This window comes from Triturus cristatus, chromosome 3_2, assembly GCF_964204655.1.
Source record: "Triturus cristatus chromosome 3_2, aTriCri1.1, whole genome shotgun sequence".
Lineage (NCBI taxonomy): Eukaryota > Metazoa > Chordata > Amphibia > Caudata > Salamandridae > Triturus > Triturus cristatus.
Window position 1 is genome coordinate 504,225,605 of NC_140584.1, and position 144,179 is coordinate 504,369,783.

The window sequence follows — 144,179 nt, forward strand, 5'->3', positions numbered from 1 at the left end:
CAGACAGAATGACCCATGACTAAGAGTCATTTATTTAAGAGTGACTGAAGATGAATGAAGTCTTTCAGGAGGCTGTGTTAACTCCCCATTACCCACCTCTAACGTGCTACCTCCTTCCTGCCTCCACGCCAACCAAACCCAGCTTCACCACTTACAAACTTCACTAGCCGCCACTGAGCTATGTGTCCCCCACCTTATGCACCCCAACCACTAGTACAAATAATATTGTAACTGCAAGTACTCAGTGGCAACTGCCCCTGTTGAACCAAGTATAACACAGATTCACAGACCATTACATATGTTTCAGAATTCCACACCACCTGTTGTTCAGACACCAACAGTTATTACACTTGGTGCTGCTACTCCAATTATGATTGTTCCGGTACAATTACCACAAATTGCAACTGTACAGGCAGTGCCTAGGGTATTTGCGACTGCCACGATTGTAACTGCCCCACATGGGACAACCCCAATAAACGTTGTCCAGACCCAAAAAGCCTAAGTAGCTGTTGGAGGGTTAGCTTCAACAGGGTTTATCCTGACATCCCAAAATTCATAAATCATTTCCTGGAACCACTGCAATCTAGTCAGTCATTGTGAGATGGGCGGACAATCGTTTACACCACCAGGATTCATTATAACACCAAACCTTCAGGGAGAAACACATTTATTTGAGAATGGGATTTTTCCACTATGGTCTGAAAAAGCAGCAGGATTTAGAAAGACAGACAATGCAGAACGGCAAATTACCCCAGAGCCCTACAAGGAGAGACCACTGGATGTTTCAAAATTAAAGGTTGAACTTGAAGAAATTATATGGGGATGTTTAGATCTTGACTATTTGAACCAGTATCAGGAGAAAGAAGTAATCTACCTGAACAAGGAGATCACCAGACAAGCAGCAATCACACATGATGAATTGAGTGATTTAGCTAAAAAATGTGATGTTGACCTTTCAAAAGTTTTTCCTATGCAAAGTAGTTACAGGGTTCAATTAGAAGATGGAGCAATTGAGACAATACATTCCTTCTGAATATGCTTACACATAAATGAGTTGGTAAAGTGCATCTGTAAGTGGCGTGATTTTGAAAGGTTAGAAATTAAATGGTCTAAGAAGCTTGAAAGAAAAGAAACAATCAGAAGTAGATGCGGAAGATAAAAAGTAATTGACTGATTAATAAGATGTGGATGGAGCTTCAGCTTATCTATTAAGAGAAAAAGTGGGTGAAGTATATGTCCATGTCCCGTGCAGCATAGGTGATATTTCAGCATTTACGAACACATTTCCAAATTTGAGAAACAAAACCTGTGCTGATACACACAAGTTGACAGATTCATCAAAATTTCAAAAGTGTTGTGGTTTGATTTGAATATATTCTTAGGCATTGTAGTGCCTAGCGTTCTGTGGGCTGAATGTAAGGTAATTAGGCAATGGCCTTTAAAAGAGCCATCAAGAGATGCACACACTAATGCACCATCTACTCTAGTTACAGGGTAGTCTGAAGCAGTGCTTACTTTCATGAAAGGCAAGGTGCCTCCTAAAGATCTTGATTAGGTAAAAATTAAAAGAACTTCACAGGAGCCTAAAGAGTCAGTACATAATTATTATGAGCAGTTGCTTCAGGTGTTTCAGCAGCACAGTGGGAAAGAATATCCCTTTGCTACTGATATGTGATTCTTTGTTTCCTTTGAGATCCTGAGGTATGCAAAATATTGTAGTGATGACAAGAAATAAAGCGGAAAAAGCGTAAGGAGAAATTCATGTTGGCCCAGATGACGTTTGCTAAAAGAGTTGTTTAGAACCAGTCTTTTGCAGGAAAGACAAGGTTGTATGCAGGGTGTTGGTGTACAAGCAGGGGTGAAATGTGCTCAAGGAGGATTTTGTTTTTCATAGGGAAGAGGCAGAGGTGTTCCGAATGATACGAATTCTGGTATGGATGTTGCGACTTTAAAGAAGATGACTCATTGTCATTATTGTAACAAGATGGAGCATTGGAAGAGGGAGTGTAGGCTTAATCCTGAAGTGTAAATGGAAATATGCAAATGGAAGGAAGAAATCAAATGCAAAAAGCGACTGTTCAAATGACAGTTCAGAAGCAGGTCCTGATGATGCAAGTCAGACAAGCCCAGATGGTCCCACAAAATATGTGAAACCCCAAATATAATTTGAACCAGTTACCCAAGGTAAACTTAAACCCCTACTAGAACCAAAATCATAACCCATTTCAACAGTTTCCTGTATTTGATAATGGAAGTTTTGGCTCTGATAATTCCCGATGACAATGCCTGAGGGGGGAGGAAGATTGTATGCTTGGCTTAGTCTCAGAGGTAGGTGAATGTTCGCACTGCTAGAACAGTGAAAGTCCCAGACCTACCCCTCTTGAGAAACAAGATCCAAGTTGTAAGATATACTAAACAGATTACAAACCCAGTTTTCAATTTCAGAGAAAGTTTCTGTGAGGTTCATTTGAGGAAAGTCATCAATTTGTTGTTTGCATCACAAGTCCTGTGAATTTGCAAGGAAGGGATTTGTTGTGCAAGTTAAATTGCACAATTTACTGCACACCGTTAGAAGTAAAATTTCAGACCCATGCTGAGATTGTTGAGTTCAATATGGCTCAACAAGATTCAGCTGCAGGATTGTTCCCAGTGAGGATCATTGAAGAATGACCTCTTGATTTCAAAGAAACAGTGAACCCAGAAGTATGAGATTTCACAGGAAAAGATCTCAGACTAATCAAAGGTTTTAGAATCAGGCCAAGGTACCCTAAAGCCAAATGCAGTGTAGTCAAGAATACAACCATACAATTTGACACCAGAGGCCGTTGCAGGAATAGCATCTGTAATTAAAGACATGCTGAATAAAGGGATTTTGAAAGAATTTGTAGGAAGTTCATGCAACTCTCTGATCATGGGTTTGCAGTAGCCCCACAAGAAATACAGAATCATACATGATCGTTGAAAAAGTAACAACATTGTCATTCCATGTTGTCCCATGGTACCAAATCCAGCCACCAAACTTTTCCAGATTCCGTGCTTGGCTGAATGATTTACTGAAATTGATCTTTTGCAGGCCTTTTTTCTCAGTGCCATTACATGAGGATAGTCAGTATCTCTTTTCTTTTGTGTTTCAGCAGAGAGCACGGTGCCGAGTTCCACAAGGATATAGAGAGAGTTCTTCAATCTTTAACTAGATCTAGTAAACACATCTGGAGTCATTGCAGATGCCCTACAAGCCACTAACAGTGCATTATATTGATGACTTGCATCAGAGACACATGAAGCCTGTAAGCGGGATACTATTTCACCCTTAAATCATCTGGGGTCAGAATGGACACATGTTGTGTCCAGGAAAATTGCAGTACTGTAAGAAAAAAGTTCAGTATCTGGGACACAATATTGAAAAGGGAGCAAGAAATGTGTCACCAGTGAGAGTGGAAGCAGTTCTTCAAATTAATCCACCTCAAACACAGAGAGAAGTCAAGATGTTTTTGAGAATGGCTGGGTACTGTAGACAGTGGAGTCCAAACAATTCCCTAGTGACTAAGCCTTTACTGAGGCTGATACACAAAGATGTGCCTGATCCCCTTCCTCGCGACAACAATTGCTTGAAAGCTTTTCCCATTGCTGCTTGACGCTCCTGCGCCATCTGGGTCTAAAAGTGAAGGCGTCCTAAGAATTTCGGTCACCAGGTCATCACTGATGGTAAGGTCTTGGTTTTCCTCCACGGTGCGCAAAGCATGTGGGAGTAAGGTAAGGTAGCAAGGTATACAGAATATTTAAAATGAAGAAAAAGGTGTGGAAAAACACCCTTTTCCTTTGAGGTGTCAGTGACTGCCTCCGTTAACTAGTAGAAAGTTGGAAATTAAGTTTCTACTGCTGACCCACCGTGCTGAAGGTTCTTGAAAACCTCTCGGGGTGTATGAGGGCACTTCCTCCATTTGGAGGTTATTCCACAGACCTGACTACCACTGCTTTTCTTAGGAGCTGCACACCTATACATTTAAACTATATTTACAGATCGTCAGTATGGCATTTGTGTTGTCCATGATTTTGGGCAATTGTTGCCACAATGAAGTTTCATTAACTCATCTGGAACCCTATCAGGAACAGGGAGCATGTAAGAAATCTATAGGAAGCACTCCAATTACCTGCTAAAATTGCTATTGTTAAATGTGCAGCACCTTGGAGTGGCTATGGTTGCATTGCAGTCGGAAACAGATATGCCGAGGAAGTAGAACGGTATTGTGCACCAGTTCCCTGCACATTTAATGGAACTTTTGCATGCAAATTTGAGGATGTCACAGTCTTTTCCATGTTGATGTTAATAACTGACAAACAGGAAAAATTGAAAAGGGTACAAGAAAATGTCCCAGAAGCAGAACAGTCAGGTTGAATCAGAGCAGAATGTGAGAAAAACGTAAATGACATTGGGATGTCAGCTGGTGGTAGACCAGTGTTACTTGATAGTTTGTTGTTTAAATTACACAACATTTCCATGGACACACATATTTAGGGAGGGATGCCATGACCAGACTAATTAGGCAAAACTGGTTCAATCAAAGATTTAGGATATTCGCTGAAGAATTGTGTCATAGTTGTGTGACATGTCAATAAAGGAATGTAGGGAAAAGAACACCTGTTAAAGTCATATACAGAGATCATGTGATCTCTTTAACAGAATGCAGATGGACTTTATTGAGATGCCTGTTTGCAACAGGTTGAGATATGTCAAGTCTTAGTTTGCGTCATCTCAAGATGGGTGGAGCCTACCCAACTAGAAGAGATTATACTGTAGCAAAACTGTTATTAAGAAAATTGATCCCGAGGTACGGTATGCCATTTTCTTTGGAATCAGATCGAGGGACACACTTCAGCAACGAGGCCCTGAGAATGATATGTATAGCACTGCAAACTGTGCTAAAACTACACCGTAGCTATCAACCTGTAGGTTATAGCATTGTTGAGCTGCTAAATGGTACCTTTAAGTCTCGATTGGCCACAGTTTGTGCCTCAATATCACTGAAATGGCCTGATGCTTTGCCTTTAGTGCTGATGAGTATTCAGAGTATCCCTGATATAACAATTGGTTTATCGCCTCATGAGATTCTCATTGGATGTGCTATGAGACTGCCTGATGTGCCTGCAAATGCACCTGTGAGCATCACAGATGATACTGCAAGGGACTGGCTGATGTGGTGCATTCTCTTTCTCACCAGGTTGCAGCTGCTACACAAGATCCACATTGAGAACAATGCTATGACCTTAATCCAGGGGACTGGTTCATGATCAAGAAGCATGTTTGAAAGACTTGCTTGGAGCCGAGATGGAAATGCCCCTCCTAGATTATCTTGGTTAATAACACTGCTGTCATGTGCGCCAGAGATCCAAACTGGAAGGATGAAAAATCCAAATGAAGAAATTGTGTTCTTTGAGTCTGAAAAAGAGCACTGGTGACTGCACCATCACATGCTGAGCCTCAGCAAAAAGCAATGTTACCAAGATCACAACAATAGTAAGAAGAAGAGAGGGGTGAAGAACTACAGACCATTGCACTGAATCAAGTGCCTATCATCTCACAAAGTGGCATTGAAGTCTCTACGGGTGAAGGAATAAGCTCTGAAACAAGAGAGTCACCGGTAAAGTTGAAAGGACACGAAACTGTAATCAAAGGAGACTGAGAACGGTTGTGTCAGTTGATTACATCCCACCAACTATCACTGAGAAGACAGAGTTGAGTGATGGAAGTGACACAGAGGAAGATCAACAAAGACTGAAGAGATCAAAAAGAGCAAGAGTGCCTTGTCGAAGATGACAAAAAGGGAAAATCTGTGTTTACAAAAGAAGAACACACACAAGAACCAGACATGAACATTAATAGCTATGAACATACATTTGAATTAATAGGAGGCAGATGGCAAATTTTACAAGGGGAAGAAAATGCAATTCCAGGAGTTTATTTTATTTGTGGACAAGAGGCTTTCTTTCAGTTACCTACTGATTGGAAGAGTGTTTGCTACGTTGCCTGATTGTTTCCAGAGATATATCAGGTATATATTATAGATGCAATAACAATGACACCTGCCCACAGATACACTTGTAGTGTAGAAAATGAAAACCAGTTAATAGGAGACATTTTTGGAGCAATCTTTCAAGCTGTAGGAGTCATACTCAATGATGAGACAATTCGAAAACTAGTACTTCTGGAGCTTTAATAGTTGTAAACTCTTAGCTTGCAGCAATTAGATCTATCGTTTTGCAAAATCATCTAGCATTAGACATTTTACTCGCAGAGAAAGGCGGAGTCTGCTGAATATTGAAAACTCATCATTGCTGCTCATACATACATACCTGATGAAAGTAAGAAGATTCAAGAATTTGCAAAGAACATTTAAGTCCTGAAACCTGATTTAGAGGAGTTAGAGACACTTAGGGGCTTATTTACAAGCCCCTTTCTGTGCTAGTGTGTCACTTTTATGATGGGAAAAAGTGGTGAACCGGCAGCGCAAGTGGATTGTAAATAAGCCCCCTACTTTCTTAGAAAACTTTGCACAAGGAATACGCACAATTGGAAATTGGTTTACAATTGGAGGAGGAGGAATCCTGTAAGGCAATTTTCAGCGAATACTAATCATATGCCTTTGTTTATGTTTCCTATTTGCATTATTCAAAGGCTGTAGATACTTCATTAATAGAAGGGGAAAGAAATGAGCAAGCAAATGGAAAGAGAAATAGCATTAAACAATCGTCTTAATGATGAGTATAGAGAATCATTGAATTTCAAAAGTTTGAAATGAAAGAGACAAGACCCAACTGATGATCAGAAAGCACTCTGAACAGACATTGCATGTGAAAGGTGATGGTTAAGATAACCACCAGATGAGGGATTTGATAAACAATTTTATTAAAATGTTAATATAGTTAAAGAGACATGTGCATTGACAACGTGCAATTTATTATGAACTAACACAACATTAAAATGTGCATATTGTAGCATCTAACTATTTCTATTAATACTAGGCCTCAAAATGTTAAAGCAAGCTTTGTTTTTTAATCAGCAGAGTTAAATGTACTAAGACTTGCACAAGATTTACTTGATAATATTCAACATACAATAATAATGTATTTGAAATATTTTGCTAGAAACACTTTTTTTATGCCTTTATTGGCATTTATACACGAAACAGCACACATTAGAGAAAATGCAGCAAAAGGTATAATCAAAGAGTGAGTACTCAAACATGGCCTGTCTTGTAAAAAAAGACAGTATCCTGCTAGCAAATCATACAATGAAAACAGAGCAATGTAGCACCTGAAACAGTGAGGATAAGAACCCCGGTTGACATAGTGTATCTCATCTGATAGAGAAGCAGTCATAATTGCCTATTATAAAATAGAACAAACTAACAGCAAACAGAACCTTGTGGCTGATGCTGCTCAGAGGCAGCTAGTTGGGGAGCAACAGGGAGCTGATCAGGAGCATGTGTCAACACATCTTTGCATTGGAGCGGGTGTGGGAGGAGGGAAATAAGGTGTATCCCTATGGGAACTCCTCCAGGGATCTACATGGCCTGCACCGCCACCCAGCACCTGCGCATTTATGGCGAGGGCCGTGGTATCCACATTACTCGAACCATCTCCAAGTGGCAGTACATAGGAGTCTGTTGTTTAGTTGGGGGGCTCATGTAGTTTGTCCAAAAATTTGAGGACATATGTGTCCCAAAGTATGGCAGCACCAACTCCCCTCATTAGCCGATGATCATGTGTCATGGCGTCTGCCTCCACCTAAGCCCACTTGTAAGTCAACTGAAGCCAGCATCTAAACGTAGGAGGCTGCGGGGCCTTCCAGGCTATACCAATTAATTGTTTAAAAAGGACTACCACCAAGTCCACCAGCTTGAGATAGTGCTTGTTGCACTTGGTACATTGCATAATACCCAAAGGACACAGGAGTGGGTCTGGTGGTACCTGTACATCAATAACCATTGACACTTGTTCGATCACCTGGGTCCACACATGGAGCAATGAAGGACGCTCTCACACAATGTGCATAAATATAGCATCTGCATGTCCACAATGCTGACAGGCCAGTGACAGTCCCGGGAACATTCTATGGAAGTGATGCAGTGTAAGGTAGGTCTGATGCAGGTGTTTGAATTGTGTCAGATGGGCATTACAGGAAATGCGTTTTAACCACTCGATGGCCATGTTTTATTGTTTGCCCATCAAGTCTGTCTCTAAGCACTCATCCCACATGGGCTCTCCTTGAGTCCGGATTACTGTGCTACCAGGTGTAGTGCAATTTATAATGCTGATACCGCCCGATGGTGCTGGCCATGCTTCAAGAAGCATTGCAAACCAAAATGTAGTGGGTGCTTGTCGACCATGTATCCCTAATTGCTGCCATAATTGCATTATGTACAAAAAAGGGCCAGGCCCAAGTCCAGAGAGTTTCCTCCTCATACAGGTTTTTCAGTTGAGTAATCCCCGCCTCCCACCAAGAGTGTGGCTCAGGCAAGGCTTTGAGAGCAGGCATGCTCCTGACGGTCAGTTGCAGTGCATAAGGGACCAGTGTGCAGCGAGGGCACATGTAACTAACCCAGACCAGCTTGGCCACATGCAGAAGCCTGCCCAAACCCTGAGCAGGACCTCCTGGAGATAACAGCCAGTCTAGTATATTCACATCCCTTAAGACTGCTCGAATGAGTCTACCCTCCTCAGCCTCATCACCAGCCATCCAGAGCATGGGACATTGCAATTGGGCCACTGCGAAATACAGCTCCAAGTAGGGAACCCCATGCCCTCCCTCGAACATAGGACGCTGAATCATTGGACGCCAGACTTGCTTCCGAGCGGGTCCTTAGACAAGCTCGGATTCCAAACTTCCTAGAGCAGAAAAAAAGGATCTTAGGGGCATCACCAGTAAGTCAGCGAAAAAAGGATTAAACCCTCGGGAGGATATGCATCTTCGCTAGTGACGCCCTACGCATGGGTGAGAGAGGCCGTCTAGTCCAAAAATGTGGAGATTGATGAAGCGAGGTCAAGGTACTGCCATAATTACCATCAATCTAGTCCCTGTCAGTATGATAGATACTCACGCCTAAGTAATGAAAAGTTTCAAAGCTCCAGGAGGGACGCCCCTCTACCTGAGTCATGCGAAGTTTAGGAGCGACCCAGCAGAGTGGGAAAATACAGAATTTGCCCCAATTTACCCTGAGGTCGCTCATATCACCAAAAAGATCAAGCAGGGCATAGAGGGCCAGTAGGGTAAGCGCATTGTCCCTTCAATATATCAAGACATCAGCTGCGTATAAAGACACGTTGTGCCAATCCAATCCACCCTTAATACCCCATGCCAGGCCCCTGGTATGCAACTGAACAGCTAGTGGTTCCATGGCGAGCACAAAGATAACCGAGGGCAGGGAGCACAAGGAAACTGCACTTGGGCAGTGCACCTCAGCGAAAAACAGAAGGTACGCATCGGTTGCAAGAACTAGTTAGGAGGCAGCAAAGAAGAGCAACACTGGAGTTGACCTATGGTAAGCAACAGGAAGGATTAAAGTCCTTTTGCCGAATACAGCGTGCTGCCTAGGCTCAACCTAAAAAAATGAGAGTCAAAACACAGAATATGTTGCTAAATTATGGTGGATTACCGCCTCCCAGACTGATTTCAAGTGTTATGCTGCACAGGAGAAGCCAAACTGATTCCTTTTGACATTTGATTTAGTGTGCTGATTTTCTTGTTAACGTATTTACACTTGCATAGTTCTATCTTTAGGCCACACCAGGACAACATGTGCAGAGACTGTTCGATGCAGTTATGGTGGGTGTATTTTCTGCTCTCATAGATATGTAATGATGGTATTAATAGTCTCTGAAAATGTAAAAGTTTTGGAGTGGTCACTTTACAAGGTTCAGCTTGCTGAGCCCCTGCAGCTCAGATTTCTCTGAGAATCAGAGGTGGTGGTTATGCATGCAGTTCTTGTGGGCTGGAACAGGATTCTTTTTTCTTAGGTTGCTACAGACTGTGGGTTCACCCTCTTATTAGCTTGTCATTTATTTTCTTGACAGGGAGATTTTCACTGTTTTGCAGTTCCTCTGCCCATGTCGTGATGAAGGGCATGAGAGCTACTCATGCCCTCTATAACTCTCTCTTATACCCACAGATTTCCATTGCGCGACACTCAAGGTTGTTGAGGCAGACTCAAAACGTTACGATTCCTGCTGTGAAACTCTCATCTTTCAGCACATAACGCAGGATTGTGTATAAAATTTCCCTTTTTACACCCCAAACCCACCCTAACTTGGATCTTTACACAACTCTTTCTATTGTGACTAAAGTATCCATACTGAAATATAACCTAATTTCCCTGAGTTACATCTCATCACTTAGGTAATATTTGCCTATCAGATGCAATCTGTGATAATGTTAAGATTCAGGTTGATCGCGTGAAATAGGATTTTCCTCTAGAAGTTTTGGTTCATCATACTATGTTTGGAGTGCACCCTCAATCTTTATCCCTCCTGACTACTTTTTTAGGTGTTACTTAGATAGCGAATTCACTGTCTCTCCAAGACATTTTGTTCACTGTTAGTGGGTTTGGAGTCTTCTATTACTTACCATTAGTGGGCTTCAAAGCCAGACTCGCTTGCTTCCTGCTGGTCAGGTCTACAATAGGTACTTCCTTCTTCTTGCATGTGACCCTCTCCTAGATCACAGCCCAAGTACTTGTCTCCTTACACTGCTTGCACTTTTGGGACCTATTTTTTTTTTTTATGTTGAGCCACTCCACAGAGTGAATCTTTCCTAGCTGGCTCTGTTGTTTGCTTGTTGTTTTAGGCTATCCAGCTTGACTTCATCTCTCCTGTGAGTACTAGCTATCTGTAAACAGGCCTTTACATTTTGTTCTTATCTTGTCTCATTTGCTGTGCATTCAAAGACAGAGGTCAAATGTGAGGCTTTGCATTTTGAAGGAACCTGGTGTTTGCTTTTCTTTTGCTGGCTTCAAAGTGAGAGAATTTATGTGACAATCCATCCTGATGAGTACCCATGTGAGAGGACAGGTCGGAGGATGTTATGTTTTCTAGCACACAACAAAAATGAACTCTGTTGAAATTTTTGAATACATCAGAATTTGTGAAAAGTAGAAATTAAGCACTTTTTGAAATAATTCTGAAGTGTGGTGGAAACAAATATTTTAATACGATCAAAACAAATCAGTACATTAGGTGATCACATTTCTACACATTATTGTTTGTGTGCAGGAATACTCTGTCTGTGCAAATGCAATGGCTGTTTTCAATTGGAAATTTGTCTGTAATCATACGATGTATAATCCATACCACCCCACTCCACTTTACACTACTTGTCTCTACAAGAGTCAACACCTTTTCACTCTACAACACTATGCTCCACTCAGTGCTCTTCCAACCTATGCCATGCCACTCCACTCCATACCCCTCCACTCTACACCCCTCCACTTGACACTCCTCCACTCGACACCCCTCTACTCTATGCCCCTCCACCCCACTCCATTCTACCCCATTTCTATCTACCCCAATCTACCCAAATCTACCCAACTCCACTCTGATCAAGCATGGGGTATCAAATTGGATCTGAAAAAGTCTAGGACTCATGAGGGTGTCCTGGGGAGCAATGAAATTAACATGGGACTTCTTTTTACTCATTATGTAGCTTTCAGGCCATTCTCCTTGTATCTGTTCTTCATTGACAATGTGTGTATTTAAGAGTGCTGATCTCCGTGGATGTAACTTGGTTTTGGGCAAATGATTTGGTGACTGTCGGGGGTAGGATGGAATCAGCGTATGCAAGTGTGTTTGGGGACATTGGTGTGGTAGGATTACACTGGGACTAAAAATAGTCCAGTGCACCAAAATAAATGCCCCCATTAGTGAACCAGATAGCTAAGAACATGCCCGCCTTTGCAAATCATACCAGTTTTAAGCTTGTAGAAATGTTTTATGAGCATTTTGCAAGGCATGGGAGACTGTGTGCATTTCTATTTGCTGCAGGCAATGCTTGTGGTAATGCAGGGACTGAACACTAAACACCAGCTCAACAGGCCATACAATAGTCCCACAAACTGCTCCAAAAAATGCCCCACACACTGACCTGTCCGACCTGTCCATCTGGCACTGCCTTATTTTTCTAGAGGCTAGTCAATCCCTGGTAAGAATGTGTTTTCATCTCTGAAGCTGAGTGTTACTGTCTGAAGTTGATATCTTTATAAATAAGTTGTTTTGAACTGGATACAGCCTTGCACACTTTTGATCTTCTTATGCCCAGTGTTGTCAAGAATGATGCCATTTGCGATTTCATTAGTGATATCATCAAGTGATGTAATTGAACATATCATGAGTGATGGAATATGTGAAGATGCCCAATTAATTGTCATCTTTGATGGTAATTGAAATGACATGGAATTTGTAGGAATAGGTTTGACTTTTTGGAAAGATTTCTAAGTAAATCAATGTGTTTGAAACTACTGTGCACCATCACCCCAATTCTCTTTGGTCACAAAGTTAAGAACTGTGTTTGGTTTGTATCTAACACTTGGTGCTGGCCAACCCTGTGTTCAAATACTGCAGTCATTCTCTATGTATATTTCCCAATTGCAAAAATTCTCTGTGTCTCGAGGGTGGATAACTGACCGGGGCTCACCTTCTTGCACTGATCCCTATGTAGGAACCACTAGGGAGGGTCCTGCTACAACTTTACCTCTTCCATTTGAATGTCCACATAATACACCATATAAATACTGAATGTTGATGATACAGGAGTCGATTTTCAGAGGAACAAGTCTTTTTTACCTGCATTACTGAATAGGTGAGGTGAGAGTTTCTGCTCCTCTAGGCATCCCCCATATTAGACTTCTTTTCCCCCAGGGTATCTAGTGTTGTCGGTGCTGCATAATTCCACATTTTCTGAAGGGCAAACTAGAGCAACCCTGAAGCTTTTTACTGACACTGTTTGGTATTGGCCATATGGAATACATATCCTTGATTATCATATGCCTTCCCTGTTCATCATAATCAATCCATCCTCCTCAAATACCCTATCCCTACCACTTTAAGCCCTTCTCATGCATTTTCTATAGCTGAGCTCATTTCTTTATTAATCCGTCTCAAGGTGGGTAAATAGCAATTTCATTTATTGTAATAAAGGTTGATTCTCATGGTTGTGTATACAATAATATACTATGTGAACATACAGAAAATAATATATGCAATAAAACATCTCTTTTAAACTGTTTATCAACAAAATGGCCGTTAAAATAAACAAAATCACATGCATTTGTGTGAAAGTCTGTCTGTGTTTCCTCACTGTTACCTGCAGTGTACCATGCCATTCCCTAACCCTTTTTTCTGTATGTTTGACATTTTAGCAGTGGAGTTGCTGAGTTCAGCTGCAAACAAAGGAACAAAGAAAAATATGTCTTTCCTTACTAGAAAGCCCCAAAATCCAAAACAAAGATCAATATTGGATTTGTTCAACAAAAAAAGGAGTACCAAAGACTCTCCTGCAGATTCTATGGAAGGCAAGAGAACAAAAGAGCTGTCTGATGCTGCTCTGTCTAGCAGTGAAGGCATATGATCACATTCTTATGACATCCCTGAAACATTATCTGCTGCCATTGCAGCTCCTTCTCCCTGTGCTGATGATAATTCTGCCATTGTTGGCATTACTGAAATTTGTTCACATGCTGACAGTGCTGAGTGTTCATTTCACATGGAGGTTGAAGATTTAATTCCTTAAATTGGCCTTTGGCTGGCCCTTCTCACTGTTCATCATACTCTGATGACAGTACAGGCAGTTCTTTTTGAGGAGAGACCTAATAGAAGTACCTCAGATCAAAGAAACTAGTCAGAACCCAACAGCAAAATCACACCCGTAAAGTGAATTCTTTGCAGACGACTTGTCACTGAATCATTATAGCGACCCAGTGCAACTAACACTTCAAAAAATGTCTCTTAAATGCATGCCGCAGGTTTAATGGAGATTACAAAACCCATTGTTGGGTAGAGTATTCAGTCCTTAAAGGTGCTGTTTATTGTTTGCATGTAGGCATTTTAGTACTGTTTCTGTGGAAGGAGGAGGACGTAAACATGGCAATGTAGCATTTATTGATATTGGCTTCAGTATATGGGAAAAGCTTACTTGTTTTTTGTCCAAACAGTCACAGTCAGAGAAGCATAAATCACCAGTTATTGCTTGGACCAACTTCAAAGATTACAGCAGTCGACAAACCGTTAGCAGTTTCTGCCATGATAGTAAGAGGTGCAGAGCAGGATATTGAGGAGAATAAACAACATGTTCAGAAGCTGCTTAAGGTAGTATGTCTCTTGGGTCGTTAAGGGCTTGCACTCCGTGCCCTGGATGACGCTGAGTATTCTCACAATAGGGGAAATTTCATTGAATTGTTAGAAATGATTTCTGATAAAGATGAGAGATTAAAAGAAACAAATGTGCAGGAGGCATGGGCACTATACCTCTCCTGATTACCAAAATGACATGATATCTGTGATGGCAGTGCTTGCCCGTGAGCATATTGTCAAAAAAAGTGACAAATATATGAATAGATTTCTCACATAAAGAGCAGCTGATTTTTAATATCCACTTTGTTGATGGTAATGACAATGTTTATGAGAATGCACTAAAGTGTTACCATATGGAGATGTTAGATGTCTCCCGCCTTGCTGCTGCCATTGTTGAAGCAGTACAGAAAGCTGGACTTTACTGGAAAACATGTGTTGCACAGTGCTATGATGGAGCATCCATTATCAGTGGCTGTTTTAATGGTGTCCAAGCAAATTAGATACACTGCCATGCCCATCGCCTAAACATTGTGTTAGTGCAAATAGTAACTAACATACAAACAGTAGGACATTTCTTTTCACAATTGCAGGCAATTTATGTTTTTCTTTACCAATGTTCACTAAGCCATGAGCTCTTTGTAAAATCTCAGAAAGAGAGTAATCTGTATGTTATGGAGCTAGAATGACTCTCAGGTATGAGGTGGTTTTACTGGTACTCCTGAGTTAGAAAAGTACAGATGCGATTTGAGTTTGAGTTTGAGTTTAAAAATTCTTATATAGCGCTCTTACACCAGCGGTTTCATGGCGCTGTAAACTGGCAGATCTCCTCTAGACAAGGAAGGGAGGTCGGGTAACAGAGGATTAAATGAAGATTTTGCTAAAGAAGTAGGCTTTAAGTTTCTTTCGAAACTGGGAGTATAGGGTTAGGGATCTGAGATCCAGGGGCAATGAGTTCCAAAGGATTGGGGCAAGAGTCGCAAATTTTGAGCCCCCCCACTTTTTCCGGCGAAACCGGGGAACTGTCAGGAGAGATTGGGAAGAAGATCGGAGCTCCCTAGTTGGCAAGTAGGGGATAATCTCCGAGGAAATGAATGCAGGGGCCGTACCCAATCGAGCCTGGTAAGTGATAGATGCAAGCTTGAATTGGATGCGTTCCCGAACTGGAAGCCAATGTAAAAGTTTCAGCAGGGGGGTGACATGTGAGGATTTAGGAAGGTTAAAGACCAGCCGAGCCGCCTGGTTTTGGATCATCTGCAACCGCCTGAGACTATATGCAGGTATACCTGCATAAAGGGCGTTGCCATAATCCAGGCGGGAGATGACCATCGCAAGGACGATCAACTTCAAGGCCTCAAAGGTGAAAAATCGAGAGACCCTGCGGATGGTACGAAGAGACAGAAAAGAGGAAGAAACCACAGAACTAACCTGGGAGTGGAGGGTAAGGTGAGAGTTGAGTTTAATACCAAGGGTTTTGACCGAAGTAGAGGGGACCGGAGAGGGACCAAGGGAAGGGGGCCAGAAAAGTGAAGACCAGGGACTGGAACAACCACCCGTCAACACCAGCTCGGTCTTATCAGGGTTGAGTTTCAGGTGGTTGAAATCCATCCAGTCCCTGATGAAAATCATAGTAGACTGGAAATTAGAGATAGAATCAGAAGAAGAGGACAGATTGAAGACAAGTTGGAGGTCATCCGCATAGTTATATACGGAGACCTCCATTTGTTGTAAGGAAAGAATGAGGGGAGAAATGTAAAGATTAAACAGAAGAGGTGAAAGGGAGGAGCCTTGGGGGACCCCGCACAGAACTTTCCGAAAGTCCGCAGTAAAGTCACCCAGGCGAACTGCCTGGGTGCGGTCCCTCAGGAAGGAGGACAACCAAATCAGGGCCGTACCCCTGATCCCCGCCGCCGCGATACGGGAGAGTAAGATGGTATGGTCCACCGTGTCGAAGGCGGCAGAGAGATCGAGGAGGACCAATGCCTGGAATTGATTGGTGTCCCTCCCCTCCCTGAGGTTGTCAAGGACCGAAAGAACTACGGACTCCGTAGAGTGTGCGGGGCGAAAACCAGCCTGGCGGGCAGCCAATACCCCATTTTCTTCCACAAAGGTGCTCAGAGACCTGGTGACATGGCGCTCGAGCACCTTAGCCAAAAATGGTAGGAGAGAAATGGGGCGAAAGTTGGCTGGGATCGAGGGGTCTGCGCCAGGTTTTTTTAGGATGGGTAAGATGATAGCCGATTTCAAGGGGTTGGGAACAACCCCCTGGGAAAGTGAACTGTTCAGTAAGTGAAGGGGAGGATCGGGGCAAGAGATGTAAATGTGACGTAGTATATGAGCGGGACAGGTGTCGAGGGGAGAGCCAGATTTTACAAGGGGAATTAAGGATGTGAAGGATTCCTTAGTCAGAAGAGGGAGAGAGTTTAGTTGTCCTTGGGAAGGAGGACACTGGGGATCAACAAAAGACGGGGAAGGTGCAGGGATATTAGCTTTAATGGCAGCAATTTTGTCAATGAAAAAGCTATTCAGAGAGTGACAGAGGGCAAGGGAAGGAGAGGGCTTAAGCGTGGTACGATCTGAAAAGGCTAGGTTCTGAACAATCGAGAAAATTTCCCTAGATTGGTTCTCGGCTGTGAGGATCTTGGAGGAGAAATAGGCCGTTTTAGCAGCCAAGATGGCATTCTTATATTGAGCTAAAAGGGTGGTAAAATCGGCTCTTAAGATGGGACAATAGTTTCTCCTCCAAGCCCTCTCAGCACGGCGTACCGATAACTTGATAGTTTTCAAGTCTTCGGTAAACCATAGGTTGGCGTCTTTCTCTCGCTTGGACGTCAGACGTTTCAAGGGGGCAATGGACTCGCTGGCTGAGGAGAGCCATTGTTCAATGCTATTAACCTGAGCCGACGTGGAAAGCCCGTGTAAGACGGGATAAGACGCACTTAAAAGAGCTGATAAGTTAGCCGGGTCAACTCTACTCCACGAGCGGACCCAGACATTATTAGGAAGGGGGGCCCTGACTGGAGAACTGATAGGAAGAACAAAAGAAATCAGGTGATGATCAGACCAAGTGCAAGGAGAAATAAGAAGGGAGTCGACAGGGCAGTTCAAGGACCAAATCTGGTCCAAGATATGCCCCTTGACGTGAGTTGGGGAAGATACGTGAGAAACAAAATTAAGGGATGACAGTGTGTCTGAGAACTCTCTAGAAGAAGAACACTCTGCTGGGTCGGATGGCCAAAAATTAAAATCACCCAGTAATAACACTGAAGAGTTATTAACAGAGAGGGTGGCTAACACCTCCTGGAAATCCGAGAGAAATCGTAGGGGCGACTGGGGAGGACGATAAATGAGAATACAGGTGAGGGGGGGGATGTAGACGTGGTTCGAATAGCAAGATACTCTGTGGTGGCAATATCGGGGAGAGAAAGTAGTTGAAATGGAAGATCGGAGCGGGCGATGACCGCAACGCCACCCCCCGTTCTGCCGGAAGAACGATCGGCACGAAGTGCATAGTAGGGGGCGGGCAATGTAGCTAGCAAGGTGGGTAGGGAGTCATCACAGAACCATGTCTCGGTTAAAAGGAGAAGATCTGGTGCATGGTGATCTAGCAACACTGAAAGTTCGTGTGAATGAGCCACCGCCGATCTGGTATTCAAATAATACGCCGTAAGGGTCTTAACTGGGGCAGTATTGACGGCTTCTGTGGAAAGGGGGACCGGGATAGGAGAAGTGAATGAACAGGAACAGTGAGAAGGAGGGGATAAATCTAGCTGGGATATCCGTGAGTGTGTGGAGGCAGATAGAACCCACGGACCCTGTAGCCTGTGAAGCTGGAAAGGAGTGTAAGAAATGATTTGGGCAGGGTATTGTGGAGGAGCCAGAGTAGTGCACGCCCAGCCCAGACCCGCCCAAGGTGTACTGGCCGGCCATCCCACTCCCCACGCGAGGCAAGGAGGGGGCGATCAGCGGAGGCGGTCTGACTGTCGTGGAAGCAGGCGAAGGGGCAGACAGGAAGTTGCTGGCGCTGTTTCCTGAGCGCTGGGCGCACAGGTCAGTTAAAAAAATAAAAGAAACACCGTTGCTCCCGGCGAAGCCTCGGGAGATCTGCAATCACTGCAGGTAGTCCACTGTCCGCCTTTTATGCCGATAGCCATGGGGGGAGGAGCCAGAGTAGTGCACGCCCAGCCCAGACCCGCCCAAGGTGTACTGGCCGGCCGTCCCACTCCCCACGCGAGGCAAGGAGGGGGCGATCAGCGGAGGCGGTCTAGATTTGAGTCTATTAACATTGTTCTCCATGAAATAGAATCACAGTGTGACAAGGAGGCTAGTTCAGCAGCCAAAGAATTTCTTAAGAACATTGAAAACGAGGGGGGCGTGGCCAGGCGCAGATGAAGATGGCCGCCTAGGAACCGAGTTCCGCCGGGACCGCTGTTGTCCCCACGAAATCCGGCATCAAATCCTGGTTGGAGCGCACCCTTATCGCAGCGCCAACTCCCTTATGTGAAGCGCTACTGATCCGCGCTTTGAGCGAAGTCCGAGCACCCAGCGGGGACGTATCGCCGCGATCGACTGTGCTGCGGCTGGCCCGGGATTGCGGCTTGGAGCCTGAGGACCGGAAGGGACACAAATAGGGGCCCCGGCTTGCGGCCTATACCCTGCACTGGGCCGGAGCCGGGACCGCTCTCCGGCGGCTGGGCCCGCATAGGCGCCGAGCCGCGTTGCTGCCTGTGACCTTGCAAGATCCGACTGACATACTGGAGGAGGGGCACAAGAGCCTGTGGGGGTGCCGCGTGGGCCTCGGCTGACACCGCTGCCGGCCCGTGGGTGAGGCCGGCCTGCAGACAGACAGGCTCTACCGGCGACGCCTTGCCACGCGGACACCCCAGACACGGGGAGGGGTCCCGGGGACCAGTGTGTGGCGGCGCGTATGAGGTTGGTGGCGTGGCGGCCTGAGCGGCGGCCCATGGCGCCATAGACTGGCTGAGCAGAGAACCCGAGCAGTGGGCCTGACGGCTGAGCCTCAGGCCTGGTGGTGGTGCCGCAAAAGAGACAGGAAGACCTACACTCAGGGCAAGTGCGCGGATACGCTTGAAGCCTTCCGCCCGCGACGAGAGAAGCCCTGGTCCTGTGGCCATAAATGGCGGGCTGAACTGATCTTTGCAAAAAGGGGGCGCCCTTGGCTGCTGCCTGGGGCCTAGTGTAGTGCACCGCGAAATCCCGCGCGGTGACAGAGCCGGCCTACTGCGCAGAATTACCACACTGCCCAAGTGAAGGAGTGGAAACAGGGCACGAATAGCGATTGTCGTCACCCGGCCTGGTGGCATAGACCCTGGTGGTGAAGGAGCCGATATCCAACATGTGGCCCAAGGTGGGAACAACAACACAAACTAACAAACTAGATAAATATGCGGTGCCAACTGGTCCGACGCAGTCTGGAGCGACGGTGGGAAACACCGCAGACCGAACGGAGCCCTCCTTGACTTCCATAATGGCCGCGATACAGACGCTAGGCACTAATTTCGGGACAAAAATGGACAAGATCTCCATTGAGGTTAACCTGCTACGCACGGACCTTGGCAAGACCACGGAGAGAGCGAGAACTAACGAGACGGACATCAAGGCACTACAGGCCTCGGAAAAACGGCTCGAGGGGCGAGTAAATGAGCTCGTCCTCCAGCACCGCCAAATGGCGCTTAGGCTCGAGGACCAGGAAGGGAGAGCCCGACGGAGTAATATCCGCGTAGTTGGTGTGCTGGAAGGAATGGAGGGGCAAAGTGTGGAGCTATTTCTGGAAGACTTAATTCTCCGCCACTTAAAGCCGAAGAGACTCTCCAAGATCTTTACCATCGAGCGTGCCCACCGAGCCCTGCTCCCTAAACCCAGGCCGGGGGCTCCGCCAAGAACAATAATTGCCAAAATATTGAACTATCGGGATCGGGACACCATCCTCCAGGTGGCCAGACAACAGGGAGACCTGCAATACGAAGGGGCCACTATCTGATTCTTTCCTGATTTCACGCTGCGAGTCCAGCAAGAACGACGCTCTTTCATGGGAGTAAAGGCGGCTCTCCGAGAACGGGGCATCAAATATATGGTGTTCTTCCCCGCGAAACTGAAGATCGTTGCGGGGGGCAAGTCCCACTTCTTCACCTCGCCGGCAGCGGTCCAGGAGTGGCTCGACGCGGCGGCACCGGAAGAACAAGTGGGGCACGACCGCGACAACTGGAGAGAGACCAGGGCCGCCTCCCCCGGATCTGCGGTGGGGAGACCAGCGGTAGATGAGCAGAGCCAAAGGTCATGGCGTTCCAGGTCGAACAGTCCCCGCTGGGACCCGCTCCAAGACACAGCAGCACGATGAGGATTCAGACTGTGAAACCACGCCTCGTCGAACAGTAATGTATAATGCTTGCACGGGGTTATGTGTGGTGTCACTGGTGTGGGGAAGCGGACCCATCCGCCCATTACTTCCGTGACTTTGTGACTGATCCTCGAGTGCACCATAGACTTAAGGGACTTATAGTCTGGGGTAACACAGGTATGTGGCTGGAGTTGGGGCCGTCCCACGTTCTCCCTAACAGAGTTTCCTCGGGGGGCGGTTCACTCTCTACGGGGTGGGGTCGGGCGACAGGCGCTCTGCTAATTGGGGTAGTGGGTAGTTTGAAATGTACAGAGCAGGGAGCAGGGTGGGGGGTTCTGTTCGAAGGGGCGGAAGAGCACTTTCGAAAGGGATTGAACGACGTAAGGGTACGGGTCCACTGCATGGGGTCCCAAACATTTTATGTATTGTTTTGAAATGTTGGGAGGGAAGGTGGGAGGGGGGGGAGTTGGAAGGTTTTTATGGTCACACATTGCTAAAATGAACAGAGTTAAAGAATACACCGGTGCGCAGGGACAGGCCAGCTCATACAGTAACGGATATGGCTAGTAGATGGGAGAGGAGTCTTGGGGTCCTTAGCTGGAATGTGAACGGGCTGGGTGATGGGCTCAAACGTACCATTGTCTTGCAATTTGTTAAACAACACCTCCCTGATGTAGTATTCTTGCAGGAAACACACCTGATGGGTAATACATGCCAGGCCCTCAACAGATGGGGATATACTTTGGCGGTTCACTCCGGCTTCACCTCTGGCTCCAGAGGAGTGGGGATCTTGCTGCGCCGCTCCCTGCCCCTCCACATTGACCACTCGGAAACAGACCCACTGGACCGCTTTGCAGCACTGTCGGGGAGGTGGGAGGGTTGCAGGTTAAATCTCCTTTCCGCTTATATCCCCCCTGGCCTTCGAACCCAATCCTATACAGACCTGGGCAAACTCCTACTCTCCCTCCCTGATGGTCAGCTGATCATCGGGGGAGACTTAAACGCAGTGGTCTCAGGAACCCAGGACAGACATCCTTCCAGAGACACACCTCAAGGGCAGAAATGGCTGGCTGACTTCCTAGATGCCTTCGGGCTCACAGACGTGTGGTGACTGATGCACCCCATGGATAGGCACCTCACCTTCTACTCCAGCCCACATCATTCATTCTCCCGCCTAGATTATATATTGACTCCATTACAGCAGGACATGATCATACGGGAGGCCTCCCACCTAGCACGTGGTATCTCCGACCATTCACCAGTCTGGACACGCATCACGATGGGGAATAGCCGGGAGGGCTGTGTCCTGGTATCTAAAAAATGAGGATCTTAGGAAAAAGCTGTCCCGCTCCATAATTCAATATTTCAAACAAAATGTCGGATCGGTGAGCTCCTCTGTAACTCTGTGGGAAGCTTTTAAAACAGTGCTCAGGGGAGAGGCCCTGTCGGCCATTTCAGGCCGCCGTAAGGATAGGGAGGCACAGATTAACTCCGTTGAATCGGACCTAAGGGCGCTGGAGGAGGCTGCATGCGCTGATCGGGAGCCAGAGGTGCAACATCGGCTGCGACTAAAAACTGCGGAGTATAGGGAGCTGGTTACGCAGACTGCCCAAACTGTGGCTCGACACAAGGCGGGCAGGATCTACGATCAAGGCGACAAAGCAGGCAAACTTATAGCGTGGCTTGATAAAAAACAGCGGACCAATAAAGTGGTACCAGAAATAAAAACAGCTTCAGGGGCCGTGGTTACGGAGCCCCGGGAGATCACCGCGGAATTTGCTAGGCACTTCCGGCAGGTATATAGTAGGGGGTCGGACCGTCCGGAGGAGGACTCTGTTGCCCTGCTGACAGATATTCGTATGCCATGCCTGTCGGATGTGGACAGGGATGCCCTGGAGGCTCCACTTGCCACAGCCGACCTGGAGCGTGCGATAATAGACCTTCGCCCGGGCAAAGCTCTTGGATCGAACGGTCTCCCAATTGAGGTTTACAAGCTAAAACCGGACGCCCTTAGTTGACACCTTACACAAATGTTTGAAGAGAGAATGGAGATAAAGTAACTCCATGAGCTGGCGTCCGGACAGGGCAGGCTACAAGCGCCGACACCCGAGTAAACCCCCAAGACGGTGCGGGCATCCCACGCCTTAAAGCTCATGGAGTTACTTTATCTCCATTTTTAGGTCAGAATCTAAGGGGGACAAAGACTTTCTTTCTAGGTACAGCTGCCACTGACTAGTAGTTTGTAGGCAGCGTCCCTCCCTCTCCCCCTATAGGTGTGATAGGGCCAATGTTACCCCGCTCACACTAACACGCTTGTTTAGTCACCACACTCCACCTTCACTTTTGGTCCTGATGAAACGCCAGGAATCTATTCTACCAAACCAGGCGTGAAACATGTCGACCTCGCATAGTTACCTGGGCTCATTGCGCCCCCTCAGGTAACTCTATTCTGCCAAGGGTACCTTTCTATTAAAACTTCCCTCTGGTAACCCTTAGGCATTTTTAATATGCACTGCACGCATGCATCACTCCCAACAGAGGACCCCTACCCACACACCCACATGCACCGATCGGCAGTTCTCTTAAAAGATCTCCGTCAAAGAGACCCTTCGGGGGACCCGTAGGGCATTGCACCGCCGGCCCGACGAGGAGCAACTGCCCGATGATGAAGCATGACATCTTTCGGGGTGTGTGAGGGCAACAAGAGACAATATATGTCTCTCCTCATCCCCTATATTAGGGCCCTGACCTTCACCTTCCTGCTCCCCCTTCTCTAGTGCGTCGTTGACTCTCTACAACACTTACTCTGGAACAGTGCCCCCCATTTGATTTACCTATCATTCTTGTGGAGCACGGGCACTGGACCATTAACAGGCTCCTGGTCCCCCCTCTCTCTTTATTTGACGCAAGTATCCAGATGCTACAGTAGACCGAAGTCTTCTACAATCTGAACTAAGAACTGCAAAATTGTATCTTCCATACAAGAATGTACCAGTTATTCACTCTGTCAGGCTGTACCTCATGTATCTACCAGGAGCGGTTCCACTGTTATGGATCTTTTACATCTAGTTCTTTTATTACCTAGTGCACTGCTACAAATGAGAGTTTCTTCTCCTATATAAAAAGGTAAAACATTATTTGCGTAATAAATGTGGAGACAAGAGACTCAGTGTATTAATGATAATGGCTTGTGAACCTAGCTGGCTTGTTAAGCAGCTAAATTAAATAAAAAAGGGCTAGACACGACCCAAGAGAGTCACTCTTGGAGACACACATAGAACCCCAAAATAACAGATTAGTGTGCGAGACTACATATGGTACAGAAGCAAACACAGTGAAAAAAATAATACTGAGACACTGAAAGACTCTAAATTCCGCTTCCCTTAGATTGGAAAGACCTATGTTTACTTTTAAAAGAGGCAGGTCACTCAGAGACCTCGTAGTACACACCCGACCCTGACAGATTACCAATGGAGACCGCACATTACAAACCACGTGGAACTTACCTGAGGTGATAGGTCACTACCCTTGTGGAAACTGCAATATTTGTCCCCTGACAAAAGCAAGCAAAGAATGCGAGCTTGGATTACGCACCCCATTGGTACTTAAAAAACATACAAATTGTAACAGTAGCAATTTTGTGTATGTCATCACATGTAAATGCCAATTAAGATACAAGGGCATGACCACATGTGAAATCAAAACACGTATTAATGAACACAGGAGCACATTTAGATATTACTAAACTGATGCGCCGTTTTCAAACAACAGTATATAGAGAAAATTAATTTACATGGATAGTGATTGAGAAATTACAAGCCACTACAAGCTAAAAACAACTACTGAAGCTAGAACAGAGATGGATTTACCGTCTGTCAAGTACCACAAGGGGATTAACTGAGAAAATCCAATGGAAACCTCTGGCATAGACCTCACCTGTTGAGTGCCTAATGCACCTATGTATTTACCTTCCATCTCCGGTAGAAACGCTTTATTTACAAACTTCCAGGATACCAGACTCACTTGATTACAGGGGACATAGTGAACAAGAATCAAACAAAATATGTCCCACCACGGATACACCTAAACTGGCCTGTGTAATACACAGGAATATTGTAGGATTCCTGCAGCTGTGAGTATATCTCTTACAGTCTCAAATGATAAAAAAAGAATATAAATGATGCAATACCGTTACCCACCATATATGCCCCTGAAAACATGACAATATTCTCATAATCAAAAATGGATGTTGTCCGCTGAGATAACATCACCCCAATAAGGGAATGATGCAAGTGGAAAGAAATAAAAAAGAAATGTAAACACAAAAACATACAGTAAAATGTCTTTTTTCTACAAAAAAACTTTTTTGCTCATTATATGTAAAAACAAGGTACTCACCACCTAAAATATTATGGTGATAAGAAAAATAAAAAAATATATATAACAACAGAACCAGAAGAGCTAACTAGCAATATTTAAACAACATTATGCGTCTGTTTTCATCCCACTTCTGATCCCCCGCGAAACAAATGAATGGGTCAGATTCCTCAACTGGAATGGAAATGAAGTCCTGAAGCCGGAACTCCATTTCCCAGCATGCCCTCTGTATCACATGGATGCAGCTCTATGACGTAACAGTCACTAGTGAGATAGCACATTTTTAAACGGACCCCCGATGCAAAACCAGTCATTCAGTGGCGGTCGGAGCGGAATGACCGAGGTATACCCGTTGTGCCTGGCTCTTTGATGAAGTAAGTGATTATGTGTTTGCAAAACAAATGGATACGGCGGCTTGTCTCAACATACCGCCGGCCCATGGAGAGATTGTGAAAATTCCACCTGGTGTCGGGCAGAAGGGCTTTAACCTTCTGGAACTCGTGCCAAGAAGTGTTAGTTTAAAAATGGGTCACGAAAGACAAAGGTAGCAGAAGGCTGAGTGCGATACCGCGATGCCGGTATTTGAGGACACAGGACCCGGAGCAATGAGCCTGAGGTTGTGAGTGTACTGTCTAATAAATCTAAAATTGGATGCATCATATGGGTCTGCATGAGGATCCCTCACCAATAGGCACTATGATGTCAGGCAAAGGGTATAAGAGCTTAACAGCTTACTTGTTCTTAAAACACCTCTTTAAAAAAACTATAGAAGTATGGGCATGTAAAAAAGAAAAAAGTAAAAAGAAAGATAGAGAATATCAGAGGAATACTTGTAAAAGTGAGAATCAACATAAGCTTGATATCCAGACCAGAATATGCAAGAGAGTATGACATAGAAGTGATCAGCCGGTCTGAGGTAAAATAGAGGGAGGCTCTCTATGACCTCTTGATTGACTCATGACCACCGGCCATAATGGAGGTGGGCTCTCCATAACGTTTTGAGTAACTATAAGAGTGGAAAAAGACTATCTCCAATAAAACAACAAGGAGGAATAAAATACAAGAATTGAAAAAGTAAAATATCATAAATGTAAACTGGTTCATATACTAAGCATCATAAACTCATATGCTCTTTCTCTCCCTTTAAGTGTGCAACTACAAGACGGCACTATCCACACGAACCGCATGACCATTGAAAAAACACACTAGATGGTAAGCACATTCTGGTTTGTGTATGATTGACACAGTATGCAGGTAATTGAAAAAAGTAAACTCACAACATAGACCATCCACCCCACACACAAGTCACTAAGAATACCTAGAATATATCACGCCAAAGGAAAGTAACCCATAATACAGACAATTATGGATACACAGCCATATTAAAATATACCTCACATTCACAATGGGAGCACCAAATCTTTTGTCTTTTATAAAGAGAAAAGAAGAATGTTGTCAGGTTTGATGATGATGGATTAATGATACCTGTAAATTCAAGAAAATATTTGATGACTAGGGTAAAATTTGTCTCTCTGTTTTTTCTCCTGTCTTACAGAAAATCCTCTGGAGAAAAAACCAAGACAGGTGAGAGCATTAGGCCTCATGAATGTGCATGGTGTGCGTGCACAAGACAAAGCAGGGATACACAAAATACAGCCCTGAAGAAGACCCCAGGCCCGATTGGGCTCCTAGAGAGGGCCGAAACATGTTGGCATGGAAACAAGGGTATAATTGAATAATTGAATTCAATAGAACCCTAAAAACTCATGTTTTTATCTATACTCCAGGTACCCTCCCAATAAAGAAAAAGATTTTGGGTATACCTTGAGGTATTTTTAAAGTATCACTCTTCTGGATCCCTGATTTGCATATGGCTGGGTCCAAACTGGGATGGCATGTTGAGCAAAAGAATGATGAACTAAACCCAGATCTTTGTAACTGGGGGTTAATGTTTGCATAGTTAAGCATGCCTCGATCGTTTGTTACTTTTGTCACCCTAAGTGGGAAGGGTGTGCCCAGACATGGGGCCTCTGCTCACTGTGCCACTGGATTCAACCTGGCCTGGCTGATGAGGGTTGATGCCCCGAACTGGGCCCAAGATTCTTGTTTCCAGTCCAGGGAGGACCTGACTTGGCAGTTCGGGCTAGACTGTCCCCATGAAGAGCAGGGCCAAGACTGATTTGCATATGGCTGGGTCCAAACTGGGGTGATGTGGTGAGCAAAAGAGCAATGGATTAAACCCAGATCTTTGTGACTGGCGGTGAATGTTTGCATTGCCCAGCATTCTGTCCATCCTTTGTTCCAAGACTGTCCCAGAATGAGGGTCAGCAGTGAGACAGAGCACAAACTGTTCTCTCTGATTTTCAACAAGCTGAGCTAAAAAAAGCCTTTGACTCGACATCCGGCCAATAACGGTGTGCTCCCCTATTTTTAGTATAATCAATTGGGCAGGCCATCTTGCTTGCAATACAAAACATTGCATCAACTTGCAAAGTCCAGACCTATCGACTTTGCCAGTGCTTGTTTTGCATAATGGCATAGTGCCTTAACTTTGAACAGCACCTTTCCTGCATACCTGCAACTGAACTGTACTGACACCTAAGATGTGACATAAAAATGTCACATCTTTCCACAACATACCCTTTCTTTTAAAATACTAAGATTGTACTAACGCCAACCTCTATATGAGATAATTTTGAAAAAAGTCAGTTTCTACACACAGATGTTAACATATTGTTTAGTGTGTTCAAAGTAACCCATTGACCAGTTGCTGGATAAATGCTGCTTCGCTCTTATTATTTGACAGCTGGAAAACTGCTCTACCCTATCGGCATCTGCTTTATGGTTCTAACGCTCACTCCTGAGTGTCTATTTTCCAAGGGGTTCTTCCTGCTTGGTAATCGAAAACCTTATAGTAAGAGCTGGGCCGTGCCATTGTTATTCCCATCAGTTACCTGAAATGGTCGAGATAATTAAATGACCTGGCAGATGTACCCCCACGCGGCACTGCAAAGAAAAGCCCCTGTTTGTAGAAACTAAGCAATCAGCAGAGCTTTCATCCATGAATTTGGGCCCCATTATCACTCGAGATGCAACAGCCGACAGGCACCTTTACTCTCGTAATGCAGTTTATCCTTGCAAGGTATTCCAATTACATTACAGTCTGGTTTTACCACATTCAAAGTATTACAATAGAAAAACACATTTTTATAAGAGCCTGAAACAAGATCCTAATCTTTATAAACAATGAAGAACACTGCGACCGAGGCCAGATGAATGTACCTCACAATGTCTGCTAGAAGCCTGTCTCTGTTGAGATAACAGTCAGAGAGACAATCATGGTAGGGCAGATTTTCATTCACAGCCATTTCAAAGGGAGGCAGGAGCCAGTCATTGCTGCCTCTCACTGTATGGGAGTGGGACAGCATTATGGTAATCTGCCACATTTTATCTAATTGCACAGAATGCGAGCTGGTTTCTATGCTTGTTTTCCCTTCCTGCCGAATTAAAAAAGCATAATTTCTTAACTGAGATGACACTCTGGGCTTGATTCCCAAAGTACACTTGGTAGTACGTTGTGTATTTCTACAAAGCATACTACAAAATGTACTACAAAGTGTAAGATTTGTCTTTACTTATATGTGAGGAGATCTCCGCCCTGACTGCAGAGTCTCAGCACATGTTAGTACACATTTTAGTAGTAAATGTGGGAGGGACACAGGTGAGTGAGAGTGAAAAGGGGCAGAATTGCTACTGAAAGAAATGGGAGGAGGGAGGAGTAAGAGGAGTCTGGGGAAGGGTAAGGGAGGGACGTCACCTACCCTACAAGCCAATTGCATTACTCTGGGGGTGGACACATGTAACCTACAATTTTGTAGTAAGTTTACACTTGGAGTTTGTGAATACCAAAAGCAGTAAACTTACGACAAAGTGCAAATTTCCACAAAAGTGTAACATACCTTTATGAATCAGGCCCTGTTTGTACATGTACTGCTTGTGAATGTGATAGTGGAGCCGCCGGTGCATTGTGTTTCTCACCACAGGTTGCAATTGGGAAGAGTTATCTACTGACCTGCATAGTTACACTTCTGTCAAGTTCATGGATATGGCCTAGTAATGCAGTTTAATAGTTATTAATACGCATCCAAAGCTGACTGGCTCTGGGCCCCATAAACAAGCAAGCTCTGTGCCTCCCAACCGAAAACCTGTGTAGCTCCATATATGATACCTCGAACCTCAACTCCATCATTACATCATCAATCTGCACATTAGGTAGGATGAATCTGTATCACTGTATGTGTAGCCATACAGATCATCCACATATTATATTATCAGGAAAAAATCCAAGTATAAACCAATCTCCTTGATATTCAGTCATGGCGTTGTATTATAGCTTTCCATTTGTGATATACAATTATGTCCCTACGGGTACCAAACGTCACTGATGATGCTCTTCCAGCCACATTTGCCCAGCATGACCTTCGGCCTTTCTTCCTCTAATTGCTAATAAGATAAAATTGCATAATGCTGGTAGTAGCACTATGGTCTAATTATCACCTCCTTCCCCGCCACCCTCCACAAGTTCTCATTGACATTTTGCTATACCACACATTGTTCTTCATGCACACAGTTGGCTTCTTACTGCTGGAGTATAGGGTTCCGCTTGTCACTAACTTCACTCAGAACCCCACTTACATTTCAAGTCAATGGATCTTTTTTGTCAGCTAAGACATAAAGGTAAATCTCAACATAAATCATTATAACTTATTATTACTTTAGTTCAGTCCATAAACACAGTTGAGTTAAAGGGTTTTATTGAAATCTTTCTGTTATTCATTCTTTTTATTAAAGTATTATTACATTAGTCAGTTCGGAACCCATGAAGTGTTCTGAAGAGAGATTCGAGCATATGCATAAAGCTTGATCAGAATAAGCTGGAAATTATTCTCAGCTCAAAAAATAGCAGAGCAAGGAATAAACCAAGACTTCTCATAAAGAGATGTCCAGAAAACTTAGTACAAGGTCTCCTCTCAGAGAGTCAGGAAAAGGGAGCAGAATGATATGCTGCTCTTCTCTGTATCGAAGAGGATGAAAGAATCGCCTTAATTGAATCTGGCGAACTAGTCCAGGAACACACACTAATATAAACACACGCTTTCTATGTTGCTAAATTAACGCTCTTTCTTCTTCACGTTGACTAATATTATTTCAGCATGCTCCTGGGAACAGGTCTACTTCCCATCCTCTCACAAGAGTACAATCTTTCAACCATGTGTCCTTGAATGTTGCGTGCACATCCTTTCTTGTTTGTAATATCATCTTCACATGAATCATCCTCCCTGTAGTCTACATGTTCTGTGGTGTGAACCTCACTATCAATCGTCTAATACAACAAATGTCAATTCATTATCTGATAAACAGTAGCTCCTGAAAATGCAACGCCTTTCAGCAAAGAGAAAAACATCATGCCCAATTGTCATTCAAAGTGAAAACAAGTTTTCCAATATTAATGGGCCTTCACGTTAAAACATGGTGTCTTCACATATGCCAATACTAAAATTCATTTCTAGGTTGCAGGCTATAGGTTTTAAGTATGGTTGCCTACTACAATTTTTGCATTAAACATACACATTTGTATTTTAACAAAGAATTTCGTAAATAATTACATTTGTGTTAGCAGTGTCCCCCTCTGATGGTTGAAAGACCATCACATTTTCTTCACATATGAATCATTCAAGTACACTCACACTCTCTGTTGAGCCTTCTTTTTCACTTTTATGTTTTCCAAGTTAACTCAGTTTCTTTTATTTCCTATTCTGTTCAATAAAGCGTTAGCATTTCACCTGGACTCTCTGAGCCAGCGAAGACAGCTGATTGTTGGGAGCATACTAGGGTGATCTCAGGGGCTCATGGGACAGCTACTAGGTATGAATATCTCCTTGCAGTGTTACCCTGGTTGGTGTGGAGGTAAGCTAATGTTAGACATTTGTCCCCAATGTTTCTCAAAACAGGGAGCCTGAACACCTTGATAACATTATTTCTTTTTTTTTACATAAAGGCTGTCAGGACGATGAAACAAGAAACATATTATGACTCTGAGCTGTATCACATTAAGTGCACATGAGATATTAGAGCTAGTGATAAAGTGTAATAACACTGCTTTTATGTCATTATAGAATGAGCCTGTCATTACATTGATATATGGATACCAAATAGTAAGATTGTTCATTTATAGCCACAAAAAAAGGACCTTGACAACTACAAGAATAGTTTTTCAGCGGCCTATAGCATACCAGGGATAGAGGTTACTCAGTATGACTCTCATTGCCAATATTCACTGTCCTGCATGGCCAATTGCTCACTGGCTCTTGATGTCAAGAATATTGCCTAATATTGGACATTGCATCCAATCAGGAAGTGATACAATTCAGCAAAGTTTGCAGAGATGTACATGTCAGAATGTACTGCATCACTATCCATTCTTAAGACACATTTGGAATAATCACATAGGAGCCTATTCACAAACTGCATTTTGTAGTATATTTAGTAGTACCGCAAAAGTATTAGTAAAGTACTACAAAATACTACTCGCAAACCTAAGAGCGTAAATCTCCACCTCCACCTTCCCTATTTTTTCAATGGCAAGCTCATCACACATGTACTTTTACTACTTAGCAGCAAATGTGGGAGGGAAAGGAGTGAGTGGCTGGAAAAAGGGGCATGCTAACTATAAAATGGGAGGGGTTTAGGGAGGGTTATGAAGGGTTTAGGGAGGGACATGCACAGACCCAAAAAAGTGTAAGCTAATTGCTATTCACAAAGTGCACTTCTAAAGTTAATACACGCAAAAAGGGACCCAGGACAATAGGAAATTACTCCAGCTCAGATATGGAGTCAGTACCACATATGGCCAACCACTGGTACTGCAACACCTTCAACATAAAATAATGGATGCTGGGACTTAAAGTAAAATCCAATCAGAAATAATTTAAAAAATCTAAAATAGAAATACAATGCATTTTCTATTTAATTATAAAATAGTGTAACAACTCTTTTTGAGTTTATGAATTAAAGTAACATAAGTAACTTTATTTTTTTATTATATAATTGAAATACTTTTAAATCATTCTGTGCATAATTCTAATACTTAATATTGAATAATAAAAAAATGAGGTCGTTGTTTTGCTTTAGGTAGAAATATATTTTTTATTTAAACTACAGAAAAAATATTTACTTTAATGCATTTAAACCATTTAAATACCTAATTCAAAAGTAAGTTAATATTGTAGTCACATTTTTTGCACTTTTTTTCTACAATCAAAATAAAAAATATATAAAATGTACATTAATATTGAACATAGAAATATGTGTACTAATGTTTTTGAGTTAAATAAACTCTTTTACTTTTCTCTGTGCTTTACCATAGGGAGACTCCACAGCCGTGGTTGAGGTCTGCCTACAGTAAAGCATAAAGAAAATTAAAAAAGATTATTAAACTTTAGGGAGGGCGCTAGAGGGCGCACAGCGAGATGGCTGCATTGTAGCACAGCTCGGCCAGACGGAGCCCATAACTTCTAAAAATCCTGCTGTTCCTGCTCTTTTCATCACACCAAAACCAAGAGGCTAGTCTGGTAACTGCCCCTGGCTGCTGCAGTTCTGCAAATATCATTGTCGGCTGCCCGGAGCATAGAGAAAAACGAAAGTTCACAATGTGGGCCTGTGATCCCAAGATGGTGGTGCAGATCGTCTGTTATGTTGTGCCTGTGACAGTGACCTCTACAGCCGGGGCCTTGCTGGCGAGTAACAACACGGGGACACAGAGCTTACTGGTGTGGTCCACCGCCGCAGTCGTTCTGGCGTACGTGCGTGCGCGACCCATATTTTATTACAGAACATCATGTGACCTGATGCGTACGCCTCAGCGTATCGCGTCAGTGTCACGACATTACAATCGTCTAGGGCTCAGGAATAAGAAGCACGGGCGGCTGCTTTGACCCACATCGGAGCCTGGTGGAGGATCTTCGCCCTAGCACCCACGGCTCGATTTGAACCGGCAGATACTGCGGTGTGTGACCAAGTGCGAACAGCCCCGGTGAGTGGCTCTGCTAATATAACACGCGGTCGTGCCTCCGTGCTGCAAAGCTCTGCACGCGGGAACGGACGGAGTGCGTTGGTATCAGCACGAACTCTGGGGTGCGTGCCGACCGGGTGAGTGTTCCCCTGCAGGTGTCGCAGCTGCTAGTTGGGATGCCGGCTGAGCTCCTGGGCATGGTGCGGATCGGCGGGGAGGCTGCACTGTCACTGACACCCGGGCTGTAGACCAATATCGGCATAACCGCTGGAGAGGCCTTTGCAGGCGGTGTCAGCAAGTCTGGGGCATTGCACGCAGTGAACCCGGTCTTACACACGCTGCCATCATGTTGGTGAAGCGCGAAATGGGCTGGTTGTCTGCTCAACAAGCACAGCAAGAAAAGTGGTGTAAACTTCCTAGCGGATTGATGAAAACTGGGCCTGGTGGTCGCAGTGGGCGGATTATAGCTTGGCCTTGGGGAAAACTCTTTGACAATTCGTGAGTAGAGCGCCTAATTGATTCATGCTGTGACTACAACCCATTAAGTAGACAAGGCAATACTATCATTTACTTTGGTGAGCCACAGTGAGGCTTTTGGACTGTGGGGCTGAGTCAGCTCCGGGTGAGAACACCACAAATACTACTCACCTCCTCCAGCTCCTAGACATTTGGCGGTGTTGCCCAAGGTTGCTCGCAGGCCCTGTGAAAACTATTGATAAACTGGCGCCACGCAGCGTGAAAACGTGATGTCCCACGGAACACTGTACATACTAGATACTGCAGCGGGCCTATTAACTGAGCCCTGACACTGCGGTGCATCTGTGACTGCTTTACAATCAAGTTCTGGTACGGCTTACACTTGCAGTGAGCGGCTGGATTGGTACACGTGGCACAACTTATTCCCGACTTTCAGTGACTTGCCACACACTTCATCGCAACACAAGACCAGGCTTGAAGATGGGAAAAACTGAGCGGAATCAGCCCTGCCTGACATTCGAGCCCCCCAAATCTAGCAAATCAACAAGCTGCCTCTGATTCAGAAATTGATGCTCCCACGGACATCCTGGCTGCAATCGAACAGACACTTCTCTTGTACAGAACAGTCTGCACTCTATTGATGGCCAGATAGACAATCTGAACCTAAGAATGGATCACATGTCCACTAAATTAGACAAACATGCGTTGAGCCTGGGAGAAGCAGAAACTCGTATATATGACGCCAAAATAGGTTTCAACAAACGGCTGCAAAAACCCTCGCCATGGAGAAGGTGCTGCCGTGATACAGGCCAAGAATGAGGATTTGGAGGCTAGATGCAGGCGTAACAACATACGCATAGCTGGTTTGCCAGAATCCACCAATACTGGTCGTCTCGAAACCTACATTGAGACTTTGCTGCAGACGATTTTTGGGGCGGAGAATTTATCACGGATGCTGATAGTGGAACGAGCGCATCGTTTGCTGGCTGCCCGCCCTCCACCGGGCGCTCCTTAGTTCCCCATCATTGCGCAACTGCTGAATTACAGAGACCAGGACACCATCTTACGATTGGCTAGGGAAAAAGCTAACATAATCCACGAAGGAAACACTCTGGCAATTTACCCGGATTTTACAGCGGCAGTGCAGGCAGCAAGGAAGGAATATCAACCGGCCAAAAAACGTCTTATTGTGGAAAAAATACCCAGCGCGACTTTGCATAGACGCGTATGGAAAATCGACGATTTTCACTACCCCAAAATCAGAGCTGGACTACGCAAAGACCCTCAAGCGGGAATACCGTGAGGCCTCTAGTCCATCGAACAACGACAATGACGGGTCCTTGCAACAAGGCCTGGAATGATAACCGGATCAAACTTGTTTGGGAGACAGCATCTAGAACTGACGCTTAATTTTTCCCTACTCATGAACAGAGACCTGTCGATATAGACTTCACTCCAGTTACAGCTGCCTTCTGACCTGATGACCTGAACTCTGGCCATGCAGATAAGATTTTGATATTATTTTTGGGAATGTCCTGACATGCCTGTTGGTTAGCGCTGCTGGTATTTGGGCGGGAACACAGTCCATACTGCTCTCCGTCCATCTCCTATTCAATCTGGGAGGATAACTGTGCCCCGGCGTTCCCCAATGGGTGATCCCCGCAACTGCTTTAAAGATACTGTTTACCTTTGGGTATTGTTTTGCGGGGTTTGGGATGGCTTTAGCAGGTTGGGGTTGCTGAAGTGGGTAGGTGGTGTGGGGTGCAGGGGGGTTCAAAGAGTTGTTATTATATATGCTGTCAGTGCCTTAAGTATGTCATACATGGACAGTGAACAAATTGGGTGCTTGACCTGGAATGTGCGGGGGCTTAACTTGCCCAAAAACATATGTCAAGTGCTGGCATACTTAGATCGTCACGAGATACAAATCGCCTTTATACAAGAAACACACCTTACACGTTCTAATGAGGAGTGCATAGGATTACACTGGGCCAATTATAGACTGGCCTCTTCATATTCATCGTATGCCAGGGGAGTACTCACGCTCGTCAAAAAAACGATCCCTTTCACCATGATCAAGAGCTGCACGGATGATGTGGGTCGATATGCCATCACTCATGGCAAAATGGCAGGAGAACTAGTTACCTTAGTGAATGTTTGTGGCCCCAACATGGAAGATCCTGACTTTTTATGAAGAGATTCTAGCCGTATTGCGCACCTAGCCAGATGCGACGATAATATGGGGCGTGACTTTAACACACACCTAGATCCCAGTAAGGATAAGTCAAGTGAGTCAGGGGGACAATCACCAAAGGTGGCCAAAGTCATTAATGGTGGGATGTCAGAGCTATATCTGTCATATATATGGCGCCTCCACAACTCAGACAAACTAGAAGGCACACACATCTCCACCGTACATGGTAGTTGGTCCCACCTAGACCACTGGTTGACGAGTGATCACGCGACGGCCTGGGTTTCAGAGGTTGCGTGCTTACCCAGAACACTGTCAGACCACAATCCAGTCAAACTTACACTACGAATTGCACAGTCTGTGAGTCGGCAATTCACCTGGAGATTTCTCTCTAAAGCGCTACTACACCCACTCTACATGCACACTATCCGTGATGCCATCATCCAATACTTCGCCCACAACAAAGGTTCGATAGACAGCACAGCAACCCTCTGGGAGGTGTTCAAAGTCACGATTCTGGGCCAATGCATCAGTATGACAGCGGGGATATTGAAAGATACTAGAGGTCAACTAACCAAGGTTGAAAATACCCTGTCCAGACTCGAAAGACAATATGAGATCTCACCATGCACTTCTCTTCCTGGACAAATTAAGGAGTCATTAAAAGAATATATCAAATTGGCAGACAAAGAGATCCGCTATAGATCAAGGCAACATGTCGCACGTGCATACGGGGAGTGGGGACATCCGGGTCACACTTTAGCTATGAAGATAAAGGCAAGAGAAGATAGACACACCACCACAAAAATAACGGATGCTTCAGGTGTAGATCATTACAAAACACAGGATATAGTTACACAATTTAGAACAACTTAGGCGGCCATGTACGTGATGCAAACTGGGGCACCCACAGACGATATGGAAAAGTACCTGTTGGACATCACCCTGGCGTGGTTATCATAGGGACACCGGGATTATTTAAGTCAACCTATATCCGAGGAAGACATTCAACAGGCTATTAAAACTCTTCCAAAAAAAAGCCCCGGGCCCTGATGTCCTTACTGGCGAGTTTTAGAAAGAATATGCGGAAGAATTGTCACCTTACTTACTTGAGGTATATGGCGAGGCTTATGAGGTGGGCACTTTACCACCAACTCTAAGGAAGCCCTGATAATTACATTGCTCAAAAAAGATAAACCGCCCACCCACTACAACTCGTATCACCCGCTTTCGCTAATAAACATTGAGGCAAATATACTGGCAAAAATATTAGCAAATAGACTAAAGCCATTAACACCTAAGTTGGTTTTGCCGTATCAATCTGGATTTATTCCCGAACGATCCACCTTGCATAAGCTACACACCCTTTTCGCCATGTATCACATTCTTGACCCAAAGTTAAAGGCGGCGGCTGTGATGCTTGAAGGGGCCAAAGCCTTCGACTCCATAGAATGGGGCTATCTGTTTTACATACTCAGGTGCATGGGGTTCCTCATAGTTTTTATCACCTCGATATGATTACTGTACACCGACCCCATAGCAAGGATACCCGTGGAGGGCACCACCGCAGACCCTATACAAATCAGCAGGGGGACTAGACAGAGCTGTCCCCTATCACCTCTACTGTTTGTGATCAAACTGGAACCACTTGCCTGTGTTATCAGACAAAGACATGGAGAGTCAGCGCTGCACTTTGCTCACCGTCCGGTGAGCACATCACTTTACGAAGATGACATGCTGCTGTTTATAAGAGAATCGCATGTCTTCATGGACCCAATTCTGAGAGCATTTTTATACGATTTGGGAGGTTTTCTGGTCTTACCATTAACTGGTCCAAATCAGTGGTGGTGACACTCACTAAAGCCACTTCTCCTTATGAACTTGAGTTTCCTCTACTATGGTCGGCGGAGCCAGTTAAATACCTTAGGGTGTGGGTTCATCGCGACCCTGAGATAGTCATTCATGAGAATTACGGAACAGCCTGCACTCACTTGGAACAGCAAGTGGACAAGTGGATACGGTTACTACAGTCCCTGGTGGACCGCATGGCACTCATAAAAATGGTAGTGCTACCCAAGTTCTTTTATTTTTTTTAGCATTATCCCAATACAATTGCCCACCGCTTTTTTCAAAACAGTCCGCTTGTAACGAGTAAGGTTGATCTGGGGAGGCAAACAGGCCCGAGTGAGTTTGACGACTTTCACGTTGGATTATAAAGGCGGGGGTTTCAATGTACCGGACCTATATTTATATTATCTATGCGCTCAAGCTCAATATGCTTACTATTGGTACAATACACATGATTTCCTCCCGCATGTGGCCGATGAGGATGGGGATGCACATCCCATTCCTCTGCACTCCATATTGACTCACACACGCAGAGGTACACCAAGGACAGAAATTAATCCAATAGACTCCACGATCGCGGCTTGGCAGGCACTCGGCCGTAGAGTAACGAAGCTGCCTCTATACTCCCCACATCTACCCCTGTCGCATCACGCAGCTGCCTCACTCACACATGAACTGGGTGCCATGCGATTACTGGCGCTAGTAGGGATTGAAAAAATGCAGGACGTCTTCCCTAACAGAACTTTTTTAACGACAGAAGAACTTGCAAAACCAATCACCACTATTGATTTTCACTCTACATTTCTGTCTGAACCCCCTACATTAAACTCCTTACATGTCTTACTCATTAGCCGCACAAGACACAAAATGATAACTAAGTTGTATAGGGCTGCGAGAGAAGAAACACCGCTTCCACACAATAGGGCCACGGAACAATGGAACGTGAAATTAGAACCACAGCTTACGCAACCAGACTGGGAGTATTGTTGCCAAACAACAAGTGCACTCACACCCAACGGAAATCTACACATCATTCATTTCAAGTACCTACTTCGAATGTACCACACAACTCACAGGTTATTTAAATATGGCTTAAGGGAAAATTGCATTTCAAAGGCTTGTAGGAGAGCCTTAGGGCATGATTACAAGTTTGGTGGTCCTGGAGTGGGTCGCCATACTATTGCCCCACTCCAGGACTGCCAATCTTGACCCCCAGATGCCCACTGATTACGAGTGATCTTGTGGTCTGGCGGGCAGTCCTCTGGCATTCCCACACTGGTGCCTATTAAAAAGGCACTGCAATGGGAATGCTAAAGTCTGTTCCTGCATGGCATGGAAAGGGGGTGACTGCACACAGAGGGGTACAACATGTGCCCCCCTGCAGGCACACCATGGCCCTGAGGCAACGGGGGCCCGCTAGGGCCCTCTTTGTGTCTTCACCGCCATGGTTTTCCTGGTGGCCTCACTACCATGAAAACTGTAGCAGTGAGGAAACTCCTGATATACTCGGCGGTGCTGCAGCAGCAACCTTGATCCCCAGCAGTCGCGGCAGTCCTGTGGTAGTCCCACTGCTATATTCATAATACGGCAAGTGGACCACCAGTCTAGCAGTCCACGGACCACCACTATGGGTTTAGCCATCGGATAGACCTCCAAACTGAAATCAGGTTCTAAGAAAGGCAGCGCCATGGGCCTGCCACAGCGCGTTCCAGCACGGCATGGACTATAAAGTCCATGCCATGCTGGAACTGTGGGGACATGCAGATATGGGGGCACACCATGTGGCGGCCTGCATTCCTCCCTAGGCCCTGAGGGAAAAGGGGTACTATAGGGCCACCTAAGTTTCCTAACCACCAGCATTTTTGTGGTGTGACAAATGCCATGAGACTGCTGGTGATGAGGAAACTCGTAATATGCTTGGAGGTGCTGCAGCTGCTGCACCAAGCATATTGTGGCCTCAGGACGTCCGCGCCTATGACAGGGATCACGGATCCCTGGAGGTTGTGATGGTGCCATGAAGGTCCAACCACCATACTCGTATAATATGGTGGTCCGACCGCTGGTGCGGCGGTCCTCAGCCGCTACTTCACCTTCCCAGTGAGAAACTCATAATGAGGCCCTTAATCTTGTCTTGATTGTCATTCTGAACAAGTATTTGCTTCCTAAATCCAGATTAGGTTGCTAAAAAGTTTGTGTTATTTTTGGGTGTTTCCTTGAATTATTATATTCCTTCCTTAAGGTATCCCGTAATCTAGGATTTCTCAGACATCCAGAGATTGGATGCTGATTTCGGTCACATCAGTTATGGATTCCATGTTCTCAATGAACTGTTTGTTAAGACTTTCTTGCAAATTTTTAATAATGTTCTCCAAACCCCATAATGTGCTTTGACGTCTCCAGTAAATCCTATACTGGAATTTCAAGCAGACTCCTTACACCTCACTGCCTGCTTCGTTTACATTTGGGACTCAAAGAGAAAATGATCATTTGTCCTGATTAGCCATCACCGCGAGGCAGCCGATTTTCCCATGCTCATGGATCTAATTTAGTATTGTCTTGCCTCTGAGATTGGTTCACTGCTGGAATGCTGCTGCTCAGACCACGTTTGGTAACATATGCTGCAGAACGATTTCACTTGTCACATCTAGCAAACTTCCAAAAACCCCTCAGGCAATTACACCACTATTACTTTTGCTTGCAGTGACCACAACGTACCTCATCTTTGAAACTGTGGAGCATATTAACAAGGAACGGGGAAAATTAACGCTAAGGGCGCTTAGCATTAATTTTTTTAACGCCCGCTATTGCTGGAAAATATCGCCTGGTTATCGCATTATTAACAACGCTAACCGCCTCGGCGATAAAAAAGCCAGCGATAGCGGCATTTTGGGAGGTTATCGCTGGTAATGCAGCGATAACGCTACAAGGATAGGGATATCCTTGTTGATAGCCCATGGTGGATTTAGCCATGTAATCCACCTTCCATTGGATTACATGGCTAAGTCTGAAAATTAGCAGACATAAAAAAGCAGCGTTAACCGTGGTTAGCGCTGCTTTTTTGTCTCTAACAGGGTTAGCGTGAAGCTTGATAATAGGAGAAATGTCACTAGCGACATTTCTCCTATTATTTTGCTCTGGAACGCCCACTTTGCATCTCATTAGAGATGCAAAGGGAAGCGTAGTGAAAAAGGGTGCTAACATGCGATTTTGCATGTTAGCACCCTGTTGTTGATAGGGCAATATTTTTATCTCCGCTTCTTTGGCTTTTAAAGCCCAAAAAGCAGAGATAAAGCCCTTGTTAAGATGCCCCTGTGTTCTCATATATCAACGTCTCCCGGCGTGACAAGTGGCAAATCCCTTTTATAAATGTATTTTCTGGGGTTAGCTTTCTAGTTGTTGTCTGTGACTACGTGCTCTCATGAAATAATATTTAAAGGTTACTCTGTCTACAAAGCTTGCTAAACCACAGAAACACTCGTAAACCGATCACAGTGAAAACATAGTAGACAACTGCCCCATTAGACATAGTGAGTGAGATGGCACCAGACAAAATAAAAGACCATCAATTGAACACAATGATTCTGTCTCCATATACAGGTTTATTGTGAAACTGACTGTAACCTGTGTCAACTTTGCAGATAATAATCGTACCGTTTTTGCAAATATACAAATACTTGTGTTTTTTCCTCGACGTGGCTATACAACCATGAACTGTTAGCAATATACATTGCAGATGTGAATTGAACTCCCAGCCTGTGAAAATCTGAGAAATAACAAGTCAATATATCCCCAGGTCTTCAGCAAGCTACAGTAATTCCTTGGCACTGAGAGCGGTGCGGGAAAGCATCCAATAAAGGCATGGCGAAGAAGATGAAAGCAGCCCAGGTCTCAGAACTCATGACAATCACACAATACCCCCAGGAGACCACAGATTATCTGTCAAACGTAAATGAACAGAACAAATATACCAACCAATCTTTCGACTAGTAATATATTTAACACCAGACAAAATAAACTCGAACATGCAAAACTGTAGCCGGTAGCGTGCTTTAGATTTATTCTAAATGGCGTGGTTCTGCTTACACGTTTTCAAAATGTGTGTATGTATGTGTAACATAATGCAATCAGCAGATACAAAGGAAAAATACAATTTGAAAACTATATTTCTCATCATATATTACATGAAATTTAAATATAGAGAACGCTACTTCCCTTATAAATCCTAATAAATGAATATATGGGTGGAGCAGGCTTCTCCAACCAGTCGCTCGGGAGCTACAGGTAGCTCTGAGGATACCTGGGAGTATATCCCCTGTGTACAGTCCAGCCTACTAAATTAGAAGGTTTTTGCTTCAATTAACATATGCATCCCAAAATCAGTCCAGTCTGAGCAACAGTGGGGCAAGTGTTGGACTTCGGAGGGGTTTGATTTACTATTCCCACTCAGGTCAATGCAACAGTAGATAAAGTGTTGGACTTCAAAGGGGTTTGATTTACTATTCCCACTTTAGTCTAAGCAACATTAGGGAAAGTGTTGGACTTCATAGGGCTTGATTTACTATTCCCATTCCAGTCTAAGCAATAGTAGAGAAAGCATTGAACATTAGAGTGGGTGCGGGATTAAATTTACTATTTCCTCTCCAGTGTAAGCAAAAGTAAGGAATGTGTTAAACTATGGAAGAGTAAGATTAACCCCTTCGCTGCCAGGCCTTTTCCCCCTCCTGTGCCACGCCTTTTTTTCGCTATTTGGGGTAGTGCGCGCTGAGGCCCCTGTAACTTTTTGACCACATAAGGTATCCAAGCCAAATTTGCGTCCTTTTCTTCCAACATCATGGAGATTCTGAAGGTACTCAGGATTTGTGGATTCCCCTGGAGGGGTCACAGAAATGAGCCAAAATACAGCAAAATGTAGTTTTTGGGGGGGAAAACGGGCTGCAAATGAAAGCATCTGGGTTTTTCCCTACAAATGTTATCAAAAAAGGGTTTGTGGGGCTGAAATCACCATTTTCCCAGCTTTTAGGGAATACCAGACTTTTGTCAGAAACCCAACATTTTTTACACAGTTTTGGCATTTTTCTGGGACATAGCCTATGTTTGCTATTTTTTGTGCTTTCGACCTCCTTCCAGTTAATGGTAGAAATGGGTACAAAAGCAATAATGGATCCTGGAAAGCTATACATTTTGGAAGTAGACACAATTCTGAATTCAGCAAGGGGTCATTTGTGTAGATCCATCAAGGTTTCTTTATAGAAACTAACAGTTAAATATGGGATAAATTGAAAATTTGTTGAAAAAAAAGCCTTTTGTGTCAACGTTTTCACCTGTAACTTCTTCTAATTATGACAGCTCTTTGAAAGCAATATACCGTTACATCCGCTGGACATTACTTGTTGTGGGGATATATAGGACTTGTAGGTTCACCAAGAACCCGACGAACCCAGAGCCAAAAACTGAGCAGCAACTTGCAATGGTTTTTTATTATGTACCGGGTATATAGTAATTATTCTGTAAAAATGTGTACATGGAAAAATCGGTATGAAAGACACCTATGTATTTCTGAAATGGGAACTAAATATAGAGTTTAGAAACAGTAGATATTTGCACATTTATGAAATTGGGAATACTCATACTACCATGAGAATTATCAGTCATTTTTTAGAATGACTTATTTTTTACACAATGTCTTTCATTTGAAAGCCAGAAATGCATCGAAAGTCAATAGGTAATAACAGTTACTTTACAAACCTGAATTACCCTAAGTCTCTCGATAAAAATGGTACCTCACTTGTATGGGTAGGCATAGTGCCCACGACAGGAAATGGGTCAAAATCCAACGTGAACACACCACATTTTCACAATGCAAAATTACCCTTTTTTAGCAAAGTGCCCAGCTGTAGTTTTTTAACCCTAGCTTTGCCCGCACCTAGGGAAACCAAGCAAACCTATTCATTTTTGAAAACTGGACACCCAGGGGAATGCAGGATGGGGTGACTTGACTGCCTCCCACCAGGTTCTGTTACCCAGAATCCCTTGCAAACCTAAAAAATTGCCAAAAACAACACATATTCCCCACATTTCTCTGGTGGAAAGTTCTGGAATCTGTGTGGATCCACAAATTTCCACCCACCCCGCGTTCCCCAAAGTCTTCCGCGAAAAATGGTACCTCACTTGTGTGGGTCAGCCTAGTGCCCGTGACAGGAAACGGCGCAAAACGTAACGCGGACACACCTCAATTTCGTAGCGAAAAATGACCCTTTTTTGGCAAAGTGCCTAGCTGTAGTTTTTGAACCATAGCTCTGCCGGAACCTAGAGAAACCTAGCAAACCTATACATATTTGAAAACTAGACACCCAGGGGAATCCAGGATGGGGTGACTTGACTGCCTCCCACCAGGTTCTGTTACCCAGAATCCCTTGCAAACCTAAAAAACTTCCCCAAAAAACACATTTTCCCCACATTTCTGTGGTGGAAAGTTCTGGAATCTGCGTGGATCCACAAATTTCCACCCACCTCGTGTTCCCCAAAGTCTTCCAAGAAAAATGGGCCCTCACTTGTGTGGGTAGGCCTAGTGCCCACGACAGGTAACGGCGCAAAACGCCTCATGGACACACCTCAATTTCGCAGTGAAAAATGAACTTTTTTTGGCAAAGTGCCCAGCTGTAGTTTTTGAACCCTAGCGCTGCCGGCACCTAGGGAAACCTACTAAACCCACACATTTCTGAAAACTAGACACCCGGGGGATTCCAGGGAGGTATGGCTTGCGTGGATCCCCCAACGTTTCCTTACCCAGAATGCCCTGCAAACCTCAAATTTAGCTGAAAAAATCACCTTTTTCACACATTTTTGTGTGGGAAAGTTGTGGCATCACCGGGCTGACACAAATTTCCTACCACCCAGCATTCCCCCGGGACTCCCGATAAAAATGGTACCTCACTCGTGTGGGAGGCCCAAGTACCCGCGACAGGCAAGGGCCCACAATGTAGTGAGGCGACATGAAAATTGCCTATCACAAAACGACCTGGTTTTGCAAGGGGGTCACTTGGGTTTTTGGCCCGGTGCTCGGCGGCCACCTAGGGAAACCTACCAAACCCACACATTTATGAAAACTAGACATCCGGGAATTCCAGGGAGGTATGGCTTGCGTGGATCCCCCAACGTTTCCTTACACAGAATGCCCTGCAAACCTCAAATTTAGCTGAAAAAATCACCTTTTCATATATTTTTGTGTGGGAAAGTTGTGGCATCACCGGGCTGACACAAAGTTCCTACCACCCAGCGTTCCTCCGGGTCTCCCGATAAAAACGGTGCCTCATTCGTGTGGGAGGCCCAAGTACCTGTGACAGGCAAGGGCCCACAACGTAGTGAGGCGACATGAAATTGCCTATCTCAAAACGACCTGGTTTTGCAAGGGGGTCACTTGGGTTTTTGGCCCGGTGCTCGGCGGCCACCTAGAGAAACCTACCAAACCCACACATTTCTGAAAACTAGACACCCGGGGGATTCCAGGGAGGTATGGCTTGCATGGATCCCCTAACGTTTCCTTACCCAGAATGCCCTGCAAACCTCAAATTTAGCTGGAAAAATCACCTTTTTCACACATTTTGGTGTGTAAAGTTGTGGCATCACCGGGCTGACACCCAGCGTTCCCCCGGGTCTCCCGATAAAAACGGTGCCTCATTCGTGTGGGAGGCCCAAGTACCCGCGACAGGCAAGGGTCCAAAGTAGTGCGCCTCAACGGGCAAGGGTCCTAAACGTAGTGCGCCTCACTACGTTTTGGACCCTTGCCCGTGGCGGATCCTTAGGCCTCCCACACGAGTGAGGCACCGTTTTTATCGGGAGACCCGGAGAAACGCTGGGTGGTAGGAAATTTGTGTCAGCCCGGTGATGCCACAACTTTCCCACACAAAACTGTGTGAAAAAAAGGTGATTTTTTCAGCTAAATTTGAGGTTTGCAGGGCATTCTGGGTAAGGAAACGTTGGGGGATCCACGCAAGCCATACCTAGCTGAAATCCCCCGGTGTCTAGTTTTCAGAAATGTGTGGGTTTGGTAGGTTTCCCTAGGTGGCCGCCGAAAACCGGGCCAAAAGCCCAAGTGACCCCCTTGAAAAACCAGGTCATTTTGAGATAGGCAATTTTCATGTCGATCACTACGTTGTGGGCCCTTGGCTGTCGGGGGTACTTGGGCCTCCCACACGAGTGAGGCACCGTTTTTATCGGGAGACCCAGGGGAACGCTGAGTGGTAGAAAATTTGTGTCAGCCCAGTGATGCCACAACTTTCCCACACAAAAATGTGTGAAAAAGGTGATTTTTTCAGCTAAATTTGAGGTTTGCAGGGCATTCTGGGTAAGGAAACGTTGGGGGATCCACGCAAGCCATACCTCCCTGAAATCCCCCGGTGTCTAGTTTTCAGAAATGTGTGGGTTTGGTAGGTTTCCCTAGGTGGCCGCCGAGCACCGGGCCAAAAACCCAAGTGACCCCCTTGCAAAACCAGGTCATTTTGAGATAGGCAATTTTCATGTCGCCTCACTACGTTGTGGGCCCTTGCCTGTCGCGGGTACTTGGGCCTCCCACACGAGTGAGGCACCGTTTTTATCGAGAGACCTGGGTGAACGCTGGGTGGTAGGAAATTTGTGTCAGCCCATGTGATGCCACAACTTTCCCACACCAAAATGTGTGAAAAAGGTGATTTTTCCAGCTAACTTTGAGGTTTGCATGGCATTCTGGGTAAGGAAACGTTAGGGGATCCATGCAAGCCATATCAGTGCAATCTCCCACCCTTTAATCTTCTATTGTACCTAAAAGTTTGTAAAACTTAATGCATTGGAGTGGCATGATGGTTTGAGAGGCTCTGACCAATGCAAACATGAAAATTCAGCATTTAGTGATACTTTGGCATTGGTCAAAGATAGCTGTGTTAGGGACCTGAAAATTATTGGCGTCTCATAGGAAACTGTGTGCTAGATGTACAACCATTCTGTTTTGTGGGTCGCAAATTGTGATTTTTTGTGACTCGCAATTTGCGGCTCACAAAACGGAATGGACTAATGTATCTCAGGCACATTTAGCAATTCCCAATGTGGTTGCAAATGACCAATATTTGTGAAGCAGGTTGCAATTTGTGACACATTGGTAATGGGCTACAATCACTGGGATGGTGGGCTGCTCAGGACAGCAGACCATCATGTCTGTGTTTGCTTTTTAAATATAGCAATGTTTTTTTTTTTTCAAATGCAGCCCGTTTTCCTTAAAAGGAAAACGGGATGAGTTTACAAGAAAAAAAAGAAAAGTTTTCTTTTCAGTTTTTTAAGGGTAGGCAGGGGTCGGTGGGCCCATTGCCGGCTCTTAAGAAATATTTTTGTAGCCAAACACAAAGGCTAAGGGGTTCCCTGGGAACCCCTTCGTGTTTGTGACTGGCTTACCACCAGTTTGAAATTGGTGATAACTGTTATTGTTTTGAAACTGTATTTGTGGTCGCAAAACAATCGTACATCCCCCTGCAACTGCCTATTAGGAAGGAACACCCTTGGCATGCTCCTTCCTAATAGCGACTCGCAAACTCAATTTTGCGAGTCAGTCATAGGTTACCGACTCGCAAATACAGTTTGTACATGCTACAACGCTTTTAACATTCGCACACGGACCGATTTTCTGTTTGCGACCACTAAAAACGGTTGTGCATTTGGCCCTAAATGAACTCCCATGTTTCTTTAGTGCTTGGGCTACCACAACATTGCATGGCATTCTGTGGGGCCCGTCATTCTATCATATGGTTGCTGTGGTAACTAAAGCTTCCTTTGTCCTGACTAGGGACACATATTAGAAACTTGGGGAGAGTGTCAGTGTTAGTGTTAGTATGCCATGTATGTGACAGATTTGCACTCTTTTCCTTGCACAATGGAGGATCCATATCATGGTCTTAAGGCAACATGACAGTTTGGCAGGAGCTCAGGTTGCATTTGTAGGTGATGAGACATATTGCCACAAAATGATATGACAAACAAGAGCAGGGTGATAGCCGCACTTCATCAGAATAGAGTGCAAGTAACTCTTCTTGCACAATGCTACACTTGATGCACGTGAACTCCCGATTAGTATCTGCAAGGAACAAATGAGACTCAAGAAATGGCAGATACTGTTGGAAGTACAATAATCCAAAAGACAACCAATTGTAGTTAGTCAAGAAGATATTTAGGGAGCTACTCAAGTGTATAACAGGACTGTTGCAGGGCGATGATAGAATGTTTCAATCTCACTTGAAGGGGAACCAATAACAGGGCATAACCAGGGCAAATAGAGCTACAAGATAATGCATAGGTATTGGTTGTGGGGGCATTGATGGCAAATCCTTGTGAATCAAGAGGGAGACAAAGCCAATATCTAATGGAGAAACAAACAATATACATTTCATAGTATGTCCATTTTTGTTCTGCAGCCACTTAGCAGGGAGTCAGTTTTAGCATATGTGAAAAAACTGTTTTTGACTTCATGATGGCCATGGGTTAAATCAGCTCTGCTCAGCCTGTCTTTGTACTATTTTCATCAAGAATGGAAAATATGTGATGAAGTTGATCTATGATCTGTAACCATCCAGTTTGAAATTAGCCATTTTCTAAAATGTGTGACATATTCATTTTGGTTGATTTTATTATTGCTGTCAATCTTGAAAATATATATTTTTGCAAGGCTGGATGCAGGGTGCTTCCACATGCTGAAGTTTTAATGGTGCAATAGGTCTAGTCATTTAAAGTATCCACTGTAGAGATATTACCAAGGTAGAAACAGGGATAAAAGGGATGAGCGCAAATGCACTTCATTCCTGTTATTACCCATCAAGTCAGTAACCCTACCTGACATGCAACCTATGATTACAAATTAACAGGAGGTACTGTTAGAGATGGAGAGTAACAACAGAAATAAACAACAATGTATTGGTAAATACAGATTTCATACACAAATGATGAAATGCAACAATTATATTTCATCACTTTATACCAGTAAAAATGCAAATGAAATTGCAAACATCTACAGTTATTATATGATATGAAGATTGCTCAGGATAGATTGACTGTGAACACTGACCGCGAAAAGGCTAGCAAGTATATTCATACATCATTATTACTTTCGTTAGTTGAAGGAAAATTCCAGAGTAGAGAAAAAACAGGCAACCCGTGTTTGGTGGATAGGCTGTTGCATTTCTTCAGGGCTGTTCCAACTGATACATTATTTCAGAGACAAAAGTCAAAATCAAAATAAAGGCAAAATAAGAAACAAATATTATACATTCTATAACATTTTCCATTTATTAACTGTACAGTATCAGGAGCCATCACACTAAGTGATAGAATTCTTCTGGCAGACCTATTGTTATTTTTAGCAGTATTAAGTGCTTATATATCATTAAATTGATTTATTTTTAAATGGAAAAACACTATTTTAGGTGTCACTGATATACTATTTTATTGGCATTTTACTTAATGAAAGCTGATATATAGTTAGATCATTGTTGTGCTTTGATTTTTATTTTATCAGCTATACCTGGCTATGAGTTTTAGAAACACAGGCTTAAAAACATTCCAATAACTCCAAAAATGTCATTGTATAAAAGATGATATATAATACCTCAACATTATGATTAAGAGCATACTAGAAGATACAAGTCCCATTCATCTAGTTATTCACCAAACTTAAAATATGGACCTGATTTATATCTTGGCGGACGGGTTACTCCGTCACAGCGGTGGCAAATATACCATCCGCCAAAATATAAATGGCATTATATCCTGTGGGATTTATATTTCGGTGGATGGGATATCGGTCAGCGTTGTGACAGAGTAACCCATCCGCCAAGATATAAATCAGGTCCTCAATCAATCAATCAATCAATCAATCAATCAATCAAGGCATTTGTATAGCGCGCTACTCACCCGGAGGGTCTCAAGGCGCTTGGGGAGGGGGGGGGGGGGGGGGGTCCGCTACTGCTCGAACAGCCAGGTCTTGAGTTGCTTCCTGACGGCGAGGTGGTCTTGCGTCTGTCGGAGGTGGGTCGGGAGGGAGTTTCATGTCTTGGCGGTCAGGTAGGAGAAGGATCTTCCTCCCATGGTGGCTCTTCGGATGCGGGGGACGGCGGCGAGGGCGTGGTTGGTCGAGCGAAGCTGGCGTGTGGGTGTGTAGAAGCTGAGGCGGTTGTTCAGGTATCTCGGGCCTTGGTTGTGTAGGGCTTTGTGTGCGTAGGTGAGGAGTCGGAACGTTATTCTCTTGTTGACTGGGAGCCAGTGCAGGTTTCTCAGGTGTTCGGAGATGTGGCTGTGTCGGGGGATGTCGAGGATGAGTCTTGCTGAGGCGTTCTGGATCCTCTGGAGTCTCTTCTGGAGTTTGGCAGTCGTTCCGGCGTATAGGGCGTTGCCGTAGTCCAGTCGGCTGGTGACGAGGGCCTGTGTAACCGTCTTCCTGGTCTCGGTGGGGATCCACCGGAAGATCTTTCGAAGCATGCGCAGAATGTTAAAGCACGACGAGGAGACGCCGTTGACTTGTCTGATCAATGAGAGGGAGGAGTCCAGGATGAAGCCCAGGTTGCGTGCGTGGTCCGAAGGTTTGGGTGCGCTGCCCAGGGCGGGGGGCCAACAGGAGTCGTCCCAGGCGGAGGGTGATGATCCCAGGATGAGGACTTCCGTCTTATCTGCGTTTAGTTTCAGGCGGCTGTTCTTCATCCATTCGGCTACATCTTTCATCCCTTCGTGTAGGTTGGCTCTGGCTGTGGCGGGGTCGTTGGTGAGGGAGAGGATCAGCTGGGTGTCGTCGGCGTACGAAATGATGTTGAGGTTGTGTTGGCGTGCGATGGCCACGAGGGGGCTCATGTAGACATTGAAGAGGGTGGGGCTGAGCGAGGAGCCTTGGGGGACGCCGCATATGACTTCGGTGGCTTCTGATCTGAACGGGGGGAGGCGGACTCTCTGTGTCCTTCCGGCGAGGAAGGAGATGATCCATTCTAGCGCCTTCTCTTGGATTCCGACGCTGTCGAGGCGCTGCACTAGGGTGCGGTGGCAGACAGTGTCGAATGCCGCGGAGAGGTCCAGGAGGATGAGGGCCGCGGTCTCCCCGTTGTCGAGCAGGGCTCGGATATCATCGGTGGCTGCGATGAGGGCGGTCTCGGTGCTGTGGTTGGCCCGGAAGCCAGACTGCGTGATGTCGAGGGATCCGTTCGTCTCGAGGAAGGTGGCCAGCTGCTTGTTGACGGTCTTCTCGATGACTTTGGCTGGGAACGGGAGGAGCGAGATGGGGCGGTAGTTTTTGAGGTCGGTGGGGTCTGCTGCTGGTTTCTTCAGTAAAGCGCTGAGTTCGGCGTGCTTCCAGCTCTCCGGGAAGGTAGCGGTGTCGAAGGAGGTGTTGATGATGTCTCGTAGGTGGGGTGCAATGATGGTGTCGGCCTTGTTGTAGATGTGGTGGGGGCAGGGGTCGGTTGGGGATCCGGAGTGGATGGAGTTCATTGTGCATTGCGTTTCTTCGGTGTTGATCTGGTTCCAGGCGTGGAGGATGGTGGTGGGGGGTGCCGTTGCAGTCGTGGGGTTCGTCGGCTCTGTGCTGAAGCTGTTGTGTATGTCTGCGATCTTGTTGTGGAAGTAGGCAGCGAGGGAGTTGCAGAGGTCTTGTGATGGGGTGATGTCGTTGTTGCCGGCGTTGGGGTTGGAGAGCTCTCTGACGATGTTGAAGAGTTCCTTGCTGTTGTGTGCGTTTTTGTCCAGTCGTTCCTTGAATGCAGTTTTCTTGGTGGCGTGGATCAGTTGGTGGTGTTTTCGAGTGGCGAGTTTGAGGGTAGTCATGTTGTCTGGTGTTGGGTCTCTGCGCCAGGTTCTCTCGAGGGCTCGGCAGTTCTTCTTGGAGCTCTTGAGTTCGTCGGTGAACCATGGTGCTTTCTTACTGCAGGGTCTACTGGGTGGGGTCCTCAGGGGGGCGAGGTCATCGGCGCATCTGCTGATCCACCTCGTGAGGTTGCTGGCAGCCTGGCTGGGGTTCGCTGAGCATACGGGGGGGTCCTGGCTCAGGGATGCGGCGAGCTGATCGGCAGTGATCTTGTTCCAGCTTCTGCGTGCGGCCTGTTGTTGGTGGTGGTGGGTCGTGTTCCTTCTGAAGCTGAAGTGGATGCAGCTGTGGTCCGTCCAGTGGCGGCCGGTGGCGTGGCTGAAGACGATGTCCTTGCTGGAAGAGAAGACGGGGTCGAGTGTATGTCCGGCGTAGTGGGTGGGGGTGGTCACCAGCTGCTTGAGACCGAGGTTGGCGAGGTTGTCCAGCAGGGTGGTGGTGTTGCGGTCGTTGTTGTTCTCCAGGTGGAAGTTGAGGTCCCCGAGGAGGATGTAGTCGGTGGAGGGGAGGGCGTGCGGGCTGATGAAGTCGGCGAAATCTTCGCTGAATTGTGTGCGTGGGCCCGGGGGTCTGTAGATGAGGGTGCCTCTGAGGGTGGTCTTGGGATCGGTGTGGATCTGGAAGTGCATGTGTTCGGCGGTTTTGAGGGTGTCGTCGGTGGTGGTTGTGATGTGGATGGTGTTCTTGTGGACTATGGCGATGCCTCCTCCAGTCTGGTCGGCGACGCGATCTCTCCGGGTGATCTTGTATCCGTCCGGGATGGCGATGGCGATGTCGGGAGCTGAGGAGACGTTCAGCCAGGTTTCCGTGAGGAAGGCGACGTCTGGAGATGTGGTGTCGAGGAGCTTCTTCCCCCTCCCTCCCGCCCCTTCTCTGTGTTGCTTCTTCCCCCTCCCTCCCGCCCCTTCTCCGTGTTGCTTCTTCCCCCTCCCTCCCGCCCCTTCTCCGTGTTGCTTCTTCCCCCTCCCTCCCGCCCCTTCTCCGTGGGTCCTATGTCTTTTAAATTGCTTGCATTTTAATAGTTATTTCTATTATTACTCATCCGCGTCCAATAAACTTGTCATTGTATTACATTTTGACTAATTGATGATTTTATTTGCAGTACCAGGCATAATATAGGTCATGTGAGACCCATCACCTTCTGATGCTGTAACTGCTTATTGTCAACCACTCATTTTATTGATGTTTTCTGAGACAAAATCCAAATTGTTTGCTTGATTACCCTTTTTTGCTGACTGATGTTGTTGACTTTTAACTCTGGACACTGAAGCACTGCTATCCAGTCCCCAGTATATGTGCTCTGACCCCTAACACATGGTAAAAGTGGCTAATCCCCAACTGAAATTTTAACTTTCAAGTAAAGCCACAGTATATGGTTCAGGGAAATACATTAATGGCATAGAAAGGTAAATATCATATGTGGAGTGTAGCACATACTATGCCATGCACTAGGCTGACAAAGAAAACATGGCTTCAAGCCTACCTGTATATCCTGAAGGAACTCTACTTTTAAATTTAAAATAAGTTACCCATAAATAGGATTTATAGCCCACATGGTAAGATGCCTAATATTTATAAATGGTACATGCAAGAATTTAGTGATGGCATGTACCGACAGTGACTAGCTCCCCAAAGCTATTTTCACAGTAAAGACCTGTAGCGGTTCCTATGAAGAAAACTAAAGTTCAATCTGAAGTACTAATTCTGTTAACTGAGGGTTGGGATAACCTATAGAGATGATTCAACCACAATTTTTAATATTAATTAGCTAACTAATTTACTGATAGAGTCTCATTCCTGATCAAACATTTAGGAACAGAAACTTTTTAAAAGTTAAACTTTGTCTGCCTGCAACCCTAGTTGGCTAATTAGCATTGTCGTGTTTTCACGGCATGACCCATTGTAGTTTTCCCTATGTTAGCCTAACTGTGCACATTGTAGGCCTCATATTTTCTTTGCACACATTACTTGATAAACACACTTGCTTTTGTGCCACATTGTACTTTCACACAGAACCTGCATATGTTTTCTCCTTTTGTTCTTTTCCTGGGATTTAGTCTGAAAACAACAGGCAAGGTCAAACAACAATAGCCCTTGTTATTTTTTCTGGCAAGGCACTAGCACCTAGACATACCACAAGAATACAATGTATCGCCACACATGTCCTATCATATAGATGAGCTCATGAGCCAGAAAGACACACATGGAACGAGAGTAGATAACAAGCTTTTTGTGCAGTAGATCCACATCACGGCCGACCTATAAAGAAGCCCTCTGCACCGCGGTGCTCGCAATCCTTGAAAGAAATTCAGAGCCATTTTAGGTCCTTAGAACGCAGATAGCATTGAATTTATGATGAGACAGAACTAAGTCAATTTAAAGCAGCCCTCAGAAAATATCATGCCCTGATTAAAACCGCAAAAAAAGTTTATTACACTGAGGTAATTAAAACTTCAAACTCTAACCAAAAAGTGATCTTTAAAATAGTTAATACTTTTACGAATCCTAAAATCCTACAACAAGAGATTCCCCACTCCAGCGTCTCTGTAACAATATAGCAGAATTCTTTAAACAGAAAGTCCGAATGTTACAAAAACACTTCCCCTCTCCATTCCTCCCTTTCACTAACAACAAGGCTTCTTTAGGCAATGACAGAGCAATTATGCAAACCTTCAAGCCAATTACTCTGGAAGAATCGTGCCAGGTGATTCAGACTATCAAATCAGGGCACCCTTTTGATCCCTGTCCCCCCATGTTATTACATGTTCTCATTGATATTATCAACCCTATCATGAACAAAATAATAAACTCTTCCCTATAAACCACCAAGATTCCAGCAGACTGGAAACTTGCAGCTGTAATGCCTCTACAAAAGAAACAACTTGCGGTCCCCACGACACTTTCCAATCTGCGTCCTATTTCTCTCTTACCTTGTCTTAGTAAGATTACAGAAAAACCTGTCAATACTCAACTCACAACATTTTTGGAGGAAGCAAACCTGCTTCACCCCAATCAATCTGGTTTCAGAGTGCAACAGTCTACAGAATCTGCCTTATTGTTCACGGCTGAAACCCTAAGAGCAGCTCTCGACCAGGGAAAAAGAGAAGTCTTGGTGCTGTTAGACCTGTCGGATGCTTTCGACACGGTCTAACACGCAATCCTCCTCGACCGTCTCTCATACTTTGGCATTTCTGGTACAGTCCTAGCCTGGATAAAGAACTTTCTGCAGAAACACAGACAAGTGATCACACAAGGCTAATATAGCTCGCAAGAAAAACCACTGCTCTGTGGTGTACCACAGGGTTCGAGTCTTAGCCCCACCCTTTTCAATGCCTATATGGCCCCACTGATTAAGCTGATATTGTCCTTTGATATAGAGACTATCTCATATGCGGACGATACGCAGCTAATTCTGGTTTTGGACAATAACACCACCCAGGTGGAAGAAAGCCTTCGCATATGCCTCACCGCTACTTTTAGCCGTATGAATTCTAACCATCTTAAGTGTTACTCCCAAAAAATAGCATTTTACCTTTAGGCCAAGAGAATTACTTCTCTCCTAAGCCCTGGTGGCCAGCAAATATCACCCCTCCGCCAAACACAGTGCACGTGGCTGGGAACCTGGGAATACAATTTGATGCCACTCTCTCTTTTAAACAGCAATCACTGGCAGCTGCTGGCACCTGTTTTCACATTATAAAAAGTCTAAAGAAATTCTTTGATCTGCTTCCAATCTCAGCCAGACAGACAGTTGATATTGCCTTAATCACATCTAGACTGGACTACTGTAACAGCCTCTATGCTGGTGCCAATAAGTCGGTCCTACATAAGCTTCAAATGGTCCAGCACGCTGCAACACGTCTAGTGCTGAAATGGCCTAGGAGGTCATCTGCATCAGCGGCTTTAGAAACACTCCACTGGCTGCCAATCCATAGATGCGTCATGTTCAAGGTTCTCATTAGTACTTTTAGGGCATTCCACTACCTGGGCCCTCAATATCTTTGAACCAGATTTATGCGCTATACTCCCTCTCGGAGTCTAAAATCATCAAATGCTAATCTGCTGAAAATGGCAGCTTTTAGATTAGCCTCGAAGGGGGGAAAATCACTCACATTGATAGGCTCAAGGCGTGGAACAAACTCCCTATTCAGCTCCGCAAGATCACATCTGCGACCCTTTTTAGGAAAGCCCTAAAAACCTGGATCTTCTCTGCATCGGAAACTCTCTGCAAAACTCTGATATGATGCCTCCTTCTTACCGCCAGCAGTTAAACAGTTTTGCCTCCTTCTCTGGGTTCCGCTCAGCGGCATGATGCTCCTCGGAGTGACAGTCGCGCTTTACAATTAGCATATTACATTACTTCACATTACATTACAAGAGCACTGCGTCTGTTGACATCTGGAGCATCCATCTGTGTATGCTAAGATACCGGGTCTGCCTGTAATCCCAGAGATCTTTCATATATATAGTCATCGAGCTTTAGTAGCAATGGGTGGGGTCACTCTGTCCTATAAAATGACAGGGCATTTCACAGTATATGGATTATTAACAATGCTACCTGTATTTATATTATGCATTTGTTTTCTAATTCTGCAGGTATCCGCATTTCAGAGCATGATAGGTTAAATAAATATTGTACACTTGTCATGGTTATCTTATTGTGGACAAGTACGGGTAAGAGAGTGAAAAGGTATTTCCTGTTACCACAATCCTTGAGAGGGACGAGAGTGTTGTGTTTCAGGTTGCCAATTCACTTGTTTCTCTGGTGAGGTTAGGAGGGTAAGTGAGGCACGATAGCCAATCGGACTCAGACTCATAGATCCTGAGGTGATATGGTGACTCAGTTCCTACATACTGATGTTCTATGGTTCCAAGCATAGGTCAGTTCCAGAGTAGAATCTGTGCAACAGCATTAGCCGACCAGCAGCTGGCGCCTGTCACTGCTTCCCCTATATGTGAAAACTGCTTCCAGAGCAGAAACAAATGCTTCAGCCTTTTGGCAGAAAGAACTTGGTGTGAGGTAGGTGATTCCTCTCATCTGACTAAGGGTAGCTTTAGAGGGTTCTGGAACTTGTTAACTTGAAAGGGACCAGGGTGAGGATGTACAGTCATAGATAAGTATAATTGGAGACCTGGGAAAGAGAGGTCCTTGCTCTCTGAGCCAACTGTAGCTGGATTGGAACCAGGATAGTGTTATATGGTGGGGCTGAGGAGTAGGGGGTGCTCATTTCCCTTAAAGCACCTGTAGCTGGGACACCAGAAATCTCAAAGGGCAGAAGGGTGCTGACATGTTCGATTTTACTCAGAATAGTGTACTGTGACACTGTAATAAGACAACAGGATCAGCTGGAAAACTGGGAAGGATTGACCCTCATTGGTTTAAAACTGTCCAGGGGTCACCCTCACCTACTGGATTGTGAATCCTACTACAGTAGCACCTCACCCACAGCTCTTCGGAACACATCTAGACCTGCAGAAGGAACAGAAGGACTGGGCCTGCGGCCTGTGACCTGTGCAGAGACCTGAAGGGCTGAACCTGCTCTCACTTGTGTCCAAGACTGAGCAGTGGGTTGTAAGGGCCAGTTGGCTTACCTTTTGTGTGGCTACAGCGACTCAATAAGCTGCTGGAGTGACAATCTGGACAATAGCAACTGGATCTAAACTGGACCCTGCTGGTAGCCTCTGCTGGAGTGAGATCCTGCTGTTATGTTCAATCCCAACAGTTGAGTTGGTCCATTCACTTACAGGGTATGGAGCTACAGTGGAGCACAGCCCTGGGAGAGACCATGCCACTGCAAGTGGCCTTTCCAGGTTATTCCACATAGATGATGAGAACTGCCAAAGAAATGGCTGAGTTGCTTCTGACTGTTCATGTGGGGGAGGGCATGTAGGAAAATACTTCTTTTTATATGATCATCCCCATTTCTTTGGCCTACTGCTGCTGGAGTTTTGACTCTGTGCAGTGGAAATCTTCTAACTATATTATAGTGCATCTGCTCTGACGCCTAAACAAGTAGAAATTGGCTATACTCCGAATTGGCATGCTTAATTTGCCTATACGACCCTATTATATAGAGAAAAATTTACAGAGGGCCTGTAAGTTAAAGGTCACTAGTGGACTGCAGCAAATATTGTGCCACAACTAGAGTTACAGTACAACATGTGACTGCAGGCCTACCACCATAGTCTGTTTGTTTGGTTTTAAAACAGCTAATTTGAACTGTCCAAATAAACTCTTTTGATAAGCCTGAACCCTACTTTTAAATAGTAATAAGTCACTCCTACGTAGGCCTTAATTGTTAATAAGGCAGGGTGTATGGTATTTAAAAGTAGGAAATTTAAACGATTAATGTTGATCGTGTTGTTACAGTGACAAGGTCCCAAATGCTATTTTCACTGTTACAGGGTTAGCTGTTCCAAAGGTGAGCATTGACATAAAATATTCGAATTGACTAATGTTATTGCAACTTAATATCCAGCTACAAAGTTAATTTTGGGGATTTTTTAAATATGTATTGCAAGCCCAATTCACTGGTATAGTCAGATTTGTACTAAATATGTTTTTAAGTTACTTTTTACAAAAAATCCCCCGTTTGTCTGCCTAATGCCTCTAAGAGCACATTTGCATGAACTTCTACCAGGTGCAGAATACCCTTTTGATGTAGTATGTTCCTGCACCCCGAGCTGATACAAAGGCTTTTGTTATGGGAAGGTTTTCTGTTCCTCTGACAGGATGACTTATGGGCAGTGCTCTGGAATTAACTTCAAAGAGGTTTCCCTGCCACCGGCAGATGTAGCTAATACCTGGGCCTGCTCCCTCCTTTGTTCCTCTAGTAGGTCAGGCACCAATTCCAGTGGGAGAGGAGATGCCTAAAAAACTACTTTTGAGTGACCACAGAGGAGGAATTGCTTGTTTCCCTGCCCACACCTCTAGGGTGGGCCCATGAGTTCTGCACATGGAAGCAAGGCTCTGCAGTGTTGGATTTAGGTACCGAGGGGCACCCTGAGATTGTTTTCAGTAGGATACACAGGAACTGCTGTACAAGTAGGTAGGGTTACCTCTGGAAACTTTTTCCCTATTTGTTAGACTTGTCAGCCTTAAGGTGGTCTCCCCAAACCTTTTTCCCGCTTGGCTCCTATTTTGCTGGATTTTGCTTCAGTTGGCCTTAGGTCTCGGAGCACTTTACCAATGCTAACCAGTGCTAAAGTGCTCAAGCTCACTCCCCTAAACATAGTTGCATTGGCATTAATTGGCAAATTTCATTTCTCAAAAGTTTCTAGTAGAGTGCAGTGAATGTGCTAAAGCAAGTAAGCTAAAGGCTACTAGTGGGCCTGCAGCACGGATTGTGCCACCCACTCAAGTAACCCTTTAAACATGCCTCAGGCCTGCCATTGTTTAAATGGTCATGTAGACCTGGCCATGTAGACCTGACAAGTTAAACCTCTTGCCAGACTCAACCCTTCCTTTTTAATACATATGTCACCCCAAGGGTAGCCCCTGGACAGCCCAGAGAGCAGGTTGTAATGTATTGCAAAAGCGGGGCATGTACTTTTAAGTTTTACGTGCAATGGTAGTGAAAAACTCTTCAATTTATTTCCAACACTGCAAGGCCTATATTTCCCAGGGGGTAACATTGGCATCATCCTATTACATGTTATAAGTGTAATTTCCAATTGGTAAAATATACCTAGTTAAAGTTTGGTGCAATTCTGAAACTGTTTAGGGTGGATGACAGCTAGGCTTTGTGTATTCTCCCTAGACAGCCACAGACAATGGGAGCTTAGTTGGGACTTGATGGGCCATCCTGTCAAGATGAGAGGGAGGAACTGGACCCAGCCTCACTTACACCTGAATAGGCTGTGTCTTGTCCCAATACAAAGGGCTGCATGCCTCCATGTAGTGAGTCTGGGGGTAGAGGACTGGGCCTGCATCACTTAAAATCAGAACCAAGAGTGACTCCATAGGCTGGTTGGCTGGCCTCCTGATCTGAAGCCTCAGGGACACAACAGGCTTCTAACTATCTGCACCTGGATTCTGCCATCTGTGTCTACCCTACCAAGTAGTTCCACCCCAGTCGTGGACCCTTGGAAGTGGCCCTAAGGTGCTTACCAGCAGAACCAACCCGTGTTCTCTGCTGAGCAGCGATTCCGGGAGCCAAAACAATACTTTTCCTTGGCTGGATGGTGCATCCTTGAGCAAAACTGACGCATTGCCACTGCTGCATGGATTGGGCCCAGCACAAAAGTTCCACATGAACCTTGCATCTTCAGAACTGATGCATCGTCAAAGGCACTGCACATCTCCAACCCCGGTCCTTGCATCCATCATCAACAGCAGTTCAACCAAGACTCCTGCCTCTGCATCGCTCCACAGCTCTTTGAAACCGCAGCATTGCCACAGCTGCACACCGCATCCTTGATGTCTGGACTTAGCATCCCAAACCTCGTCAATGGGATCCTGGATGACTGCGCACAGGACCTTGTACCGCATCTCGGAAATGATGCATCGCTTCAGCTACACAAGGTTTCTTGCCTCAGATCCACCAACGTTCCGTAAACAGAATTTAAGGTACTTTGCTCAGCTCGCCTAACCAGGTCCTTGTAGCCGGACCACACTTCATAGTGGTCTACCTGAACGTGTGACTTTGTCCTGGTCTGGCACAACGCTATTTTAATTTCGGGATTGCTTGTGCCTCTCCTTGACAAGGATTGTGGCTGCTGCTTGACCAGGGCTCGCACCCCAGTTAACCAGTAACCCAATTTCTCACAGTATGTATATATATATATATATATATATATATATATATATACATTTTTTTTTGTTCCAATGTGCCTTGCGCAATAGGAGGTCACATCCCTTCTTCTTGGGCCGCAAACATGTAATGAAACCACTCGCATCCTTGCATTTTCACTTCGATTTAATCATTGGTATGGCCTCCCCCAGTGGGCGTGTATTCAATTGCTTCCTGGGACATTGAGTCCTGTAATGCGAGATAGATTAATTAATCCCTTTAGTAAGGTCATAACATTGTTTGCAATTAAAAGTCATTTTTAACCTTAGTAGGTAGTGAAGACCTGATCACAGACTACATTTGTATAAGCTCTGTACTGTTGAGCTCTGGAAGTCCAAAGCTTCAGTCTCTCAGGCTGGTTTGTGTTTCTCTTCCAGCCTGCGATGGTGCCCCTCCTCACGGCCGGCTGCCGTGTATAATTTTGTTCCAATGTGCCTTGCGCAATAGGAGGCCCAAGAAGAAGGGATGTGAGATCCTGAAACGCGTCGGCCTGAAAAATGAATGTGAGACAAGACAGCAGGCTGCATTTTCAACTCAAGCAATGTCGAGTGACATCCTATTGCGCAAGGCACATTGGAACAAAATATATATAGATATATAAATATATATAAATATATATAAATCAGAAAGTATGAACCATGATGTAGATACACACAAATCGCACTCCAGGGTTGCGTTTCAAACTGTTTAGCCACAATGTCAACCTGTTTTGACCTTGCGGTCTTTTTCAAAACCCATTTTGTTCTTACAATTCTCCATACATATAGTGTGCACAGTGATAAACAGTGAACATAGACAGCATTTCAGAGCAGGCATGGATATTGAAGAAAGACTTCCCACTTATTTGAAAAGCCTTTACCATATTATAATGTGTGAGTATTCCCATCTCAAACCTATGATAAGTACCATAAAAATACAAGAAACTCAAAAAACTTAAATTAGTTAATTCATGAGAATTTAACTTTCCATAATCACATTAAAAAAAGAAATTTGATCAGAAATGTTATGCCTTTTCTAAGTAGAGGGAGTACTGTATGTTCCACCCAAATAAAATCGCTCTAGACATGAGTTTCTCTCAAGTGCACAACTGGTTCTCATTTATGGGTTCCATTTGCATTATCTAATTAAGTAATCAAATACATTTACAACATTTAATTAACAGCACTCAAATTCAAATTCTGATTTCGGTATGCCGATGTATGTTCTTAACCCTTCTGTTTACGCATACCCTAGTATTTCTGAAAAATAATGAGACATGTGTCAGGGACACCGTGCATAAGTGAATCGAGGTTTAAAGCAAAGGGAGGAAGCTCCAGCTGGAGCCCCCAGTGTGGTAGCACTGATGGCGTCATTTCAGTTGCGCGCTTCCACATTTCAAAAACTCGGGTTACCCTCCAATTATATCAATTAAGATACCTCCTGCAGTTAGAATATACCTGCTCGTAAAAATTCCAATCCAGCAATGCTGAGTGTTGGTAGAATTCTCCACCAATGAGCAGTATAATCAGTGAAACATCAATCACAGCGCAGGTCATCTTATAATTAAAAAATAAGAAGGGATCAGAAGTCAACGGGACCCATGTAAGAGGAACTGGTACTCATCCAATGTGGACGCAAAGTTATTTGTCTTCATTAAGTCCAAAGGGGGATGTGCTGCTGAGAAGGAGAATGTACTTGGACTCCAAACTCTCAGTTGTCTCTCTCTATCTCCCCCACCTTTAAAGTCTGGCCGATCCTCTCAATTCCAAAAAAAGAAAATTTGTTAGAATCCTTATTATAATGTTTTAGCCAGTGTCTTGCAGTTGAGCAGCTTAAATCACCATTCCTGATCGCTCTCTGATGTTCCAAGGTTCCTTTTTTAATTGACAAAAAAAATGTTCTTCCCACATATAGGAGATTACATAGACAGAGAATAACATAAACACGCTAATCACTGTTGCAATTCAGGAATTTTCTAATCTCTCCTGTTTTACCCGTGGGTAGAGGAAAGATTTTTCTATTTCTACTGCTCATACAGGCTTTGCATCTTCCACACTTGTAGAAATATTTCTGCTTCTGTAACTACCTTTCCTTTACACCTGTGCCCAAATAGCTTCCTACATGCATGTCCTTCGAGGATCTGGCTTTCCGGTATGTCACTAGAGGGTGCGAGGTGACATGCGCCTTTTAGACTGGATCAGCTTTAATCATATGCCAATGTTTGTTAAGGATTCTCCTGACCATGTGTGCTTCTGTATTGAATGTCATAATCCTTCTTACTGGGTTAATTTTGCCAACATCCAACTGTTTATTCATCAGTAAGCTTGGCCTCTATAGGCTCGCCACCTTCGTTTCTGCAGCTTTTAAGACGCTAGGTGGATACCGCCTCTGTCTGTATCTCGTAAACATCCTATCCTTCTCTTCCTCATATGCCTGTTCTGTTCTACAGTTGCGTCTTGCGCGAATGAGCTCTATATAAGGGATGGTCAGCTTGAGATTTTTTGGGGTGATGACTAGTTACGTGTAGGATATTGTTGCCTGAGGGCTCTTTCCAATGCAAACTAGCTTGTATCACTTTACTTTCTATTTTGACATTTACATCTAGGAAATCCATTTCACTTTGATCACTCCTATGACTAAATCTCAAATTGATCTCATTATCAGATATCAAGGCAAAAAATCTTTCTTGCTTATATTTAGGACCACTCCAAATTATGAAAATATCATCAATGAGCCTTGTCCAAAACAAGATATGCTTGGTCAGTTCTTCATTCTTTTCCATCCATACATATTGTTCTTCCCACCACCCCATGAAAATACAAGCATAGCTCGGCGTGAAGCAGCTTTCCATCGCTGTTCTGACCACCTGTTTATATCATTGATCCTCAAACAGAACAAAATTGTTCTCCAAGCAGAAGGTCAACATATCAATTACTATTCCTGAATGCTTCTAGAGAAAGATAGACTTAGCTGTAAAAAAAAAATGCTTTAATCCCCATGTATGCTTGATACAGGTATACGATGAAACCACATCAATCGTTACCAGCCAGTAATTCTCCTGCCATGGAGTTCCCTCAATCTTGTTAATGAAAGCAGTGCTGTCTCTGCAATAGGAGGGAATGCATATGGGAACAAGTAGGAATTTAGGAATATGGAGGTATTTTCAAGGAGGCTATTATTAGCAGATACTATTGGTCTGCCGGGGGGGGGCCTACCCTGTCCTTGTGTCGTTTCAGCAACATGTAAAAACATGGTATTGTTGGTTTCTTTATGTAGAGGAACTGAAATTTTTCTTTCTCCAGTAAACCTCTTTGTTTCCACTGCCCCAGTAAAGTGTGGAATTCCTGCACAGCACTGTTGTAAGCCTTCCTGTTGGTTCAAACATAGTACCTGAAGTAATCAGTTGACCATTCGCTTCCTGTATATACTTGTCAATGTCCCAAATAACCACATTACCTCTATTGTCAGCTGGCTTGATGGTACAGCTCGGATTGCTGTTAAGTGTATTCAACACCAGTTTTTGTCCTGAGGTCAGATTATGTGCATGATTATTTTTAGTACTACCCCAAATCTCCATCAGTAGAAATGTATCAAGGCTATCATGTGGCATATTGGTGCTACATTTTGATTTCGGCTTAAATTTACTGTTTGCGGTACCACCTGTTTCAATGCCCAGCCGTTCCAGTAGTTCCCTCTCATCAGACCATTCACCAATTTCCTCACTTAGCTCTGCCAGGTTAGCCAGTCCCTCAATATCTCTTAAGTTCAAACAACTGAGAGTCAAATCAACCCCTGTTACCCCAGCAGCAGCGGGGCTTTTTTTGACCCTAGTTCTTTTTCTGCAAGAAAACCTTCATTAACTTTAACTTATGTATATAAAGAAACACATCAATATAAGTTCAACCATAGTCAAATTTAGCTGTTGGACAGAATGTCAATCCCCGGCCTAACAAACTTTGCAAGTAGTATGCACCCTCAGTTAAATCTGTCCAGAGGGATGCCAGCCCGAAGTTTTCAATGCAGATGGCATTGAAGCTACATTCCAGGCCTATTACGCTGATCTATATGCACGGGACACTGCTATTACTACAGACATCCGGGAGTACCTGGGTGCTGAGGTGATCAATCCCCTTCCGCCAACAGAATCTGAGGCACTGGACAAGCCTATGCGAGTGGAGGAGGTGATCTCTGCGATCGCCCGCTTGAAGCCTTTAAGGTCGCCGGGTCCAGAAGGGTACGGAGCAGCTTATTATAAGAACTTCTGCCCAGAGCTAGCTCTGATCCTTACCCGCCTTTTTAATTCCTTCGCTGACATGGGCACACTGATGGAGTCTATGTTGCAAGCCTCGATTAGGGTCATCCCGAAGCAAGGTAAAGACCGAGGCACTGCAGCTCATACTGACCTATCTCGCTTTTGAATGTTGACTCGAAGCTCGTCGCCAGTGTCCTAGCACACTGCCTCAATCCCCTCATGCCTGGACTTATAGATTCAGAACAGGCTAGGTTTATCTCTTTCCGTCAATGTGGGGATAATGTTAAATGCATCGGCCATCTTAAAGATAAGGTCCACCGATCACGCGAAGAAGCCCTACTGCTGGAGGTCGGTGCCGAAAAGGCATTTGAACGGGTGCACTGGACATATCTGTTCGCGACTCTCAAACACTTCGGGTTTGGTGCCCGCTTCAAGAGCTGGATCAAGAGCATTTATATCGCTCCCTGTGCGAGAGTGCGGGTGAACGGTGTGAGGTCCGGCGAATTCCCCATTGAGCGGGGGATGAGGAAGGGTTGCCCAATCTCCCCGCTCCTCTTTGCATGGAGCCCCTTGCTCAGAGACTAAGGGACAATCCTAAGGCGGTGGGCATCCCATTCGGAGCTGACCATCATCTAATCAGTCTGTATGCGGGCAATGTCATCTTTTTGCTAACACTACCTTTTGTGTCTCTCCCAACTATTGTCTCAGAGCCACAGGAGTTTGGGGCACTCTCGGCTTTCAGGCAAACATGCAAAAGTCTAACATTTTAAATCTCACTGCTGTCCCTCCCATGGAGCGTACATTGAGAGACAAGTTTGCACTTCAGTGGATCTCCTGTGACCTCCCTTATTCAGGGCTAGTCTTAACCAATAGCCTCTCCAAAACTGCAGTGGCCAACTACTCAGCGCTTGTGGCCCAAATTTGCAGGGATCTATCACAATGGCAGCGGCCCCCACTGTCAAAATAAACATCCTTGCACTAGCCCTTTACATCTTCCGGCGCTTCCCCTGGTCCCACCGACCAGCATAGTTAGCGCTCTCCAAAAGGAGATTGAAGACTTTCTTTGGGGAAGGAAAAAGCCATGGTTGCAGAAGTTACTGCTGCAGCGGTCAAAACAAAGCGGGGCCTAGCGGTGCCCAGCTTGCTACACTACTACCAGGCAGCACAGGTGTGATACCTGGTGGAGTGGAACCGCCCACTGACTGAGAAACATTGGGTCGTCATGGACCAAACTGTTGCAGGTTCCCACATTTGGAGGACGGTGTGGCTGCACCGACCCCAAGGGTTTGGGGGCTCTATTCCTCCCCGGTAACCAACCCAACTCTCAAAGTCTGGGACAAAGTGGCGCTTTCAGCAGGACTCAGTACAGTCCCCTCGCCCATGACACCCCTGTTCGCAAACCCGAACTTCCCACCAGGTCTGACCCCAAACACTGCCAAACACTGAATCACAACGGGATTGCAAGCACATGGGATGTCTCTTTGACCAGGAAGGCCTCATCCCGTTTGACCAACTCAAAATAGACTACTCCCTGTTAAAAGCCAACCAGTTCACCCACACACAGTTGAAATACTGGTTGCTTCGACCGGATGTACGCCATAAGGCAGGACGACTTTTGACTCCCTTCGAGAAATGGCTGTTTCTTAAGGAAGACAATAAGAAGCTGACCTCTGAGATTTATCTCCATCTGTCAGAGCCACATATCTCCAGGTCAGATCCGCTGGGAAACAGTGCTTGGACGAACTTTGTCAGATAAAGAGTGGGAAGATATCTTCTACAGAGCGCAACACACAATGCACACTGCAGGGTACACAGAAACTGCTAACAAGGTCTTTTCTTACTGGTATTACACCCCCTGACACATTCAGAAATGGAACATACAATGCAATGGCCAATGCTGGCGGGGATGTGGTAGTGCTGGGACTCTGCTCCACCTCCTCTGGCACTGCCCAAGGCTAACCAGCTACTGGGAAAAAATTCTAGACGACATAGATTCTGCCTTTAGCACTGCGATCCTCGGATTCCCTGCATACACAATATCAGGACTCCCTAATGCACTCACTTTCCCTCTTTGATCCACAAAGGGAAAATAGACAGTCCTTGCCCTGAATGCTGCAATTCGGGTTCTGGTGGCTAATTGGGACACATACAAAACTCCGGACCATAAGCAATGACTTCACCAACTTTGGCTACTGCTGGGTATGGAGCGACTGTCCATGGTGACGAACACAGACAAAATGGCATATTCATGTCTATCCTCTCCACGGAATTCACAGAGTTGGCCTGCTCAACTTATCTGCTCATACTGATATCAATACTGGATACCCAAGGAGAATATAGGGGTGTCTGAATGCTGTCAAGCTGTCCGATAGGCTTAGAGGGCAGACTGTAGGGGCACACACTTTCTACCTTTAGCGCAGTGCTCAGAAGGGGTGGGGTGAGGGCAGCTGTGGGGCCGTTTCCAATGTTTTATGTTTATTCTTTTTTGTTCTTATTAATAAAATTTGGCTTTCCTCTACCGCCAGTGAGACATTTAGTGAAAACGTGCTCAAAGCCGACCCTTGGGGGTCTGGGTGGCTACATTCCTGAGCTTGTGCTGGTCATGTATAGTTTTACTCATCATGCGGCCGGCCCGGTTTGGGTTGTAGGCGACATGCTTTGTAAACGTCATCTTAATGTCTTAAGTACTTAGTATCTGCCGCCGGCTGGTCCCCAGTATCAGGGCTGGGTCCTTTTGGAGAACATTTTCACTCTGCCCAGCTGGAGTGGATTGTGACTTTCCATTGAGCTTAATCTTCACTGTCATACCACAACTAACCACGTGGCCAGCCCAGCTTGGGTTGTAGGGGGCAAGCTCTGTAATTGTTCTTATGATACGAATGCCAGTTAAAAAGAGATTTGATCCTAGCAAACTGTGCTCATCATCAGTTAGTTCATGTGCTGACAAGTTCACTGCTGTTAAGTTCCTCTCACCCATTACATTCGTTAGGTTTGCCACGTCGATTTCCCACGCAGCTTGGTGTCTTTTGTGTTTGCGTCCTCTGTAGCGGATTTTCTGCCTCTTGCACTTGTGTCTCCACTTCCTGCTCCTTCCGGTGGTCTGGATTATAGAGTTCAGTTTGACTGTAAAAAATGGTATTCCTCCAGGGAAATGAAAGGGAGGACATCTTTGTTCAAGGGTCATGATTGGACCTCCAGATCAGAGTAACACCCAGAACCTGATTCTGATATTGCCAGCTCCTGTTGTCTCAAGGCTCTCATCTGTTTGTATTGTCTCACAGCCTCATCATATTTTCTACCAAAGGCCAAGATCCTGTTTGTCTGAGAAATTTTCATCTCTTCTTTTGTTTTATCTCATTCTTGTATTTCCATTTGTTTTATTGTCTCAGAAATTTGATCTTGTGCAGGCTGTTTGTCAAGCTCTTCTTTCAACGTATCCATCTCCTTACACGTAGATTCCAGTTCCATACCTGCATATTTTGACAGTAAACCTTACATCTTCTTGCAGGTACCAGCCATGAGAATCGACCATTCTTCCAACAGTTGGGGTGTGGATTCTGGTAGTTCGGTGTTATCAAAATGTCCATCCGTCTCAGGATCCTACCGACCTCAATGTAATTATCCAGGGAAGAAACTTTTTCTGAATTAGAAAAACTAGCAGCCAGGTTATAGAGAGCTGCACAGCCTGGACATGTCACATCAGTGTAATACGATATTGCCCACCTCAAATGGTCAGCTGCTAAATGAAACTTTTTCTGTAGCTTCTCATAATGCGCTAGCATTTGTTTCAGGTCTTTCTTCCAGACTCCGTTGACCTGTTCCACGGTATCCCCTATCTGAACCTGTATCGTCCTCATTGAACAAGGATCATGCTTCTGCTGTTCTACCAGCCCTCTTCATATTCCCAGTTGCTACACACACTGCAGGGTGCCATATGTTGCCACCTCTATCACAGTTCTAAATATCCCAGAAAAAAGAAATATAAGAAGAAACATGCAAAAATCTCTTACGACCCTCCGCAGTACAGCTGCTCCTTCTGTGACAAGGAGATCCTGCCAGACCAGTTGCGTTCTTTCCTTCCGGGTGCCTCAGGACACCTTCCCGTGCGTCGCGGTTCAGCTCCCACTCACCCGAAGCTGTTGCCCTGGGCATCCATAGCTTCTTCTTTCCTTTAAATTGGTCGGCTGCAGGAACCAGTCAAAATTCAATTCCAGGAAAATCCCTGGCACTGGTGGTCACTTCCACCACTTCGGGCCGGTGCAAAAAACGGGTGCCAGGGCCCGTTCAACATATTACAAAAAGTATGCTCCATGATATAGATACACACACATTGTACTCCAAGGTCATGTTACAAATTGTTCATTCACAACGGCAATGCGTTTCGACCTTGCGGTCTTTTTTAAAAGCTATTTTGCTTCTGACCATTCTCCATACATATAGTGTGCATAGTGATAAACAGTGAAGACAGACAGCATTTCAGAGCAGTTCATGGATATTAAAGAAAGACTTCCCCCTTATTCAAAAAGCATTTACCATATTATGCCTTCTGGTTTATGTTACAACCTCCAACGGAAGACATTTTATATGTATCAGTTGAATTATACCAATGATTATTACACTTTATTTTTCTCTTACTCTTTTTCCTTTCCAGAGTTCATGTTATATAGATATTGAGATTCTGATAAATGCTTTTATAGAGTTATTTATATAGTGAGTTATCTACTGTGACTCCCCCAACTGCCCTAACCAATAGTAATGAACCTCAATCTAATAAAATATATCTGACTACTGTTCCAAGAATAAACACCAGCATTATTTATAATTGCAGTGGTGGCTGGTGGAATTTGAAACTGGTGAGGCGTATGCAGAATGAATCAACGTATGCGAGCGAGCAAAGCAGCGATCGAGCCCGAGGGCAATAAGGGGGATTCGGGGGGGTTCTCACCTGTTATGTTATGTTATGAGTTATGTTATTATTACTTCTAGAGCGCACGATTACCACATGGTGTCCTGGCGCTGAGCACTGATGACCTAAGATAACAGAGAACTAAAACTGGGAGAAGAACCATGTCTTAAGATTTTTCTTAAAAAAACTAAAATCAGAGGCATTTCTCAACATGAGGGGGAGTTCATTCCAGATTTTGGAGGCACTATTTACAAAGCTTCTGCCTCCCCAGTTTACTTTTTTGAAACAGGGAGTTTTCACTAGCTTAGCACCAGTAGATCTGAGAGTTCTGCTAGGGATGTACCAAGAAAACTTATTTTTAAGAAACTAGGGACCTATCCCGTTCAAGGCTCTAAAAACAATACACAACATCTTGAAACGAGATCTCAAATGAGTTGGGAGCCAATGCAGTTTCTTTAATTCTCCTCTAACTGAGACAGTCCTGGGAGTCCGGGTCAACAGTCTGGCTGCAGCATTCTGAATGACCTGCAGCCTGTTCTGATGTTGTATTTGCATATTGAGATGTAGACTATTACAATAGTCAAGCCGTGACAGTATTAATGCAGTCACCACCGTTCTCAGACTCCCCTCAGATAGGAAAAACCTAATTTTCCTAATCATTCTGAGCACCATTGAGCATCCCGACGTCACCTTACTCACCTGGTCCCCAATAGTGAGTTTGTCATCTATCACCATACCCAGATTTTTGGCTTTCCTGGAAGGTATAGGACAGAGACCAAGATTGTCAGGCCACCAATCAGGTGTCCACATCCGAGGATTGTTACCAAATCTCAGAACCTCAGTTTTAGCTGAGTTCAGTTTGAGGCAATTGGCCGACATCCACGTAGAGATGGATCCCATGCAATCATAAAAACGTGCACCTATTTCCTTTTCAGCTCCCTCCATCACCGACAACATAATTTGTGTGTCGTCAGCGTAGGAGGTGAGCTGGAACCCAAAAGATCTAATAATGCCAGCCAGGGGTGCCACATAGATGTTAAAAAGTGTGGGGCTAAGAGCTGAGCCCTGCGGCACCCCACATGGCAAAGAAAAGGGTTCAGAGATGTTACCGTCTAGTTCAACTGTTTGTGACCTGTCCGTCAAGAAGGAGTTTAACAATTTCCAGGCTCGACCACATATCCCGATCTCTGATAATCGATTAAGTAATACCTTATGATGAACGGTATCAAAGGCCGCGGAAAGGTCTAATAGGATCAACATCGCATTCCCTCACATATCCTCCGTGGAGTTAAGAAGCGCCAGCTCAGTGCTATGAAAAGCTCTGAAACCGTATTGTGAGGAATCCAGAGAGTTGTTAAAGTGGAGAAAATCACTAAGTTGCTTATTTATAGCGTTTTCTAATATTTTAGCTGGCAAGGGAAGTCTGGAGATAGGACGGTAATTAATTGGGTCCTTGGGATCCAAAGACTGTTTTTTCAGTAATGGGAGCACTGAAGCTTTTTTCCAAAGATTTGGAAAGATTCCAGATGAAAATATATCGTTGAACAAAGGTGTCAGAACCCTGCAAACAATATCGGCGATTTGCTTGATGATCCATGTAGGACAGGGATCACTCGGGGCACCAGATTTTATACTGTTCAGCAGTTTCACAGTATCAGCCTTTTCCAGAGGGGAAAAATAATCCAATGTCCTAACAGGTGGATGAGAATTTTCCAATTTATTTGAGTTTAATTTTTATTGATCAGTCCCGACAGGGACAAAAAAATAGTTTCAACTTTCGACTTAAAAAACGCCCCGACTACATTACAGAAGTCAGGAGCAGCATGATCATTTGGCGTCTTGGGACTGGACAGTTTAATAACTGTTTTGAACAGCTCCTTGAAATCAGATTTAGCCTTGGTTATTTGTAAAGAAAAATATTCTTTCTTAGCTAACGTAAGGGATTGCTTATAATTGGAGATAGTTAATTTAAGTTCTATTTTGTTAGCCGTAGCATAGTTTTTACGCCATTTCCTTTCAGCATATTTACATAATATTTTTTTTTCCCTGAGCTCTCCTGAGTACCAAGGTGCGGTAGGGGAGGCCCATTTCAGTGTCCATTTTTTAGGGGGTACTAAATTAAGACACGCATCAACTATCCATCTATTATACAAAATTGTTGCCTCTTCAATGTCCTGCTGAACTGTGTGCATTGAATCTATAAGGGAAGATTCCAATTGTTTGGCATCCAATTTGCCCCATGCCCTAGTAATAATCTCCTTATTCTGTTTAGGGCCGGTGAGATACCTCCTAGAACTGTTTAGTTCAAACTTGACCACAAAGTGATCAGACCAGGTGATAGGGAGAGTGGAGATATTAGCTAGGTCATTATTGTTTGAAAATATCCCATCTAGGGTGTGACCTTTCACATGAGTAGGAGAAGAGACCAGTTGTTCAAAGCCTCCTATAGCCATGATGTTATTTAGTCTGGCTGTGTCCGGATCATCAGGTTTTTCCAAGTGAAAATTAAAGTCTCCAAGCATTACAAATGATTGTTGACTCAGCCCTTCTTCTAATAACAGACTCAGGGAGTCTAAAAAACCATTCTTCCCACCAGGAGGACGGTAAATTAAAATCCCTTTAAAAGGCTTATATAGTGCTGAATATATCTTAAAAGAGAGAGCTTCACACCCTTGATCGTAAACAGGCAGGAAGAGTGGAGTGAGTGATTCATGATAAATCACCGCAAGCCCTCCACCTTTTTTCTGGGTTCGATCAAGCGTATAGCAGTGAAAGGCAAATGGTGTGGCTTTATCCAGGTCCGGACCCAAGGTGCTGTCTAACCATGTCTCTGTGATAAATGCCAGTTTTACATTATTGTCCTCCAATAAAAGGGCACATTCCGTGGAATGCTTTACTAGTGATCTGGCAGTAAATAGCATACAATTCAAATGAGTATCCCTTCCATGGCCCCTATCCGAACCCTGAGTAGTTTCCCTATGTTTAATTGGTAGGTTTAACACCGTAGGAAGCGGTGACAAACACTTGTTGCACGCTAAACCCTCCCTAACTGTGTCTAGAAATTTGTTACTTCATAGCAGGTGTCCAGAAACATTTTATGGCAGTGAAAACCCTTAGCTACCTGATTCAGCATATGTAGTTCATTGCTGGTATAGCACCTCCTGTCCGGTATAGGAAGGCCAGAGGAACCCGCCCCGTGCGCGGACGGGCGCAGACGGGCTTGCCTTAGGCGTGCCTTCGGCGCGCCAGCGGCGCGCCAGAGGCGCGCCCGCTGAGCATGGCCGCTGCGTGGGCGCGACAGCGTGCTCATTAAATAGACCTCCTGAACCACTAGACCGCTAACCGGCGGAAGTGGTGTCGTCCTTGCCGAGAGCGGAGCTCCGGCTAAAGTGCAAGTGACCAAGTACAAAAGATAACTCCCTTCCTGTTACTTATTAAAATAAATGCCGCTTTCAAGTTGAAATCAAGTTAAGAACCATAAATCTTTTTTAACAAAATCATTAAAATAGTCACCCAGAAGATCGTAGTTCAAAACAATGTCACCAGCGAGCGTTAAACACAGCTTCGCTCGGTGATCAGTGCTGCGCGGGCGCGACAGCGGGCTTATTAAGTAGACCCCCCTGAACCACTAGGCCGCTAACCGGCGGAAGTGGTGTCGTCCTCGCCAAGAGCGGAGCTCCGGCTAAAGTGCAAGTGCCCAAGTACAAAAGATAACTCCCTTTCTGTTACTTATTAAAATAAATGCCGTTTTCAAGTTAAATCAAGGTAAGAACCATAAATCTTTTTAAACAAAATCATTAAAATAGTCACCCAGAAGATCGTAGTTCAAAACAATGTCACCAGCGAGCGTTAAACACAGCTTCGCTCGGTGATCAGTGCTGCGCGGGCGCGACAGCGTGCTCATTAAGTAGACCCCCCTGAACCACTAGATCGCTAACCGGCGGAAGTGGTGTCGTCCTCGCCGAGAGCGGAGCTCCAGCTAAAGTGCAAGTGCCCAAGTACAAAAGATAACTCCCTTCCTGTTACTTATTAAAATAAATGCCGTTTTCAAGTTAAAATCAAGTTAAGAACCATAAATCTTTTAAAACAAAATCATTAAAATAGTCACCCAGAAGATCGTAGTTCAAAACAATGTCACCAGCGAGCGTTAAACACAGCTTCGCTCGGTGATCAGTGCTGCGCAGGCGCGACAGCGTGCTCATTAAGTAGACCCCCCTGAACCACTAGATCGCTAACCGGCGGAAGTGGTGTCGTCCTCGCCGAGAGCGGAGCTCCGGCTAAAGTGCAAGTGACCAAGTACAAAAGATAACTCCCTTCCTGTTACTTATTAAAATAAATGCCGCTTTCAAGTTGAAATCAAGTTAAGAACCATAAATCTTTTTTAACAAAATCATTAAAATAGTCACCCAGAAGATCGTAGTTCAAAACAATGTCACCAGCGAGCGTTAAACACAGCTTCGCTCGGTGATCAGTGCTGCGCGGGCGCGACAGCGGGCTTATTAAGTAGACCCCCCTGAACCACTAGGCCGCTAACCGGCGGAAGTGGTGTCGTCCTCGCCAAGAGCGGAGCTCCGGCTAAAGTGCAAGTGCCCAAGTACAAAAGATAACTCCCTTTCTGTTACTTATTAAAATAAATGCCGTTTTCAAGTTAAATCAAGGTAAGAACCATAAATCTTTTTAAACAAAATCATTAAAATAGTCACCCAGAAGATCGTAGTTCAAAACAATGTCACCAGCGAGCGTTAAACACAGCTTCGCTCGGTGATCAGTGCTGCGCGGGCGCGACAGCGTGCTCATTAAGTAGACCCCCCTGAACCACTAGATCGCTAACCGGCGGAAGTGGTGTCGTCCTCGCCGAGAGCGGAGCTCCAGCTAAAGTGCAAGTGCCCAAGTACAAAAGATAACTCCCTTCCTGTTACTTATTAAAATAAATGCCGTTTTCAAGTTAAAATCAAGTTAAGAACCATAAATCTTTTAAAACAAAATCATTAAAATAGTCACCCAGAAGATCGTAGTTCAAAACAATGTCACCAGCGAGCGTTAAACACAGCTTCGCTCGGTGATCAGTGCTGAAGAATTTTTTTAAAAATTGGCATCTTTTTGGTGCGATTTTCAGCACTATGTCTGTGATAAATGAACTAAAAATTCAGTTTTTCTGCCATCCATAAAAGAAAACTCATACATTATTTCAGAGAATATCTGTGTTGCCAAGCAAGTCTGACTTCTGAAGATGGTTAGGGTACTAAGCAAGACTGCTTTGACTCTACCCTTTCCAATAGAAAACACTACTAGTTAGCGATGTGAACAAGTTCAATGGACAACCCTGGGGTCTAGCGAGAGTCCCTCTCCTGAGAAAGAAATAAAAAAAAGATTGGCAAATGGTGCATTTGAAAGCAAATGAATGCAACGATAAACCTCCATGTATGAGCCCAATGCTGGTTATAGTTTCAGAGACCCTTGATGCTCCCAGGTCACAAAAGGAGGAATCTCTTTGCCTTCTAGAATTACTTCCCAAACAATTTCCACGTTCCATTATTAGTATGAAAGGATATTTCAGAGTAAAGAAAAGAAGCGGATGTGGTGAAGGGACACTTGCCCGGTGTCTGTTGTTTTTGCCAGCAGTATGGCACAAATTTGCTGGGTCTCTTTTAGTTCAGTGCGTGCCTTTCTGTAAGTTGTGGGCATTTAAGTAGATCTTCACGAGTTCACTTTTATCCAATCTCCTCTGCCTGTTCCCTTCTGACTCTACCTCGCCCCAATAACAGGCACACTGCAAAGGAGACGTATAAACTGGCACACGAGAGAGGTAAGATGCTAAACCTCCTTGAAGCTGTAGAGTTAAGATGTGAGTGGTATAGGCACTGTAACCCTAAGGCTTTACAGGAGTAAATGTAAGATTCTGTAGCCAGCACAGGGGGCAGTAACCTACGAGAAGAGGCACAAGCAGAGGTAAGATGCTAGATCCAGCACACCTAGTGGTAAAAGTCTAGTAGCTGAACCAGCACAGGTAGGGGTATGATGCGTGAACTTCTACGGGTAAACGCAAGAACGGACACAAGGATAAAATGCTTGGATTAACACATCATCAAGGTACAACCCAGGACTCTGTGGATGGAGGAGGCAAGAACTGTTGCCACAATACAGCGGTGAAATGTTCTAAAACATTGTGACACCACTTAGAAACCGCTCCTTGTGAACATCCTCAGTGCCTCATGGCGCTGTATTGATCAGGTAGGTACTCAGTTTTGTTTCCCTTCCTGCATCAGCCTCCACTCTTATAAAGGCAGGGCCTCCTGCTGCAGGCCAGGTAAATCCATGGACCCAATTCTTATTACCACATCACAGCTGTACTAAGGCCCTACACTGACCTCGCTGGAGGCTAAAACTTAAACCAGGTTAACTGCTTATTGGATGCAGCTGCTACCCTAATGCACCTTTCATCATTTTACCTGCTGGAGGATGACCACTTACGCTTTCAACTTTTTTACATCTGAGTTTACTGACTGCACAGTTGTGTGCAACGCCTGTCCTTACAAAATCCTTAAAAAAAAAAAAAAGACTGGACTTTGGCTACACTCAGGAGTATTTCTCCCGCCCCTTCCTGCTATTGGTTCTTTAATGTTTCACTCCGCTTTCAGTGTTTGCATTACAACGACTGATGAACAATTTTTATAAGGTGGAAGTTGTCGGAATCATCACACATTAAATTATTTAACTCATAGATGCATTATGTACACAAAGCAGTCATTTTTTTCTTTCAGTGCAACAGGATTTTTTTTATTGTTTTACACAGGACTCAATACAAGCCAGAACTACAGACTTTGCCAATGCTTGCTAATGTTTGCATTTGATATATGTTTTGTGTGGTAGTGGAGCACAAGTGCTTTGCTGCTATGTTCATGCATTGGAAACCAAAATAGCTCAGAATAGAACATTTCATTGGGCTGAGAGCTCAGCGCATAGATTACTGAGTTGACCACCCAGATTCAAATACATGACCTACAGTAAAAATGGAGATCTCGCCAACGCTTCCGTGAACCTACTGAGCTAGCTTACACCATCTACATATGAGTAACGGAAGCTGGCGGGAGGCGGCAGGAAAGAAAATACATCGACTCAGAAATGTAAACAAATGACAAAGATAATAAAAATTATACGCACTCAAAGGGCAAAGAAAAACAGGGGCGGTGCAAGGGGGGTTAGTGGCACAATGGCGCCCACACCTCACACTAGCGGGTATGTGAGGAGGGAGTAAAATGAAATTAAAGGCGTTCACAGGAACTCTTACCACCATCATGGTCACCGGTTTAATCTGTGCCAAGCTGATACTGCCGTCGAGGCACGAAAAACCAACCCTCACAAACAGCGGACACATCCTTGTGCACACTGTGACACACACAACACCCACAGCATCTTTACCAGGGTCAGCATTCTCAAGTTTGGGAAATTCGAAGGAGTGAGAACGAATTCACATATCACTGCTCACATTCTATTCATTTGCTTAATGTACGCGTGTTCTTGCTAAATTTTTGCCGCTAATGAAGCATAATTAATGCGCCATTTCAGTAATTTTGTCTAACAAGCATAACACAAAATCACCAAAATGTTGCCTGAGTAAACACAATTTTGTCTGGGACTAGTGCTCTCTCTTTCTGAAAGTAAGGCTTCAGCATACAGTCTTGTAACCAAGACAGTTCATAAAAAACACATTCCTAGGCTGGCTTCGCCTTTCTATTAACTCAGGATAGTTCTGGTCAGAGCTGACTCATGGCGGTCCTTCCCTCACATCTCACGTATCGGAGAAATACCTGGCTCCTCGAGGAAGAGCCATCGCGAGAAGTGGAGTATGGTTGTGCATTCCTCAACCAGAGTATCATTCCTGTAAACTCATCTCCACTTCCTGCTTCTGTCAGTACAACTCACTCCATCAGTTACTGTAAAAATAGTCTTGTCAGACCTAAATTTATTTTCTGATGGCCTACTTTACAATAATCAACTATACAAAATTAATTTACATTTTTAAAAATAAATGAATTTTGTATAGTTGATTGTTGTAAAGTGTTGTGTTGTGTTGTGGAACTTCCCTGGTAATGAGTCTATTGTAGGCCATCAGAAAAGAAATGTAGGTCTGACAAGAGTATTTTTACAGTAACTGCGTTTCTTCCCCCTCACTCTTGGACCTCAAAGTACATAAAGGGGTTACCTTCCTTGATTTGCAACTCACTCCATCATCCAACGCCTTTTCGGAGATCAAGAAATTCTACATTCTGTCAGAACCCATACAACAGAAAGTCACACTCCACCTGAACGCGTCCATGCTTATGCTCAAAGGCCCTTGCATTATTGCAAGTACATGCCTGGCTTCTAACCGCTGCTTACTCCCATACCCTTGAAGAGTAGGTTCCTTTGCTGGCAAGCATGAAAACACACACACGCACCCACGTACACACACACACACACACACACAAGCACGCACACTCACACACACGCACATCTTTCTCATGCAAGTTATTCATGATTCACACAAATATCATGATTTGATTACTACTAGAGCTAGTATTCTATGGCGTTTTCTGCATATGGGTTGTCACTTTAAAATCAGAACCCTTACATCCCTTTAAGTCATTTAGAGAAAGAGATTGACAGCATCCATGCACACTTCTGAAGTGTGCGTAAAGCAATACTTGGGATATAGTAACGGCCGGCATGACGGGTGGGTGGGGTTCTGGAAATGGGGTCGTCGAGGGAGGGGATGGGGGAGACGGGAGGGGTTTAATTAAAAAAAAATATCAATTAAAACTTACCATCCTGCGCCACCTCAGCTTCCCGCCGTCCTGCATTTTCCAATTCCTGAAGCTCGATGATTGTCATCAGAAAAGGCAGCCTCCCTCGCCAATCACAACGCTGAGGCGCATCGAAGAGCGCCCCACAGCCGGGCAAATTTCTCCACATAGAGAAAAAGGGAGAGTGGGCGTTCCTGCTCGAGGGCTGGGGGGAGTGGCTTGCCCACTGTTGTGCATACTGACAGTTACGGTCGGCCCCAGGCCGACCAAACAGTCAGTATGCACAACAGTTGGCAAGCCACTCCCCCCTGCCCTCGAGCAGGCTCGCCCACCCCCAACCAGGCACTTCTGCTTTCTCGCAGTGCGAGAAGCAGAAACATAAATGGTAGTTATTACCATTTATGTTTCTGCCTTCTCGCACTGCGAGAAAGCAGTGGGGCGACGCCCCATGCCCTAATGGGGGAGCCGCCACTGTATAATTGTTTAATGTTGTAGTGGCTATTGAATTCCTGCTTTTGCTTTCCGCTTTCGCAGCATAACCATGGGAGTCTCCAGCCTCACCGCGAAAATGGAAAATAGGATTTCGAGATGGTTACTCTAGAAATACACTTGAAAAACATGATTTTAGATAATACTGTAAGAAACTCCTAGTGTGTAAAATACTGTGATATGTGTAGATATACGTGTTTTAACCTTTATGGAAAAGGGGTCATTATGTGGTTAACAACGTCACCACAACGTAAAAAAATAGGTCTGAAAGATGGTTTTTAAAGAAACAGAATACAAAAATATGAGTTTAAACATGCTTTGAAAGAAGTATGTATATAGTAATATGTGTAGTACAATGTTCAGAATGGATTTTTTTATATATTATTTTTGGATGTGTTGGTGGCCATTGAAGGTCTGATTTTGTTTTCCGTTTTCACGACGTATCATAGGGATCCCGACATCGTTGCGGAGATTGTGAAAAACTAATGAATAAAAAACCCTTTAGAAAAAAACTTCACAATTTTTTGGGTACTAGGGTGGCTCTGACAAGAGCTGCTGCGTTGGTTGTGTGTATATGGCTGCTACACATAACACCTGAGTTTCAGGTTGCTTAGAAACACATTGTTGCCTTCATTTGCAAAGTGCACTCCATCATTTCTATAAATTCTATGCATGTCAAAACGCAGATTGTTGTTACAGATACAGCCCATTGAATGGCCGCTTCGCCTGATTTGCCGCGAGGATCGTTTGGAGGACTACAGTTCCCAGGGGGCCTGCTGCCATCGCCCTCACCTGGTTGCAATTTGCCATCCTGCCAGGCGCCTTTAAAGCGCCTCGCCGCTCCCGCTGTCGCGGGAGCCGCTTCGCCTGATTTGCCGCGAGGATCGTTTGGAGGACTACAGTTCCCAGGGGGCCTGCTGCCATCGCCCTCACCTGGTTGCAATTTGCCATCCTGCCAGGCGCCTTTAAAGCGCCTCGCCGCTCCCGCTGTCGCGGGAGCCGCTTCGCCTGATTTGCCGCGAGGATCGTTTGGAGGACTACAGTTCCCAGGGGGCCTGCTGCCATCGCCCTCACCTGGTTGCAATTTGCCATCCTGCCAGGCGCCTTTAAAGCGCCTCGCCGCTCCCGCTGTCGCGGGAGCCGCTTCGCCTGATTTGCCGCGAGGATCGTTTGGAGGACTACAGTTCCCAGGGGGCCTGCTGCCATCGCCCTCACCTGGTTGCAATTTGCCATCCTGCCAGGCGCCTTTAAAGCGCCTCGCCGCTCCCGCTGTCGCGGGAGCCGCTTCGCCTGATTTGCCGCGAGGATCGTTTGGAGGACTACAGTTCCCAGGGGGCCTGCTGCCATCGCCCTCACCTGGTTGCAATTTGCCATCCTGCCAGGCGCCTTTAAAGCGCCTCGCCGCTGACGCGCAGCGGACGCGCACGGACGCCGCCGGACGAAGCCCGGACAAAGGGCGGACAGTCTGTGACAGTCCGGGACTGTCCGAGGCTGGGCTGGGCCCTACCCTGTATGTCGACCTAAGCAGCCACAGAACACTGAAGACTTCCAAGCTGGTAATTTCGTCAAAGGGTTGACTGTACAGTCGAACTATTAACTGGTGTTAATTGCCCTGGTTATTGTCTTTTGTCTTTTTGTTTGCCTTGACCATGCCTAAAAGCTTAAGGGATCCAGGGCTAACGGGGACCGGCCCTCTTGATAACTATTTAGTTAAAAAGGTCAATAAAATTAACAGTGACCGACGGGCTTCCCTGGGGAAGGATTGCCTCCAGGTGAGCCCCCAAAATCCTTTAACTAATGAGAGTTCGCTTTCGGACAAAGTTGTTTGTGTTTCCCCTCCCCTTATTCAAGCAAGCGCTATGATTACGGCCACTGCCCAGGTTCACAAGGGCCCTGTAGATCAGGATTTGGATGTGAACTCTGCAAGTGATGAGACAGTTGAGGATACATATGTTCCCAGACCAGTTAGGACCTGCAGAAGGAAACAAAGGAATAAGGGGGGGGCTTCTACCAAAGGGAAAAAAAGGGAGAACATTGGAGAAAAATCTCATATCGTGCCAGACGAGCCTTTAAACAGCAGTCCTGGTGCAACAACTACTTTACTCCCTGACCATTTTTCAAAATTGTTCAGCTCCTTTGAGGTTTTACTCGATACAAAGCTAGATCTACTTTTTCAACCTCTGGTAAGGAAACTCGATATGGTCGCTGACGAGGTAAAAAGGTTGGGAGGATTATTAACAAAACATCTTGATTGGGTTGACTGTAACAAAAAGAAGGGGCAGTGTGTAGCTGGGCACGTCAATCTGGGTAGAGTAGAAAACCCACAAACTTCTTCTCAGCCCGTTAGCTTTAATGCTAGTGTCACGCCATCATCACCTATGATTACTATAGCCTCAAACACAGCTTGCCCAATAGAAAAGGAGCGGGTTTCAGTGTCTAAAGGTGAGGCGGTAACGAAAGTTAGATCTATTAACCTCCCCCCGGCTTGCTCTCCCTACGTTGTGATCTTAGCCAATGTCCCTCCCCAGGATAGGTTGGCAGTTCCCTTGCAAGAGGAATCGCACGACTCACTTAAGCAAAAGACAGTGTCGTGGTTACATAGGAAGTGTGGGTTCCCTTTTAACATGGCGAACGATATCTTAAGTACTCGCAGGGTAAACTGGATTGGGCCTTCCAAAAAAACATCAAATGGAGATTGTGTTATAGTCAATTTTAAACACACACAACATGTGGCTACTGTTTTACTGAGAGCAGCTTCACTGCCATTAGATATTAATAGTATTCAAGTACGCCCCCTTGGATTCTTCTACTCTCAATTTCCACGGAGAGATAGTTTCCATCTGATTAGACAGAGAAACTTCATCCCAGCATCAAATTCGCTGCCTCTTTTTCACCAGGGGGCAGGTGCTCCCCACCAGGTTATGGGTGGGCTAAATATACCCACATCTAATCGCTTTGAGGCACTCTCCCTGTTAGATACGTGCGACTGACAGGAGGTTGGTATACGGGGGGGGGACGAGTCATCCTCGGTTAAGGCTCTTCACATAGAGGATCAGCCCCCCGCATCACCTACAGAGAGTCATCTGCCTGCCGATGACCGCAAGGGGGGTTCACCCAAAAACTTGATCAAACTATTAACATGGAACATTGCCGGTTTACGTGCTAAGAGTGATAATTTATTTTGGTTAAGCTTCTTGAAGGACTTTGATATCTTGGCATTTCAAGAGACCTGGGAAACAGAAAGTAATTTTTGGCTAGATGGTTTTACTTCTCACTTTGTTCCAGCTTCTAAATCAGTTTCCGGAAGGGCCTCAGGAGGCTTAGTGGTTTTGCTCTCGGTGAAATTAAAAGGAACCGTTAGCAGGATAACTTGTACATGTAACAACTTTCTTATTCTGGAATTTAAATTCCCCAATGATAGGAAGTTGTTACTGATAAATTGTTATAATTCTCAACAAGAGGTCGTGCCGAATGAACACTTGCTATGGTTGGCGAATTTTTTAAAAATGTATTCTTTGAAGCAAACCACTTTTTGTTATTATATTTTGCTTGGTGATTTTAACGTACATTTATGTAGTCATAACTGTTGTTTAACTGATATTGATGGACCTGATCTGACATCACCCCAACATTTTGAGCACTCAAGTAAGGGCGAAGCTCTGGAAAATCTTCTTATTGAAAACCAGCTGTATCAACCAGGCTTCCACGAACAAACCGTACGGGTGCCCACCTTTATTGGAAGGGACAGTAACACCATTATTGACTACATATTTCTTTCATCTGGACTTTTACAATTTGTATGTTTTTATAACGCGATTCCATCTATTTTTAGTGACCACAATCCGGTGGTAATCGAAATGTTAGATGGCCTCTCTCTCTTAAATTCCCTTGCCTCACCCATGTTGGACAATAATCTTAGGGCAAAGGATCAGGGTAGAAGGTTAAATTGGTCTAAGGTAGTTCCAGAGGATTTTTTTAACTCAATAAAGCTAGAGGCGGCCCTAGACTTGGAAATCTGTGGGGACCAACTTTCTATAGGGAAGGAAGTAATCTCCTCGTTTGAAGCCGTATGTTTCCTAGTGTCAAAGGACCTAACTAGTAAAAGTAGACCAGTACAAACTAAAGTAGTCTCCGGCTGGTTTGACCATAACTGCACTAAAGCTCATAACAATCTTAAAATTGCACTTCAGGCCAGCCCGAGGAATAAAATTTTAGTGTCGCAGTTAAGGAGCGACTATAAAGAAGCACTGTTGGTCCGGAAAAAAGAAATTAAACTTAACGCCTGGGCCGATCTTATGGACAAGGCAACTCTAAAAGACAGTGCGAAATTTTGGTCTATTATCAACACTCCTTTATTCTCTGATGTTAAAAATGGAGTGTTGGATACTAATATAACAGAGAAGGACTGGTTAAGCCACTTTAAAATTATATATGGTAGCGACTTAGATTTAGAACCCATAAACAGGCAAGATTCGGCTTCTACTTTAATTCCAGTTAATTTTTATTTAACTGAAGTTTTAAAAGCAATTGAAGACTCTGCGGGTAAGAAGGCTCCCGGACCGGATGGGGTCCCCACCGACCTGTATAAGGCAAATCCGGTTTTTTGGGCCAATATATTAACCAATGTATTTAACTCCTCGGTTATCGCAGGTTTTCCTAAATCCTGGTCCCATTCTACCATAATACCGGTGTTCAAGAAAGGCCAAAGGGCAGACCCTAAGTGCTATAGGCCCATATCCTTGATAGACTCCTCTATAAAAATCCTGGGGAAAGTCATACTTGCTAGGATAACCAATTGGGCCTCGGACAATAACATCTTGTCCGATGCTCAATATGGCTTCAGAGCTGGCCGGAGCACGGAGGATCAATGTCTGAACCTCCTATTAGTAATAGATAAATATACTAGGGTGGCCGGGGGCTCTTTTTACTTGGGCTTTATGGATTTGTCCACGGCCTTTGATCTTGTTAATAGGTCAAAGCTGTGGACAATGCTTTTGGATTTGGGACTCGACCCCCCACTTGTGTATTTCCTTTCAGAGCTCCACCAAGATTTGAATGCATCGATAAGGATGACGACGGATGGGAAGTGTACGGCCAGCTTTAAGTCTAGTAGAGGGGTACGACAGGGATGCATTCTTGCGCCCATGCTGTTCACCCTATACATAAACTCCCTGGAACAAAATCTGCTGGCCGCAACGCAGGACATCCCGCGCATGGGAGGTACCCCGATACCGGTCCTCCTATACGCGGACGATGCTGTCCTGCTGGCTAGGACTCCCCTGGCGCTGCAAAGATTGCTGGACTCGTTCGGGGACTTTATGCATAGCCTGGACTTGGTGGTTAATAACGGCAAATCTCACGCTATGTCGTTAGGCCTTGCGAAAAATAAGGTAAAGCCTTTTTATTGTAGGGGAGCCGTAATCTCAAGAGTAAAGACTTTCACCTACTTGGGAGTAGTCTTTGACGACAAGGGCTCATGGTCCCCCCAGCTCTCTATAAAGATAAACTCAATAAAAATCTCAACTGCGGCTGTACTTGGCTTTGCAAAAAGGCTGGGGGGTAAACCGACAGAGGCAATACTAACAATTTACAAAGCCAAAACAGTTTCCATTGTAAGGTACGGGGCGCCAATCTGGGGTTACATTAAACACGATGCGATCCAAACGGAAGAAAATAAATTTCTTCGCACCCTCCTCGGCCTCCCACAATCTACTGCTTCTTTCTCAGTCCATTTGGAACTCGGGTTAGGATACATAGCAGACATGATTAAATTAGCCCCATTATTGCTATGGATTAAAATTTGGCTAAACCCGAAACTTACTCTAAACCATAAAATACTAAAGGACTGTACTCGACTTGACAACATGAATAAAATTCCATGGCTGTCAAATATCGAGAGGTTATCTGCCTACATTGGGAGACCGGAAATTTTTTCTAGCCCTGACACTCTCTGTAAGGCAGATCTTGACTGGGTAAAATCCAATTTCACGAAGTTAAGGGAGGCCGAGCGGGAAGAAGTTGAACTACGTAAACCTTCCGTCAGGGGACACGTCCTGGTATCTCAATCCTCAGGGTTGTCTTTATATCTTACAGTGGTAACCCATCCCTTTCACAAATGGTTGTTGTCCAAATTCCGGTTCAACCAATTACACCTTGTACTTTGGGATGTGGCTGGCTGGCATAAGCCTGAAAATGTTGCACCTTGCAAGTGCGATGATATTTCTCCACAAGACACTACGCACTTTATGTTATTCTGCCCCTTTTTCAAACATGCCAGGAAGAGGTTTATTATTCCCTTGCTAAAGAGTAGGAATTTTACTCAGTATAAACCAGCTTTATTGTTCCTAAGCATGCTTGATTGTCCATTAATTATGTTCTGTGTCGCTAGTTTTCTGGTGGCAGCTGTTAGAGAAAGGAGGGTGAGACTAAAACCTATACAGGATGTGGAGCCTATCTGATATATGGAATTTGATTCTGTATTATTGATTGCACGTTGTTTATGGTCTTTTATGAATTTTTATTAGGACTTGTTTTTAACTGTAGATTTGTGAATCGCATGATTTTATGTATTTATTTGTGTAGTATACTTTTATGATTTTAAGTAATCGAATAAAGTGGTTTTGACTTGACTTGACTTGAATGGTCTCTGCGGAATGCAGAAATAGTTTTAGCATCATGTTTTCTGATTTGGTCAATCTGTGGACAGAATTGATTTGACCACTTCTTTTTCTGTCTTTGACATATATTAGAGTACACCAAGACAGTGTGAGGGAAAAGAAACATCAGTTTTGCAAAGGTTTCTTTCATGAGGTTTATATGCCCTACCCTAGTCAATGTGACTAGGTCATTGCCACCAAAGTGCACAATCATGAGGTGAGGCGCTTGGAAATCCACAATGGTAAGCAAAGCCAGCTACTGATGAAACGTTAACACTCTCTGCTCAAAGCAAGTAATCTGCACATTTGGCAAACTCAACTTCACTGTCAATACCTCGCTTTTGTGCAGCCTCCTTAGCCAAATAAATATAGCTGTGGCCCCTAATCCATTTAGAAGTGAAGGAGCAATAATATCAGGAGAAGGCTGGAGCTGAATGAGGTCGTTTTCGAAAGGAAAAGCAGTTAAAATGGAGGTGGTTTTTATTAAAGATGTATTTCATTGGATGCTGTCAGCGTGAAAGTGAATAACATTAAGTAGTGTGTTGTATGCCTTAGTAAGAAGTCATATTATTGGCTGTTGTTTAAAAAAAGAAATGTAATACAGATATGCATATGCTTTTGAATCTCTGGTGTAAAGCACACTTGCTGTATCTTATTTGGAAGTAGCATGTTCCTTCTAGAATGTGCTTTGAACTTGCAATCTACTGGTTCAACTGGGTTGCTAAGTACATTGAGCTAACAGAGTATTGTGGAGGAAGGGTGTTAAAGAGACAGAACATGCTTTAAAAAGTTGAGGAGTGATGACAAAACTTAGGTAATGGCAAGCTTTAATTTCCAACTCAGGAATATGTAAGAAATTGTTGTGTAGTATATACATTTAAAAAATGAAGCTAGATATAGGTTTGAACTTGAGTTTCTTTTGCGATTACGCCGCAATCATCGTGAAGATGCACTCGCTGGAGCCTCATTTTGAAAGAGAGGGAAAGGGTTAACAGATGCTAACCATTCACAAGTGGAGATGCCGTTGTTTAAAATGAATCAAAATATTTCATTTGCTGCCTTTCTCATGATGATAGACTGGAAAGTTGAAGAGGTTGCCATTTTAGAGTTTCTTTCTATGAGTGTGCACTGAGAAATGTGCCACAAATATAAAAGGGGGAAAAATGAACATGTTTGATTTTTTTGCAGCATTATGAATAGCTGTAACACACTGCTCACCAGCAGTTATAACAATACTACTGTCCATGCAAGACGTGGCCATTGTTGAAAACTCTGGGGCCATATTTGTGTAGTCTGCACCTCTGAACGGACTTTCTGGCCGGTAACTGTTGTTGCTGGTGCCATTGATGTTGATGATCCTCCAGCTTCCCTCTACTTGATTGCCAGTTAAGGATGTTTTCTCTGTTAGGTTTTTAAGATGGTAGACCATGGACGTTATCCCACATGAATATTTTTTATTTTTCTATCTAGAGTGGATCTTTTCACAGAGCGTGCATTGTACTAGTTTTGGAGCAGCTTTTGATTCCTGTTGAGTTTGGGTAAGAATGGGTAGTTTTATGGGTGTTTTGTAGTTATGTTCTATTCCTGCTTTATGTTTAGGAGAAATTAATAGAGCACTTTTGCATGGTACTGTGGTAGCCGTAGAAAGGGTTTGTGGTAATGTAAATTTTTGTTTCTTTGGTCCTGAGAAGGATTCTAAGGAAAATGAAGAGCTTTTAAGAAGAGGAATTACACAACAAGACACATATATTACAGTTGATAGTTTTAAAGAAGAGATTACAAAATGTAACATTTTGTGGTCTAAAAAACCAGAGTATGTATGTATATGTTGTCGATGCACTTACTAGAAGATTTAAACACAGACTGTTGACATGTTTAAAAAGTGAAAATTAAATAATTATAACCTGCAAAAGTTAGCTGTGTATTTATTTGTAGAGGAACACTTTGACTTGTCTATTCGGCAAGTTATATGTAAGTAGTGTTACATTAAATTAGAATTAAATAAAATGAACACATTGATTTTAGATACTCATTTTGTAAGATAATAAAATGCCTGCTAATGTAGAAAAACTATGAAGAGCCCACAAATTTTAAAAATAAACGTTTATGATTTTTTGCAGCATTGCAAAGGGCCGTTTTGGACTGCTCTCCAGCACTAACTACAACTCCACAATCCATGCAGTATGATATCATCTGGGAAAACTGTGGAGCCAAATCTTGACGTTGAGATTGGACGTCTGAATGGACTCTCTATCCTGGTGGTGTTGTGGCTGCTATTGAAGTCGAGGGTTTTCCTGCCTTACGTGGCTTTCTTGTGCTTTTACACTTTTGCTTTGCTATTTTTTTAGATAGTAAAGCATTGACGTAGACCTGCAAGAATATTTTTTATTTGCACCCTGTGACAATGTTTAATGACATATTGTGTATTGCGCAAATCTTCTCACTATGAACTCATCTTAAAGAATGTTCAAGATAGAAAAATGGCCATGTCCTTCTTATTGTTTTAGTTGAAAAGTGTATTATCCAATGGCATTGCTTTCTACGAGAGTGCACTGGGAAATGTTCATAAAATATAAAAGGGGAAAAGAATTATCAAGTATGATTTTTTGCAGCATTGCCAATAGCTGTAACAGATTACTTTCCAGCAGTTATGACAACAATACTCTCCATGCGGTGCTATTGATGTTGATGATCCTCCACTTTCCCTCTATTTGATTGCCAGTTAGAGATGTTTTCTCTGTTAGGTTTTTAAGATGGTAGATCATGGACGTTATCCCACATGAATATTTTTTATTTGTCTCTCTAGAGTGGATCTTTTCACAGAGTGTGCATTGTACTAGTTTTGGAGCAGTTTCTGATTCCTATTAAGTTTGGGTAAGAATGGGTAGTGTATGAGTGTTTTGTAGTTATGTTCTATTCGTGACTTCAATTGTTGAAAGTTATTTTTTTTAATTGTTGTTTTTGTTAAATGTGTTGTTAAAATAAAGTTAAACAATTATATTATTCAACAGATAGACTCAAACTTTGAGTAAAATATGTTTAAATATCTGTTTTATATTTTGTCATTTGTATTTGTGGCTACTAATGTCATTGCGACCATCAGTGTTGCTGCGAAGAAGGAAAATGCATTTTTGATGTAGTTATTTTGACAAATGCATATAAAGGGGAAAGTTAAATTAGTATCTTACTAAATAGCTATACTGAAACTTTTTGTAAAATATGTCTATAAATGTGTTTTACACTTTGTCAAAACACCCAGTATTCGCAGTGTGTCCTTGGCAGTGGCACTCATAAAATCATACAGGCATTACCTGTGCAATCATCAAGGATGTCCTTTATACACTACTCTGCAAACGCGCCTCCTGACATAGTGCTAGTTGGGGGAGGAAGTTCCCTTGCCTATTGAGGGACGTTGGGGGCCAACTACCCCTCCTGTTACCTCCAGGAAGCCCCACACAGTCAGTTTCCTAAGAGGTCTTTGGAGGCCAAATCCCCTTTCAGCACCACTCTGCAAACACGTTTCCTGGCACATGACTGGTTGGGGAATAAAGTTTGCTTGGATGCTAAAGGACGTTGGGGACCAAGAAGCCCACTTAGAATTTTCTATAAGTCCTAAACAGCGGGATTCATGAGAGCTGGTTAGAGGCCCCTCCCCTTTCCACACCATTCTGCAAACACCATTGCTACTTAAAAAAAACATATAAATTCACTGAAAAAAACAAAGGTTACAGGTAAGTTATAGTTAGGAAATAGAATTTAAAAAACCTTTGAAATTCACTAAAAATCCTAACAGGGACATTATAGTTAGGCTCAGGTTTCACACGCAAATAATATTTCACTAGTTATAATTAGCTGAGCTAACTATAACTTGCGCCCGCAATGCACTGCTTATGACCTCACATATTACATCACTCATGACATGGTCAGCGACATCACTCATGACATCACTGATGACATCTCAAAACAACTGTGTATGGTCTCCCCAGGACTCAGCAAGTAAGCCAGCCACAGGTGATGGGGTTCCCGGGGCCATTGAAGACTCAGGGAGGGGGGGCACATGCCCCCCTTCATCTTAAATGAGCTCATGGCTCTGAGGGATATGGTTCCTATTATCTTGTTAAGGCTTGTTGAGGGAGCAGCATGGCCCCCTCTGCTTTATAAATACATTGGACCCCAGGTAATCGTGTTCCTGGGGCCATAAATGGCTCAGGGAGGGGGCTGTGCACCTCCTCCCTTTAAGTTATTCATTGGGCTCCCTGGGATGGGGTGCCTGGGGCCAAAAACAGTTCGGAGTAGGGGCTGCATACCCTCCTCCCCTTAATGTATACACCAGGCCCAGGGGATGGGGTCCCCGGGGCGAAAAACATCTCAAGGAGGGAGCCATTGCCCCCAGCTCTAGAATAAAATACGAGGTATGGGAGGGGGGCCCTACTCATGCTCCCTTCACCATATACGTACAAAAAAATGGCAGCGTTCCAGCTGGAGTTCCGAGAATAGTAGGATATGGAGAAAAAATTATAGATTGTGTTGAAATGCTGTGGGCGCAAATTGCATCCAACAAGAATGAAATATTTGAAAGGGTATATTATTATTATTATTAAGCATTTGTAAAGCGCAACAGCTACCTCCAACGGAGGTGTCCCGGCGCTGGCATCCATAGAGAGATGGGGAGATACCGGGAGAGAGATCGAGGAGTTAAAGGGTAGAGGATAGGCCAAACAGCCATGTTTTGAGGGCCTTCCTAAATTGCAATTCCGCTTTTATCTGACGCAGGGGGTTTGGCATCATATTCCACAGCGTGGCAGTTTTTACTGCAAAGGCTCTTCCTCCTAGCCTTGCTTTTCTAAAGCGTGGAATGGCTAGGAGGTTCAAGTTGCTGGATCGTAGAGTTCTGGCATTCTGATATTTTTGGAGCCTACGTCTCAGATAGAGAGGGCCAACCTCTCTGAGCGCTTTGTGGGCTAGGACCAGAGCCTTAAACATCACTCTTTTTTTAACCGGCAGCCAGTGTAAGCTTTGCAGATGGGGTGTAATGTGATACTGTAGTGGCACATTTCTGATCAGTCTAGCAGCAGCATTTTGGATTCTTTAAAGTCTCCTCAAAAGATAGTCAGGGAGACCAATGAAAAGGCTGTTGGCATAGTCTAACTGAGAGGTGATGAGCGCATGAACCACCGTCTTTCTGCAGTCCATAGGAAGGAATTGAAGACACCTGCGCAGTGCCTTCAATTTTCAGAAGCATTGTGAGGATATGTAGGATATTTGGGCCTTGCCTGTTAATTGGGTATCAATTCTAAAACCCAGGTTCCTGGCTGAGTTGACCGGAATTGGTGGGGGGTTTAGTTCTACTGGCCACCAGAGCTCAGATTGAGGAGGGAGCGGCTGATTAAAAAACAATATCTCGGTCTTGTCAGTATTTAATTTCAGGCAGTTATCAGTCATCCAAGAAGAGATATTAAGAAGACACTGCCTGAAGTTAGTAAAAGCATTCTCATTTTGCTCTTTGAAGGAGAAGATAAGTTGGGTGTCGTCAGCATACGAAACAACACGCACACCCAAACCTTCCACGATAGATGCCAGGGGAACCAGATATACGTTAAACAAGGATGGACTCAGGGCGGATCCCTGAGGGACCCCCTGCAATAGAGTCCTGGAACTGGAAACATGTGGGTGAAGGAAGACTTGTTGAGATCTGTCTTCCAAAAACGACTGGAACCAACGTAGCACGGTCCCTGTAACGCCTAGTGAGTGGAGCCTATTGAGCAGAATCTTATGGGAGACCGTGTCGAAAGCTGCCGACAAATCAAGCAGCACAAGCATGGCACAGCTTCCTGTATCCATCGTCTCACGAATTGACTCTGCCACCTCCAGCAGTGCAGTCTCAGTGCTATAGCCCGCCCTAAAACCCGATTGTGAGTCATGTAGGCAGCTATTGGATTCAAGAAAATCCGACAGCTGCCTCTGGACCTCCTTTTCCAGAATCTTAGCTGGGGCGGGGAGCAGGGAGATTGGTCTAAAATTCTTCAGCTCCGTAGGATCAGCGTCTTCTTTTTTAAGAATAGGACGGACAAAGGCTTTCTTCCATTCAGTAGGGAAAATTCCTGTGTCGAGTGAGGTGTTCCAAACATTGTTCAACGTGTTGTTCACTGCGGGGGCTAGGAGTTTGAGAATTCTAGCTGGGCAGGGATCAGAGGGGCAGCCAGACTTGACTTTCATAAGATCCCTCAGGGAAGCGTCCTTTTCATACCGACGGAAGTCTGACCATTTGACTGAATGGCAAGGTAAAGGCATCTCCTGCTCATCCGTAATCGGGAAGGTAGAGTAAATGGCCGCAATCTTGTCATGGAAAAAAGAGGCTAATTCATCACACAGCGGAAGAGACGTCAGGATGGTGCTTTTAAGGGGCTGAGGTTTCAAGAAACTCTCTACTATCTTAAAGATCTCCCTAGGGGAGTTCTCTGCCTCCATGATTTGTTTGGCCATAAAATCTCTCATGGTTTTACGTTTGAGGGTATGAAATTTTCTCAGTGCCTCCTTATAAGTCTCCTTAGCTGAGATTTCATATTTTTTTCCTCCAAATGCGTTCCAGCTTTTTACAGTGACTTTTTGCCATTTGGAGTTCGGTATTAAACCAAGGCGCTGATGGCCTGCTCCTAGCTACTTTACAGGATCTGATCGGAGCAATCTTGTCTAGGGCAGAGGTTAGCCATGCATTGAAGAGGGAGGAATCTCTGTTGGGGTTTCCAGAGGGGATTGGAGTGGTATTGGCTAATTCACTTCTCATTGAATCAGGAGTAACTTTCCTCCAGTTTCTTCTATTTTCTATAGTAGGTCCATAGTGCTTAGCAGGGCGCATTAGTCCCAGCTTAAATGTGACTAGCATGTGGTCTGACCAGGTTACTGGCAGCGGCTTTTCCACAATGATGGCCCTGTCATTAGAAAAAATGAGATCTAATGTGTGTCCAGCTAATTGAGTGGGGGATTGAACTAGTTGCACAAGATTTAAACTTTTTAGTGCATCGTCTACTAAAGAGGTTTGAGGGCAATTAGCCAGGTCCATATGCACGTTGAAATCTCCTAGTACAGTGTAGCTGTAATAGCGTAACGATAGATTGGCGATGCAATCAAATAGTAGCGACCAGTAAGAAGTCAGAGTGCTAGGGGGTCTATAGATCAGAAGTCCTGCCATTGACAGATTTTTGGTGAATTTAATTTGGAAGGACAAGGCCTCAATGGGACCCAGCTCTGCTATTTTTTTTATATGAAATGTCCCAGTCTTCTTTCAGAATTATTGCCAGACCACCTCCAAGTCTGTTGTCAGCTCTGTTGGCTATAACCATTCTGTAGCCTATGGGAACAGTCAGGCAGATGTCTGGATTCGATCCTTCTCGCAGCCAAGTTTCAGTCAAAAATAGCAGATCCAGATCTGAGGTTTTTAGAAGCAGCCACAGATCAGAAGCATGCTTAGGCAGCGATCTGCAGTTTATCAGGGCTGCTTTGATGGGTTGTTTCTAATGATCAGTATCCAATGTGTTGGCCCTTGGTATTGTGGAGGTATCAAGCGATTTTATAGGGGTCGGTCTAGGCATATGGAACTTGCAAGATTTGCACTGTGACTCGCAGGGGTTTCTACCCTTTATCAACATCCTGTCCAGCGAAAAACAGGTCGGCCTTGCACAATTCGGTTTGGACAGATCGAGCAGTTGTTTCCTGGACCAGATTTTTCTCCCCCCGGGAGGATGATGAGCAGAGTGTCCGGCCCCGGGCGCGGGACGAGCGCGGACTGGCTCAGACGGGCTTGCCTTTGGCGCGCCAGCGGCGCGCCCCATGCTTGCGCACGCGCTATTCTGCCATTAAATGCCTCTTAGTGCTCGGCGATTGGTCTAGGCGTCACACACCCCCTCAGCCCACAGTGTCAGCGCGCATTCGCCTAGCCTATATATAATGAAGAATGGATGAAAAATGTTGGGCTGATATAAATAATTACATATTAGAACCAATCAAATCATAATAGCATGGTTTTGGTATAAAACATTGGGGACTTAATTTGCATGTATGTCGACTTAAACAATTGAGCCAGTTATCACCTTTTTGGAATATAAGAAGAGAAAGTGTTGAATGAGTTCGATGTGTCCTCTCCACCTACACTTTGAATCAAGACAACATCATTTGTGACTCTGTTGGAAGCATGCTGCTACTGCGGATTTCCATTTGGGCTTGCCTTTGCAGCTGCTGTGTCCAAAAAGATTATTCACATTTTTGATTTAAGAATTGGACAACATACTATGTTTTCAAGACGATATACTGATAAAGAGATGTTTGGGAAGTGAGCTAACAGAGGCCTACTACATATGGGAGTGTGGTTGGACCAAAGTGTGTTTAAGGCAATTAAAGAAGCTGCTCAACCAATAGCAAAGTTGAACTGAAATCACTTTTTATGTTTAGCTAAATAATGTTCAAAAGTTGGTGTCAAATTACCAATGAGTTAATTGCTGCCATGCACAGGAGCAGTTCCCACATATCACAAACACGTACCACCCACAAAATACCTTGCTGCACTCCTTACCCCAAATGACGTTTCACCATGTCTGTGCATGTAACTCCGATCCAGTACATGTTGAAATACTCATGAGGAATAACAGGAGGGCAATGATGACATGAGCAGACGACAGCCGCAAGAACCTGGGGAGGCCAGACACACAACAAGTCAGCGAAGAGCTAGTAATCCTCAGTCATGTACATGTACTCTACAGGAATGCTGTTGTCACCATGCCCTGTTGGACTTGGCCCTTCTGGCAGGTTCACCCCTGAAACTTTTTGCTTTTTTAACTGTGACTTGTGTTAGTGATTTTTGGTTTCTGCGCACTTTACCACTGTGTCCCAGGGTAAAGTGCGTGCGTGTAGTGAGGTTGGCCTGCCCTCCCATAGGAATGCATGGAGGAATGTAAGTGTCCCTAGTAGTTCCTGATGCGTGGGGAGTGCAGGTGCGAGTTTGGTATGTACGGACTCGTGTGATAAAATGCTGCGCGATGATGTGTGCGGCGTGCATGTCTCTAGTGTGGAAGTGCCACTTCTAGAAGTGGGCACTTCTGTGTGCAGTGTGAAATGAGTGCCTTGGCTGGTGATTGGCTGGCTGAGGTCAGGTGACGGGCTAGGGAATACCCAGAGTCAGGAGGAGTCACCCAGTGGTGAATAGGGAGATCAGCAGCTAGATGGGTGGGAGGAGTACACCTGGGTCCTGAATAGGGCTGGGCTTTCCCCACACAATGCTGGCTCCGCCCCCTGTGGTGCGACTGATGACCCTGGCCTGTGCTGTGAATAGGGAGAGGGACTGAGCAAAACAAAGTGCTCAGGAACCAGTTGTATCTGCTTCGCCCCTTCCCTGCACCCTTGAGACAAAGGGATTTGGTGTATAAAAGAGGGGCTGTGACCCCATGAAAAGGTTCTCGTTCTGTACTTGAATCTGCCAGGGGCGTGCTGCTGCTGGGGCCCAGGGGAAGGCTTGCCTCCCTGGGCCCTGCCCAGCCCCTGGATGCCTAATGGACTTTGTGGGACCGTTTGCTTCTGTTTCCTGGATCTCTCAAGGACTTTCTACTGGTCCTGAACATAGCGCCTGGAGAGCGCTTTATTTCCCCAGAGAAAGGAGCTGGGGGCTGTGCAGCATCGCGCTGCGAGGGAGAAGGAATCCCCAGACTAGGGATTCCCCCATGATGTGTGCCTGGCGGGAGCCCACCCCGCTTATTTGGTTGCTTTAGTGCGCAGGTGCCCACCCTGCGTCTTCGTCTCATGTTCTAAATACTACGGGTACCCACCCCGCTTACTGGCATCCCACACGGGTGCCCACCCCGCTGCTGCAGTTATTGTCACGCTCGAGAGAGCCTACCCCTCATTTGAAGCGAGGAAATCGCCGCCGCTGCCAGCCGCGGCCGCCCGGAAGTCAGGCAAGACTGTCTGTGACGGGGGCGGGACCAGCGGCTGGAGCGGAAGCGGCGCAAGAGTTGCGGGCCCGGGTGAAGTAGGAGAGCAGCGCGAGGCTCCCATCTGCGAGGGAAGCCCTGCGCCGCCGGAGAAGTGCTGCCACCTGCAAGAAGAGGAGTCCCCTGCGCCGGAGCCCGGTGAGTAAGGGCTGGGCAGGGGACAGGGTGGCACAGTGCTCGCGCTCCCCCAAGGGAGCAGGCTTGGTGTTGGTGCGAGGCGCCGAGTCAGAGCGGCCCTGTGTGTGCAGCGGGCCGCTCCAACGACCTGGGCATCATTATGCTTAGAGCCCCAGAGGGACCAGTTTTGCCAGTGGCGCCGCCGTAGCGGGCCACTAGTTCGTGGCGCATGTTATCTCTAGAGCCAGAGAGGCTCCCACATGGGCATGTTGTGTTTAGGCCCCGCCCCACCCCCTTGAGGGCACGATTGTTTCTCGAGCCTGTAAGGCTCCAACGTTGCGGGCACAGGTGGTTCCGAGCGTGAGTGCGCTCCCTCGCTTTTGGGGGCATATTTGTTTTAGAGCCCCACAGGCTCCAACGAAGGGGGCATTATTGTTCAAGAGCCCTGAGGCTCCAACAAAGGGGGCATTATTGTTTCTGAGCCTGCGAGGCTCCAACGCTTGGGGACATGCGTATATTTCAGAGCCCAAGGGGCTCCAGCATGTTGGATATTGCTACAGGGGCCATTGAGAGCCCATGCCTATTTGCCTTCCCAGCTGCGCAGCACTTAGTGCCAGCTGCAGCGTTTAGGCCCTGTTCTTGTCCCCAGCTGCCCAGCAAGTAGTGGGCAGCTGCTATGTTTAGGTTCTGGCGCGACCTGGACTCTAATGTGTTTTTATGCGTCATGTGCCTTGTCCTTAAACCGCTGAATGTATGTTATTCATCATGTGTTTTCCTTTCCTGCACCTCTGAATGTGTTTTTATGCGTCATGTGCCTTGTCCTTACACCGCTGAATGTATGTTATGCATCATGTGTTTTCCTTCCCTACACCTCTGAATGTGTTGCGATGCATCATGTGTAATGTGCTTTGACCCCTCCAGGTATTGTGATACTTAGGTGGTTGTTTTTCTCCTAGTACAGGTGGTGCTAGTGAGGTCCTGATTCCCTGCGTAATATTTTCCTAAGGTGGTTAGGGTTGCGTAGGTGGTACTTGCCTGTTACCAGTAGTTACTGGTTGTGTGCTACACATGTTATTTTGTGCTACAGTCATTTTATACCCTATGTTCTAAGTGCTAAGTTCTAAAAGTGCTAATTCCTGACAGTGGTCCATGTGGCCCTGTCCCCTGTACATATAATCCCTTGTAAATTCTGCCCGTGCCTGTTGGCACATTGTAAAGTGTGTGTTTTTATCTAATTTGTTTTGGTAATACAAAGGCTATTTTTATATAATACCTTGTGTGGAGTTTCTTTTGTGGTGGGCCTTGGGTGTTGTTGCTGAGTGTGCGCGCAAACGCTTTACACATCGCCTCCGGGATAAGCCTGACTGCTCGTGCCAAGCTACCAAGGGGGTGAGCAGGGGTTATTTTAACTCCCCAGCCCTGACTAGAGTGGTGGTTTCTGCCTGACTTTGGCGCAAGCCCTAGCCAACCAGAAATCCCATTTCTAACATTGGTGATCAGCGGTGGGTTTAGGACTTGCGTTTGCGCTGTACCGCAGCAGCAACTGGCTGCACTACAAAACTCTGCATTTAGATAATCACATGGTATAGGGATTATTGTTCTAAGTCCGTTTTAAGTGTCATTTCTGTGGAAATGTGTTTCTGGATTCACCAGTAAGGGTGGGATCCAGTGGTGGCAGCAGATGTGTGTCCAGTGCATGTATTCTCATTCCGAGTTCCCGGGGTAGTGTTACCTGTGTCACGTGGTGGTCAGGTTGAGAAAATCAGGGGCGGTAGAAACTGTCTTACCAGTCTTGGGGGGGGGTGGGGATGAATGTGTAATGCGCTGGATGAATGTGAACGTCCCATTCCCAGTTCCCGGAATAATAGTACCTGTGTCACGTGGTGGTCAGGTTGAGAAATCAGGGGCGGTAGAAACTGTCTTACTAGTCTGGGGGGTGTGTGTGTGGATGAATGGTGTGAGTTCTCTGAAATAAGGAGCTTGCTGAATAGTTTGGTGTGAGTTCTCTGAAATAAGGAGCTTGCTGAATACTTTGGTGTGAGTTCTCTGAAATAATCAGCTTGCTGGTTGGTTGGGTGTGAGTTCTCTGGGATAGGGAACTTGCATTGGGGAGTGATTCCAAAAGGAGTGGCTGAGGTGTCTTCCGGTGGGACTGCGTGTCTCCAGGTGCCCGAAACCCAGTCTCAGGGCCTGGATGGTTTCTTTAGGGAACATCAGGTCGGGGGCCTAGGCTGTACCAATAGGTCATTTGAGGAGGATCTCCCAGTGTCTAGAGGACGTGGAGTGTCTGTAATAAGAGCTCCAGTAGCCCTGGTGTCTGGCGGTACCGCTCCAGTTGGGAGGGTGCAGAAGTCCAGAGGGAGGGGTGAGAGGGGGAGGGATTCCCCAGTGGGAACCAGTAGGTCAGGGACCAGCCGGGATGGCTGAGTCGCCACTGAGTGACCGTGGTGTCGCCACTTCTGTCCTGGGGGGTCTGCACGCACTGTCAGCAAACGCTTTACATATCGCCTCCGGGATAAGCCTGACTGCTCGTGCCAAGCTACCAAGGGGGTGACCAGGGGTTATCTTTGGCGTGTAACTCCCCAGCCCTGACTAGAGTGGTGGTTTCTGCCTGACTTTGGCGCAAGCCCTAGCCAACCAGAAATCCTATTTCTAACATGCCCTTAATAAATTTAGTGTCCCAGCTAAAATGTCTGGACTGACATCATCACTTTAATGACACATCAGAACACACCTCCAAGTCACTTAGCACACAGTCAGCTCGACACACACATTGCAACACATGCCACACAAGGCTCAAAGCGTGCATACTCAGACACAGGGGGCCCGATTCACAGAACTAACTTAAGACAAAATCCTAAACTTACTACCATTTTGGTATTCACAGAAGGCACTTACTCATTTTGGTATTCACAGAAGGCACTTACTCATTTCGGTATTCACAGAAGTTAGGAGTCCTAACTTTAGGACTCCTAAATGCCTTCTGTGAATACCGAAAGTCTTAAAATTAGGATTTTTTTCAGTTTAGTAGTAGTATAGTTAGGACTCCTAACTTTAGGATTCCTAAATGCCTTCTGTGAATACCGAAAGTCTTAAACTTAGGATTTTTCTCAATTTAGTAGTCCTAAATTTAGACTTAGGACTACTAAATTGAGAAAAATCCTGGGCCCGATTCACAGAACAAACTTAAGACAAAATCCTAAACTTAGTACCATTTTGGTATTCACAGAATGCACTTACTACTTCTGGTATTCACAGAATGAACTTACTACTTTTGCGATTCACAAAATAAACTTACTACTTTTGCTATTCACAGAATGGATTTACGACTCCTAACTTTACGTCCGCACTCGGGCCGGAAATTCCGGCCCGGACGCGGAGCTTCCGGCCTGGAGGCGGAGCTTCCGGCCCAGAGGCGGGGCTTCCGGGCCGGAGGCGGGGCTTCCGGGCCGGAGGTGGGGATTCCGGCCAGTGGCGGAGATCCGCCACTGGCCAGAATCCCCACCTCCGGGCCGGAAGCTCTGCCTCCGGTCCGGAAGCTCCGCCTCCGGCCGGGAAGCCCCGCCTCTGGGCCAGAAGCTCCGCCTCTGGGCCGGAAGCTCCGCCTCCGGGCCGGAAGCTCCGCCTCCGGGCCGGAATTTCCGGCCCGAGTGCGGACGTAAAGTTAGGAGTCGTAAATCCATTCTGTGAATAGCAAAAGTAGTAAGTTTATTTTGTGAATCGCAAAAGTAGTAAGTTCATTCTGTGAATACCAGAAGTAGTAAGTGCATTCTGTGAATACCAAAATGGTACTAAGTTTAGGATTTTGTCTTAAGTTTGTTCTGTGAATCGGGCCCCCTAATTTTAAGACTTTCGGTATTCACAGAAGGCATTTAGGAGTCCTAAAGTTAGGAGTCCTAACTATACTACTACTAAACTGCGAAAAATCCTAATTTTAAGGCTTTCGGTATTCACACAAGGCATTTAGGAGTCCTAAAGTTAGGAGTCCTAAATTTAGGACTACTAAATTGAGAAAAATCCTAATTTTAAGACTTTCGGTATTCACAGAAGGCATTTAGGAGTCCTAAAGTTAGGAGTCCTAACTATACTACTACTAAACTGCGAAAAATCCTAATTTTAAGGCTTTCGGTATTCACAGAAGGCATTTAGGAGTCCTAAAGTTAGGACTCCTAACTTCTGTGAATACCGAAATGAGTAAGTGCCTTCTGTGAATACCAAAATGAGTAAGTGCCTTCTGTGAATACCAAAATGGTAGTAAGTTTAGGATTTTGTCTTAAGTTAGTTCTGTGAATCGGGCCCAGGGACTCACCATCATGAGAAGAAGTTGCGGATAAGCTGACTCCGGATGTCCTCATCCTCATCCTCATCCTCATCCTCACTTGCCCCGTGCCCGAGCCCTTCATCCTCCACGGGTGGATGATCCTGCTCATCCAGATCAAGGATGAGTGGCACGGCCTTCTCCACTGCCATGTTGTGCAGCATGCAGCACACAATGAAGATTTTGCAGACCTTCACCGGGGCATATGGGAGGGCGCCGCCGGTCTTGTGGAGGCACCGGAATCTGCTCTTCATGAGTACAAACGTCCTCTCAATCACGTGCCTCGTCTGCCCATGGGTGTCGTTGTACCGGTGTTCTGCGGCTGTTCTGGGGTTGCGGAGAGGCGTCATCAGCCATGGCATGTTGGGATAGCCAGAGTCCCCTACATGGAAACATCATGTGAAGAAGTGGGTCAGGAGATGCCGTAAGATACAAAGATAGCGCTGAACACAGGACCAACAGAGTATAACCACCAACAAGACATGCTCGTTCCCCGTGCAGCTGCAGCATCATTTCTGGCACCATGCTACGCCTCATGATGTATGCATCGTGTGCGGACCCTGGAAAACGGGAACAGACATGGGAAATCAGCATGTTAGCAAGACACACCACAAGGGCATTAATGGAGTGGTAATGTTTTTTGTTTCTATAGGCTACCTCCTGTGCCTGTGGTGGTACCAAAGCCACATGTGTCCCATCAATGGCCCCAATTACATGAGGCATCCCTCCCAGGGCATAGAACTCACCCTTGACACCTGTCAACTGCTCACAAGTGGGGAAATGGATGAAGTCATCCAGGTGCACCAACATGGCTTCTATAACATCATGCAGGACACGGCTGAACATTGTCTGGGTCATGCCACCGACATCAGCTATGGTCAATTGAAACGTGCCGGTGGCAAAAAAATGTAGGGCTGCCATCACCTTCATCTTGGGGGTCAGAGCTGTAGGATACCTGTGTTGTGGTTGGAGGTGTGGTGCAAGCCGGCGGGTCAAGTCCTCTATCAACTCTCGGGAGAAGCGGTATCTGCGTATGCAGTCATGTTCACGCATGGCATCCAGGTCTGGCATTCGTCTGGGGAGAGGCGGTGCCCTGCAGTGATTTGGAAGGAATAACGAAGAGTGAGTACATTATCACACCAATTTCACTGAGGTGAGCACATATTCAACAGCTAATACACATCTGCTTAATACAGAGTCTGTGCTGTGCAATACATCCAGGACACGTAGGCCAGCCAGGTGATACTCCTACGAAGAGCCAGCCACAATAGTTGCATGGCAATGTTGACGTGACATGCCATTAAAATAGCTGCGGGCCAGTGTAAGTGAAAAGCCAGACACATTACATGAGTGACAGACATCCACATATCAGCATTTGAAGGATGTCATCTCATACAGACAGCTGGCGGGAGTCTAGACGCACAGGTCACATGTCATCTTGAAAAAGACAGATAACACACTTTTCCATGAAGGGGTACATGTCAAAAACTGATGACACAGACATTGAGAGAACGCAGATATTGCCTCATGTCAGGAATTCATCTTCGAACCATCATGACACATGTAACATGTGAGTCCACATGTGGCATGGTGTGCGTATATGTGTGTCATGCACATATGCACACAGATACATGTTGGATGCTGCAACAGCAGATGGATTTGATGGAACACCAACGGACAGCTCATGGGAACACATGACACACACATGACATAGTCACATCGTGGCACGCTGGGAGTCACATGTCAGGTGTAATTATCCGTGTACCTGGCATCAGGGGACAGTTGTGGGTGTTGCTGACATACCAGTGATGCAGTGCTTGACACGTGTGTCGTACAAGCACACATGTGCAAAGTGTGAATGGGAAGTGTGCCACATAGTGCCCCATCCCACATGACATGTGTAAACACCTCATCACACATCTATTGTGCCACAACATGTGGAGACATGTGCCACATCACTGCCTGACACACCTAGGCCCTGCACATGAAGGACTGCACTGACAATGACTTGATGTATAGCCTTGTGCGAGTCTGACACCTCCATTCCTTTCGTGTGCGCCTCCTATCACCAGTGTAAGCTGTGAAAGGCAGTACACACACTCTGAGGGCGTGTGTAGGGCCCGTACTCACGCGTGTACGGCCCGTACACGCGTGAGTACGTGCCTATCACTATAGTTGGGGGTACCATAGGTCCTAGTGATACGGCCCGTACTCACGCGTGTACGGGCTGTACACGTGTGAGTACAGACCGTATCACTAGGACCTACGGTACCCCCAACTATAGTGATAGGCCCGTACTCACGCATGGACGGGCCGTACACACGTGAGTACGGGCCGTATCACTAGGACCTACGGTACCCCCAACTATAGTGATAGGCACGTACTCACGCGTGTACGGCCCGTACACGCGTGAGTACTTGTTGTATCACTAGGACCTACGGTACCCCCAACTATAGTGATAGGCCCGTACTCACGCATGTACGGGCCGTACACGCATGAGTACGGCCTGTATAACTGTAGTGATGGTGCCCTAGGGGTACGTGTGAAACGCGCCGTACCTGTGTGGGGATTTAAGAATTACAATGGGGACACATGAGGGACAAGTATTAGGGCCTAAATGCATGCTGGTTGTCATGGATACCGAGTTTCACGTTCAAAATTTAAAATCATGTGGTCTGGAAAAAGGAGTTGGCCACATTTAACATTGTTGCAAATTGGTTGTTGACTTGACATGATGCTGCAAAAACGAAAGAAGCAAAGGCTGTCACTGGTGTATGTTTAAAGGGATTGGAGGAAACGTAGGATGTAAATGAGTCTGACCAATCACTCTGTACTCCTGTAAATGAAATAGGCCAGCAAGGCAGATATAAGGCAGCCAGAACCCATGAGAGGGCACTTGCCTGCACAACATGTCAGTCGATACCACTGCTGCTGTATTGTTTCCCTCTGGCACCATGTCAAGGATTGTGGGGAGGGCCCAGCCTTTCACCCAGGAGGAGAACCAGGCCCTGCTGGATGTGATCCTCCCACAGTACCCCATGCTGTATGGTCGACCAGGGGAGCAGGTGAGTGCTGACTCCACTACCTTTGCCTGTGCACCTTTATTGTGCCTGTCACTTCTGGCATTGTGGCCAGGTGTGACAGACATGCAATGTTGGTTGGAGTGAGTCCCGAAGGGGGGGGGGGCTTATGTCTCTCATGCAGGGCTTGATGTAGTTCATGTGTGCACTCCTCACTTGCATTGTGCTTACTGTGACATTCACTGCATAGTGCATGGCACATTCCGCCAGCCTAATCCTCTTGGGCATTCTTGTTCTATTTTCCTGCGGTGATTCAGTGGTCACCCCGGTGTGACAGATGACTGCACCCACAGATGTGTGTGAGAGTTGAGTGGAGCTGTGGTGAGAGTGGTGAGAGTGTCCAAATGATGTGTACGCCCCCTGGACATTGATGTGTGTGAATGTTTCTTCTCATGTGGGTGAGTGTCTATGTGGAGTGTTGCACCACAGCTGCATGGAGGAGGCAACTGCTCAATCCATCTGATGTGTGAAGTATGCCGTGCTGTGTGTCTGACTTGCTGAGCTAGCCCCACACCTGTGACCCCCCCCCTGGCAAGTGGCACATGTGCAGAGTGAGGTTTGCATCCGCTGTTGCCAGTGGCAGGTGATTGATGTGTGCCAGTGTGTGTGTGTGTACTCTGCTGAGGTTTTGTCAGTAGCCTGGGGCAGGTGACTGATTTGTGGTGCTGTCCATCAGCCTTGTGTTGCTTGGGATGCACAGTGTGTGCCATGATCAGGGATTGTTTCACACCCCTCATGCCACCTGTGCACTTACTATGCCATGTAGTGCATTGGTGCGTCCACAGTGGAAAAACTCCCTATGACTAAGGTGCTATTACTTGCCAGCATACTATGCCCTGTTCAACAAATCAAAGATGTTCCAATGTGTGTCTCTGTGACATGGTGCAGGTGTAGTGATGTTGTCCCACTTTGTCATATGCACAGGTATCCCCCTACCACAAGGGGAAGATCTGGAAGGATGCCGTCAAGGCCGTGCAATCGGTGGAGGGTCGCAGGCGGCGCCTGCCACAAGTGAGGAAGAGATGGCAGGACATCCGGTGCTGGACCCGGAGGATCGCCTGGGTCATGCTGGGGGACTCACCTCCTCGCAAGCATAGCGGGCACCGGCGCCTGACCCACCAGATGCGGCGTGTCCTGGCGGTGGTCTTCCCTGACCTGGATAGGCGGATACAGGAGTTACAGCAGCAGGAAGGGGGTAGGTACATGTGTGTTTGTTGTGTATCGCCAGCTTTTGGATCTGCTCAGTCGCCTGGATACACTGCCAGGCTATATATGTGCAGTGCATATCCTGTTCCCCAAAGTCAACCTGAGCTGTTCTTCCTCCCTTCCCCTCCTTGACATGTGTCACCTGGTCTGTGTGTTATCACTATTGCACATGGTCATCTAGCCTGCCAGTTTATCAAGGTGCACACTGCTTTCAGCATCATGTGTGGGGGTGGTCTGCCTGTGCCCTGTCCTGTTCAGTCATTTGGGGGTGCATAATTGTTGGCACTGATGCTGATTCTCAACATAGGAGTGTAAGGGTTCAAATGAACAGACTTGCAGCATGCATTACCAATGTTGTGGCCTCAGACATGATGTGCATGAGTGGGATATATGCATAGTGCTGGGACAGTTGCTCCTGTTACAGTCAGCTCATTCCAGGACCATGGAGCAGTGTGCCCACTACAGTCCCCTGACACAGCCTGCCCTCCTACTCATGTGTGTCATCCAACACTGTGCACATTCACTGTGTGTTCATCATGGCTCTACCTCTGTGGCATTGTTCCCTGGCCTAGGTAGTAGTTTTCACATGTGTGATACATTTGCCCACTGGACAGGGATACACCAGTTTGCTTGTGCATACTCACACTGGGCAGTGCCTGTGTGGCTATTCACAACAATCTGTTGATGTTTGATTGTGACAAATATGTTTTGGCAGCCCTACAAGGTGATGTCGTGTTAATGAAGCTAGTTTTCAAGCACAGTTATTGTAACCCTGAATAAGAGGTGTCACTTCTTGATCGGTATCAGTCACATTGACTCAGGTATGGGTGGGTGTGTGCGGGAGGGGCGTACATGTTCAACCCTGATGTTTCATTGCCAGTTCTGACTTGTGTGTGATGATTCGCAGTACAGAAAGTCATCGTGCCCCCGTGATGTTGGCCAGTGCTTAATGTTCGTGCTTCATTGCCTGTGTCTGTTTGTGACAATCATGTATCCTGCTTGTACATTTTTGGCACCTGTGTGTGGTTCAGATGCTACACAGTTGTGACTTTATGTGCTGACATCTGTGGGGACATTCTGGCTTGCCATGAGGGGGAACCCACAGTATAGCTCGGCTTTTTTGCTAAACAATTGCAGGCCCATTAGCTAATGCATTGTCCTGGGTGTGGACATGTGTGCCACTCCAGATGACAGTCAGTAGGTCATATGTGTAGCCAACTGTGTAATCAGGTGACGGATAGCCATGTGACAAATGACATTATTCAAGTTGTTACTCAGAGAAATTGTCCCTTGCCAATCACTACACCTGTCAACATCTCTCAATGTTTCATATGCTTGACCTTGTTGTTTTGTTGTGAAGGACAATGATGTGCCTGCATGACAGATGTCTCCCAAGGAAGTGCACAAGATACCACATTTACACTTTCCTGGGAGCCGCTGGCACATTTTAAAGTAAGGCACCGTTTGAACAAAACTTGTTTAGAGTCCATACATATCCATGTTCCCACAGTGTGGTTGCATTTGGGTTAGTCCTTGGTTGTTGACGATACCAACTTACGTGTGTTAAGTCATCCAGACTACCGTGGTGCCATGTATATGTACTTACTGATACACCATTTCTGCCTAACAGTGGCTAATTTGAATGAGTCTGGCAGCTCAGACAATGACTGTGTACATGTAGTTTGGTGTGCACCTCCTTGTGTGACTTCTGTTATACAGACACATGTGTGTTCTGTTCACAAAGTGGCACATTCACACATTCTAGACATGTCAATTGTGTAAAGGGTTATGATTCTCCAGGAATCACAATGTATTCCTTTGGGGTTTCCTAAGTTCTCACAGGTCTCAGAGTGTGGGGACACCTTCTGCATTGGCATGTGGTATTTGGCCTTGGGTGCAACATTACTGTTGGGTTGACAGTGAAGAAGAGGTGGCATGCCTTCAAAGTCTTGCTGTGCTCAACTGATCCCAGACACTATCTTCTCAGGATCTTGGGATTTCAAGTTATTTGCTGTTGTGTCCTAATGTTCATTTTTTCAAAGTGGCATGGTGGGTCAACCAACTGGGGAGTGCAGGGCCTACATATGTGGGGAGTATTCTAGATGTTACTCATGATGCCTTTCCTGTTATGCACTGTTGCCTATTTTGTTTGGACTCATGTGTCAGATGTATACAGGTGACTGATTTTTTCCTGTCTCTTCACCTTGCCCACAGCATCATCGGAGGACACCGAGGGAGACACCGGCACGGACGTGGAGGAGGGATCGAGCACTGGTGCCACCACTGCTGAGGAGTCGGCGGAATCTAGTGGCACGGAGGGCGAGGGCAGTGAGGCGGAGGACCTGCCCAGTACCAACACTGACTACGAGGCTGACGGGTCCGAGGCTGAACTCCCTGAGGGGGCGGAGGCTGCTCAAACAGCTGGCAGCAGCACTCCATCCGTCACCGCCCCCTCCATTCCCATCACCGCCCTCCCACTTGCTCGGGTCCCTTCTGTCCGTGCTAGGCGACCACATGTCTCCTTCGTGCCAGGCACCACACCCCCTGCCCCTGTCCCCCCTGCTGCCCTCGCTGCCGAGTCTGTGGACATTTAGCGACAGTTGCAAGTTGGTCAGACATCGATCCTGACTGTCCTCCATGGCCACACCAGACTGATGACCCAGATGTTGTCGTACATGGAGGGCATGTCATCAGTGATGTCTGACCAACGGATGTTGCTGAGGTCCCTGGACTCGTCACTGACGGCAGTAGTGAGTTACCTGCAGCGCTGCGTCCCCCCCTACCCCTGCCCCATCCACAAGTCCCACACCCAGGCCTGTCCAAAGCACACCGAGAAATCCACACACACGCACCCCACCAGACACAAGCAGCACACCACCACGTAAGGGCAAGCGTACACCTCCTGATACGCACACTCAGGGGGAAGCAGGCACACCCACTGGGTCTGGGGCACACAGGCAGGCACACAGCCACAGTCCTCGTACACATGACTCACTCCCCAGTCCCTCCGATGTCACTCCCCTTGGCTTCCCTGCCCCAGATTCGGAGAAGGAGGCCTACTTTGCTGGGCTGGGCCTCAGCCCCACTAGTTCACCTGGCTGGAAACGGTCAAGGCACTCCACGGGTAGGGGAGTTAAGTCCCCCAGCCTGTCCACCACCTCCCCCAGTAGCGCTGCAACCCATCCCTCCGATCCCCCCTCTCCTTGGGGCCTGTTGTTTCTCCGGGTGCAGGGGGGACACTTGAAGAACTGGCAGCAGTGTGCAGCGCCGAGCTCGCCTCCACCTTTGGCGCTGCCCCACCCCCCTGGTGGAGTCGTCCGTCCCTGCACCCACCACACCTACCCTTCCCCCTCCTGTCCCTGCGGTGCCTGGTCCTTCCCCACATGACGCCCCCCCCAGTCGACGACACGGAGTCTTCTGTTGTGCAGACAAGCTAGGGGAGACGCATGGCCATGTGTCCCCCCCCAAGGACTGATGATATGGACTGGCCATTGGCCTATGTGAATAGTTTTGTTTACACATTATTATTTTCATGCTGAATAAAGCTTTTTCTATTTTCGTTAGAAAAGTCTTGCATTTCAGGTATTGATGTTGATGCTGATGCTACAGGAGTTGGGGTTGTGGGCATGTGTTATGTTTCAGGGAAATGTTGTAGTCTGCATCTCATGGGGTGGATGCTGGTATCTGCGTGCCATCACAAGGTCTCTGCAAAGAATCCTTGGTCGTGTCTGCTCTTTGTGTTTGGAGACTAGGGGGCCGATTCACAGAAATAACTTAAGACAAAATCCTAAACTTAGTACTTTTGGTATTCACAGAAGTTAGGATTTTGTCTTAAGTTTGTCTTAAGTTTGTCTTAAGACAAACTTAAGACAGACTTAAGACAGACTTAAGACAGACTGAAGTCTGTCTTAAGTTTGTCTTAAGTCTGTCTTAAGTCTGTCTTAAGTCTGTCTTAAGTTTGTCTTAAGACAAACTTAAGACAAAATCCTAACTTCTGTGAATACCAAAAGTACTAAGTTTAGGATCTTGTCTTAAGTTAGTTCTGTGAATCGGGCCCATTGTCCCTAGGAGTGTTCCTTCCTCTGTGGCACCTGACATCTCCCCTGCAGAGAGTTGCACAATTGTTGCGTTGCCCTGTGTCTACATTTCCTTTGTTGGTGATGGATCCCTTCAACTCTGGCCATGCCTGCTCAGCAATGTCTCCGGCTGCATCGTCTGTGCCATCCTTGGTACTCACTGTACTTGTGTATAGAGTATTTTGCCATGCCTTAATGGAGAAATTGTCTCTTTTCTGCACAATGCATGTGTGTAATCCCAGCCTAGCACACATATGGGACTTGTTATGCTGGGTATTTGTACACCTGACTCACAATTGTGGGCATTGTATCTGTGGGAAGTACACCCTATTCCTTCCATGACAGACAACATCTTGGTGGCTGGCCCAGCACCTGTACATTCCTATCATTCCTGGGATGTGCGTGACAATGTGTGTTCCCTTTGGCTCTCTTAGTTTAGTAGGCAGTGACATGACTATACAGTCTTGTGGCATGATCTCAGTGTGTGTATTGTGCTGCATCTGCCAGGGGTGGGTATGAATGTGTTATTTGTCCTCACACCCACATGTGGTGTGTCATGCAGTGGGGGAAGGACATCCATCCTCCTGGGAGTGGGACACTGCTGTCAGTGATGTGTGGTTATGGCACTATCATCATTGTCCAAAGTTAGGGATGCGTACATACACCCATGGAGTTGGGGTCATCTGATAATGATGTACACCCCCCATGTCTGTGTCCACTGCTGGGATTCTTCTGCACCCACCCCCATGTCTATGTCCACTGCTGGGAGTCCTCTGCACCCACCCCCATGTCTGTGTCCACTGCTGGGAGTGAAAGGCACCCACCCTTCACATGTCTCTGTCCACTGCTGGGAGTGATAGGCACCCACCCCTCACATGTCTCTGTCCACTGCTGGGAGTGATAGGCACCCACCCCTCACATGTCTCTGTCCACTGCCGGGAGTCCTCTGCACCCACCCCCATGTCTCTGTCCACTGCTGGGAGTCCTCTGCACCCACCCCCATGTCTGTGTCCACTGCTGGGAGTCCTCTGCACCCACCCCTCACATGTCTGCGTCCACTGCTGGGAGTCGTATGCGCCGTCCAGATTCAGATTTGTATGTATTTTTTTGCCGGTCGGTCTTTTGTACGACTCGTACGGAAATGGTATTTCTGTGCGAACCGTACTTGTGAGTTTGTAAGGTGTTATTCCCGGGTACGAGTCGGACGGAGAAAAGGCTCCGTACGAAGATTCGTACACGGGTTTTACCGGATCGGAATCAGCACCTAAATATTAATTAATTATAAGCAATTTACTTCTTAACCTGTACCCCTTCAAACCCCACAACCTGCACAAAAAATAAATGAATTACACAATGTACATAATTATCAATTAAATAATTAAAAATTAAACATTAATTAATAAATTTACTACCCATCATGTTCCCCTACAAACCCCACAACCCGCACCTAAAACTTAACTTAGAAAATAAATGTATTAAATAATTAATAATAATTCAAAATTAATTATCAATTAATTCTAATTCAGTTACTTTCCACCCTGTACCCCTCCAAACACCACAACCCACTATGACATTAGAAAGAATATGCCTCTTATTTCCGCTGCTAATCACCCCGCATGTTGTAACATTGATATTAACAACATAGATTATTTTGCAAATTAAATTGATAACATAGATATTTATAACATCAATATTACTTACCTTAGAAAAACGATATTCCTGCACCACAATATTTGTGCATCACGATATTAATAATTCAATATTTCTGCATCTCAATATTTTTTACTCAATATTTTGTTCGAATACCTGGCCCACGTGCCCATCCAGCTGAGAGCACCTCCACTGACAGGATGTTAGAAAGGGCTGTGGGGTGATCAGCACGGAAATAGCTCTGGAAAAGAGAAGACTATCATTAAACTCAGGTGCTGTAGCTGACTTATCTACTGCTGTGAATTTAGTTTCCTCTCCCTTGGCACTGTCGCACCCCCGTTCTTGTGGGAATTCTCTGGAGCTAGACACCATAAAGGCGTTGTATCAATGCGGATCTGATGGAGGCTAGTGCTGGAACTTGTGATACCCAAGGCGAGCTCCTCATGGAAGGTTTTAGTTCTAGTCTTAAAGAGTTGCTGAAGACTGAGCTAACTCCCTTAGTGCATCACCTAGAGCGACCCTTGACCCTGTTCACAGGCAGGTTGCTCCCGCCCGCTGCTGCCGCGAGTTCGCGCAGCCACGACTCTGTGTCCACTCTTTCTGCCCATTTCCTTTTCTGCCTGTCCTCTGGTGGCTGCTGTTGTCTGCCGTTTTGTTGCTGTTCTGCTGTTTTATTCTGGTTTTGTTGCTGTTCTGTTGTTTTGTCTGGTTTTGTTGCCTTTTATTCAGCCTTTTTTTCCAGCCTTCTCTGCCCTTTTCTTTCCATTGCCTGCTCCCTCACTCCCCTTTCCTGCCGCTGTGTCCCCTGTGGCCCCGCCCCCCTCGCTCGCCCTTTCGCCCCCGCACCCACCTCCCAGCTGCTCCTCCCTCCCACCTCCCCTTCATAATGCGGCCATGCGCAGCGTGCGCGCCGCTGGCATGCAGAAGGCGTGCCTGAGGCAAGCCCGTCTGCGCCTGTCTGCGCCTGTCTGCGCCTGGACCGCGCCCAGAGCCAGACTCCCTGGCCTGCGAGCCCCATGACACCCGACACCACTATGACGCCAACCTCCTCCACGCACTCAATGCCGGCCGATCATCCACCTGCTTCCAGGCCACCCGAAGCTCACCCACGGGCCCTTCACCTGCCGAAACTGCAGCTTCACCAGCCAGCAACCATGTCACCTTCAGCCACACCACCGAACTCCACTGGACCGACCACCGCTGCATCCACTTCTCCTTAAAGAAACACACCACGCACAACCACCCACAACGAATCCCACACCGCAGCTGGAACAAGGTCACCGAAGGCCAGCTAATCACCACCCTCGCCCGAGGCCCAACAACCGACCCTACCGACACCAACAAAGCCGCCCGCAACTTCAGGCAATGGATCGACAACTGTGCCAACACCCTTGCCACGATCAGGAAACCCTCAAACAGACGCACCGACAGGAGGGCTATCTGGTTCACCACCGACCTCCAGGCTTCCAAGCTGACATGCCGAAGACTCGACAAGAAGTGGCGCCTCGAACAGACACCGGACAACAACGCAGCCCTCAAGAACACCAGCCGCAAGCACCACCAACTCATTCGAACCGCCAAAATGATCTTCAAGGAACGCATCAACAACAACGCACACAACAGCAAAGAGCTCTTCAACATCGTGAAAGAATTCGCCAACCCCAGCTCCAGCTCCAACGACATCCCGCCGTCGCAAGACCTCTGCGACTCCCTAGCCAACTTCTTCCACTGCAAGATCGCAGACATCCATGACAGCTTCAACACCCAGACCTTCCCGACAGACACCAACACTTCAGACTCACCGCACCCCAACCACACCGGCCTCCTGCTCTCCTGGAACCACGTCAATGATGAAGACACCATCAAAATCATGAACACCATCCACTCCAGATCACCATCCGACCCCTGCCCCCACCACATCTTCAACAAAGCGAGCTCCATCATCGCACCCCAACTCCGGAAGATCACCAACAGCTCCTTCGAGACCGCCACCTTCCCGGAGAGTTGGAAACACGCTGAGATCAACGCCCTACTCAAGAAACCTAGGCGGACCCAAAGGACCTCAAGAACTTCCGACCCATCTCCCTGCTCCCGTTCCTGGCGAAAGTAATCGAGAAGATTCTGTCAACAGGAAACTGACCCACTTCCTAGAAGAGAACAACATCCTGGACTCGTCCCAATCCGGGTTCCGCAGCAACCCCAGCGCCGAAACTGCCCTCATCGCCTCCACCGATGCCATCAGGGCCCTGCTGGACAACAGCAAAACACAGGCCCTCATCCTCCTGGACTTCTTGGCCGCCTTCGACACCGTCTTCCACCACACCCGACGCACACGCCTCCACGACGCAGGGATCAGCGTCAAAACCCTGGACTAGATCACCTCCTTCCTTACCGGCAGAACCCAGAGAGTCCGCCTCCCCCATCCCAATCCAAAGCCACCAAGATCACCTGCGGCGTACCCCAAGGATCATCCCTCAGCCCGACCCTCTTTAACATCTATCTGGCACCGCTCACCAACATCGTCCGATTGCAAGACCTCAACATCGTCTCGTACACCGACGACACCCAGCTGATCCTCTCCCTCACCAAGGACCCGGCCACCGCCAAACCCAACCTCCATGAAGGAAAGAAGGCTGTCACAGAATGGATGAATACCAGTCGCCTGAAACTGAACTCTGACAAAACAGAGGTCCTCATCCTCAGTTCCACCCCCTCCACCTGGGACGACTCCTGGTGGCCGGCCACGCTGGGAGCTGCACCGACACCCACCAACAATGCACGCAACCGGGGGTTCATCCTGGACTCAACACTTTCAATGACCCAGCAAGACAACGTTGTCTCCTCCTCCTGCTACAAAACCCTCTGCACGCTTCGCAAGATCTACAGATGGATCCCCACCGGAACCAGAAGGACGGTCACCCAAGCCCTCGTCAGCAGCAGGTTGGACTACGGCAACGCCCTCTACGCAGGAACAACGAACAAACTCCAGAGAAGACTTCAACGCATACAGAGCGCCTCCGCTCGCCTCATCCTCGACATCCCCCATCACAGCCACATCACTGCCCACCTGAGAGACCTGCACTGGCTCCCTGTCAACAAGAGGATCACCTTCAAGCTCCTCACCCACGCTCACTAACCACTTCACAACGCTGGACCAGCATACCTCAACAAACGACTCACCTTCTACATTCCGAACTGCCAGCTTTGCTCCGCTGACCTCGCCCTCGCCACCGTCCCTCGCATCCACTGAACGACCTCCGGTGGCAGATCATTCTCCCACCCCGCCGCCAAGACATGGAACATCTTCCCCATCCACCTGAGACAGACCCAGGACCTGCTGACCTTCCGAAGACTTCTCCAGACCTGGCTGTTTGATCAGTAGCAGCACAACTAACCCCCTCCCCCTTTTAACGCATTGAGACTCTCACAGGCGAGTAGTGCGCTCTATAAATGGATTGATGATTGATTCTGGACTGGGGGGGTCCCAGATCTGTGTGTAAGGATGTTGGAGTCCTTACTCATTTTTGTCCTACGTTGGTCCCTAGGCCTTCTATGAACGGTGCAAGACAAGGGGGAGTGTTGAGGGGTGCTTCTGAGTTCAGTTCCCAGTTGACTTTGTTATCCCAAGGGCCAAGCTGTATTTACATACCATCTGTAACTTATGGCCTAGTAGGTCCTCCCAAGTTGAGGGGGGTGAATGTATACAAGGTCAACAGAATCAACAGGGTAAATAACAGGATCAGTGTGTTCAGGCCAACTGGGATGGAGCTAGAACCATGTGTACCCCAGGTGTAGCACACATCAATCTCCCTTCTGCAGCCTGTCCTTATTTTACTGTTCTTACCGGAGTGCCTCCCTTATGGGACCATCAGTTGGAATCTCATGCACAGCTGGTAAATAAGGTTTCAGACCAGCAAATCTGCCACAGGGGCTTGCCATTCTAAATGGCAGAGAACATTTTGCTAACAAGTAGGATCGGTTGGATTGGCCCAGGGCCTGTAAAACCTGAAGGTGATTGTGTTATTATTAACTTTAGATCCCCACAACTGGTCCAAAGGCTTTTGTTTGGTAACTTAAGTCCAGCGGCAGTGGCCCCAAAATCTTCCTAACCTGGGGTACACATGGTTCTAGCTCCATCCCAGTTGGGGCTCCTTGTTTGTAAATGTATTTTGTCATAAGATGCCAATGTCATGGACACTTTCAACCATTGTTCTTCTCTTTAAAAAAAAGGTAGCCCAATATGCCATCATCCGATATCTCTCATCAACAGCGGTTAAACCATTAGGTTTAGATGCAGTGCCAAGTGAACTATCTACTGGCTTAATTCCAGATATTTCACCAATTTTTCTTCAGCTTGTTAGGGGAGTAATGGGGGGCAACCCTTGCCTACTTCATGAAGAGAAGCACATATCATGATCTTCTCTAAAAAGGACAAGACACCCACCTGCTTAGAATCCACTGAAAAAAGAATTTTTTTTCTTGAAGTTGGGAATCCACAAGATTGCTTATCCATCAAGCTGGATTTACCAGATAGGAAACTAGAAAATAATCTTTGGCTCGCAGGTTATCTTTTAGGGAAAGACAGATTTTAGGAATTAATAATTTGAGAGACTTTCAGCACAGTCCTAAAGGCAGCAGCTTTGCCTTCCTCTATCCATCTGATGTTGGCTCCTGCCTGCTATTGTCACAGCCAAGACCTGTCTACCTCTTCCCCTAGAATCTAAGGTCAGTATTTTGGAGAGCGCTGTGTCCAACTAATTCAAACATCACCATTAAACAAATATTAAGCCACCAGTAAAAACCTGCATCTCCCTCTTCGTAGTATGTACATGATAGTATACATGTATTGTAGAACCTGAAAAGTCACCTTTCTAACATAGGTGACAGCATACTGCTGCTTGGTGGCACTTGGCTTGGGGACATCTGTCATGGCCTCAGTGAAAGCCTCCTCACTCGATGCATGTTCCAAAGTTGGCTTCAGGCACTGGCTTGAACCCCAGCACCACCAAGTTACCAGTAAGTAGAATCTACAGGCAGGATCATGGGCATTTAGAAATGTGCCCATTATATACTGGGGCAAAATGAGGGCTGGCGTCATAAGGATACTTAAATGCTGGGGCAATGTTGGCTCTGCCTCTGCAGCCGTTCTTTCCAAACACAGGCAATGCAAAAATTGACATTTGAATGCTGCATAATTCTCTATTACTTACTGGTAATCTTCATTACTCCGGGTCCCGTTGTCCTGGTCCCATTCATAACAAAGTGGAGATGACCATCTCCCAACAGAAAAAAACAAAAGGAATGCTGGGACCCTAATACTGCCCCTCCCACCGGGAGTACATGAGCAGTACTTACCCAGCATCCCGCCTGTACAACCAAGCCCAGACAGGAAGGCCGGCCGCCCGGGCGGGAGGGAGGGAAGTATGAATGAGACGAGGACAACGGGACCCGCAGTAATGAAGATTACTGGTAAGTAATAGAGCATTACCCCCGGGTCCCTTATGTCCTCGTCCATTCATAACAAAGTGGAGAATACCAAAGCAGAATACCGGCCTTCCGAACCCACAAGCACACCCAGGAAACCACAACAAAGCAGCAACCCAAGGGAGCACCAAGAAGGAAGGACAGGGGGACCGGAGGAAGCAACCGGCCCGCCACCCAGAACCGGACACCAGGGACCAAACAAGGACCGGAGACAACCAAGAACAGAAGGCCTGGGCCCCAACAAGACGGCTGCCAACCAGAGAAACAGGAGACAGGGCAATCAGGGCCAAGACCCAAAGGACACGGCCAAGGAACCCACCAGACAACGAAGCTCAACCCAGAACCACCAGGAAGGCACACAGGACCCGGCAGCCGTACGGACACCGAGCAGACACGACCGCCCCGAAGAAGGCCAAAGAAAGAAGCCAAGAACGGACAACAGGGCGCAGGCACAAACACCCAGACCAACAAGGAAGCACAGGCCAGAAACCGGCCTAACCCAGCAAACCAAACGACCCGGCCCCCAGAGAGGACAGAGGAGGAAGCCCACCCAACCTCGCAGAAGAGGCCCAGGACCCAGGAAAGAAACGCCAGCACCACCAGGGCCATCAAACGACAACCACCACGCACCCAACCTAGAGGGAGGAGCCGCAGCAAGAGGCCAGGAGCCAGAACCCAACCAAACCAAAAAGAGAGGGAAAACTGACCTGCTGGACGTAATAGTGCAGAGCTCCTTCCTCCATCCCCACTTCCTTGTAGTAGGGGACTTCAACATCCATATGGACAGAACAGATTGTGCCCAAGCAGAGATATTAAGGGCCACCCTGACGGCCGCAAATCTGAGCCTAATTAATAAGGGACCCACACACAGGGCGGGTCACACACTCGATCTCATCCTCTCGAATATTGAAGGGGTGTTGCTGGAAGATCCTCAGCCACTACTTTGGTCTGACCATCTGCTTTTACCTTTTTCAATAAATTTGACAGCTGACAGACCCACGCCAAGCAAACGTGTTTTTATGAAAAGACAATGGTCGAAGCTGGTCCCGTCCGTTATGGGCCCAGTCTTAGTGCAAAACATGCCCACGTTAACACTGAATGCTAATTCTGACGCGCAGCGGCTCCATTACTGGATTGAAAATATGATTTCATCCATTGCTCCAGCGAAACGCGCGCTGTCCAAAAGGGACTCCCCCTCTGCCCCATGGTTCTCACAGGATCTTAGAACGGAGAAGGCTATATGTAAACGTTTAGAGAGGCGGTGGAGGGTAAACTATGGGACTCTGGAGAGATCTCATTATAAGATGGCCTCCCATAAATTTAAGAAGGCTGTCCGAAAGGCAAAAAAACAATTTTTTGCTGCGTCCACTGAACAGGCAGAACATTCCAGCAAGGAAGTCTTCAAGGTGGTTCAGTCCTTCTTCAAGCCTAGATGCATTGAAAGGGAGATTCCGCCTTCGGTCACTATCTGTAATAAAATCTCGGATTTTTTTGACCAGAAGATTAAGAGTGTCTATGATTCATTTGGCCCAGTGGTAGCTACTGAGAAAACAGAAGAATCGGCTAAACTGCTGATAAGCGGTCCGCTGACCTGTTTTCAACCTGTAACTCTGCCCGCGGTTTTACATGAACTAAGGTGCTGCAAGTCAGGCTCGCCGGATGACCCCTGCCCTCCCAAATTGTGGCGCACAATGGCGGATTTTGTGGCCCCGCCCTTACAACAGATCTGGAATACATCCATTACATCGGGGGTCTTCCCAGACAAATGGAAACATGCTACCCTCCTCCCTTTAAAGAAAAAACCTAATGGAGATCCTATGGATCTCACCAACCTACGCCCTATCTCCCTTCTGGCTGCCCCGGGCAAGATGCTGGAGAAAGTTGTCCAGCGGCAACTCAGTAAATACATAGAGGACAACAAGATTCTGCACTCACTCCCTCCGGAGCTCCAGCAGGCCCCCTCTGAATCGTGCTTTAAATCAATGTTGAAAACCTGGCTCTTCTCCCAACCTCGTTAATCTACTGTTCTGCACTGCGGTAGCTGCTTTTTCCGCTTGCGTCCAGCGCCGGGACACCTCCTGGAGAGGTAACTGTTCGCGCTTTATAAAATTCTGTATTATTATTATTATTAAAGAGAGGGAAGGAGGCAGACAACAGAAACCCCAGGAGGCCAAAAAACCCCACAGGGAAGGGGGCCGCCAGCCCAACCAGGACGGACACCAAACCCATACCAGCAGGGGCAGAAGAAGCCAACCCAAAAGACCACAGGCCAGAGAAGCCCCCAGAAAGAACCAGCAGCGGACCAAACAACAGAGAGGCCAACAAAGACCGGAAACCAACAAGCCGGAACCGAACAGAACGAGCAAGGGAGGGGACAGGGCCACCGGACACAACCCCAAAACCCCCAACCCCAAAGGGAGGGAAAACAAGGCAGGGCGCAAGCCCAGGGAACGGGAACCCCCGGCTGCCCCCAAACCAGGAGACAACCAGGCAGGAACCTGCCGAACAACAGAGGGCAGAGGGCAGAAAAAAACATGCGCCAACACAGCGGAGAATCGCACAGGCACCCAACACCCCGGCCAAGCCCGCAGCAAGGGCAGGAGTAGCGGAACACAGTCACTGGGCGCACAGCCCCCAGGCCAGAAACCCACCAGGCCCGAACCCAACAAACGCCGGAGAGTAGCCAAGAAACAGCCAAAAAACAGGGCAACAAACGCAAAGGAACCAGGAAGCCAGGACCGGAGCCAAGCAACCCGCCCACGCAGAAAGACCCGCAGGCCCAACCAGTCCACAGAAAGAGCCCAGGCAGCACAAAGGCCAAAGCAGGAGCAGGAAGGCCCACAGAGACCCCCAGCCCACCACCGCCGGACCATACAGAAGGCCGGAAGAAACAAACAAGAGAAACCGCCGAGCGGAAACCGGAGGAAGCAGAGAAGCCAGAGGGCCAACCAACAGCAGACCCCGGACAACCCGCAGCCAGGAGGGCGAACCCCACAGAGGCGACGACGAACATCACAGAACCGCACCCCAACAAGAGAAGGGGGGGGGGCACCCGAAACCCACCCACACCGGGAACAGACCCAGGGGAAGCAAGGGAAGACAGGAGCGAGCCAGGACACCGGAACCAGGAAAGAACCAGGAATGCCCGGCAAACACACCCCACAGCCGGCAGGGAAGCCACCGAACAGCCAGAAAACCAAAGAGGCACCGCCAGAGGCCACGCAACACCAGCAGGAAGCCATCAGGCCAGGAGCAACAGGAGGCAACCCCGGACATGCCAACCCAGAAGTACTGAACACCAGGACCCCACACAGGCCTGGACAAGGCAGCAGAAATAACCCCAACCACAGAACTGAAGAGGGGAAAACAGGCGCCAGCGCCCAGGACACGGCAACAGCGAAAGACAGCCAGACCCAGACAGCAGCAGCCCGAACCCCAGACAGGGGAACCGCACAGGGAACCCACCCGGGGGGGTGCAAAGGAAAGGAAGAGCAGGAGCCCAAACCAGACCGAGCAGCACTGAAGGCCGAACCAGGAGGGGCCGCCAAGAGCAGGGAACACGAGGACAAAGCCAAGGAAACCCCAAAAGCCAGCAACATCGCAAAGGGAGCACCAGAGCCAGGAGCAACCAAGAGAGTAGCACCCAGCAAGGAGGAGGCAAGCAGAGGGAGATAGCACCAGACAGCCAGCCCCCACTAAGCAACCCCAGCACACAGAAGGCACCGGGACAAACACCAGCCGCCGGAAGGGAGGCAGCAACTGGCGCAAACCCCGGGAACCAGGAGGTGGCGGACACCGCACCACACCCCGGACCCAGGCACCCGAGGCCAAACCACAGTACCATCACCAGGAACACCCAGAGGAGCAGGACCTGCAGGCGCAACAGTAAGAGCGGGCAGACCCCGGCAGGACCAAATGCCCAGGAGAGGGCAAGCACCAGCGACGTGGGCAGCCGGAGAACAACCGCCCACACCAGAACAAGGGCCAGGAGCACGGCGGCCAATCAGGCCCAGGAGGACCAAGGGCCCAACTGCAACACCTAGGGAAGCCCCCCAACCCGCAAGAGCAGGGAACCCCAGGAGGACACAAGTACCACGGCTAGCGCACCAGAAAGGCAGGCAGAAACACAGCAGCACCCAAGACGACAATCGAACATCCCGAACACCGTCAAGGGCCGGCTAAACAAGAAAGAACCGCCAGAGCGGCAGGAGCGGCAGGGCCAGGCACCAAGCAAAAGGGAGACATGCAGCCAGGAACAAGGACCGGACAAAACACACCACCAGGCACCCAGCACCGACAAGAGAACCAGGCCAGGAAATAAGCGAGACGGTGGGGGACCACAAGGAACCCGACCCACGACCCACGCTTCAGCACAGCAGCGCCTGCATTAGCCCTTAGCCAGCAAAGGCACAACCCAGGGATGGAGTGCCACCGGACAGGAAACAGCCAGTGCACAGCAAGCATGGGGGTGGTGAGACAGAACCCGCAAAGGAAACAGAGCCACAGCAGCGAAGCCCGCAAACCCAAGGCAAGGCATGACAGAGACCGCCAAGGCCGAAATGACGAGCGAGGGCCACCCCAGAGGAAGCCACCCGCAGGAGGAGAGACAACGCATGGCAAAGGGCCCAGCACCTCCCGCTGGGACCAGAACCAGCAACCGCAGACGGCACATATCCCCAAACTGCAGGGAGTCCACGAATGAACCCCCACCTCCATCAACAGCATGCGCAAACTTGGTGTATACGAGAAAGGTACCAACAGGCATCCGACACCAGTCCCTTGCTTACTGAAACATCTGAAGCAGGACAGTACCCCTGCAACCAATGCAGGGGGGAGTGAGGGCATGTAAGGAGGCGTATGGACCACCTCCTTAATCGGGTGACTGCTGAACCCGGAAGCATGGGACTGGAGCCCAGGAACAGACCCTGTGAACTCACCCCCCGACAGCCGCAAACAGGAGCGGGCGCCCCCGAAGAACCCGAAGGAGCAGACAGCAGAACCAAGCGCGACACCCATAGGGCCGCCAGGACACCACCCCAGCTGCAGTGACAACATCCAGCAGGATACACCACCACAGATGTAGAGGCAAATGCAGCAGACACTCCGGAAGAAGGGCCCCATAGCGACCGATAGCAGATGCCCGTCAAGGGCACGCAAGGCAGCATGGAACGCCAGGGCCCAAGGAGACGGAAGCTCCAACAAGGAGGAAGGCAAAGCACCCATGTGGAAAGAAAAACAAAGGGAAATCTTGCAAACCCTCGCCAGGGTTAAGCAGGAAATTACGTAATGAGTATTGTGTGTGCTTTATAATTTGAAGAAATGGCAGTCCCTGTGATCAGTCTTGTGAACAAGGTCTCAGTGGAGACCGAAACGCGTAGAGTTAACAGAACTGGCATGCTGAAGAAATAATATGGAATAAAAATCTAATTGCATCACTGCACAACTGCCTCCTGACTCGTGAGTGCGCGGGGAAACCCGGTGTGGGAAAAAGGACGATTAGTAACGGCTTGGGTTTGCCGTACCTCTGACGCACCGTCAACAGAGCGCCCAGAAGCCGAAAAGTGGGCCGTTTTGAAAGGAGATATATATATATATATATATATATATATATATATATATATATATATATATATATATATATATATATAATCTACTGGCGGTCGCCAGTAGATAGTTATAGTTAGGACCGAGTTCCCATAGGAAATCTGAAAATTCTATTTTGAATAACTTTGGCGCCGGTCGACGAATCCTCGCGTAATTTTCAAAACTAATGGGGCGCTCTGCTCAGTATCTACCCTGAAAGTCTCGGGGTGATTCGTCAAGCGGGGGCTGAGAAAAAAGGGGGGTCCCAAAACGCGTTTTCCCATGCATTTTCCCATAGGACCTTTAGTCGAAGGTACAGCCCGAACGGCTGAACAGAATAACTTGAAATTTGGCAAAGAGGTAGTCCTCGGGTCAGGCATGTGCCTTTTGTATATATGGTGTCAATCTGTTCAGTAGTTCCTGAGAAATTGCAGTTAAAAGTACATAAAAATCTATAAGCGCGCACAGTGCGCGCACCGTGCACGCACGGTGCGCGCACCATAATGTGCGCGAGCGTAATTCTGATTGATGGTTACATGTCAGTCAACATTCGAATCGGTCGAAATCAGGAAGTGTCGGCCGCCATTTTGTGTATGACAGTGAAAAAGAAAGGTGGAGAACGTGAAAAGGGGGCAGGGTAGAGAGTTTCTGACCCCCTAGCCGTTGTCAGGGGGTCCCTGAAGGACCCCGAAGGGTGATTTTTTTTTTTTTTTTAAATTTCAAAAATTCGCGGGGTGCGCGCACGGTGAAAAACCCTTAAAAAGAAAAAAAACATTTTAAACGAGCCATTCCATATTACAGGATACAGTCAATCTATAACTATATACATAGGTAGTTTATTGTAAAATAAATATATAAAAAATATAATAATACATACATAAATTAGCATTTAAAAAACCTTACAAATTCACTTAAAAAACCATAGGTTTCACACACGTTATAGTTAGGAATTAGCATTTAAAAAACCTTGCACATTCACTTAAAAAAACCATAGGTTTCACACATGTTATAGTTAGCTGGACATTTCACATGTAAAAAACCATTGAAATTCCCCCGTTATAGTTAGTTCAGATAACTATAACCCGCGCGACCGCCACTCTATCACAAGGATGATGTCATCAGTGATGTTATGAGTGATGTCACTGACCATGTCATGAGTGATGTAATATGTGACGTCATCAGCAGTGGATTGCGGGCGTGCGAGTTATAGTTATCTGAACTAACTATAACGGGGGAATTTCAATGGTTTTTTACGAGTGAAATGTCCAGCTAACTATAACATGTGTGAAACCTATGGTTTTTTAAGTGAATATATATATATATATATATATATATATATATATATATATATATATATATATAAAACAAATAAACATTTCAAAAATGAACTAGGGTAATAATAAGCCATCCAGAGATATAGGAAACGGAATTATTTCGAATTTTAAGTACATTTGAAATTTGTGTTAACTCATCTGCGGCCTCGATAAAAAGGAGTGTTAAGGGATACAATTAAGCATGATGGAGAGGCGCAAGCGTGCGTGTTAACCGAGGAGAAGAGAGGAGAACATTAATTGGTGTCAAAATACACGATACGAATGTCAAAAGGCTTCCTCGAGAGTATATGGGGAGTGTGAGCAGGGACATGGTAATGATTGTGAACAGCTGCTTAGAGCACATAAATTAGACTGCAGTTGTTCCTGCAAGATTTACACTGTAGAGCCCTGAAACTGTATTTGAAAAATAATATCACCTAAGTGGATTACAAAACAAAACTAGTTCTGACACTCTAACTTCTAGAGGTAATTAGTGCGTTTTTCAGCACTATATGAATTATGGAAGTGAAGTAAGATGCCATACGCAAATATATGTGCCATGAATATACTTGATATGCCCTGTTATGAAATGATAACTATGATAAACTATAATAACCTTTGGGGCATGATTCAAAGGTAATGGGGAATGCTGCTGCAACTACTCTAGTTGGGATTGAAGCAAGACATAAGGGGGCAGATTTACAAGGACTGGCGCATCCCTGCATATCAGCAGGGATGTGCCAGGTAAGATGCGTCACGCAAGTTTACCCTTGCGCCATCTCCTTAGATGCATCACGCTGTAAATAAGGCGCAACATGGCGCATGGTTTATGCCGCCGCTGCGTCACAGAAGTGCAAACGGCGGCGTAAAAGAGGCGCATGGGGCTTGTAAATCTGCCCCATAGAGAGGAGTGAGTACTGAAGAGGGCTGGCCAGCATGCCGTTCAAAGTCATGGTAGTCTTTCTATCACAAAGATATTCTTGGATTCATAGAAGTTTTTAAAAGCAAGTGCTTTTCTTCATCTCAATTATGTTTGTTACATTTCTTGTCTCATTCTGTACTTTACACACTGGAATGAATCATGGTGCGCTGGTTAATCCTCTTTTCTGCATGTAAGTTACTATGTGGACTTAACTTTATGCCATGTGAGATACGACTATGATTTAAATATATATTTCATCAACGTTTCCGTGTGTGTGGGCAGATGGAGGGAGGCAGAGAGTGCAGAATGGGTGCCAGGACTAACTGCGAAACTAAAGGACCCACGGCAACATGAGGAAGTGATAAAGCCTGATAATGTTTAGGGAGGATGGCCATTTCCATGTTGTCCTAAAAAGGAAACACGTTACACAGCGGCCAAGCCAGTGTCCAGACTGACGTCCTGTGCAAACCTCAATTTGAATACTGGTTTTCACTTTGATCCAATATGTAGAGGTCGATTGCAGCAATGCCAGTTACTTTTTTTAGCCGGAAAAAAAGCCCTATTCATATGACACTTTTCACAATGCTCCAGTATGAAAGTATTATAATGACATTTTCCGCATACCGCAGCACAATAAGCTATTGACATGCTAGTTTCCACGTTGACCTGTATATTACCCCCAGGTCCCTTATGTCCTCATCCCATTCATAACAAAGTGGAGATGACCATCTAATACTGCCCTCCCACAGGGAGTACATAAGCAGTACTTACCCAGCATCCCGCCTGTTCTTTTTTCTGTCTGTCGACAGACTGCATATGGTGTGCTGGTGCTGCTCCTGCTGGGCTGGAGTGGCGGTCTTCTCTTCTCCTCCCCGCGCCCGGCTGCCTGGCTGTGGGGGCGCGGGGTTTCCTGGACTGTCTCTTGGCCTGCCGGGCTTGCTGGGAGTCAGTCTCTGTTCCTGCCGGAATCCTGCTAGGCAGCCCGGCCCTCTGCGGCCGGCCCTCTGCGGAAACCCGGTGTGGGAAAAAGGACGATATATATATATATATATATATATATATATATATATATATATATATATATATATATATATTATCTACTGGCGGTCGCCAGTAGATAGTTATAGTTAGCACCGTGTTTCCATAGGAAATCCGCAACATTCTATTTGGAATAACTTTGGCGCCGGTTGACGAATCCTCGTGAAATTTTCAAAATAGGTGGGGCGCTCCGATCCTCTCCTACCCTGAAAGTCTCGGGGGGATTCGTCAAGCGGGGGCTGAGAAAAAAGGGGGGTCCCAAAACACGTTTTCCCCATGCAATTTTCCATAGGGACCTTTAGTCCAAGGTACAACCCGAACGGCTGAACAGAATAACTTTAAATTTGGCAAAGAGGTAGTCCTCAGGTCAGGGATGTGCCTTTTGCAGGTCTGGTGTCAATCTGTTCAGTAGTTCCTGAGAAAAGCAAAAGTAAAATCATATATATATGTGGGCGGAGCCTAACCACACATCTCATCCTGAGATCTGATTGGCTGTCAGCACTTCATCCAAGAAGTGTTGGCAGCCATCTTGGGACCAATATACATGATAGCACCTCATTAAAAAGCATTGCAGTTAATAGAAGGTTTTAAGACTTTAGTTACATTATAAATCATTTGTTGATGGTACCATACCCATTTTAGGAATTGTGGTATGTTCTAAGGTGATTTCACCATGTGAAAAACCTTCTGCTGGGATATCATGATTGAGAGAAAAATATTTTCTCATGCTTTTCCCACAGAGGTTTGGAAGGTGATCTATAAGCTAAACTGAGAGCATATTTTCTGTAAATTCACATTATCTTTCTCAGTCATGTGAGAATGAAGTCTGACATTCTCAGTAAAACATGTACATCCAACAAGGGCAGAGACTGTCAGTTGATTCGTGTGTGTTCTACTGCAGCTTCCCAGAGTGTTCCAAAGAACAACTAGAGCGCTAACAGTCCTACTTATGATAAACGTATGGCACACCTGAAGCCATCTTGCTTAGATTAAAGTGGTAACTCTTAAAACATTTAATTTAAAAAGGAACAAAATGAGGGGGTTCATTTTTCCATCAAAAGTATGATTGGTGCTGCAGAAAGAAAAATTAGGGCACATTTTGAGTGACTTCTCAAATCCTCTTCTATTTCATTAAAAAATTCTGACATGCAGACTGAAACATGCACTTTCAATACAAGCAGCAGTTTTCCCTGGTGAGCAGTAGCTTTACTACAGTGATCTAATGAGCAAAAAGAGTGCTAACATTCTGAATTTATGGCAAATGTGTGACACATCTGAATGCCTTCTTGATGGAATCAAAGTAAAAAACTGAAAGTATTTCCTACTGAGGAGACTGCAGTAAATGAGGAAATTAGGAAACTTCATAACAAATAAGTCTCCCAAGATGGCCACCAGAGACAAAAGAGCCCAAATGTAGCCCAAATATCACCCAGATGTAGCCCAAGTATAGCCCAATGACAGAATGTCCCAGAGTGTTCTTAAAAACAACTAGGGCGCTTACTGTCTTCATTATGACAAACGTATGGCACACCTGAAGACATCTTGATTGGAATAAACTGGTAACACTTAAAACATTTAATTTAAAAAGGAACACAATGAGGGGGTTCATTTTGCCATAGAAATTATGATTAATGCCGAAGAAAGAAAATGAGGGCACATTTTGAGTGACTTCTCAAATCCTCTTCTATTTCATTAAACAATTCTGACATGCAGACTGAAACATGCACTTTTAATACCAGGAGCAGACTTCCATGGTGAACAGTAGTTTTACTACAGTGATCTAATGAGCAACTAGAGTGCTAACTTTCAGAATTTATGGCAAATGTGTGACATATCTGAATACCTTCATGATGGAATCAAAGTAAAAAACTGAAAGCATTTACTACTGAGGAGACTGCAGTACATGAGGAAATTAGGAAACTTCATAACAAATAAATCTCCCAAGATTGCCACCGGAGACAAAAGAGCCCAAATGTAGCCCAAAATCACCCAGATGTAGCCCAAATACAGCAAAATGACAGAAGTGTGCAAAACACTTATTATTTTGTGTTTTTGCAGTGTTATATAGTGCAGACTTGTCAGGTATTGGAGTGCTTTACATGAGCATTGGTTACATCACACAAGAACAAATTCATTTTGGTTGTAGACATGGGGAGACTAAGTGATTTGACCAGAATCACAGAATGTCGAGCTGAAGCAGAAACTCCAACCTGGTTCCCCAATTGCAAAGTCTGCAGTTCTGGAAGTAACACCACATCCTCTCCCCTAAGTGCAACATTTAATCAAGTGGTCAACTGGATAAAAAAACATAAAGATAACAAATAATTTAAAAGTGCTTTGTCGCTATTTGAAAACTCAGAAAATATGTCCTTATTTTAGTCTTTTAGAGCACTAACCATAATTTTGATGCCAATAAGACCCTCTCATATATGTAATTTCTAAAGGAAATGCTCTAGGTATTACAGTTTTGATTACATCAAGATGACGTCAGGCGTTCCACACTTTTGTAATAAATATAGAATGTTAGCAATCTAGTTGTTCATTAGGATACTGTTGAGAGGCAGAGGCCAGGGGCACGGACTCTGAAAATTGAAGGCAGGTAGGAGGGTGCAAAGGCAACAATTTAACCACACTGAGCAGGCAGAAAGGGCCGTGGCAGCACAACAGACTATGGAGGGCAGTGGAAAGGGGGGCAGTGGCAACAAACCAACAATACAGGACTTGCAAGAGAGGCTGTGGCAATGTAATAGACCATTGTGGGCAGAAGGAAGAGGCAATGGTAGTACAACCATACATGCCAACAGACCCGATTCAGCCAGGAAACGTCCAATGTTTTTAAGCTCAAATGGGCTTTATTTGATCTGTCTCCTGTCTACAATCTCCTCTTTTTCAATGTAACTCAAAGGGGAAAATCAATACCCCAGTTTTTTTTCAAAATCTCCCTCTTACCAAGCTCAAAATGTTCGCAAGTATGGTACATTGGATCATGGAAGGAAATGGGGTAGGGACATGGACTTGGATAACAGAGGACAGGAGGGACATGGAGAGGTGCACCAAACTGACCCTGCAGGGCAGGCATCAGGGTTTGCAGCAGCACAATACACCACACAGGGCATGCGGGACGGGAGTGCAGCACAACAATTCATAGAAAGCAAGAGGGAGGGGACAGGACCATGCACATGGACAACAGAGAACAGAGGGGCAAGAGGCAATGGTAGCTAGCTGACCATAATGGACAGACAGGAGAGAAAGCTGCAGCATAACAGACCATAAAGGGCAGGAGGGACGGATCAGGGGAATTACAATGGAACAGACAAGCCAGGAGGGAGGGAGTAGGGGTCTTCACATGTAAACAGAGGGCTGGGGGCAAGGGGGCAGGGCAGGAGCAGCAAGATAGCTATGGAGGTCAGGCAGGATGGGCACTAGAAGCAAGACACACCATGAAGAGCAACAGTGAGACTGTGATGGCATACACACAGACCATGGAGGGAAGGTGGGAGGGGGTCAGGGGCAGCTAACTGACCACACAGGGAAGGTGGGAGGGGCCATGGCAGCACAGAAGACCATGCATGGCAAGTGGGAGGGTTAGTGGCAGCACAATGGCTATGATGGACAAGAAGGAGGGTGCAGGGGCATGCACAAAGGACGATGGAGGATAGAAGGGAGGGTCAGGACCTGTGCACAGACAAGAAAGTTCAGGGGAAGGGGCCTCACAACAGACTGCACGGGTCAGGCAGGAGGAGCAGTTGCAGCACAACAGACCAGGGAGGGCAGAAGGGTGTGGCAGTACAATGGACCATGTAGGACAGGAGGAAGAGGATAGGGGCATGGCATGTGGACAGGCAGGGTGGAGGTGGCAGGGACAGGTTACAGTCATCTGACAATGCTAGGAAGGTGGGAGGGGAGTGGCAGCTCAACAGAACACTCAGAGTAGATAGGAGTGGCAGGTCCATGGAACATGGTGGGAAAAAAGGATGGAGCAGGGGCATGTACAAAGACATCGGAGGGCAGGGGGAAGGAGAATAGGGGCAGCAAGCTAAGCACAGAGTTTAAGCAGGAGGTCAATGATGGGGCATAGAATTGGGCAATGGAGGGCAGGAGGAGTGGACTGGTACATCATACTAAATTGAGGGCAGTGGCAGCACATCAGACCATGCATGGCAGGAGGGAGGAGGCTAGTACATGGATTCACACAACAGAGGATAGGGAGGAGGGGGATGGGGCAGCAAGCTAACTGTTCAGAGAAGGCGGGTATTAGGAACTTTATTGTTTTTAAAACGTGTGTCTGTGCGAATTACTTAAAATATGAACAAGTATGCAGCATAATCTCACTTTTATTCAGGAAGAAGAGGGCGTTTGTGACTGTGACTCCGGGCTCACTTGGCAGAAACACCCCCTGACCCCCACCCCCTATCGAAAAATGTAATGCCCGTGAAAAGGGTAGGTGAACACAGTGTTATATAGAACATACTCCTGAGAGCACGATTGAAAATTAAAACTAGATATAGTGTATGGTATAAACTATGCACCAACAAGTGTGATATAAGATGAACCGGGCGTGAAATATAATATGCAATACATTGTGCGCAATGACAGATTCATTGGAGAGCGCGAGTTAGCACAGCACTAGCTCGTGCTATGCGATATGTGCCTTGGAGTGTAATATGCACAGGGCAGTGTTGTGTAACCTAACTAGTCTCTAAAGTTGTAATATAAAATATGTGCTGGGGAGTGTAACATTGCATATGCACTGTGACAAAGATATGGATCCCAGATTGTAATATGTATGGCATAGCACTGTGCGTTATAACATAGGCATCGAGGAAGGCACGTTAGATGGGGCAATATAACCCGTGCGAAGACAAGTGTGGCATGACATATTCACGGGGTGATGTTACAGTGCACATGGGCTAGAGAGTGTCATAGCATATGCACTAGCTGGTGGAATACAACACAGAGGTGTGTGGCACTCGGCAGGCAATGGTGGGTGTAACACAGCATTGGGCTCTGCCAGGAGCACGCTGTGACTCTCAAGTGATGTTCGTCCCCTTTCCAGAGAGTAAAATAAAAAGTATTACACATCCGGCAGTGGATGTGTGTTTTATTAACCGTGAGGGGGGTTTCTTGCATAGTTTTGGTCGAATTCTTGTCGAATCCCCTTTGAATGGCTTGGTGTGCATGTGTATTAAATGTGCCCGTCAATAGCTACCCATGTTTGTATAAATAAACGACAAGGGTGTCTACCGGGATTAGGCACGGTAGGGCATCAGACATGTCAGAGCTTCACTAGTGGTGTAAATACATTCCACGTGGATTCATTGTATGCATAGTCGCCTTTTAATGAATATCACGCAAATCGTCATGGTGATAGGTACGTACGGTTTGTCCAGCATGTCCTAGGTGTGTCTATAAATATATATTTTTTAAAAATAATAAAAAACAGTGGCCGGCCCTGGGGATTGGGGTCAAAAAAATATAATTAGGAGACAGGCCCTGGGGGATGGGTTCATCAGGGCCAATAAATTAGAATAAGAAGGGGAACCACACAGCTCCCCTTCTTAAAAAATTTAAATAAATAAAAGACTGGCATCGTGCCGGAGGCCACGCCCCCTCCTTGCAGCACTCTGCAAACGCGCCCCCTGGCGAGTTGTAAGTTGGGGAATTAATTTCTCTTCAATACTGAGGGTCCCTGAGGGCCAACTAGCCCAACAGGCATCTCCAGTATGCGCCAGGGAGCTGCGCTGCAGAGAGGTGTTCTGAGGGCAAGCTCCTTTTTACACCTCTCTGCAACGCAGCTCTGTGGCGCTTACTGGAGGTACCTAGTGGTCTAGTTTGACCCTAGGGACCCTTAGGATTCAAGGGGACTTAATCTCTCAACTTAGAACAGCCACAGGGCGCGTTTACACAGTGGTGAAGGGAGGGGACGGGGCCTGAGGTGACGTTTGCAAATACGCACTATAGCACGTTTTAAATTGGGGATATAATTTCCCTTCAATACTGAGGGCCCCTGGGGGCTAACTAGCCCACCAAGTGCTTCCAGTAAGCGCCACTGAGCTGCATTGCAGAGAGGTGGTCCAGGCCGTGCCACTTTTTACACCGCTCTGCAACGCAGCTCTGTGGCACTTACTGGAGGTACCTAGTGGGCTAGTTGGACCCTAGGGACCCTCAGGATTCAAATGAACTTAATCTCCCAACTAAAAACGGACACAGGGCGTGTTTACACAGTGGTGAAGGGAGGGGACGGGGCCTGAGTTAACGTGTGCAAAAACGACCTGTGGCCTGTTTTAAGAGGTAGTTTTAACCCCCCTGCCCTATTATATACTAGGGGCTTACAGAGGAGGTCATGCTAATCACAAGGGGACCCCAACGCATAATGTTCCCTAGTGTATGTAGGTGTTTTCACTGTATTCTAAGTGTCTTTTAACATAGCACTGGCTCTAGGACTGGTTAGTCAGACTCAGTTACCACCAGTATCCGTCTGAAAAGGTTGAGGGTACAGGATGATTTTGCAACAAGGATTCTTTCTGCTCTTCTTTTTGTTCTTTCTGCACGTTATCCTTCTTCCTGCACTTTTCTTCGTCTTTGAGGACTTCTGTTGCTTCTTTCTGCACTTCTTTTTTTTCTTTCTGTGCATTTTTTTTCTTTCTTCACATGTCCTATCTCTGTAGGCATAGTTAGAAATTAGCATTTAAAAAACCTTTGAAATTCACAGAAAAAAACATAGGTTTCAGGCACGTTATAGTTAGGAATTAGCATTTAAAAAACCTCAGAAATTCACTGAAAAAACCATAGGTTTCAGGGGTGTTATAGTTAGCTGGACTTTTCACTTGTACAAAACCATTGAAATTCCCCCGTTATAGTTAGTTCAGCTAACTATAACTCGCGCGCCCGCAATGCACTGCTGATGACGTCACATATTACATCACTCATGACATGGTCAGTGACATCACTCATGACATCACTGATGACATCTCAAATGACATCACTGATGACATCATCCTTGTGATAGAGTGGCAGACCTCCTCTAACCCTAATATAACGTTTGATACACACATTCAAAAATAGAGACTAAAATGTTCAAAACAATGGACATACCAATACCAGTTACAACAACCTCTTCAGTAATTCTAAGATCCACATACACATCCACTCATTCACCAACAGTCCTATACAGTCACTCATACATGTACTCACTCATCATATGTACTCATACACCTATACATCCCGTTACACAATGCCACTCATCCATAGAGTTACTCACACACATAGTCACTCATGCTAATAAAGAATCAAACATACATTTACTTGCATATACAGTTATACACACACCACCACACTTACTTCTACGGAAGCTTACACATACTTAGTCTTTTAAACAATCACTTATAGAAACACATACTTATTCATACAGGAACTCTTTCAATCTCTCACTCTCACATATACTCACTTATATACACCAATAGTCACATATACTAGTTTAAAACATATGTAGTTACTCATAAAGACACTACTGAGACAGTCATTCACTCACTAACACACCCATACACACACTCATCCACCCATACAGTCCTGCACACATGCTGTCTTCAACACATACAAACAGTGAGTCACTCATTCATGCACCTATGCACTACGTAATACCCCCCACCGAACCATGCATACACTCAGACTGATACTCAAAAAAACAACTAATAACCTATATAGACACCCATGTAGCTACTCACCAACCCATGCAGCCACTTATACACAAAGTGAGAGACTGATACAGATATTTACATATTTAAACATTACTCACTAAGCCATGTATTCACTATGATACACTTAATCAGTCAGTTACACAATCAATTTTTCAAAAACAAATCATCCATTTAGACACTTATATACCCATTTATTCTTCCATCAGTGTTTAGATATACATATATAAAGCATATTTAATTTTCTGAAAAACAGACTTTCACTGGATGATGTCATCAGTGATGTCATCAGTGATGTCATTTGAGATGTCATCAGTGATGTCATGAGTGATGTCACTGACCATGTCATGAGTGATGTAATATGTGACGTCATCAGCAGTGCATTGCGGGCGCGCGAGTTATAGTTAGCTGAACTAACTATAACGGGGGAATTTCAATGGTTTTGTACAAGTGAAAAGTCCAGCTAACTATAACACCCCTGAAACCAATGGTTTTTTCAGTGAATTTTTATATATATATATATATATATATATATATATATATATATATATATATATATAATGTTTTGAATCATGGTATTAATTCATGGTGAGTTCAACATAGGCAATCAATGAATAGAAGATAAAATGAAATTTCTCTAGAAGCGTTTGCCCATTTAGGGTGGTATCTGTTAATAGTGCATGATAATGAGCGCTTGATAGAATATTGATTATTATGTGATTTGGACTCAATAATATAATAGCCTATGATATTGATTTAAAAAGCAATGTGGAAATAATGATGATTTGTTAATTTTTAGGACCCTTCTACCAACAATGTCCATTATAATCATGTTATAGCACACCATTGTGAAAGGCCTGACAAATGCAATCAACCACTGCACCTCGAAGGGAACCTTCTTTATTTCTATTGTTTGGAGGAACCGCTTCCTTTCTTTGTGTTTACACTTAATTTTGTTTTAAAAGTTGCATATTTGGGAAAGCCACACCAACATTGAAAAAAGCGCTAAGCCGAAACCTGTCTGTTCAGTGTTGTGGTCGTGTTGCAAATACAAATTCTAATTGAGGAAGTATTCCTAGCGTGCACCTCAATCTGTGATCGGGACGAGAACATTGTTTTGGTGTATATATACATATATATATATATATATATATATATATATATATATATATATATATATATATATATATATATATATGTAAACACCAGCTCCAGATCCCTTCCAGTCCCTGGATACCAACACAAGGACTCCGGTTCCAATTTAAAAGATTCTCTTTTATTTTTCTTTGGTAACGCGTTTCGCCTGTGTCCACAGGCTTGCTCACAGATATATATATATATATATTACCTACTGGCGGTCGCCAGTAGGTAGTTATAGTTAGGACCACGTTTCCATAGGAAAACCTCAACATTCTATTTTGAATAACTTTGGCGCCGGTCGACGAATCCTCGCGAATTTCTCAAAATAGGTGGGGCGCTACGCTCCGCTCCTACCCTGAAAGTCTCGGGGGGATCCGTCAAGCGGGGGCTGAGATAAAAGGGGGGTCCCAAAACGCGTTTTTCCCATGCATTTTTTCATAGGACCTTTAGAACGAGCTACAGCCCGAACGGCTGAACAGAATTACTCAAAATTTGGCAGAGAGGTAGTCCCTAGGTCAAGGAAGTGCCTTTTGTAGGTCTGGTGTAAATCTGTTCAGTATTTCCGGAGAAAATAGCATTTAAAAGCATATATATATATATATGCGCGCAGGGTGCGCGCACCGTGCGAGCACCGTGCGAGCACCCTAACGTGCGCGAGCGTAATTCTGATTGGTGGTTACATGTTAGTCAACGTTCGAATCGGTCGAAATCAGGAAGTGTCGGCCGCCATTTTGTTTGTTTTCAGTGCGAGAGTGAAAAAGGAAGGTGGCGAACGTGAAAAGGGGGCAGGGTAGAGAGTTCCTGACCCCCTAGCCTTTGTCAGGGGGTCCCTGAAGGACCCCGAAGGCAAAAAAAAAATATTTTTTTTTTTAAAAAATCGCGGGGGTGCGCGCACAGTGCGCGCACCCTGAAAAACACAAAAAAAAAATTTTTTTTTTTGCATAAAAAAAAAAATAATTCGCAGGGTGAAAACCAAAAAGAAAATTATAATAATTTTTAATACGTAGTTTATTGTAAAATAAATATATAAAAAATAATACATAAATAAATTAGCATTTAAAAAACCGTACAAATTCACTGAAAAAACCATAGGTTTCACACACGTTATAGTTAGGAATTAGCATTTAAAAAACCTTGCTAATTCACTGAAAAAACCATAGGTTTCACACATGTTATAGTTAGCTGGACATTTTACTGATAAAAAACCAATGAAATTCCCCCGTTATAGTTACTGTAGGCAACTATAACTCACGCGACCGTAATCCTCTGCTGATGACATATGTGTCTTTATGAAAAAAAAATATTTGTAATATATGTATAGCTAAAATTTAATGGAAGAAGACATGGGCAAATAAGTGTCTAAATACAGTATTAGCATCAGCAGAGGATTGCGGTCGCGTGAGTTATAGTTGCCTACAGTAACTATAACGGGGGAATTTCATTGGTTTTTTATCAGTAAAATGTCCAGCTAACTATAACATGTGTGAAACCTATGGTTTTTTCAGTGAATATATATATACACACACACACACACACATTCACACACATACATAGTTTCAGCAGCAGAAGTATTTCATGAATTATCTCTTTATCACTTTGTCAATATGATTATACATAGTCGTCGTACCATGCACTATAGCAATATAATAACTTATAATGATAAACAATGATATTGCCTTTTCTTTTCCAGATGGTGTGGGTGGGGTAAGGATTTTGACAATCCACTGGTGGGTAACCATCATTTGGGGAGGGAATCCTCTCCTCGCAGCACATGGCAGCTTGACCTGGACATGTCATAGCGCTCATTTAAAATCATCCTTAAAGTAAAAGGGCGGACACCACGATTTTCATAGTTGCCCCTTGACCGAAACAAGACAGATTTAGAACAAAATGAATATTTTCATGGCAGGCGCTTCCTGTGTGAGCCTAGTGTAAGGCAAAAGCTGGAAACAGCAAAGGTGTCCTAAGCCACCCAAGGCCCAGTTTCAGGCAGGAGAGTATCAATAATTAGAGCCATGAAATTGCTGCCATTTCGAAACCAGAACCGTAAATAGCAGGAGAAAGGCTGTTTCAGTCGTGTCTCTGAAAAGGATGATGGTCAAAATCTTGGCCAAAGTGACAACGGAGAGTAGGATACCATGGAGAGACAAGATCAAGTCTGCATTGCAATAGCTAGGGCCAAAACAGTATAGTATATCAGCAGAAGCAGGTGTAATCACAGCAGGAGAGATGCCACCATAGACTAGGAGGTCTCTCTCAAGGAACCTCCGGACATCAGGGTCAGTATGATCCCAATGACACACTGAACAATGGTGTGTTGGTACCTAGACCACCTCAAGAGAAGCATCCATTAATGCACTGGTTCAGGAACCATGCACCTGGCACCCCTGCTGAAGGTGCCATGGGTAATCTTACTATTGGTTCGTGCCCAAATCCAACAAGGTTACGAATTCTCCTTCTGTAAACTGGATATGAAACATTCAGATCTGAAGGCACCTATATACCATTACTAACTCAAGGCAGAAGCAGAATTTCATTTAACAGCATAGAGGGCTGTTACAGACCTTTATACCACTATGGGTGTCCCTAGCAAGGGGAAGCACTGGCAGTTCTAGCCAGAGGACCCACCATCATCATGAGCAACAAAGATCCCCTGACAGGTAGGTCTCCACATCACACTGAGCATATTCTGTCTCAACGAAGGTACTTGAAGCTCAACTAGTCTTTGATAAGTCGTGTAACATGAGCGAGAAGTAGACACCCAGACCATAATGGAAGGGGCATCAGGGGGATTACACATTGGAGTGTTCTGGCCCCTTGTAAGTAATTCAGAACATGTAGAGTTCTCTTGGGGGGGGGTCTTGACCAAAGAAAGTGGGCACGCTTGTACTCTCATGCAATTTTGGATGGATGAAAAAGATGATAATCCAGGCCTGTTGAAAGTCTTTTGGCCTCTACTTTTATCCCAAGGACAATATATACATGGCTCTGTGGGGCTTGCTTAAAGGAAGGCTTTAAGCAGGCAGCACCTGCAGCAAAGGAAAGGCATTTGCAAAGTATGCCCTTGTCTTTGTTTCCATGTGTAATTTACCAACCATGCTTGTTAGCTAACTAGGCAGAAGCACTGTCGTATTCCTACAACAGTCAAACCTGGCATAGGAAGCGGTATTTTCTGGTTTCTCTATGATTTTCTGTGTGGTAATCCATATCTAAGTGACCTTACAGAAACAGCTTTTATTTGTACATAGCTGAATGTAGTAAAATGATTATGTCATTTATAAATGTGAGTATATTTTAATATTAACCCTAGTAATCACACAGGGCTGGTGCCTGACACTTTGAAAACAGCTTGTGTAAATGTTGTGTGTTTTCTGGACCACTTTTGGAATACTGATGCTGTTAGGTTGCATTAGTTTTATGAGAAAGAGATTGGAAAAAACATCTTAGGAGAAAACAAACAGTACGATGAAAGAGACTACAATTCCAAGGTTATCCCGTAACGAAGAGAGAGTGGGGCTTTAAGATAGGCTGGAAATGGTGGAGAACTGGTTTATGGAACTTTGAATCAAGATCTAGAGCACTAACTTGTTTGTTTACCTTTCTGGGTTAAGCCCAACACTTCCAGGACACTTCAGGCAGTGGGACTATTAAACTCGGAAATACTAGCAGAAGCTACTTGGACACTTTTGTTTAGTTGTATGGCTTTCTCTTTCCAGCAGTTCATCACTGTTCTCTCTTCCTGCTCCTTTCATGCCCCCCACCCGATTCCTCATGTTAGTGGGGTTAGGGAGGGTAGTTGCCACTCATTTGTCTTGTTTACTAGCCTCTATAGCCACTTGGGTTCCATGGCGTCCTGGGTGCCCACAGCTGTATTCTTCTGGGGCTCATTATGGAGCCATCCATCACAGCATTCAATAAGCAATACACCATCATATTTACTGTGATACTTTGTTTTTCCTTCACTTGGGTTTCTACGTGTATTTCTATTTCTATTTCTTGGTCTCCCCACAAAGAACACGCAGAGACAGGTATGTGATCAGTTGTGCTTTATTCGTGGTCTTCGTCCTGCTCACAGGCACGTCTGGTCTTGCCCTTTCCCTATCACAATGCCCCATCCCCACTCCCTGACCGGAAATGGTGTCCGGTTGCTGTCCCACCCACGACTGGGGTGCAGAATCCTAGTGCCCTCTGCCCCATTTCACGACAGAACATGTGCCATCCTTTCCCCTTTTTAGGTCTTGCCTGGCGTAGGCTGCGCGCATATGCAGTCTCGCTGGCGAGATTTAGTGTTAACGGTTGATTTCTGTAAGGGGCTTTAAGCCCCGCCCCTCTGTTCCATTGGCTGGCGTCACTGTTTATGGTAAATGGTGGCCAGCCATTGGAACAAAGCTGTGCATGACGTATTTGCTTGGCTTTTTGCGCCGTCCCACTTGGACGGACTCGCCTGAATTACGTTCGTCACAAAAGGTTTGTTATCTTCATGGGGCCAAACACATGGCCTCATAAAAACAAGAAACCTTTTCGCAGGCGAGGCCGTACCAGCAGAAAAAGCCAAGCAAATACGTCATGGAACCTTTTGTTGCATGCAGCTCAGAATTGACACACTCCCCTTACTTCAACTTAAAAAAAATCTTTCCACAGAAATCGATCGGCAGAGGCTGCTCTCAGTCTCTTCACTCACTGAAGAAGTTGCTGAGCTGTTCTCGGCTCAGAACTGCATCTTCTCCTGCAGACCCCAAGGACGACGTCAGCATCGTCATCACCCACCATGCCTGGCTTGCATCACGCAGCATTGCGCCAGCATCAGGCGACGAACCAAACGCTCGAAAATGTTAGCTTTTTTGAAGTGATGCCTTCGGCACTTTAGAACGACTTTCAGTGTGTGCTCTCGGTCCAATAAGTGCTGAGAGGGCGGTGCCGAGGGCAGGGAGGGGCCATAGGAGGGCCCACCCAGGTTTGTGGATCGAGGGTAGTAGACATCTCGCAGCCTGCCCAAGGACACACATAGTATTATAAATAATACTGCAGAGTACCTCTCACCTCTTGGACTTCTCAGTCTGCACTTTTCCTTGCTGTTAAATCCAAACATTTCAGAAGCGGCTCTTTTCAACTCTTTTTTAAGCATTTGGGGAATTTCTAATTTTCTCTATAATAGTCAAGGACAGGAGGTATAATAGGAAAGAAGGCCCACATGTACTAACAAGCATTGAAAATGCAATAGGTCTCGCCTTTGATTAAGTTAAAGTCATTTGCTTTGCTAATGGTATTGTATAGCAAAGCAATAATGCTTGTTCCTTCATTCACTCTGATTGATGTTCATGTACTGCTGCCTATTGGAGAGAGAGCTTGAGGAGCAGGATTCTCAGTGAAGCCACAGCCCTTTGTTCAGGCTTGACAGCCAGACTAAGGAAAGGAGACGTTTCATGAGTATTCACATAGGAATTGCTCTACTTAATGACAATTTGTTATTTCATGAATAGCAAAAGTGCTTTTAAAATGTAGTATTATCTCAATGTTTCAAATACATTTCAAAATATCCACCTCAATTTTAAATATCTGTATATCAAATGCTTTTTTCGGGGGGCGTGGCCGAGCCAGCCAAGATGGAGGACTCCTCTCCCTGAGGCTCCTGCTCGGCGGCCCGTAACGCAATTAATCCTACCTGCCCCGGGCGTCCATCGACCCTGCAACGAGGCGTACCGAGTCCAATCACGCCAGTGACACGCCTGACCGACTCCAGATCCCCGCGATCAAGGCTGGGACGGCGCTGGAGGCTCCGCGCGTGGCCTCTGACGGACTGCACACAAGATGGCGGACGGAGCGGAACGAAGCGGCGACGAGATGGGGGAGCCGCAGCGTCCCAGACGACGTGTTTAACCTGGCTGGAGACCGCGACCGCCCGTGAGGGTGCACAGCGACAGTGAGGCGAGAGCGGGACCCGGAGGGACGACCTGGGGGCTCCGGCAGCTCCGAGAGCGAGGCGGCGGGAGAGCGCTGATCCCCCTGCCCCTCCCCCCCAGTGGCAGCGGACGGAGGATACCGGGCTGGATTCGTGCCGGGACGATGGCGGCCAGACGGAGTGGCCCGCACAGCAGGTGAGCCCCGAGCGGGGCGCGAGTTCCGGGGAGACTCCAAGGGCCCCCCCCCCAGCGTCCTGTCTAAGGGAGAGAGCTGGTGCAGCGCCTAACGGGGGTGTGGGGTGCGGCCCGCCGTCCTCGAGAACCCAAGACGAGGGACCCCAGCCACAGCCTTAACGGGAAGCCCGGACGGGGACACCGGCAGGGGAGAGAGATGCCCCGCGACCTCCGAGGGACTGTTGGATCGGGAGGTGCGTGCAGCCTGTGACACTGGTACCACGAGGCCCGACGGGCTGAACGGGACCCACGTGGGGCGTGTGGCGATCCGAGGGAGCCCCTGAGCGTCACGGAGACGGGCCTGGTCGCACTTCCTGAGGACTACCGAGGGCGGCACGCTCACCTCCGCCCAAAGAACGGGGCGGGCCCGCGGACGCTGCGGGGTCGCGGACATCCCGTGCACCAGCCCCGTGACCGAGCCGAGGACAGGAGGGACGCGGGCGGTGCACTTCCCGATGAGACGGTGGGGCATGGCCCGATGGGGATGGCCGCCTGACATGCCACGACTGTGAGGAGAGCGGGCCTACCGGACCAACCAGAGTGTGGGCACCGGTGAGCGGACGTATCCACAGACGCCGAAGGATCTCCCCCCCTCACACAATGGGTCATCAAAAAACGGCGGGGATGCCACCAGCCTCTCACCAGTCTAGGACGACCGAGCGTACGCCGGCGAGGCCCCCCCACAGCATAGAGCCCGTCAAGGATGACCCCACGTCAAGAAAACTGGACCAGGTCCTGGCAGCCATAGAATAATCTCGAGTGGTACTAGAAGGGAGATTCGGCGAGCTGTCATCGGACCTGGGCCTCCTCCGCGACGACCACAGGAAACTGGCGGACAAAGTGGCGCACAGCGCGCACCTTCTCCAAACACTGGAACCGCAGGTGCAAAAGCAGGACAACACGCTCCAGGACCTACTCGCTCGGATAAAGGTATTGGAGACTAAGACAGATGACTTAGAAGGGCGCTCCAGGCGGAGCAACATCCGGATCATGAATTTGCCAGAAGGCATTGAAGGGCCCAATCCGGTCAAATACATCTCGGACTGGATAGCCACATTCACACCAGCAGACGCTCTCACCGCGTTTTTCTCCGTGGAAAGGGCCCACAGAGTGCCGGCCCGCAGACCGCAGCCGGGCATGCCCCCTCGCCCCTTCTTGCTCAAAATCCTCCATTATCAGGACCGAGACGCTATCCTACGGGCAGCCAGACAGCGGGGACGGCTGCAGCTGGAAGACAAACAAGTTATGCTGTTTCCGGACTACTCCCGTGCGGTCCAGCAGCAACGGGCCACCTTCCTGGCAGTGAAGCGTACCCTGCGCTCGAAGAACATACAATATGCGCTCCTTTTCCCGGCCCGCCTCAAGATCATCTATGGAGGCGAGACACACTTCTTCACGGACCCGGAAGACGCGGTGGCCTGGGCGGAACAGCACACACGACAACCCGGGGATAGCCCCGGCCCTCGCCTGAACATGAAACCCGGGCGCCCGGGTCGCCGGACCCGCAGGGCGTCCTCCACGCCGCTTAACAGGCAGACTGGAACTACCACCGCCAGCTCTCCGGACCTCGCACAGATAATCGCGGAGCGGCGGAAGGCACTCCAGGATGTGGCCACCCTGAGTCCCCAGGATAGGGGCTCGGAATCGGAACGAGGCCCTCACATCTTTAGCTCGGATGACGAAAAGAGCGCAACGCCAGGATCACGAGAGGGCTCGATGACACCCCCTGTGGTGACCCCCCAGACCGCGGACACACTCATCTGACGAGGGGCCCGCGGATCGGGTCGGCAACAAAACAAGCACGAACGGCCCGGCAGACCACGTGGGACAGAATAACCACTGAGCCCGACACCGGGCAGGACATTTATAGACACCAATGATTTACGGGCACCCGCCAGAGCGGGAGTCGGCAGCCACTAGATTCACCACCCCCGCGCGTACGAACTAAAGCTACACCATGACAACCAGTTTGGGCGCATCGCTTCGCACGATGCGCCCCCAGCATTGGGACTGTTTCCCACCATTGTTACAGTTCATTTCCTTACCCCCTATGTCCCCTCCCTGTCATTCCCAGAGCGGGCAAGACAACCTTCGCAGGCGAGGCAATACACAGACGGGCGGTAGGTGGTGGGCGAGGGGTTGGGCGCGACGGCCGAGGGGCCCGCACTGCAACAAGGACATATACACATGACCTCCCACAGCATGTCTCACAACTCTCCTAACATGGACATAAAATTCCTGACACTTAATGTTCGGGGGATGCATACAGCCCGCAAGCGATATTCCGTTTATGCCTACATCAAGCGACAAAAGGCCCAGATAGCACTCTTACAAGAAACGCATCTGACGGCAGGGGAGGCGGACCGGCTACAGAGAAAATGGCGAGGCATTATCTGTGCCACGAACTACTCCGCATTCGCTAGGGGTGCGCTCGTTTGGATCAGACCGGGGGTGCCCTTTAAGGAGCAAAACAGACTCGTGGATAGAGAGGGCCGCTATGCACTACTGACGGGACTGCTAGAGGGCCAACAACTACTGATAGGGAGCATATACGCCCCCAACACAGAGCAGGAGGGTTACTGGGGCAAACTTACCCACACATTGGCCCCCCACACATCGGTCCCATGGCTCTTGGGAGGGGATTACAATTGCACCCTGGATCCACACCTGGATCGCTCGCACCCGCCACAAGCCCACTCGTCAGCATACAAGCAGGCCACAGACCTTCGCAACTGGGCAGACAGATGGGGACTAGCAGACATTTGGAGAACTCGCCATCCCACCACGAAGCTGTACTCCTTTCACTCGATCCCACACGATCTGAGGGTCCGGTTAGACAGATTCCTATGCTCCACGTCACTCTTATCCTCAGTCCTAGAGTCGGACTACCTAGGCAGAGTAGTGTCGGATCACGATGCACACACGGCGGTCCTCCGATGGAAACCCCCTCACCCCCCGATCCCAACATGGAGGTTGCCCCGAGAATGCCTTACAGACCCGGTATTCCGCCAAACCCTTGAGGAATTTATGCAGGGCCACTTTAGACAAAACGATAACATGGCATCCGCACGTTCATTTGAATGGGATGCATTCAAGGTAAGCGCCAGAGGCCACTGCATTCAACAAGTAGTGGGGGTCAGAAGAGTGCTAGATAGGGCATTGCAAGGGGTGGAGACCCAGCTCGCGGAACTCTCGAAGAGAGTAGACCAAGGAGCCCCCACCGAGGCGCAACTATCAGCGGCCAAATCCTCCCATGCAGCGGCGCTGCGAGATCTGCGCAAATATAACTTTCGAGCATACGCGGCTCGGACACACAAAGAGGGGAATAGGGCGGGATCCTTACTGGCTTGGCAAGCTAAGCAAGACACAGTGCCGCGCCCAATCACAGAACTCCGGACGGGCAACTCAAAAGTACACAGACGGATATCCTACATATCTTCCGCACGTACTACGCGACCCTGTACCGATTCCCACATGTCAGACCCTCGGGAGACTTTGCCGGATTCCTAGATGGCTTGACTCTACTCCAGATCCCCCCCACAATCGGGAAAGACCTAGACAAGAAACTCAAACCGGTCGATGTAAAGCAAGCAATTAAAGCCCTAGCGCGCGGGAAAGCACCGGGCGCGGACGGATTCCCGGTTGAGTACTACCACACATTCGCGACGCTATTGGCACCGCGGCTGGTCTCCATATACGAAGAGGCGGTAGCCCGCCAAATGCTCCCAGACTCGATGCGGACGTTGATATTAGTGACCTTCTTGAAGCCATACAGAGACCCCGAGCTCCCGGCGTCCTACCGGCCGATAACGCTTCTGAACACGGACTGCAAGATCCTCGGGAAAATCTTAGCGGATCGTTACAGCCAAATCCTTCCCACACTGGTGCATGCGGACCAATGTGGATTCGTTCCCCGGCGTAACACCTCACATAATTTGCGTCGCCTCTTCCACATTTAGGATCAGACGAAAGAACGATATCCCCGGGCGGCGTGTCTGGTCCTGGACCTGGAGAAGGCGTTCGATACCCTGCTGTGGCCGTACCTCTTCGAGGTTCTGCGGCACGTGGGTGTGGGGCCCACGCTGCTGGCCTATACCCAGCTGCTGTACAGAGGCCTCACCTCCAGAGTGAGACTCGGCAAACTTATATCGGCACCATTTCCAGTGACCCGCGGGATCAGGCAGGGATGCCCCCTCTCTCCTCTCCTTTTCGCCCTAGCAATGGAACCCCTGGCCGTAAGACTACGACAGGAGGGGGGCGCATGGGGGTACCCATAGCAGATGTCACCCACTGTGTGTCGTTATATGCGGACGATCTCCTGATATATGTCCGACCTCACGCCCATCTGGGCAACGTTGCGAGAGTACGAGGGAATCTCGGGACTCCGGGTCAACTGGGAAAAATCGTCCATTTTCCCTCTGGGCACCCACACGGAACCCCTAGAGATCACGTTGGGCGATCAGGCGCTGAGATGGGACGGGACGGCCCCCAGATACTTGGGGGTGCGCCTATATCATTCCTCCAGAGACCTCTTCGAGGGGAACCACCAAAGGGCACTGACAGGCCTGCGTTCGGCAGTAGGGTTTTGGAAGACATTGCAACTAGCCCCCATAGGGCGCGTTGCTCTGGCAAAAATGATCATGGTCCCAAGGATGCTCTACTACTTTGCAAACCTCCCCATCATACCGCCGCGTTCCTTCTTTCGGGAACTAGACATGTTGCTGGCAGCCCTGATATGGGGGGGCGGCCGACACCGAGTAGCGCTGCGCACACTGTACCTCCCCACGACCGCTGGCGGCCTGGGAGCACCATCCTTTGAATCGTACTTTCTCGCGGCACAGCTCCAGTGGCTGTCCCACTGGATGGTGGAACGGCATGTAGGGGAGACGATCACGGAGGGCGGCAAACTTCCTCTGCCTGCGATCCGCCGACTACTCATGCCGGGCTCCAAACCGACACGTACACACCCGCTCCAGGTCGCTATAGCCCGCAGATGCATGATGAGGATCCACCGCATGTCGAAGGACCAGCCACTATATTCCCCTCTGCTCCCCCTTGTGGGCTTCCCCCGACAGA